Source organism: Medicago sativa, chromosome 7 (genome assembly GCF_051527215.1).
Source record: "Medicago sativa cultivar Bolivia chromosome 7, Bolivia_mono, whole genome shotgun sequence".
Classification (NCBI taxonomy): domain Eukaryota; kingdom Viridiplantae; phylum Streptophyta; class Magnoliopsida; order Fabales; family Fabaceae; genus Medicago; species Medicago sativa.
The window spans coordinates 6,929,545-7,073,723 of NC_140755.1; the positions used below are offsets into that span (position 1 = coordinate 6,929,545).

At 34.9% G+C, this 144,179-nt stretch overlaps 8 protein-coding genes, 1 long non-coding RNA gene and 4 pseudogenes across 26 annotated transcripts; 3 read left to right on the forward strand and 10 right to left on the reverse strand.

Annotated features, from left to right (window-relative positions):
• Positions 1 to 4,703: 4,703 nt before the first annotated feature.
• On the reverse strand, positions 4,704 to 11,380 carry LOC146903882 (uncharacterized). Its single transcript, XM_085728184.1, has 3 exons — positions 9,993 to 11,380; positions 5,456 to 6,026; positions 4,704 to 5,264 (listed from the first exon to the last, which is right to left on the reverse strand). Exons 1-3 carry the CDS (start codon positions 11,358 to 11,360, stop codon positions 4,879 to 4,881), a joined length of 2,325 nt encoding a protein of 774 aa, XP_085584310.1. The 5' UTR covers positions 11,361 to 11,380; the 3' UTR covers positions 4,704 to 4,878.
• A 2,903-nt stretch (positions 11,381 to 14,283) lies between these two features.
• On the reverse strand, positions 14,284 to 73,983 carry LOC146903883 (uncharacterized; annotated as a pseudogene). Its single transcript, XR_015020074.1, has 6 exons — positions 73,959 to 73,983; positions 72,785 to 73,103; positions 72,643 to 72,695; positions 72,204 to 72,210; positions 71,146 to 71,555; positions 14,284 to 14,726 (listed from the first exon to the last, which is right to left on the reverse strand). The product of XR_015020074.1 is annotated as an uncharacterized LOC146903883 (transcript).
• LOC146903884 (uncharacterized) lies at positions 20,422 to 38,980 on the reverse strand. 2 transcript variants are annotated; one of them, XM_085728170.1, is made up of 2 exons: positions 36,932 to 38,910; positions 20,422 to 20,973 (listed from the first exon to the last, which is right to left on the reverse strand). In XM_085728170.1, exons 1-2 carry the CDS (start codon positions 38,871 to 38,873, stop codon positions 20,588 to 20,590), a joined length of 2,328 nt encoding a protein of 775 aa, XP_085584296.1. In that variant the 5' UTR covers positions 38,874 to 38,910; the 3' UTR covers positions 20,422 to 20,587. The 2 variants fall into 2 exon arrangements, with proteins under 2 accessions (XP_085584296.1, XP_085584297.1); XM_085728171.1 differs by lacking the exon at positions 20,422 to 20,973 and adding an exon at positions 36,165 to 36,738 and having other exon boundaries at positions 36,932 to 38,980.
• LOC146903885 (uncharacterized) lies at positions 20,818 to 22,885 on the reverse strand (annotated as a pseudogene). Its single transcript, XR_015020065.1, has 2 exons — positions 21,168 to 22,885; positions 20,818 to 20,973 (listed from the first exon to the last, which is right to left on the reverse strand). The product of XR_015020065.1 is annotated as an uncharacterized LOC146903885 (transcript).
• On the reverse strand, positions 23,774 to 24,836 carry LOC146903886 (uncharacterized). Its single transcript, XR_015020066.1, has 2 exons — positions 24,624 to 24,836; positions 23,774 to 24,581 (listed from the first exon to the last, which is right to left on the reverse strand). It is a non-coding gene; the product is annotated as an uncharacterized LOC146903886 (long non-coding RNA).
• Positions 43,382 to 57,458, reverse strand: LOC146903887 (uncharacterized). 12 transcript variants are annotated; one of them, XM_085724551.1, is made up of 10 exons: positions 48,436 to 48,575; positions 47,875 to 48,246; positions 47,579 to 47,652; positions 47,139 to 47,471; positions 46,840 to 46,978; positions 46,126 to 46,681; positions 45,132 to 45,287; positions 44,811 to 45,054; positions 44,355 to 44,577; positions 43,382 to 43,958 (listed from the first exon to the last, which is right to left on the reverse strand). In XM_085724551.1, exons 8-10 carry the CDS (start codon positions 44,945 to 44,947, stop codon positions 43,857 to 43,859), a joined length of 462 nt encoding a protein of 153 aa, XP_085580677.1. In that variant the 5' UTR covers positions 44,948 to 45,054; positions 45,132 to 45,287; positions 46,126 to 46,681; positions 46,840 to 46,978; positions 47,139 to 47,471; positions 47,579 to 47,652; positions 47,875 to 48,246; positions 48,436 to 48,575; the 3' UTR covers positions 43,382 to 43,856. The 12 variants fall into 12 exon arrangements, with proteins under 12 accessions (XP_085580677.1, XP_085580678.1, XP_085580676.1 ...); XM_085724552.1 differs by having other exon boundaries at positions 47,122 to 47,471; XM_085724550.1 differs by having other exon boundaries at positions 46,840 to 46,942; positions 47,029 to 47,471.
• On the reverse strand, positions 64,292 to 69,712 carry LOC146903888 (uncharacterized). 2 transcript variants are annotated; one of them, XM_085728175.1, is made up of 3 exons: positions 69,532 to 69,712; positions 64,969 to 66,668; positions 64,292 to 64,851 (listed from the first exon to the last, which is right to left on the reverse strand). In XM_085728175.1, exons 2-3 carry the CDS (start codon positions 66,614 to 66,616, stop codon positions 64,466 to 64,468), a joined length of 2,034 nt encoding a protein of 677 aa, XP_085584301.1. In that variant the 5' UTR covers positions 66,617 to 66,668; positions 69,532 to 69,712; the 3' UTR covers positions 64,292 to 64,465. The 2 variants fall into 2 exon arrangements, with proteins under 2 accessions (XP_085584301.1, XP_085584302.1); XM_085728176.1 differs by lacking the exon at positions 69,532 to 69,712 and adding an exon at positions 69,438 to 69,492 and having other exon boundaries at positions 64,969 to 66,687.
• Positions 73,984 to 74,018: 35 nt separating the features above from the next.
• On the reverse strand, positions 74,019 to 99,158 carry LOC146903889 (uncharacterized; annotated as a pseudogene).
• Positions 86,391 to 91,511, forward strand: LOC146903890 (uncharacterized). The gene is made up of 8 exons (XM_085728177.1): positions 86,391 to 86,603; positions 87,962 to 88,126; positions 88,882 to 89,197; positions 89,290 to 89,531; positions 89,612 to 89,911; positions 89,985 to 90,086; positions 90,501 to 90,785; positions 91,180 to 91,511. Exons 2-8 carry the CDS (start codon positions 87,998 to 88,000, stop codon positions 91,261 to 91,263), a joined length of 1,458 nt encoding a protein of 485 aa, XP_085584303.1. The 5' UTR covers positions 86,391 to 86,603; positions 87,962 to 87,997; the 3' UTR covers positions 91,264 to 91,511.
• A 6,835-nt stretch (positions 99,159 to 105,993) lies between the features above and the next one.
• Positions 105,994 to 108,580, reverse strand: LOC146903891 (uncharacterized; annotated as a pseudogene). Its single transcript, XR_015020064.1, has 2 exons — positions 106,782 to 108,580; positions 105,994 to 106,590 (listed from the first exon to the last, which is right to left on the reverse strand). The product of XR_015020064.1 is annotated as an uncharacterized LOC146903891 (transcript).
• Positions 108,581 to 111,683: 3,103 nt separating this feature from the next.
• Positions 111,684 to 115,538, forward strand: LOC146903892 (uncharacterized). 2 transcript variants are annotated; one of them, XM_085728180.1, is made up of 3 exons: positions 111,684 to 112,087; positions 113,322 to 113,640; positions 113,824 to 115,538. In XM_085728180.1, the coding sequence occupies exons 2-3, from the start codon at positions 113,326 to 113,328 to the stop codon at positions 114,418 to 114,420; spliced, it is 912 nt and encodes a 303-aa protein (XP_085584306.1). In that variant the 5' UTR covers positions 111,684 to 112,087; positions 113,322 to 113,325; the 3' UTR covers positions 114,421 to 115,538. The 2 variants fall into 2 exon arrangements, with proteins under 2 accessions (XP_085584306.1, XP_085584305.1); XM_085728179.1 differs by lacking the exon at positions 111,684 to 112,087 and having other exon boundaries at positions 112,372 to 113,640.
• Positions 115,539 to 116,304: 766 nt separating this feature from the next.
• LOC146903893 (uncharacterized) lies at positions 116,305 to 118,154 on the reverse strand. Its single transcript, XM_085728183.1, has 4 exons — positions 117,947 to 118,154; positions 117,802 to 117,857; positions 117,216 to 117,628; positions 116,305 to 116,527 (listed from the first exon to the last, which is right to left on the reverse strand). The coding sequence occupies exons 3-4, from the start codon at positions 117,537 to 117,539 to the stop codon at positions 116,345 to 116,347; spliced, it is 507 nt and encodes a 168-aa protein (XP_085584309.1). The 5' UTR covers positions 117,540 to 117,628; positions 117,802 to 117,857; positions 117,947 to 118,154; the 3' UTR covers positions 116,305 to 116,344.
• Positions 118,155 to 123,660: 5,506 nt separating this feature from the next.
• Positions 123,661 to 126,598, forward strand: LOC146903894 (uncharacterized). The gene is made up of 6 exons (XM_085728193.1): positions 123,661 to 123,767; positions 124,000 to 124,178; positions 124,278 to 124,637; positions 125,019 to 125,197; positions 125,603 to 125,782; positions 126,482 to 126,598. Exons 1-6 carry the CDS (start codon positions 123,661 to 123,663, stop codon positions 126,596 to 126,598), a joined length of 1,122 nt encoding a protein of 373 aa, XP_085584319.1.
• Positions 126,599 to 144,179: the final 17,581 nt, after the last annotated feature.

Below are 144,179 nucleotides of genomic sequence, written 5' to 3' on the forward strand. Positions count from 1 at the left end.
GGAGTTGAGAAATACCTGCGAAGGAAAAATAGAAAGATCTGCTGAAGCCGCTTAAGCCGGAAGGGAAGGAGCTTGAATACAGCAACGACGGAAGCGGAGAAATAAAAATGAATGCAAAGGCCAAACACGTCCTTTAAAAAGGAAAGGTCGCCTCGGGAAGCGTGTCCGAAACGATTGAGTGGGGCAACGTCATTTGATCTCGACACGTGGCGATCATCGGGGACGAAGAGAATACGAAACGTTCAGAAGGCGAGCTATTGATGTCAAGATCGCCACGCGAAAGAGCCTCGCCGAAACTCCAAGCAAGCCCCTACGCGTAAATCTGCGAGCGCCCACAACGGGCGGCCGCCCAAAGCTAATATCAGACGTCCTCATCACTTCGCCTTGTTCCAAGACTCGTGCTTGGGGGGCTGTGGACCGTCGTAACTTTCTTGGGAGACTTGCTGAACCTCAGGAAAGTCCAGTCCCATGACATCATCACTTCGCCTTGTTCCAAGACTCGTGCTCGGGGGGCTGTGGACCGTCATAATATTCCTAAAGGCTAAAGATCCCTTCATAAAGACCTGGGCGCCCTCCGTAAGGGTCTGGGCGCCCCCCCAGAAGGGCCACAGGCCCAGGCGCGTCTTCCATAAGGATGCCGCCTCACTCAGTCTCTAGAACCCTCCAAAATCATCAAAAGTACGCCAATACCCCTGTTGCTTGGAAACCAAGCAACCAAAGCCCAAACCCATAAACAGGCTATAAATAACACTCTTGAGAGCAGTCTCAAGGCATCTAATCATCAGTCTAAAACCCTAATACACGATTCTTAGCCCTAGAATCCTTACCGTACTTTTCTGCAAGTACATGATTGCTTTTATGCTTCCAGCATCGTTGCAAGATATAATATCATACGGCCAATTACAACGACTAGAGATATTGAAGAGTGGATCAGATGTGTTCCACCATCCACTATTCAATATAGCATTTGCTTCCATTTGAAGTTGTTGAGATGTCACAGTGGCAGCAGATTGAGTTCCTACAATCAAACTGCAAATAAGAAGAAAGGCAATCCACATTTTTGGACCAAAGAAACTGAAACTATTTTTTTGTTTTTGTTTTTGAGATCTAATGAATGACCATAAAAAACCTTTATGATGTTGTGTGACCTCGTCGGTCATTCTCATTGTCACACACTAATTTGATTCATTTATAAGATAAGTCTAGTAAGTGTGAACATATAATTATTGGTTATATTTGAGGGCCCAAATAAAGGAAGCATCTACCCCTCCATTTACGTTCAACAACTTTATGTCAAATTAACCTCTGCAATAATTCTTCCCAAGTATCATTTTCGATCCTAAATATAAAATCTCTTTATCTAAATCCCGAAAAATAAAAATAATAATTATATTATTGAATTTGTTAACAATTTGTATATTGTATAAATTTATCAATTAGGAGGATGAATTGATTTATCTCAAAGTATTTATAGTTAGTTATAGTACTCCATTTGTTAGATATATTCAGAGACAAAAAGAGTACAAAAGAATATGTACAATAATTTTTTTTTTTTGAGGGAAGAATATGTACAATAATTATAGATGTTTTTGTGAAAAATAATTAATTCAGTTCAAAATTTAAAAGAAGCCATATCAAAAGAATATGTACAATAATTATAGATGTTAGGACCCTCTTTTTGTCTTTTTCCTCAAGATCCTCTCCTCCATTACCTCTACCAACTTGTCCTGGCTCGCTCAACACACCGTCAACCAACTCAACAAAACCATCAATTTCTCTCCACTTAGCCAAGCAACCTAGGATATGACGTTGTTGCAAGGACTTCCTATTTCTAACCCTACGATCAAAATTCATTTTAGTAAAACAAAATTTGCCAAAAATTTCATTTTATTATGAGTATGAAAATTCTCATAGTTAACTTTGTTCATCGCTGAAAAGGATTGTGGACTAATATGAAGTTTCAACCTTACCTGAAATTTATTTTAATTTTTGAGTTCAATGCATTTTACATATACAATTTCATTGTCATAATCATTCATATTTATTTTTGTATAAGTGTAATGTACACTCTCTTTTAAATACTCGTTTTAATTTTATTTTTTTATTTAGTAAAACTAGTTTGTTTCCCAAATTTTAAAAATATTACACATAAATGATGAGAATTATGAGTTTCACCGACAAATAGAATTAATGTTAAAAAAATGTATAGTAAACTTTATTACTCCCTCCGTTCCGGAATAACTGACCTATTTTCTAAAAAAAAGTGTCCCAAAATAACTGACCCATTTCAATTTTCAATACAACTTTCATCATTCCCAATACAATATAACACTAAATAATACTACTTTTATCATTCCCAATACAATATATTCCACTTTCCCCTTTATTTATACACTTTTCTTAATCTGTGTGAAAAACCAAAGTAGGTCAATTATACCGGGACGGAGGTAGTATCTATTTTTATGTAACTATCTCTTAAATGTTGACCCACATATTACTTTTCTTTTTTGAGAGGGACCCGTTATTTCTATGTATAGGTTTCTAATTCCCCACGCGTTACGTCTATATAACATGCATGTGTTTCCCATGTCGCCTATTTGACTTGGTCAATTATAAAGTTTTGTATATTAGTTTCTTAGTCAATAAGTCAACTTTAATGTGCTTTTTGTTCCAAAAAACAGGAAACTAACCAAGTAAAGGGAGTCATTAGACATTATTGGTTCAGTATGGATCAATATTTTTTACGATTAAGTACGTGATTTAATTGATGTCAGTTTAATACAAACTATATATTTATTTTTCGTTGTTTTAAATAGGAAAGTAGGAAAGTCACTCCGACATTGTATCACTTTTATATTGCTCTCTTTCTTACTATTTATTATTTCTCTTATCCAATTTCTAATAATCAGATGTTCACTTTGAAAATTGAGTCTATAACATCAAATTTGTGATAGACGGAAATTTGCATTTTGTGGATTAGTCTCTTCGCAACCCATCTTTGTCGCGGCTTTTCTGAAATAAAGATGGTTCACACCAATGACCAAAATTCAAAGAAAGAGAATGAGATGAGTGAAATAAAGATGATTAGTAAGATAACTTGTAACGCAAGTTATCTTATAACTAACTAACTAACTAATAGGTTAGTTATCAACTAATGAAGCACTATCCATAACCACAATTGGATCAGCTAACAAGCACTTAACTAATTAATTAAACCAATCTAAATTAATAACACCAAACTCTGAATTATTATCAAAATACTCCCTTTCATTCAGATTTAATAATGTCATCAAATGTTATTTTTCCGTTATAATTCCATACACAAAATAAATCCCCATTCTTTGTTTTTAACAGAACTTTGATGAAGTTTGAAGCATATGAGAAGTAATAAGCATAAGAGAAATGATAAGCCTAAGATTAGAATAATAATGTACAAAATAAATCCCCATTCTTTATTGAACCAGAATTTCTTTACCGGCAAAAGAAGCAGAATTATGAACAGAACGATTAAATCCAATACATGGCCCAACTATGTTTGATTGAGTTGCAGAACAGAACTTTCCAGGATTTTCATATTTCACGGTATCAATCCGAGTTTTCAAATTCTCAACTTGCGACAACAATGCTTCAACATTTTCAATCATGTCAATGAAGGATTTATCATTATCTTTATGATGATCTACAGAAGACCACATATAGTTCAACTTGATCTCCCCAACATTATCAGCATTACCTTTTCATATCAATGAAACAGAACGTAGGATTAAAAATTTAGAATCTCATGGAATGTAGAAACATATAAAAATTGATTAAAACCAGTTTGAAAAATGTTCGTAACAAATGAAAGATGAATATCTGTGCACGTAACTCTTGAACCTTGTTTGATTCACACAATAACCGAGTCAAATATGGCTACTTACCGGAATAAAGTAGATGAATCTCAATAAAGTAGATGAATCTATCATAATCACCGGAATATTGGCACCATCAGCAGCCATAGTGGCTAAAAGAACAGGACAAACAACATTTCCGCTCAGCTACAGTTTTGGTTCTCATTGCACTCAAGTGTGAATAACATGATTCATCCACCTGCACTTGAAACTGCACATCAACTCCATTCCACTTGAAATTTTTCTGGCAAGGTAATGTGCCAAAATTCAGGATTCGAACCATTTTTTCTTCCTACATTACAAGGATGGTAAGTTGGTAACCACTTTATGAGATAGAGATGGTTGCTTCAAACATTAGGTTTTTTATTATTAAAAAAAATAAATTATATTCACTCACATCCGAATTGAACAAAATGAAGGAGACACACTCATACATGTGAAAGGAAAAATATGTAGATAAGAATTGGTCATGAATAGCAATGTGAAATTGTGTTGTGACATTGTGTGAACACTTTAAAGTGGTTTCTCAACTCATCTCAAAGTGAGTTGCTTATTTTTCTCACAAGCCAATTACCTATATAACTAGTAAGGCAATGCTTATGATAAGTTTACTATGTTATGCTTCAGTGCATAATTCAAAGTCAGGGACGAGAATAGTTGTTTGGTTTACTCAAATATCAAGGGTGTCTTTTCTGAAGAGAAAAATAATAATATCATAGGACATACATTGATAAATGGATTATAAAAAATAAAATATTCATTCAGTTATTTAAGTAAATGCAATACCTATATCTTTTAATTCAATTTACATAATAATTGAAACAAAAGTAGTTCAATTTTATTCAAAAACAGAAATGTGAATACATATATACATATGTTTGATATATCAGAACAACAAAATTTTACAGCATTTTTCAACAACTTTTGGGAAAGAAAAAAAAAAGACAATGTCTTTATTATTGAATAATAACACACTCAAGTTTTTCTTTCAAGGGTTCCCAATATAAAATAATGCTTTGAGTTCTTCACTCATTAGTTGCTGCACTGAAATTTCACTCAAAGGAATGCTTAATGGTGTAAGCTCCGTGGCAAAACTTTGTGACACACATTTCATTGTTGGTCGAGAACGAGGATTGAGATTTAAGCATGCAAATGCTACCATGGCAACATGAATTATGTCACGTATAACTATTTCATTATTTGGAAGTGGAAGACGTTGATCTAATACTTGACATAATTTGATACTTTGTGTCGATGTTGATTGAAATGATGACAATATATCCCCAGGGTGCCTTCCAATTAAAGTTTCAAGTGCCACTACACCAAAACTGTATACATCACACTTTTCATTCACAGCCATAGTATATGCAAGTTCTGCATTGATCAAATTAGTATGAGTATTCAAAAGAATCCAATGAAAATAATTGAAAATTACTACTTAGCATGAAAAACTAATGAACATGTATGTTATTTATATGGATTATGAATATGCATGATGTGCATCATACAAAAATGAAGAAAACAACAGAACATGAAAAGAAAAAAAAAATCACTGATCAATTTACCAGGAGCAATATATCCAATAGTTCCAGCGACTATAGTTCGATTGGATGAATCATATTGAAGGAGTCGAGCTGTGCCAAAGTCACAAACACTGGCCTGCCACTCAGAGTTTAGCAAGATATTGCTAGTAGATACATCTCTATGCACTATTGGAGCAGTGCAATCATGATGAAGATATGAAAGTGCAAATGCAACTCCTTTAACAGTATTAACCCTTTTTCTCCACTTGAATTCTACGGCTTCTACATCATCATACAAGACAGAGAATAAGCTTCCTCTCTCCATGTATTGATAGATCAAAAACATGATTCTCTTGTGCAAGCAGTATCCATAAAGCTTCACAATATGTCGGTGCTTTATTTCTGATAATATTTTCACTTCATTTCGAAAACTCTCATCAAAAGATTGAACCTCGGCTTCATAACCATGAAGTTTCTTTAAGGCAACAACCTTGCCACTTGGTAATTGTGCCTTGTAAACACTTCCATATGCTCCTGTTCCAATGCAATATCTCATGTCAAAGTCCTCTGTTGCTTTAATAATGTCATCAAATGCTATTTTTCCGTCATAGTTGTTTTATCTTGGTTTTCGGGTGTCAAACATTGATTACGTTTGAACCTTTTTAACCGGTGATATCTCATTTTTTCTTGGGAAGGGAAAAATAAGAAAAACCCTTGAGAATCGAGGTCCGGGAGTTGTTTTCGCTACGGGAAGGTGTTAGGCACCCATAACGACTATAGTAACCTATAGGAACCGTCTTTAATTTCTACGCGCGCGCTTTATTTTTAAATGCTATTTGAAAGTGTTTATTTAAATCTAAGAATTTACTAAGTGAAGAATTGGAGGGAGAAGAATGTGTTTGAATTTTTATTTTTATTTGAATTGAAGGAATTTTGATTCCTTGCCTACGTACCCGTTTAAGGGATCAAATCCACCGTAGTTCTCTTCCAAAAATGTTTTTGTTTTTGTTGGTTGATTTTAAGTTTGAAAATTGGAATTTGAAGAATGAGAGATTGAGAGGCCTCAAGGGCATAAGATTGGAAAAATGTGAGGTGAGATTAGTTATTTTGCAAAAGGGTCTAAGTATGATTAAAATTCATTGAAATTTTGATTAAGAAAATAAAAGAGAAAATCAATGGGATTTTGATCCCAAGGTTTATTTAGAAAATGATTTGAGTGATTTTGTTCATATTTTTTGGGAAATTGATTTTTCTAAGTGTAAATCCTAAGCATTCATCTAAACATACAATCCTAAACATACATCTAAACATGCATATTCTAAGCATACATCTAAAGTGATGTGTGTGCATGTGTCGGTGCTTGTGTCGGTGTACATCATTAGAGTCCATTGTCCTTATTACATCATTGGCCTAGATACATTTTATGGTCTTGCAAGAAATTTAAAGGCATAAAGTAAAGTACAAAAAAAAATCCTAAGTATTACATTCTAATTTTTTGGTGAAACTTAAAGTGCAAGAAGTAAGATGGAGGAGGAGATGAGGTATGGAATGCTTATGAATGAATGAAACATGAGACGAAAGGGGTTAGTAGCACCAAATATAATGAGGAAAACAATAAGGCAAGAGAGTATTAAACAAATGTGGAGAAAAACCAATATAAGGTGTTAAGATACACTAGAAACTAATCACAATACTTCAAGATGCACATGGCTCATAATTTTCACACTACTACAATTTTAAAGTGGGTTTCAATGCAGCCAAATGTGAGAATTAGAAGTTCATGCTCAAATTACAAGATCATGACTCATTCCTAGATGCATTTAACATTTTATTTTCACAAACAATCATTATTATGCCTTGCAAAACAAGTAACCAACTACACATACTCACATGCAGCAAGAAAACAAACACAAATAGTAGCTAAAACCTCACAAAATCAAGTGGTGTAGGTCACAAATATTCATCAAGACAATGGGACTAGAATCAAGCAATTTTTACCAACTTTTTAGCACAAAACATCACAAAACAACAAGAAAGTCAACACACTACTCTTTTACCAATTTTTTAGTGCAAATATCATCACAAAATATCACAAAACTAATAAGAAGCCTACATGAAAATTTTTTAGAACCTCTTGAAATAATTTTGGACTTAAAGATACACAAGAACATCACAAATTTTAACAAGAATAGTAAACAAACTAAAAAAAGCTACACATATTTTTAATCAAGATTCAACACACAATAACATCATAAAAATATCAAGAAAATGATCAAAAACCTATGGGAATTTTTAAGAGAAAAATTTGAGTGAAAAAGGGCGTGAAAAGCATGTAATATGGTGCAAACAGCAAAAAAAATGAAGGAACAAACGAAGTCCAATAACAAGAGACCCAGGCCCAAACCCTAACAGACTTGGATCACAGGGAGCACGCACAACCGTTGGATTGATCCAAACGGTGTAACCCAAGATCGAACGGTCAGACACCTGGTTCAAGGGCGAACCAGACTGGTTCAGGTGAATCGGTCTGGTTCACTCCCTCTATATAACCTAAGAGGCCGGTCTAAGCCTCATTCGTTCCACTCCTTTCTCTCTCTAACTCTCAGATTCTCTCGTCTCTCTCTAACTCTTCCACCGTCTTCCCCGGCGGAAACAACCACCGCCGGTGACGATGAAGCCCTAAACTCACCAAATCTTCATGATCAAGACTTTTCACCGTTCATTTTTCGATCTAAACATGAAACAAACACTAGAAATTGCAAACGAAGCTTGGATCTATGCAGATCGGAGTTTAAACCTTTCGGTTTTGGATCTTTCAAATCTCTTCGAACTCTATTGAAACGAGGCTTTAATCTATGTTATTTTCTCTGCTGATGATGAATTTGAACTCGATTTTGTAAAATGAACGGTGAATTTTTGCAGATCTAAATTTTAGGGTTTGGTTTCGAAGTTTTTGAAAGTTTTTTGGAATATATTGAAACGAAACCCTAAACCGAACTACTTTACTCACTTATGATGATTATAAGCCTCGTTTCAAGAAATAAACTGTGAATCTTTGAAGATTCACATCTTTAGGGTTTCGTTTCAAAGTTCTTCGAATCTTTTTCGAAGTTCTTCTTCAATTCACCGTTTATTTCTGTTTGTGGATCTTCGTTGAGCTTTTGCGATGAAAACGAAGGGGTTTTTTGAGGATTACCTGGTTTTACTTGGAGATTCGAACAAAAGTTCCTTGTTGAAGCTTCTGGCAAGTTCTGGAACCGAAAATAAATCGGTAATCTTCTTCTTCTTCACTGATCCAAAATTGCTTCGGTCTCTCTTCTTCTCACCTCAAAGAAATCATTCGTGATCGCACTTTGTGCTTGAATTGCGAAGGTACGAATTCAATGATGAAGATTCTTGATGAATCTCTGAGAATTCGTATCAATTTGAATTGATTTTGCACAATAATTGCTGAATTAAGCTTTGTATTGATGAAACTGATATGAATCTGATGAATTTTGAAGTTCTGGAAACGGTTAGGGTTTCTGTTATGAATGTTCTTGAAGGTTTTTCTGGAAATTTTGGTGTTTGATCTTTTTTGATCAGAGAGAGAATTAGAAACGTGTTATTGGTGAGTTTTGCTGAGTTGTTCAATTCCCTGTGGAATGGCAATGATTGGGACCTTTTATATGGCTGACATGTGTATCTGTAGGCCAATGAGGGCTTGCCACGTGATCATGAGTCTGTAACTAACTTTTGGACCATTCTGCAATTTCCAGTACTTAAAGGACTTTCCTGCAAAAAAATATTAAGGACCAATCTGCAATTTATTGAAATTAAAGGACTGGACTGCAATTGACTTAAAAGGACTTAAAGCAAAAAAATGACTTAAAGGACTAAAAATTAAAAATAAAAAAAACCTAAAAAATGACATAAAAGGACCAAAGTGCAATTTCTAACAGTTTAGGGACTAAAATGAAAATAATAATAAAATTGGAATAAAATTGGTAAATTGGAACAAACGTAAAGTTAAACCAATAAAAGACACAAAATGGACTAAAATGAACCAACTACTTAAATGAGGTACTTCAAAGTAACCTCTCTCTGCCAAAATTTCGTGTGAAATGACCAAAATGCCCCTGGGGCTAAAACGACTAAAAATGACTCAGATGCAAATTTCAAAAATGGATTTTTAACAGGGAATTAAAGCAAGAACTTATACAAGCAAAATTAAAAGACTCAGAGACATTTTTAAGAGATTAGACAGAGCTTTAACACTTGAAAAGACTAAAATGCCCCTAGGGGCTAAACTGACTCAAAATGACTTCAAATGCAATTTTTGAGATGGATTTTGACATAGAGTTGAAATAAAGACTTATTCAAACTATTTGAAAGGACTCAAACAAACTTTAAAAGACTGAAAGAAATTTTAACATAGGAAATGACTAAAATACCCTTTTATGTGAATTTTGCAAGTAATATTGAAATAAAACGCAGAGAAAGATGTAATTGATCAGAGACAGTTCAAATGACTTGAAATGCAAGAAAAGAAGAATTGAGTTAGTATTTTTAGGTCCAAAATTAGGGTATAACAATAGTTCCATACACAAAACAAATCCCCATTCTTTGTTGTTGTTGTGTTTGCATGCTTGTTCTTAACAGAAGTATGACGAAATTTGAAGCATATGATAAGTGATAAGGCTAAGATTAGAATAATAAGGATAGGAAGAGCAATGAAAACATGGTGCTTTACTTTATTACTTTTCTTGAGAGATGCACAAGTTTGGAATTGGAAGTGCATTTTCTTGTATGGAATGTTGATACATAAATCCTTGTTCCCTATTACTCTATAAGGATCAACACAATTTGGAATGGGACCACTTAAATAGTTGTGGGAAATGTTCATAAAATTAACATTGCAAATAGATTTTGGAATTGTTCCAGTGAGATTATTATTGTTTAAAATAAGACTTTGAAAATATCCAAGCTCATAAGGGATTTCACCACCAATGAGGTTGTGACTGAGGTCAATGGAAGTTACGTAATCAATAAATGGAAATATTTTGGAAGGAAGGACACCATGGATTAAATTGTGGGAAATATCAAGGGTTTCTAATTGAGAAAGATTTGTTAACGAGATTGGAAAGGTCCCACTGATGGAGTTGTTATTTAACATCAACACTTGCAATTCAGTTAATTGATCAAAGTTATATGGAAGGAAACCAGTGAGAAAATTGTATGAGATGTCAAGGTATTCTAATTGTGTCAGATTTGTTAGAAAAATAGGCAGGTTTTCATTGAGTCTATTGTGAGATAGTTCTAATGCAGTGATATTTTTCAGGAACCCCGACTCAGGAGGAATGGAACCTGTAAGGTCGTTGTGAGAGATGTTTAATTGTTGTAACTTTTTGAGATTTCCTATGGAAGAAGGTATCTCACCTTTGAATCTATTGTTAGATAGATCTAAGAAAGTGAGATTTTTTAGCAACCACAATTCGGGAGGGATGGAACCATGAATAAAGTTTAAAGAAATGTCTAGGTGGTTTAATTGTCTAAGATTATCTATTGAAGGAGGTACCTGGCCTTCAAGATAATTGCCAGACAAATCAAGATGAGTGAGCTTAAAGAGATGACCAATTTCTTTTGGGATACTCCCTAGTAGACCAATTTCTCTTATAACAAGGATTTCTAAATTGTTAAAAGCAGAATAGTTGAGAGTAGACAAGTTGGGTGTTGCAAGTTGAGAACTCCAAGTGTCTATGTTGATTGCTTTTATGCTTCCAGCATCGTTGCAAGATATTTCATACCAATTACATCGATGAGATATATTGAAGAGTGGATCAGACATGTTCCACCATCCACTATTCAATATAGCATTTTCTTCCATTTGAAATTGATGAGATGTCACAGTGGCAGCACATTGAGTTCCCACAATCAAACACCAAATAAGAAGAAAGACCATCCACATTTTTAAACTAAAGAAATTCGAAACTAAATATTTTGTCAAGTTCTTTTTTTGTTTTGTTTTGAGATCTAATAAAATGACCATCAAAAACCTTTATAATGATGTTGTGTGACCTCGTCAGTCAATGATTGCAAGAGAAAATGATTGCAAGCTTTGAATGAGACATGATTATTGGTTATGTGAGGGCCCCGATGTAGGAATTAGCATCTACCCTCCATTTACGTTCAAATTTAGCTCTGCACTTGTGTTAGTATTATTTATTGTAGAGACTGTTTGGTAACACGTCTCAATTAGCTTATAGCTTATAGCTTATAAGCTCGTTTGATAAAAAAATGCTCTGTTTGGTAATACTTTTTCACCATGAGCTTATAGCTTATTTCACGAGCTTATATGCTATTTTTCAGAAGCTATTTCATGTAGCGTTTGAGCTTATAGCTTATAGTCTCTCATATTTTATCCCATTTTTACCCTTAATATTTTAATTAAAATTCATGTTTACCCTTTATAATTTATTATACTTTGAAAGAAAAAATGTTACTAGTCAACTCTAATGCGACATATATACCTCCACTAAACTAAAAAAACCTTTATAATTTTGTGTGACTACTAGCATATGCTCGTTGGTCAATCTCATCCTCACACGCCAATTTTGATATTTTAATTAATGTATTGTTCTACGTATATATGTCACTGCATAAGATAAGTCTATAGTATGTGTGGATATGAAAAATTGAAAGCAACATCCCTAAAGAATGCAACTTCATGATCTTCTTAGCAACAAGTCTTTGAAGGAGACATGATTCGTTATGTGAGGGCCCCAATGAAGGAAGCATCTTCTTCTTCATATACTTGAAACTAAATGAGTGACTATTGACCCGTATATTTTTGTGTAAAGGTCTTTCCCCATTGTTTACGTCTAGATATGCATGCATTTATCTCACTCCCATGTCGCCTCTTGACGTGTTCTAGATTTTGTGCATTAGTTTCCTTTAGTATGCGAGTTTTTCTTCGTCAATGAGTCAACTTCAGTGTTTCTTACTAACGTAGTAATACAAATTTTTAGGTTTGTCCCTCCGTCCCAAAATAACTGAATTATAGTAATACAAATTTTTAGGTTTGTCCCTCCGTCCCAAAATAACTGAATTATTTGCGCAAAAAAAAATTGTCTCAAAATAATAGACACATTTCATTTTTCAATGTAATATTAATTATTATTTTTTATATTATAACTTTAATTAATATTACTTTCATTACCCTTAATTAAATATATTCTACTTTGCATTGATAATAATGGAAAATGCATCAATATTGAACAGGACACTCAAAACTGTTCATTTTTCTCTCTCTTTCACTTATACAATTTTTCTTAATATGTGTAAAATGAACAAAAGACTTTAACTAATACCTAAAGGAGACTTTAACCAAGGGAGTGATAATTACACAATTTTTTACTTACAAGTATTTTAGTACTTTAACTAATACCTAAAGGAGACTTATTAACCTTCTCCAACGTATAAAACACCATTTTATTTCCAAGTTATTTTTACATTTGAGGGAAACTAATTTATTCTTTAGAAAATCCGTAAGTTCCAAATTATTGCTTCAGAAGAAAGAAAAAAACTTATTTTCAGTCTTTAAGGAAAATAAAAGAAGATAAAGTAGATAATATGAGAGAAAATAAATGGAAATGAAGGTAACGCCGACTCTAGTTTTCTTTCTCTAGGTTCTTCCTTCCATTTTCTTTATTGAGGAGGTGGTTTTGGGTCAAATTTTGACCCGAAATCACTCTTCTTCATATTTTTCTCTCTATTTCAATTTAAATAAGTGATTTTAAATAGATCTAGTTTTTTTCTACGTGATATCATTGTCTGAAAGCGACGATGTGTTGTTCATCGTCTTGTGCAGTGTTGTTAATTTATCTACTTGTTGTGGTGTTCATTTGTTTCATATTGAAAGATCAACTATTCAATTGATTTTTAGATGAACCGGTCAACTGAAACAAACAAATACCATGAATTTAGTTTGTATTTGTTTCATTTATAAAGAAAAAGCTAAAACCAACTTGATGTAAATTTAATTGACTTTAATATTTTTTTAAATAAAAATATAACCAAATTGATATGTTGCACTCACTAAGAAGAGTAATGAGGTGAAGGTGTTGTAAATTTGTGAAGCAAATAAATACGAAGAGAAAAAATGAGGGACAATCATCAAAACGCAAAACATTGAGAACATTACTTGAAATTTAAACATTGCACCTCTTTTGCACCACTCAACACTCTCAATTCTCATACCTTAATGTTGAGTCCTCTCTTCTCAATTGTTGGAGATTCAATTTTGTTTCCTCTCCCTCATAATTTAATGTTGTGCAGTACAATGACACACTCATAATACTTTAGATTAGAATAAATGTTAAATTGAATGTTTAGTCCCCTAAATATATTTTTTGTTCAATTTTAGTCCCATAATTACTAATCCTTAAATTATTGTCCCTTATTTTTGCACTTGTCATTCAACTTGGTCCTCTCCATCAATTTTTCGTCTTTCTTCATCTTCTTTGTCGTCTTCATACACTGAGACTAAATATGTAATTTAAAATTTATTTTATCTTTCTTCATCTTGTTCGTATTCATCGTCATCTTCATAACACAAACTCAAAAGAAGGAGAAAAAAAATCATCCCTTCAACTCAATTGTAAAACCCATAATTATGAAAAATCATCTCACTTCTTCATCTTGAAACCCAGAATACAACTTAATTTTTACAAGAGTAGTAACACTCTTTTTAACAAGAGTGTTACTTAAACCAACCACAAAGTGTGACTTACAATTCTCATACTTCAAATTTCTAGTTAAAAAATAACTGTATTTCCTGTTTGGTTATTGCTCTTGTAATCCTCGACTCTTTTGCCTATAATGCTAATAGCTTTGTAGAAACTGTATTTTCAGTTATTGAAGTAATAATCTCCCAAGTACATCAAGAAACAGTGCTTCCTTAAATAATATATCTCCGATTAATAAAAATAAAAGCATCCTTCAAGAAAAGAGCATGATCCACATATTCACATAATGTAATAATGAACTCATTTCTTGTTGCATCAAAATATATACCAACTAAACCACAATTTCCACGTTACGATGTTGTAACTCATTGCATCCACAAGCTCTTGAAGAAATAATCAAACTCTTAAGGACCAAACTTCCTCCTTACCCTCCTTGTGTTCCTAGGAAAATGTCTCTTGGATGTTGAACATGGTTTAATAGAATGAGCATTAGGAACAGCATTCTCAGTGACCATATCAGAGTCTGAAACTTGAGCTGGAGAAATGCATTTCTGCTCTTCAACTGATTCATTGGATTTCTCCTCAAGCTGAATCATAACATTACAAGAAAATAACAACATTACAATGTCTGCAATAATCCTATTATGCAGAGTAATTGGACAAAGTTGTTCATTCTGACATGCAACCTTAGTAGATGTACGAATAGGTCTATGACTAATACCATTATTGTTATCAACTCCAAACTTTAAGTAAAGGTACCGGTGTTGTCAAATAGCGGCTACAACATCACAGAATTTGAACATATTGTTTTTTTTCCGCGGTACGCTATTTAGTATAGTCTTGTCAAATAAAGGCTATTGCGGGACTATAACACTAGTGTAGGAGAATTTGGACAAACTACAATTTTCTATGATCCGCGATTGACAACACTTAAAAGTACACAACAAAGAAAACAGATAACATGGCCGGGTTGTGACAGGTCAAGAGTATTTTAGTATACACATGCGTAAGAAAATTTTAAAATCAATCACCAAGGACATTTATTTGGGATAACAAGAAATGAGAATTAACAAAAAGTGGATTATAAAAGTTTTGTGGCATCTTAATTCTTGTAAATTAACCAAGAGCATGGTGCAGGCAATGGAAACTTATGCATAAAAATTGAAAACATGAACGACATATAAAGTGTTGAAATAACTTTCAAATAATAAAGCTTACATTTTCTCCCTGAACCTCAAACTGGGTCCTATTGGCAGATTCGATGGAAGGAGTTATCCCTTCTCGAGTTGATAATGCATTGTCGGTCATAAGTTGATCTTCGGCATATAACTCAGATTTACCGTCAAAACCACCTGGAACTGGAATTTCTTTACCGGGAAAAGAAGCAGAATTATGAACATAACGATTGAGTTGCAGAACAGAACTTTCCAGGATTTTCATATTTCACGGTATCAATCCGAGTTTTCAAATTCTCAACTTGCGACAACAATGCTTCAACATTTTCAATCATGTCAACGAAGGATTTATCACTATCTTTTTGACGATCTACAGATGACCACATATCGTTTAACTTGATCTCCCCAACACTATCAGCATTACCTTCTCATATCAATGAAACAGAACGTAGGATTAAAAATTTAGAAGCTCATGGAATGTAGAAACATATAACAATTGATTAAAACCAGTTTGAAAAATGTTCATAATCATATGCTCAATAAACAAATGCAAGTAGAGATGAATATCTGTGCATGTAACTCTTGAACCTTGTTTGCTTCAGACTGTATATAATTAAAAAACCTTATATTATGTCTACTTACCAACGACATCATCATGAAAACCTTCTACGGGACCATCATGAGCTCGGCTTTTATTCTCTGGACAGCAGAAGAGAGAAAAAAAATAGATTATTATCAAAGCAAAATACACTGGCAAAAGAAAATACTACAACAAACCAATTAATTTCATGCCATAGTACGAGAAAAAACAATGGTTATACATATACGATGATAAGTCACATTCTTCAGCTCTTTTCCTGTTCTTTCTCCACATGACTTTAGTCCTTTGAATTCCCTCAGATCTAGGTACTGACTTGACATCAAAGTCATCTACTGAAAACTTCAAAAAGTCAAGCTGTGTTTGCTGATCAATAGCCGCAATATCTTTTACGTATTTCTGTGCTTGAGAGTCGAGATTCTTTATTTTCAACTCGTTCCATTTAGAGCGCCACATTATAGGAAAGATGAACCTCCTCCAATGATCAGTTAACTTTTTCTTTCTGAATAGTTAACAGTGTAATAGTTTAGAACACAACTAGATGAAATCCTTATAAAAAATGCATAGCAGCAAACACAAGGTAATTTGGGAATACAAACATGACCTATGAAGCACGGAGACAGACACATAGACAGAACTAATACCCGACATGTAGGACACTGACACGGATATATATTTTCAATAGATATAAAAGCATCGTATATAAGATTATTGTATATATTACCATTGAGAGTTCTACATTGTATAAGATATGGCCTGAAAATATGTTTACAAGTGGTGTGACTCTCAACAATGTAGAACTCTAGGCTCAAATTTTAAGAATTACCCGCAAAAAGCCTCTTTCAGGTCCAAAAGCTCCCAATGTATTTCTGTTTCGGTGTTTCAATGATAGTGTGAATTCTTCATTATAGTACTCTCCCCTGTATTATATAAAAGTTCAAAAATAGTAAAGAAAAAAATTATAAAATACCATTGAAGTTCAATGATTTCTTATGTATTGTTGTTCAAGTACAATCAGACAAAGCATTGTGGTGATGAACACAAGTTTAAGGAGAGGAAAAGGTCAAATTGAATTTGTTTTCCTTTCATAATATTCTCATATATGGACTTGTTAAGAAATTTAGTTAAATTCGATTAATGTACTCAAATAGTTAATGGATTTGAGTTAAGGAGGGATCATTTGAGAAAACCTGAGTTCGCCAAACTTTATTTTTCTCTCAATCGAACTATGGATTAACATGACTTCATTCCGCTGGTAGTAATATTATTTTTTTGATAAGATGAGGGATAAGAATGTTATTTCTTGAACTAGTATGGTTAAGTTATCATCCATTAGACAATGTTAGTCTCCGTGTAAGAGCCACTTCAGCGTAGTTGTTTAAACATGAGCAACTTTGCTTATTATTTTGTATGGGGAGTTCGATTACATGACAGTAGAAAAAATTTACTATTAACCAACTTTGCCTATTTTTTTTTTGTATGTGGAGTTCGTATTATCAAAGAAACAAAATGAATGAAATGATGGAAATTCTCGTTAATTATTGAAGTGTTACATTGGTATATATACAAGTTCTAGTGAGAGCTTTGTAACTAACTTCAACTAACAAATGAAGAACCAAGTACAAAGACAAAATTGCCCTCTAACTATTACTTGGGCTGCAAGCTATCTACTTTCTCTTGTTTATTTTCCTCTATGTTTATTATCCCCCCACAAGTTGGAGGTTGGTAAATGTCTAGCAACCCCAACTTGGATAGGTGTAGATGAAATGGTTGAGGAAGCAATGATTTGGTGAAAAAATCTGCAACTTGATCTGTAGAAGAAATAGGCAGCAGTTTGAACAAACCAGCTTGCAATTTTTCTCTGACTATATGACAGTCAATCTCAAGATGCTTGGTGCGTTCATGGAAAACAGGATTGGCAGCAATTCAAAATTAGATGAAGCAATAGAGGTACTCAAAGTATAAGGTAATTTCTTTTGCTTAGCAAAATGACAAATGTCACAAGTAGATTTATTATCATTGTGAATAATGGGATACAATTGATGCATCTGAGACAATCTTTGATTGGACAAATGTCCCAATCTCAAGTGCCACAGTGCTAAAGAAGGTATGTGATTATTAGATTTACAAGAAACTGAATTAAAAGATTGCAAGGAAATTTTATTGGAAGGAAACTTAGGAATACTACTAGAGAGAGAAGTATCAGGCATTCTCAGTCTATAAAGTCCATCACAGAGTTCACCCGAACCAATCATCTTCTGTGATTTCACATCCTGTATGGTGCATACATTGTTCACAAAATGGATTGCATAAGTCATGAGTTGAAGGAGTCTAGAAACAGAAATTAAATTGACTTTAAAATGAGGAGAATATAAGACATTGGTGATATGAAAAGAAGGAGAAAAGAAGACAGTACCAGCATAATGCACTAAAACAGATTGACCATTTGGTAAAGTAACATTGAGAGGTTTAATTTTGTAAAATGAAGGAAGTAATGATATAGAAGAACAAATGTGTTCATTAGCACCTAAATCTATAAGCCAGTAGGGTGATTTAACTTGCAAGGAGCAGGAAAATATAGCGTTTATACCTGCAGAAGCATTGACAGAAGAGGAAGAAGGTGCAGAAAGAACATGATTGGTGTTGGTTGAAGTAGTGGTAGATGGTGGAGGGGTTAGGGATGATTGTTGGAGCAAGTTAACAAGATGAAGATACTGATCTGGAGTCAAACCAGTTTGAGAGATAGTTGAGGAACCTGCAGCAACACCTTGTGAATCAGGAACAGCCTCTGAATTCACAGCATGAGTAGAAGGAGTTCCCTTGTTAGCATTAGGGAAACCATGTTTTTGATAGCAGAAATCAACAGTGTGATTAGTCTTATGGCAAAAGGTGCAATATTTGGAGTTATTCTTTGGAGGATAAAACCCAGAAGTAGGTTTGCCACGTCCAAAAGGTTTTCTTGCTTCAGAAGCATTCACCAAAATGCTAGAATCTTCAATAGAAGGAGAAGTAATAATAGTGGAATTATTACTTTCTTCCTGAACAACAAGAGAGTATACTTTGTTGATAGAAGGAAGAGGCTCCATGAGCAAAACCTGAGTTTTTACAACTCCAAAATTATCATTCAAACCAGTTAAAAACTGAATGACTTGATCCTCCAAACGAAAATTGCGAGCAGATCTCATAGATTCACAACGACATGGATGAGGACAGGTGCACATAGGCATAGGACGATGTGAATTGAGTTCTTCCTAAAGAGACTTCAACTCAGTGAAGTATTCAAGAACAGATTTGGTACCTTGTTTCAAGTTGTTGATAGCAGTGCGTAAAGAAGCAATTCTGATTCTATCAACCTTAGAGAAACGTTCTTGAAGCTCAATCCACACATCAATAGCATATTCATGGAATACGATAGTCTGAGCAATTTGTGCAGAAACAGAGTTCAAAATCCAAGAGTGGATCAAGTAGTTACAGCGATCCCAAGCACTACGGTTCAAATCATCAATAGGAGGAATTGGAATAGATCCATCAATGAAGGAAAGCTTGTTCTTCGCGCCTAAAGCACGCTTCATAGAACGATGCCAAGCGAGGTAGTTGGAACCATCAAGAAGAGGTGTAACTAACACAGAGCTTGGACTTTCACTAGGATGCACATAATATGGAGAATTCGTGTCTGGTTGAGGAGCAACTGGTGCTTGACGAGGAGGCATGATGAAGAAGAAGCAAGAAATGTGAAATCAGAGAAAACAGAGTATGATCGTAAGAAAACGAAGAAGAACGATCAAAGAGAAAAACGAAGAACGAAGAATCTCCAAGTGAAATTGAGACAAAATCGAGAAGAAACGAAGAAGAATCAAGAAGATTCTGCAAGAGAATCGATGAAAACGAAGAAGATGAAAAGCTTGAGCTTGAGCATCAATGGCGGAAGCTTGTAACTGAATCGTAACAAACTCCTCTCAAGAAGAGAGAGAGTAAATCTGATACCATATTATCAAAGAAACAAAATGAATGAAATGATGGAAATTCTCGTTAATTATTGAAGTGTTACATTGGTATATATACAAGTTCTAGTGAGAGCTTTGTAACTAACTTCACTAACAAATGAAGAACCAAGTACAAAGACAAAATTGCCCTCTAACTATTACTTGGGCTGCAAGCTATCTACTTTCTCTTGTTTATTTTCCTCTATGTTTATTAGTTCGATTACATGACAGTAGAAAAAATTTATTATTAAACAACTTTGCTTATTTTTACGTTCCATCTTATGTGAAATGAACACACAGAAATGGACAAATATGAGTTGTTTAAGACTCCTTTATTTTCTCATAATTGGAAAGAAAAAAAAGAAGTGGACAAAATTCTTAAGGATTGCTTCAACACAGTTAAGCAACAAAGAAAATTCTTAAATATTTGACACTGTGAGCCACTTTAAAGTGGTTAAGCAACTCATTTTTAGTTCTTTATTTTTCTCCCATTGCTCAACGCAAATTAACACAGTTAAGCTTCTGATAAGTTGACTTTGCTATACTTCTTTTGTTTCTATTAACTCTCAAGATATCTGAACAAAATATTACAGCATTTGTCAACAATTTCTGCACAAAAATAAAATAAAAAATAGACAATGTCTTTATTGAATAATAACACACTCAACTTAATTCATTCTGAAGTTTTTCTTTCAAGGGTTCCCAATATAAAATAATCCTTTGAGTTCTTCACTCATTAGTTGCTGCACTGAAATTTCATTCAAAGGAATGCTTAATGGTGTAAGCTCTGTGACAAAACTTTGTGACACACGTTTCATTGTTGGTCGAGAACGAGGATTGACATTTAAGCATGCAAATGCTACCACGGCAACATGAATTATGTCACGTATAACTATGTAATTATTTGGAAGTGGAAGACGTTGGTCTAATACTTGACATAGTTTGAGACTTGGTGTCGATGTTGATTGAAGTGATGACAATAAATCCCCAGGGTGCCTTCCAACTAAAGTTTCAAGTGCCACTACACCAAAACTATATACATCACACTTTTCATTCACAGCCATAGTATATGCAAGCTCTGCATTGATCAAATCGCTATGAATATTTAAAAGAATCCAAAGAAAATAATTTAAAATTACTACTTAGCATGAAAAACTACTGAACATGTATATTATTTTTGTGGACTATGAATATACATGTTGTGCTTCATATAAAAATGAACGGAAAAAAAAAACATAAAAAGAAAAGAAAAAATAGCAATGGTTAATTTACCTGGAGGCTGGAGCTATATATCCAATAGTTCCAGCAACTATAGTTCGATTGGATGAATCATATTGAAGGAGTCGAGCAGTGCCGAAGTCACAAACACTGGCCTGCCACTCAGAGTTTAGCAAGATATTGCTAGTAGATACATCTCAATGCACTATTGGAGCCGTGCAATCATGGTGAAGATATGAAAGAGCAAATGCAACTCCTTTAATAGTGTTAACCCTTTTCCTCCACTTGAATTCCACGACTTTTACATCATCATACAAGACAGAGAACAAGCTTCCTTTCTCCATGTATTGATAGATCAAAAACATGATTCTTTTGTGCAAGCAAAATCCATAAAGCTTCACGATATGTCGGTGCTTTATTTCTGATAATATTTTCACTTCATTTCTGAAACTCTCATCAAAAATGGAACCTCGGCTTCATAGCCGTGAAGTTTCTTTAAGGCAACAACCTTGCCACTTGGTAATTGTGCCTTGTAAACACTTCCATATGCTCCTGTTCCAATACAATATCTCATGTCAAAGTCTTCGGTTGCTCTGATTATGTCATCATATGCTATCTTCCCATCATAATTCCATATACAAAACATATCTCCATTCTTTGTTGCTGTTAAGTTTCCATGCAACTTCTTAGTTGAATTATGATGAAGATTTAACCATATGATGAAGACTACTAGAATAATAAAGATCGGAAGAACAATGACAACAATGAGCTTTAATTTATTATTTTTCTTGTGTGGTGAACATACATCATAGTTTGTTGTATAACGACTAGGACAATTTGGAATGGGACCCTCCAAACAATTGTATGAAATGTCCACAAAAGAGACATCACAGAGAGATTGGGGAATTGTTCCAGTGAGATTATTATTGCTTAAATTAAGTTTGTAATAATTACCAATATGAGAAGGGATTTTACCACTAATGAGGTTGTGACTGAGGTCCATGGAAACTAGATAATTATTAAATGGAAACCAAATGGAAGGAAGCGTACCTATGAGTAAATTATATGAGATGTCAAGGTAATCTAATTGTGTAAGATTCGTAAGAAAATTAGGCAGGTTTCCATTAAGTCTATTGTGAGATAGATCTAATGTAGAGAGATTTTTCAAGAACCCCAACTCATGACGAATGGAACCTTGAATGTTGTTGTGAGAGATGTTTAGTAGTTGTAACTGGTTGAGATTTCCTAGGGAAGAAGGTATCTCACCTTTGAATCTATTGTAAGATAGATCTAAGAAAGTGAGATTTTTTAGCAACCATAATTCAGGAGGTAGCTCACCTTTAAGAAAATTGTGAGACAAATCAAGATGAGTGAGCTTAGAGAGATTCCCAATTTCTTTTGGGATACTCCCTTGTAGTACAGTTTCTCTTACAACAAGGCTTTCTAAATTGTTAAAAGCAGAATAGTTGAGAATAGACAAGTTAAGTGTTGCAAGTTGACTTCCCCAAGTGTCTATGTTGATTGCTTTTATGCTTCCATCATCGTTGCAAGATATACCATACCAATTACAACGATCAGAGATATTGGAGAGTTGATCATACATGGTCCACCATCCACTATTCAATATAGCATTTTCTTCCATTTGAAGTTGATGAGATGTCACAGTGGCAGCACATTGAGTTCCCACAATCATACTGCAAATAATAAGAAAGGCAATCCACATTTTTGGACCAAAGAAATTTGAAACTATTTGTAGTTAAAAAATTTGTTTTAGATCTAATGAATGACCATAAACAACCTTTATAATGTTATGTGACTACTAGCATATGCTCGTTGGTCAATCTCATTCTCACACGCCAATTTTGATATTTTAAATTCATGTATTTTTCTACGTATATGTCACTGCATAAGATAAGTCTAGTATGTATGGACGTGAAAAATTGAAAGCAACATCCCTAAAGAATACAACTTCATCTTCTTAGCAACAAGTCTATATGTATTATTGGTTATGTGGGGGGCCCAATGAAGGAAGCATCTTCCTCTTGACGTGGTCTAGATTTTGTGCATTAGTTTCCTTTAGTGTGTGAGTTTTTCCTCGTCAATGAGTCAACTTTAATGTTTCTTGCTAACTAGTACTCTTACAATATTGATTAAGAAATCTACTAATAGAAACTTAGTTTTGGTAATACAAATTTTTAGGTTTGTTCCTTCATCCCAAAATAACTGAGTTATTTGCACACAAAAAAATTGTCTCAAAATAATTGACACATTTCACTTTTCAATATAATATTAATTATTTTTTTCCAATTATAACTTTAATTAATATTGCTTTCATTACTCTTAATTAAATATATTCTACTTTGAGTTTATAATAATGGAAAATGCATCAATACTTGACGAGACACTCAAAACCGAACATTTTTCTCTCTCTTTAACTTATACAATTTTTCTTAGGCTAAAATAGGTCTTTCGTCCCTACAAATATAGGTCATTTGAATTTTAGTCCCTGAAGTTACTAATCCTTCCAATCTGCCACTGCAAAATTTAATCATTTGACTTTTATTCCTAATTAGGTTTTTTTGCTGAGGTGGGCTGTAACACCCCGTTTTCCCAACTTGAAAATTTCATCATAAATCACAAACGGAATGTCACATACTTCCTTAAAACCACAAAATAGATAATAATAATTATCTTTCAAAATTCAACGTCAAAATCTATAATCATGCAGCGGAAATTATTCGACATAATAAAAGTCTTGGCACACAGGCCTTATCAGAAATCTCATAAGTTTTAGTTAATGTTTATTCATAAAAAGTTCATGAAAGCAAGCCCCATCCCGTTACATATCAGAGCACCTAGACACAAGTGAGGAGTCCTCTCACGAACACTTCTAATCTTTATTACCTGCACATTACCCACGGTCGAGGCAACATATACGCAGAAGGGGTGAGATTTCACAGTCAATAAATTAAACATATAATTCGTCAAAATGCATTTAACAACATAAATCATCATTTACATTTAAAACATTTACCATTTAGCATTATATCAAATCATATTCAATTATCATTGTCAAATATCATCATTAGTTCGTAAACAATTATCATCTCTAATTCATAAGCAAAAATCATCATTAAGTCATAATCAAGTATCATCATATATTTAACAACTTAAGACATCATAAACATCAGCATTAATAATCATTTAGTATCATATTATTATCATCATCAATCATAAACAGACATTATCATCAAAATATCATCATCAAATCATAATCAAACGTCATCATCAAAGCATCATCATCAAAACATAATCAAACATCATCATTAAAGGCATCATCGTCAGACATCATCGTTAAATCATCATTAAATATAAGTTATGACGACTCTACAATGCAACTACAACTTCAACAACAACTCAGACAACTTCAACAACAACTCAGACAACCTCAACAACAACTTAGACAACCTCATCAACAACTTAGACAACTTCATCAACAACTTAGACAACTTCATCAACAACTTAGACAACTTCATCATGCATGTGGTACCAATACAGAGCATCAAGCTCCCAACCAACTTATATGAGCGTAATTAGGCTCTTCAGGGCATCAAGCCCCCAACATAGTGAGCAAAAGCTCCAGGGCATCAAGCCCTCACCAATCATGTGAATGACTAAGCATTCCAGGGCATCAAGCCCTCAACCAACTTATATGAGTATGCAATGGACTCAACTTCCAACAACTTAGACAACGACGTGTACAACTCATACGACTCATAATCATGGACAACTTCTTAAATTCCAACAACATAGACCGACTCATGCAACCTCAAGACACTAACAGTCGACAACAGAAAACAGCAGCAAGATACAACATATAATAGCGTCTAAATAACATATCAACATTAAAGGGAATGAATCATAACAACTTATAATCATAACGCATCTTAAATAATTCTTATACATCATCACCACTAATCTCAGTCACCTAAACAGACCTCTGGAACTTCTGAAAGTATCCTAAACAACCATTTTTCTTACTTATAAGATCAACTCATGACTACACGTGCGAAAGAATCGCATCGGGACAATTTTGGGAAACTAACAGCCTAACTCGCAGTGGCGAGTAATTTGCTCGCAATGGCGAGCTCGAAGGTCCTACTCGCAGTTGCGAGTAACGTTGCTCGCAGTTGCGAGCGATGCGGTGCAGCTCGCCGTTGCGAGTGTTTCTACTCGCAGTTGCGAGCGATGAATGTCAGTACGGCCAAAAACCTAAAAATCACAACTTTTCACCTATCTTCATGATTCTTTCATCCATATGGCATCTAATTAACACCCTAGACAATATCTAAGGTCTGTAAACTAATTTTGCATCAATCTAACATCTTTTCATGGTTTAATCATCAAATCGGTCATTTAACCCTAATCTCAATTCTCACCAAAACTCAACCTAATCATGTTAAATTCAATTCTCAGAACCATACCCTTAATTATATTGAAAGCTAGTCTCACCCTTACCTTAATTCAGATGAACAAAGCTTGCGAAAAACAAAGTGATGAAAACACCCAAAAATACTGCTTCAGTGCGCGATAGTTTTCTCTCAACTCAGACCTTGTTTCGACGATCCGAACGGTGAAAAGGTAGACCCAGGTGTTGTGAATGCTGTGTCCAAAAATCGTCACGATCCAACGGTTAACGAGTGAGATATCATTGTTTTACTGAGGTAGGTTTCAGAAAAACGGAAATTGCTTTCTCTCTTCTTTTTGGTGGCTACTCTTCTCACAAAACAGTTTCTACGTAATAGCTATTCCAACCTAGTCTCTCATATTTATAACCCTCCAACTATTCTATTTACTCTTTCTAATAATTATAATTACCTACTAAATATAATCTAATAAATAATAAACCAAATAACATATATATATATATTTTCACACAAAATAACAAGTATATTATACACCGAATAACATATATTCACATAAATACATCACATAAATATAAATATATTTCCAGACTCACATTACATAATTATTCAAAACACATAAATCATATAAATATATTCTAAATTCACATCACATATATAATCACATAAAATCACACCACATCATATAAATCATATAAAATCATATAAATATACACATCACATCACATAGTTCATATAAACATATAAGTCATATCAATATTCACATCTCATCACATAATTCATATAAATATATATAAATATATTTCTAGGCTCAATAAATAAACCAAATAAATCAAGTAACAAAGAATAAATCAAATAATTAAAAAAGTGGGCGTTACAACTCTCCCCCACTTAAAGAATTTTCGTCCTCGAAAATTAAACATCCTGCAAACAACTCTGGATTAGTCTATACAACAAACAACAATTTTAAACAACATACAATCAAACAACAAGTCAGAACAACAAAAGACAATGTAAAATTATTACACAACACTACGTTGCTTGACACGACTCTACTACTTGGCCGGACAGACCGACCTGCTCTGATACCAATTGTAACACCCCGTTTTCCCAACTTGAAAATTTCATCATAAATCACAAACGGAATGTCACATACTTCCTTAAAACCACAAAATAGATAATAATAATTATCTTTCAAAATTCAACGTCAAAATCTATAATCATGCAGCGGAAATTATTCGACATAATAAAAGTCTTGGCACACAGGCCTTATCAGAAATCTCATAAGTTTTAGTTAATGTTTATTCATAAAAAGTTCATGAAAGCAAGCCCCATCCCGTTACATATCAGAGCACCTAGACACAAGTGAGGAGTCCTCTCACGAACACTTCTAATCTTTATTACCTGCACATTACCCACGGTCGAGGCAACATATACGCAGAAGGGGTGAGATTTCACAGTCAATAAATTAAACATATAATTCGTCAAAATGCATTTAACAACATAAATCATCATTTACATTTAAAACATTTACCATTTAGCATTATATCAAATCATATTCAATTATCATTGTCAAATATCATCATTAGTTCGTAAACAATTATCATCTCTAATTCATAAGCAAAAATCATCATTAAGTCATAATCAAGTATCATCATATATTTAACAACTTAAGACATCATAAACATCAGCATTAATAATCATTTAGTATCATATTATTATCATCATCAATCATAAACAGACATTATCATCAAAATATCATCATCAAATCATAATCAAACGTCATCATCAAAGCATCATCATCAAAACATAATCAAACATCATCATTAAAGGCATCATCGTCAGACATCATCGTTAAATCATCATTAAATATAAGTTATGACGACTCTACAATGCAACTACAACTTCAACAACAACTCAGACAACCTCAACAACAACTTAGACAACCTCATCAACAACTTAGACAACTTCATCAACAACTTAGACAACTTCATCAACAACTTAGACAACTTCATCATGCATGTGGTACCAATACAGAGCATCAAGCTCCCAACCAACTTATATGAGCGTAATTAGGCTCTTCAGGGCATCAAGCCCCCAACATAGTGAGCAAAAGCTCCAGGGCATCAAGCCCTCACCAATCATGTGAATGACTAAGCATTCCAGGGCATCAAGCCCTCAACCAACTTATATGAGTATGCAATGGACTCAACTTCCAACAACTTAGACAACGACGTGTACAACTCATACGACTCATAATCATGGACAACTTCTTAAATTCCAACAACATAGACCGACTCATGCAACCTCAAGACACTAACAGTCGACAACAGAAAACAGCAGCAAGATACAACATATAATAGCGTCTAAATAACATATCAACATTAAAGGGAATGAATCATAACAACTTATAATCATAACGCATCTTAAATAATTCTTATACATCATCACCACTAATCTCAGTCACCTAAACAGACCTCTGGAACTTCTGAAAGTATCCTAAACAACCATTTTTCTTACTTATAAGATCAACTCATGACTACACGTGCGAAAGAATCGCATCGGGACAATTTTGGGCAACTAACAGCCTAACTCGCAGTGGCGAGTAATTTGCTCGCAATGGCGAGCTCGAAGGTCCTACTCGCAGTTGCGAGTAACGTTGCTCGCAGTTGCGAGCGATGCGGTGCAGCTCGCCGTTGCGAGTGTTTCTACTCGCAGTTGCGAGCGATGAATGTCAGTACGGCCAAAAACCTAAAAATCACAACTTTTCACCTATCTTCATGATTCTTTCATCCATATGGCATCTAATTAACACCCTAGACAATATCTAAGGTCTGTAAACTAATTTTGCATCAATCTAACATCTTTTCATGGTTTAATCATCAAATCGGTCATTTAACCCTAATCTCAATTCTCACCAAAACTCAACCTAATCATGTTAAATTCAATTCTCAGAACCATACCCTTAATTATATTGAAAGCTAGTCTCACCCTTACCTTAATTCAGATGAACAAAGCTTGCGAAAAACAAAGTGATGAAAACACCCAAAAATACTGCTTCAGTGCGCGATAGTTTTCTCTCAACTCAGACCTTGTTTCGACGATCCGAACGGTGAAAAGGTAGACCCAGGTGTTGTGAATGCTGTGTCCAAAAATCGTCACGATCCAACGGTTAACGAGTGAGATATCATTGTTTTACTGAGGTAGGTTTCAGAAAAACGGAAATTGCTTTCTCTCTTCTTTTTGGTGGCTACTCTTCTCACAAAACAGTTTCTACGTAATAGCTATTCCAACCTAGTCTCTCATATTTATAACCCTCCAACTATTCTATTTACTCTTTCTAATAATTATAATTACCTACTAAATATAATCTAATAAATAATAAACCAAATAACATATATATATATATTTTCACACAAAATAACAAGTATATTATACACCGAATAACATATATTCACATAAATACATCACATAAATATAAATATATTTCCAGACTCACATTACATAATTATTCAAAACACATAAATCATATAAATATATTCTAAATTCACATCACATATATAATCACATAAAATCACACCACATCATATAAATCATATAAAATCATATAAATATACACATCACATCACATAGTTCATATAAACATATAAGTCATATCAATATTCACATCTCATCACATAATTCATATAAATATATATAAATATATTTCTAGGCTCAATAAATAAACCAAATAAATCAAGTAACAAAGAATAAATCAAATAATTAAAAAAGTGGGCGTTACATGGGCTGTCATTAGCGACGTGGTGCCCATGTGGCAAGTGACGATTAGACGAGGTGGTTGGCTTAAATAGGTCTTTCGTCCCTGCAAATATAGTCCATTTGAATTTTCGTCCATTACTAATCAGATGTAATTATGACCATTTTTCAAGTGATTAATATTTGCAACAGTCAAATGGAAATTTAAGTCTTTTTCTTAATATGTGTAAAATGAACAAAAGATTTGGGTATTATGAGACCAAGGGAGTGATAATTACACAATTTTTTAATGCAAAACTTACTTACAAGTATTTTAGTACTTTAACCAATACTCAAAGGAGACTTATCAACCTTCTCCAACGTATATAACACCATTTTCTTTGCAAGTTATTTTTACTTTTGAGGGAAACTAATTTATTCTTAAGAAAAAAAAAACTTATTTTTGGTCTTTAAGGAAAATAAAAGAAGATAAAGTAGATAATATGACGGAAAATAAATGGAAATGACGGTAATGCCGACTCTAGTTTTCTCTCTTTAGGTCCTTCCTTCCATTTTTTTTTATTCAGGAGGTGGTTTTGGGTCAAATTTTAACCCGAAATCACTCTTTTTCATCCTTTTCTCTCTATTTCAATTTAGATTTATGCTCTTCCCCCAACATAAAACACTCGCGCCCTTCAGCCTTGCCCAAAATACTCATGTGCTACTTAAGTAACGCTGCGGTACTTAAGTAAAACTGCGCTACTTAACTCACGCAGTGTGAGTTAAGTCACACGGAGTTACTGTTTTCATACAAAACCCATCAATCCATACTCCAAGCACCATTTTCTTTCCCTCCACCTTGAAAAACCCAAAACGTGTGAATTTTTGGGTCAAAATCCTCATCCCAAACCATTGCAAATCGTCAGGAAGAAAGTTTCTACGCTCATCCAGCACCAAATATCAAGTATTGTATCATCAAAACTCATCTCATTTTGCTGGTTTTTGTGCTTAGTTCGTCAGTTTTTCGTAGGCAGTAGGGCTTGGTGCGCAAGTTAACTTGCGCAAGGGTTAAAGGCTGCGTGACTTAAGTCACGCAGGAGTTAAAGTGTTGCGTGACTTAAGTCACGCCACTATACAGTCATGTTTTGTGAATTTTTTGCGCCACTTTTGTTCTTGGTTAGCTTGTTCCACAAGTAATTTATTTATTCTTCCTTTGTTATTTTTTTCATTTAATAGATATATAGTGAGATGGTTGACAATGTCGCGGATGATGACGTTGAACCGAAACCAACCAAAAATGAAGCTTCCGGTGATGATGCTTCCGGCGAAGGTTCCGGCGATGTCAAACCAACCGTTAATGTGAAACTGTTTAAAGTCAAAATTCCATTTCAAGCTCGCATTGGTAAAATTGAAGAACTAAACCGGTACCTATCGGTGTTGTTTTTGAAGGTCGCGATACCGCCTCATTTTTTACAACAAATACAAGATGGAGAGAGCGACAAGAGTTAATTTTAATTACAAGAAATCCATGTCTAATGTGGATGTTAAATTGATTAAACTTTTGATTAAGAAAATAAAAGGAAAAACACTTGGGTTAAAGTCCAAGGTCTATTAAGAAAATATTTGAAGTTTGACATATTTGATTTTTGAGATAAAAGATTTTTCTAAGTTAACGGTAAACTAAAGAAACTAAACGCAACGACGTAATGAAATGAAAAAAAATGAGAAATTTACAAAGGACGTTGGATCCCAAGCAAACTCTCAAGTAAGTGAACCTAATATTACTAGTGGTTTAATTTTAAGAAAATTTTGAAGTCAAATTAATAACCTAATTATCCCTAAGTCATTTTTGTCTCGATCGCGGTTATAACGTGAAGCGGTAAATAAATGTGTGAGTGTCGGTGCTACTTCTCATTTATGGATATTTACATGGTTCCTAGATACATTCTAAGGTCTCAAGGAAAAAATAAATGACAAGAATAAATAAAGTGCACAAACTAAATTACATCATTCCCTAATTACATTCAAATACTTTAATAATTTAAATGACAAGAAATAAAATGCAAGAGATGGAAGCTACACTAAATAAATAAATGCAAGGTAATAAAAAAAAAATCTAAAAGAGAAAAAAGGCATAAAGATCAAGTAAGCATTAAACTAGCTAAAAATTAAATAAAGTGCAATGAAATTAAACTATAAAATAAAGCAATAAAAGCAAAAAAAAATAGAAAAAAAATAAAAACTAAAAGTCCTAAAATGTTGCACACAAATATGTGTGCTTAAAAAGGAAAAAAAAACAGAAGAAATAAATAAATAAAGCAAACTAAATTAAATAAAAGGTTTTTTAGAACAAGAGAGAGAAAAAAATAGAGGGAAAAGGGGGTGCAGAAGTGAAACAGTGGAGGTGTAGTAACAACCAGCATATAATACAAAACTGTGGAACCCACTAGTCAAGGGGGAGAGAAGTCAACTTCTTCTCCCCCAACCACAAACTCATTCACGGTTACAACAACACCAATATACTACCATTTTTGAAAATTTTGAAAAACTCAAATATTCACCAAATCTCACAAACTAAAATACCATTTTGCTTGGATTTTCACGCTGATCATGAATCTAAGCTTAGATTTCACATTGAATGTTTGTATAGAGATAAAAGCGAGAAAAAGGTTTTGAAACAAAAAAATAAAACTCAACAAAACAGTGAATTAAGCAAAAATAATTAAAGGGAAAGCATCATAACAACTCCAGGGGAATAAAAACATCAAAACCCACCTTAATTGAGCCTTTAAATGGTCTAACTCACTATCACTTTTTCACGAATTTAAATTGTTTTTCTTTAGTTTTTGAGTGTTTTTGGTTTGTTGGAAGTGTTTATGAACTTTTGGTTGAAGAATGGTGAAGTTTCATGGAGAAATGGAGATTTTGGAATTTTTGATGAAAATGGTGATTTTGGCCACTCAAAATTTCGGCCCCCTCTATCTATGAGTTGTTGGGTACTCATAGAGGGAGTGACTTGGTCACCAAGAGTGCAAAAATTAGGTAAGAAAGGGTAGTTTTGAATTTTGCAAAAAAAATGAGTTTTTGAAACTTTTTTGGATGATTTTTGGTGGTGAGTGATGATGTGTTGGATAATGATGAGTTGTTATATGTGAAGAAGAATCTAGAAGCACAGTTTGTGGGGAAAGAAATGAAATGAGAGTGGAATGTGCATTTTGTGTGAATTTGTTAAAGTTAGTGTTTTTTGGTATTTTTGAAAATGAATTTTGTGACTTTGAAAATAATAAAACAAAATGGTGTAAAGTTTGTGATTTTTGTGATTAAATTGAGTTTTCTTGAGAATGAAGTAATAAAATAAAAATGTGAAAAAATAAAATAAAATAAAATAAAAATGCATAAAAAAAGGAAAATTTGAAGTTAACTTGTAAAACAAGTAACTAAGGAAAAAAAACAATAATGGGAATGCATTTGGTGTGAAAAAAAAGGTTTGTTTTGAAAAGTTGACTTTTGGTCAACCGTTGACCTTGGTCAAAGGTTGACTTCGGTCAACAGTTGACCTTGGTCAATGGTGACCTTTTTTTTTTTTGAAAAATTTTTAGAAAATGAGGAGAAAGAAAGTTTTGGTTACGTCAAAAAATGGGGTATAACACTGATGTATCTTTTGTTAGACATTTAGATTCTCAAATGTATTTTTTTGTTTATTATTTTGATATTAAACTTATCTTCAGTTAATTAGTGAGTCAAAACAACAACAACTCAATAAGATGGACCCAAACAAAGCGTAAATCCTAACCTTCAATTATCAAAGAAAAAAACCTTGAAAACATTCCTTGAAATCCACACTTTCATTCTCAAAAACTCTTCAAACCAGCCTCAACCTCCTCACCAATTGATCTCCTCTTCCACTTCCGGAGCTCTTTTTCTTCTTCCTCTCGCAAAAACAAAAACAATGATGTTTCCATCGTCCAACACGCTAGCCGTTTCTTCAACCAAGTGCCACCCCACATCCGCGACGACTTTCTCTGTAACACTAGTGACGTACACCACATGATGCCAGTGGCGATGGTCACATCCAACGGAAGCCAATACCAATCAGAACTCCGATCTTGTCTTTCAACCTATCAAAATTTGGACAAACAATTACATCTATATAAGAGAGATGCGCACAATCTCGCTTTGAGATATTTAAATCTTCTAGAAAGAGTCGACCGACCCTTTATGAATCTTACGCACACATAGACAAACCATCCACTAAATACATAGTTTTTTTTTTTAGAGCAACCCACTAAATACATAGTTTTTAAGCGAATTTCTTTTTCAAATGAAAAAAATGTAACGAATTTCCATAAGTGTTACAAACATGTGTTACCAACTAAGAATCAGTAACAATTTTTTAGATATTACCGAAAAAGTTTAACTGAATACCATATATGTCGTAGTGCATGTTGAATACCTCTTTTAGCACTCTTTCGTTAGCATCATAAGGTGATGCCACTCTGTCATATTAGTTATTTAACTGTTTTTTAGAGCCATTTAGGGCGGTTTGTAGTCAAGTTACATGGTGTTTTAGTTGATTTTAGCAACATATAAGTTTTATTACAAATATGTTTCATAGGCCAATAACGTGGGTGTTGCACTAATGAAAAGGAAGCAAAGACAGAAGTAGAATAATTGAAGAAATAGCGCCATGATCAAAATCAATCACGGTGTGATTTGAGCTACAAAAATTGGATGCATTTGTCGAAAATTGTGGTGCGATCTGAAGCAATCGTGACATGATTCGGGACACTAAAGCATTGACACGTGAAGTAGTTTTATATCGCAACGCGATCTGTATAAATCTTGGCGCAATCCTAACACTATAAAATCCAAATGTCAAATAGAAAATGAGGTTTGGTTTCCAAAGGTTATAAAGGCTGCTGCAAGCTTCAAAGAGGCGAAAATTGATGTTTAATACAATTTTTAGTCTTTGAAAAAAATAAACCATAACAACTTAGTTTCAACTTATTTATAGTTTATATGGTTGATAAAGAAAGAAAAAAAGGAAAGAAAATATCGTGCAAAGAAGCTAAAAAAATCATATTATTATTTAGTAGTTTAGCATGCGAGACCTAATCAATAGGTAATTAGCTACTCAGGATAAACATAGTTATAGCAAAAGAGTTTAAGAACTTATACATGAATAAAGGGAAAAAAAGAAAAAAAAACAATGGTGTAGAAATTAGAAACATCAATTTATAACCTTTGGAAAACAAACCCCATTTTTACTTTTTCACCATTCCTCTGTTTATTTTGTTGAACTCATCATAGATGATTGTTTTTGTATCATTCAAGTACAATCATACAAAGGATTATGGGAATGAACACAAATTGAATGAGAGGAAAAGGGCAACATTGAATTTGTTTTACTAATTAATGAGAGGAAAAGGGCAACATTGAGTTTGGTTTTGGATACACAAGCAATCTGTTGAAAAACATATCAAAGAGTTTGAAGGATTCCATGTTGTTATTCTTGTTTTTGCCATTGAATGTTTAGGAAAATTCAATAGAAAGGTTATAATTGAGAAAATGTTTTCAATTTGGTTTCACATTATCACCGTAACAAAGAATTATATTTCCAAATAAATTTTAGAGTTAAATAAGTTTTTAGTCCCGGTAAATATAACGAATTTTGTTTTTAGTCCTCATAAAAAAAAAGTGTCATGATTTGGTCACGATAAAAAATTTCTGTCGAAGGTTTAGTCCATGTTAAATTAAAATTGGTTTAATTATGCTTAAACTTACAAATTTTTGAATGAATTTTTACATGTTGAAAACATTATAAGAAACCTTTTTTTTTATAACAAATTATATTTTTTTAACATGTAATGAATTAAATATGAATTTTTCTAAACACACAAATTTCAAAATTATTAAGGCAATGAAAATTTGGACCTAATAAATCAAATTTAAAGCTAATTTTTTGCGGAGGAACTTTGTATAATTTTTAAGCAGAGTAAATTTGATGCAGCACTATCCACATGGCTGTACCCGGGAAGCATTATGATGCTCCATCATATATGGTTGTAAAGGTTTGTTATCTTCTCATACAACTTGTACCCAATTGTATGCATCTTATGAAGCTTCTTAAACAGTTAAGATAATAGTTTAATCTTCTTTTACTAACAGTTCAGAGACTTTTAAATTTTATGTTAACCTACATGATTAATAGTGTAAAATACGTTTACACCAAGACAAAAAAACCGAAAACAAATTATCCTTGAGTTGAAGAGAATGAGAGAACAAAGTAACACTTTCACTCCCCTTCTAGGTTAAGTCTTAGAAGGGTAGCTGTGTGCAGCCTTAACTATCGTTGCAAGTGGAAAAATTGTTTTGAAGATTGCTTTACTTATCTAAAGTCTATTGCACTGTCTTTAGATGTATCAAGTGAGAGGACTATATACTTAAAAACTCTAGCTAGTGAAAACAAAATAAGTGTGACCACTGATAAATTGCTTAAGAATTGGTTATCAAGAATGTGACATTGTGTGAGTGTGACTACTTTAAAGTGGTTTCCAAACTCATCTCAAAATAAGTTGCTTATTTTTCTCAAAAGACTATGTTATGCTTCTTTGGTTTCTAACATTTGGATCGCATAATCAATAACAGTTGAGTTAGCTAACAGAACTGACAGTTTGAAGATTTTCTTTTAGTTTCAGGGACGAGAATAGTTGTTTGGTTTACTCAGATACATTGATAAATGAAGTACAAAAAAGAAAATTTTCATTCAGTTATTGAAGTAATAATCACCAAGTAAGTACATCAAGATTTTTTTTGTTGAATTTGTAAACCTTGATATTTTGATTGAAGCAATTGCAATACCTTTTATCTTTTAATTCAATTAACATAATAATTGAAACAGAAGGAGTTAAATTTTATTCAAAAGCAGAAATGTGAATACATATATGCTTATGTTTGATATATCAGAACAACAAAGTTTTACAGCATTTTTCGACAACTTTTCGGAAGAAAAAAAAAAAGACAATGTCTTTATTATTGAATAATAACAAACTCAACTTAATTCATTCTGTAGTCTTTGTTTCAAGGGTTCGCAATATAAAATAATGCTTTGAGTTCTTCACTCATTAGTTGCTGCACCGAAATTTCACTCAAAGGAATGGTTAATGGTGTGAGCTCCGTGACAAAACTTTGTGACACACGTTTCATTGTTGGTCGAGAACGAGGATTGATATTTAAGCATGCAAATGCAACCACGGCAACATGAATTATGTCACGTATAACTACGTCGTTATTTGGAAGTGGAAGACGCTGGTCTAATACTTGACATAGTTTGAGACTTTGTGTCAATGTTGATTGAAGTGATGACAATAAATCCCCAGGGTGCTTTCCAACTAAAGTTTCAAGTGCCACTACACCAAAACTATATACATCACACTTTTCACTCACAGCCATAGTATAAGCAAGCTCTGCATTGATCAAATAATCACGAGTATTTAAAAGAATCCAAAGAAAATAATTGAAAATTACTATTTAGCATGAAAAAGTAATGAACATGTATGTTACTTATGTGGATTATGAATATGCATGCTGTGCATCATATAAAAATGAAGAACAGAAAAAACAGAACAAGAAAGAAAAAAATATCAATAATTAATTTACCAGGAGCTATATATCCAATAGTTCCAGCAACTATAGTTCGATTGGATGAATCATATTGAAGGAGTCGTGCTGTGCCAAAGTCACAAACACTTGCCTGCCACTCAGAGTTTAGCAAGATATTGCTAGTAGATACATCTCTATGCAGTATTGGAGCAGTGCAATCATGATGAAGATATGAAAGAGCAAATGCAACTCCTTTAATAGTGTTAACCCTTTTCCTCCACTTGAATTCCACGGCTTCTACATCATCATACAAGACAGAGAATAAGCTTCCTCTCTCCATGTATTGATAGATCAAAAACATGACTCTTTTGTGCAAGCAGAATCCATAAATCTTCACAATATGTCGGTGCTTTATTTCCGATAATATTTTCACTTCATTTCTGAAACTCTCATCAAAAGATGGAACCTCTGCTTCATATCCATGAAGTTTCTTTAAGGCAACAACCTTGCCACTTGGTAATTGTGCCTTGTAAACACTTCCATATGCTCCTGTTCCAATGCAATATCTCATGTCAAAGTCCTCTGTTGCTTTAATAATGTCATCAAATGCTATTTTCCCGTCATAATTCCATACACAAAACAAATCCCCATTCTTTGTTGTTGTTGTGTTTGCATGCTTGTTCTTAACAGAAGTATGAGGAAATTTGAAGCATATGATAAGTGATAAGGCTAAGATTAGAATAATAAGGATAGGAAGAGCAATGAAAACATGGTGCTTTACTTTATTACTTTTCCTGGGATATGCACAAGTTTGGAATTGGAAGTGTATTTTCTTGTATGGAATGTTGATACATAAATCCTTGTTCCCTATTACTCTATAGGGATCAACACAATTTGGAATGGGACCACTTAAATAGTTGTGGGAAATGTTCATAAAATTAACATTGCAAATAGATTTTGGAATTGTTCCAGTGAGATTATTATTGTTTAAAATAAGACTTTGAAAATATCCAAGCTCATAAGGGATTTCACCACCAATGAGGTTGTGACTGAGGTCAATGGAAGTTACGTAATCAATAAATGGAAATATTTTGGAAGGAAGGACACCATGGATTAAATTGTGGGAAATATCAAGGGTTTCTAATTGAGAGAGATTTGTTAACGAGATTGGAAAGGTCCCACTGATGGAGTTGTTATTTAACATCAACACTTGCAATTCAGTTAATTGATCAAAGTTATATGGAAGGAAACCAGTGAGAAAATTGTATGAGATGTCAAGGTATTCTAATTGTGTGAGATTTGTAAGAGAAATTGGCAAGTTTCCAGTGAGTCTATTGTTAGAAAGATCTAATGTAGTTATACTTTCCAGGATTCCCAACTCAAGAGGAATGGAACCTTGAATGTTGTTGTGTGAGATGTTTAGTTGTTGTAACTGTTTGAGATTTCCTAGTGAAGAAGGTATCTCACCTTTGAATCTATTGTTAGATAGATCTAAGAAAGTGAGATTTTTTAGCAACCACAATTTGGGAGGGATGGAACCTTGAAAAGAGTTCAAAGAGATATCTAGGTAGTTTAATTGTCTAAGATTATATATTGAAGGAGGTACCTGGCCATCAAGAAAATTGTTAGACAAATCAAGATAAGTGAGCTTAGAGAGATGACCAATTTCTTTTGGGATAGTCCCTAGTAGTCCAATTTCTTTTATAACAAGGCTTTCTAAATTGTTAAAAGCAGAATAGTTGAGAGTAGACAAGTTAACTGTTATAAATTGACTTCCCCAAGAGTCTATTTTGATTGCTTTTATGCTTCCAGCCTCGTTGCAAGATATAATAATATCATACCAATTACAACGATCAGAGATATTGAAGAGTGGATCAAATGTGTTCCACCATCCACTTTTCAATATTGCATTTGCTTCCATTTGAAGTTGAGATGTCACAGTAGCAGCAGACTGAGTTCCCACAATCAAACCGCAAATAATAAGAAAGGCAATCCACATTTTTGGACCAAAGGATTTCAAACTATTTTTTGTTTTGTTTTTGAGATCTAATGAATGAGCTCGTCGGTCATTCTCATTGTCACACGCTAATTTGATTCATTTATAGTATGTGTGAACATATGATTATTGGTTATATTTGAGGGCCCAAATAAAGGAAGCATCTACCCCTCCATTTACGTTCAACAACTTTATGTCAAATTAACCTCTGCAATAATTCTTCTCAAGTCTTAATTTCGATCCTAAATATAAAATCTCTTTATCTAAATCCCAAAAAAATAAAATATAAAATAATTATATTATTGAATTTGTTAACAATTTGTATATTGTATAAATTTATCAATTAGGAGGATGAATTGATTTATCTCAAAGTATTTATATTTAGTTATAGTACTCCGTTTGTTAGATATATTCAGAGATGTTCACGTGAATTTAGCTCAATTGGTAAAAACAATGCATAACATATGCAAAATCCAAGGTTAGAACCCCGGACACCACAAAAAATGATATATTCAGAGACAAAAAGAGTACAAAAGAATATGTACAATAATTATAGATGTTTTTGTGAAAAAATAATTAATTCAGTTCTAAATTTAAAAGAAGCCATATCAAAAGTGGCTCGTTTTATAAATGTTATGCACACTCTCTTTTAAATGCTCGTTTTAATTTTAATTTTTTTATTGAGTAAAACTCGTTTGTTCCCAAATTTTAAAAATATCACACATAAATAATGATGAGAATTATGAGTTTCACCGACTAAAAGAATTAATGTTGAAAAAAAAAATGTTAGAAATATAGTTAAACTTTATCTATTTTTATATAACCAACTCTTAAATGTTGACACACATATTTCTTTTCATTTTTGAGAGGTACCCTTTATTTCTATGTATAGGTTTTTAATTCCCCACTGGTTACGTCTAGAGACTAGACATGCATTGTTTCCCAAGTCGCTATTGACTAAGTCAATTATAAAGTTTTGTGCATTAGTTTCTTCGCCAATGGATCAACTTTAGGATATCTTTGATCATTGTTATAAGCAAAAATTAACATTTTAAATTCATTTATTAAATGATGTATGTGATTTATAATAAAGACCACACACATCATTAATTGAATGAATGCAAAATGAAAATTTTTCCTTATAATAATGATCGGATGGTGTATGCTTTTTATTCCAATCCAAAGCATGACACTAATCAAATAAAGGGAGTCATTCAGCATAGGTGGTCCGAATCAATATTTTTTTTTAAGGAACTAGTTACCAACCCGTGCTTCGCACGGGGTTCAGTAACGTATTTGATAAAATATTATATTGAAAGGATAGATTGCGAAATGACAAATAATTATAAATCATAATACAATATTTAGAGTACTCTTGCATTACGGATTACAAAATTAAATCTTCAAAATGGCTTGATCACGAGTAACAAATGAAAACATATTTAGTTAGCGGAAGAAACGCTTTTCTAGTAATAATTGATATCTATCTATAAACCAATGAAAACCCTATTACCAAAGCTACCTGATTTATATCATTTTGACTTTCAGCTTCAATGTATATAAATCCTTTCACATGATCTACAACAAAGGCAGATATTAACTGCAATTTAGTATCCAGTTCTTTCAGGTGAACAAACTTCTGCATCAGACAGATAGCTGAAAGCCTCTCTACCTGATTTATATCATTTTGTGTTTTAGCTCAAACATATATAAATCTTTTCACATGATCTACATGAAAGGCTAGGGATGTCAATGGATACCCATGGGTACGGATAATATGATACATGTCCCCGCCCCGTTGGATAAATATGATACCCGTGTCTGCCCCGTATCCTCGTGGGTGCCCACTATACGGGTACCCGTGGGTATTGAGGTATCCATGGGTACCCATGGAGTTTTGAATTTATTTATTTTTTGGTATAAATAATAACTTTTTTTAATTACAAAAAAACTTCAACTATTAAACATCCATACATCATCCATTCAAAATTTCATAAATCATACATAATCCATAGAAAATTCATATTGTTATATAATCTATATGTTTTATGATGTGAATGAAGTGGAAACGGTGAACTTAATAAGATGAATTAAAAAAATTTAAAATAAAAATAGGTTATTATTGAGGATTTTTAGGTGGGCGGTAAAATTTTCTTCAATAAGGTAACAACTTTAAGTAATAAGATATGATATATACAGATATTTTAGTAATTTACTTAATTTATTATCGGGTATGGGTACCCGTGGGTATGGATACAATCAAATCCGTGTCCATATAATAATGAGTAGTCAAATACCCGTTTATGATACTCGTTGATACCCGTTTAGCTACCCGCTCCATGCCCGTGACGGATTTTACCCACGGGTACCCGTGGGTATGGGTATTTTTGCCACCCCTAGCAAAGGCAGATATTAACTGCAATTTAGTACCACGTATATAAATCCTTTCACATGATCTACAGTAAAGGTAGATATTAACTGTAATTTAGTATCCAGTCCTTTCAGGTGAACAAACTTCTGCATCAGACAGATAGCTGGATGTCTCTCTACCTGATTTATATCATTTTGCCTTTCAGTTTCAACGTATATAAATCATTTCACATGATCTATAGCAAAGGCAGATATTAACTGCAATTTAGTATCGAGTCCTTTCAGGTGAATTATACGTACTTTTAAAAAAACTTGTTTTAAAGGAGAGATGTTCAAATTACGGAATATTACCATTCTTCATAAATTTGAGAACGAAGGTTGCATAATCCAAATATTTGTGATGCATGGTCTAAGGCATGGGGTTCAGTAACGTATTTTGTAAAAAAAAATTCTAAAGGAAAAATGAGTAAATTAAGGGAGATAGCCGCATTTTTTTAAGAGATTTTTGTCGTTTATAAATGTGAAAATCAAGCAAGCATATTGCACAAACATTAGAAATGCGCATCTTTCTAAAATATTTATCAAAGCATTACACAACCTTAATTCATGAAAAGAGCATATGTTTTGTTCATGAGAAATGTGCAAATTACGGAAAACTGTTGTTCTTTCTATATGTGGAAATCAAAACCACATAATCTAAAAAATTAATTTTTAGTTGAAATTCGAGAAACTTATCTGAACTTTTCCGTTAAAGGATGAAAGTTTTAGGACAAAACTTTTTGTAAGGTTCAATCCCTTCATAATTTGGTAACATCAGAGAGCTTAATTTGCTTATGTTTCAAGGGAGAAAGCTGAATTCTTTCTAAGAAATTACTGCCCTTTATAAACGTGGAAATCAAGCAATTTAGAATACTATGGTTTTGAAATTCTTTATTATATGTTTGAATAAGTTATAATTTAGAAAATATGTTTATTACTAAAACCGATTCGTATTTGCGCTTAAGTTTGTACTCTTTTTAATAATGTTGATGCAATTTATCTAAGAACATATATGTAAATGTTGAACATTAATACTCTAAAATTATAAACAGTCAAAGTTACACATTTATAAACTAAAAAGGATCATTGCATCTACTAATGCGGGTGGGGTTCCAGAAGTGGACCTCGATCCAACCGAAAAACTATTGTGTTAAAAACTTTTTAAAAGTTCTGTTAGGTTCTTAGTAGAAATAGGTGACCTTATACCAATCCCGATCCATTAGATTTGTTCGGGAAATCAACGATAGACAATAAAACATCTCGGAAATCTTATGTACTTAATCTCACAGTATAATAACTAACTCTCCTACAAATTAGGAAGGTAGTTACAACTGTTTTTCTAACTAAAAGTTAGCCTAAGTTGTGTTAACTTGTGCTGCAAGTAATTGTGGCATATGGTGTTCTTCATCCTTGTCACATAGCAAACTTGATTCCAATGCATGTGTTATGCTTCAAGATTAATTATGATTATGCGAGCATAACCCCACTATTTGAAAGCTTGCAAGTACGTGTTAGAGATAGGTGTAAAAAGTCCATAGAGTCTTATGAAGAAAAAGCAATGATCCTTTAGCATAGTGGTAAAGCAATGTTCCATCACCGTGCCTTTGATTTAATAAGAATTGTTCAATTTTTTTAACAGTACTAAAATTTGTTCTAATCCTTTGGTTTAGCACTTCATTAACAATAGAGCTAGTGTACTGAATTTGAACTCCATATTAATTGAATGAATAAAGCTAGTGTGTAATAAAATGCTAGATGTAATGCACTCTTGAACCATTACATAAACAATATCAGACACGGTTTTACTACTATACAACTATAGCTACGCTGTTAAATCTATAAACTTAGCCCCAAAACCTCATAGCAGCAACCAAGAATTATCATCGGTATTTATTCACATCTGAACCAGTATCTAACATAATGCTGCAGAAAAACTAACAGAAAGCCAAGAAACCAAAAACCAATAACTGACAGCCCCAAAATCAAATATCATTGCTCCAAATACACATGTATCTAATTTTTTATGTTTGTGGTATAACGTATCTTGTAAAAAAAATTGTTCCAAAGGAAAAATGAACAAATTAATGAATATTGCACAAACATTGAAAATCTTTATCCAAATATTTATGAAAGCAGAAAGTTAAGATCATAGTTTTTCATATTAACAAAATGATATAAAATATTTGTACACTATAGGAACCTTTGCAACTTCAAAGAATAATTGATGAAGCAGAAAGGGTTAACAATTATATTTCACTTCTAGAGTGGCTATTTCTATGTGCTTTTCTGAAGGATAGCCTGCTGGAGATATCTTAGCAATTTTTTTGACACCCTCCAATGCTGCTTGTTAGCAGCTTCTGCAAACCTCATACTCATGTTTTTTTCTTCATTGCGAATTTCAAGCTCTTTGGAATTAATTTCTCTCTCACATTATTCTAAGGTGTTCTTTTAATGCTCAATCTCAGCCTCAACGTGAGCTTTTTCTTCACTTAGCTTGACCAGCATATGTTAGAGATTATCAGCAGCAGACCTGAGAAGTTATTCACTTATTCTCAGTAATGCAAACTTGCCAAGCTTTCAACGCCATATACTATTATACCAATCACATTCCACGCCATACCCTCTCTTCAGAATAACTTCTGGAGCAATATAATCGGGTGTTCCAACCGTAGAATAGGCCTGCAATATCACAAAGATAGAAAAGCTTAAAACGTCATTAATGATGAATCTAAGTAGAGCAGCCATACAATCAAAAGAGAGAATAGTCTTTAAAGGATAGAATATTACGCAATAACCCAAATTGATATATGATGTAAATGATGCTAGACTCTAAGTTACTAACCAAACAAAAATATAACAAGAGAACCGAAGTCCAAACATAACGAAAGAATAATGACTGAATTTTTATTATAACTGAAAAAAGGTGTAGGCCGCTTTGAACAAAGTAATCATACTTATTTATGAATACGTTTTGTGAGTACTCGTGTTGTGAGTCTCGCCGTTTTATAATAAAGTTTGCTATGTTAAAAAAAAAAATCATGCTTATTTATGAATGTGTTTATTTGAGAGACTTACCAGCATTCTGCTTCGATTTTTCCGCGAATGCTCCAGTTGCTGCTGTTGTGATTGGTTAGGAGATAAAGCAAGTTCATCACTTTGAAGGACTCCACTTATGTTAACTCCATTAGATAAGTCTTTTTCCTGAAGGTTACTGCAGTCTAGCGGCTTACATAATCCAAAATCTGATAATTTCACGTGACCATTTCTATCCAGAAGCAAGTTGTCGGGCTTGATATCTCTGTAAAATGCAATTAATCAGAATATTAAATATTTCTTGATTAAAATGAATACCTCCGAATGATCAGTATTCAAGATCCATGTCGTAAAGTTAAGTACCCTACAATCTAACACTGAAAATTCCAAAACAATAGTGATTTCGTTGAAAATAACGGTTTGTCAAAACTTAGTTAAGCTACAATCTTATACTAAATAGGATTTCGCAAAACAATAGTGATTACAGATTAAGCGGACCTATGAATATAATTATGTTTATGAATAGACTCTATGGCTAGCACAGTCTCCTCGATATAGAACTTAGCTTCATCTTCAGTCAGTACTTCTTTCCGCATCAACAACGTCATCATATCTCCACCGGGTAGATACTCCATTATATGAGATATAAATACTCGCCATCTTGAAAGGAACAATAAAGTTTTACAATGCAATTGCTATCAACTTCTGCAAGAAGGTTCCTTTCAGATTTGACATATTCAACCTAATCAAAAACATAAAAGCACCTGATAAGTAAAAGAAAATAATATTTGCTCAATCTAACACTGATAATTCCAATACCTGTCCTCTACAAAGCATCTCTGATTTAACTCACGGTTTTCGCAAGTTTCGTCATTACTATTATCTCAGTTCCATTATTTAACTCTTTCGCAATGTGAAACTCCGGAGGGAAAAGAAAGTCATCTTTTTTTTCATGTGCATGATCTCTGATCAAATCTGTCATACAATGTGCATTGAATAGGATCCACCAAGAAAATAAGTTCAATAACTTAAACAGACTATTCTTTTGCATGGTAACAGACAATTCATACGAAAAGCATTCAATGTATTGTGCTGATTCTGAACTTAAACAATGTCTTAGAGAGCTTATTGAAATAAGCTATGAGTTATATTCATAAGCTATACTTGAGGAGCTTAGGAAAATGAGTTAGAAAAAGGTTATGGACATGTCATAAATTGTTTTCATAAGCTCTTACAAACAGTATCACAAGTGCATACACAAGTAGATAAACTCAAATAAACCAATCCAAATAAGCCCAACATATAACCCCATTCTCCTTCCATCCTTTACCAAATGGTCAAAATAAATTAACTCAGATAGAGAGATTAAACTATTCATACCCTGCAGTTATCCCCAAACTGTTTCCAACATATCTGTCGGATTTTCTATATATTTGAGTTTGATCAAGGCATCCAGGCAAAAACACATTTCTTTCCAATGAATTTTACTAATATTTTACAATTTCATCACTTTTCCATTTTTTCTAATGTCTACCTAATCAGAAATTCTATATGACCACATCAAAGTTTTTCATCTCCCATATCTCTTTGCAATCAGGACTACTATGTCTAGTCTAAACATTCAAATTTAACAAACAACATGTTATATATGTTTTTGGCCCCATGCCATAAATATTTCATCAAATTACCCTATAAGAGTCAAGGTTCATGGTACCTAGATAGTAATTGTAAAGTTCAATATGGACATAGAAGCTAAACACACATAAGAAGCAAAACTAATTGAGTGGGAAAAAGCTTAATAAAATTAAAGTACCATAGGGAAAGAAATTTCTCCACAACCAACACTGGTGGTGACCACATGTACTGCCTTCCGATTTATGCATCTCCCCGTATCGGAAGGCTTATGACTAATTAAATGTCCGAATCATCTGCATATTGCTAAAACAGGCGGTTCAGCAATCCAAATAAGAGGAGGAAAAGGAATGAAGACATGAAAATGAAACCATCTAAATCAATGATATCACCTTAACTGAAACCACTATGAGCAGTTAAGGACTGTTATAACACAATCAAGATATATTTTAAATTTAAAAGAAAAACAGGCGGAGAACAGAAATATAAGTAGCCAGATTGTTAGATTTGATCCAGCAGTAGCAAACCACAAAACTGGCGTATATAACCTTCAACAGTATCAAATATAGGCTTAGTTAGATGAATCATTGCAGTATAAGCAATAGAAAAGTATAAATTATAGAGACAGAACGAAAGGGAGTACAATTTCAGAGAGATAGTGTGGAGAAGAAACGATTTAAAACCAATCATCGCGACGAATTACATATTCATCTGCTTGCCTTGTCACGTAGAGAACCCTGACAAAAATTATTCAATTCAGACAACAATACATTTCAAGACTTTAATTTGAATTTTGAATGCAAGTGCAGGTGAAAACCCTTTCTGCAATCACATTGAATCTCTTGCAAATATCCTTTGACCCTTTGAACAGAAAAATTGAGCACAAGATTATTACCTCATTGAAAATGCAGCTAGATCGTAAGCTAAAGCAGCATCCTCAGCACTGTCAGATGTTCCAAGCCAAACACTTCTTCCTTTTCTTGTTGTGTCTCTGATCTCTGCTGCATATTTTCCCCAAAGTCTTTTTCTCACACCTATATATGACAGTTTTAAACCAAAAAACACAATTATGTCATGAACCAACCTTAGTCAATTTCCTTTTGCCAAGCAAATCTGCAGGCACCATCTTAGGCAACAAAACAGAACCCTTGACAAAATCATGAGGGTCAGCAGTTACCCCGGACAACATTTCACCTTACTGCGCTCCAGCAGCAGCATTATCATCCTTATTCAATGCAGAAGAACCTTCCACATTTCCCTGGAAAACAAAAATGAGAAATACATTATTTTTCTATATAAATCTAAAATAATATCTTCACACAGCAATCACTGTCCAACCCTGACATTTGAAAAATTTGCATCCCCATCCTCAAACACTTCAATAATTTTAGCATCCATACAGACCCTCCCAACACGATAAGATCCATCAGACCTGGAAACTGCATTGGATGAATGATCAACAACAAAAAGCATCTTGTGACCAATGAGATTTTTCAGCTCAGATGGATAAAAACCAGCATTTTCACCCTGCACATTTGAAATCGTTAAACATGACATATAAGTGTTAAACATACACATAAATTTACTTGATTACACTACTTTACTTGGCACACACATTTAATCTTGAAACTAACCTTCGCATCAGCCACAAGTTTCGCACAAGACTTCTTAACAATGAAAAGATTGTCTGAATGTCAAATACCAAGTACTGAAATTATTCAACACAGATTTTGAATGAGTTTTGTAATAAGCATTATTTATCTCTTCTAATTACATTCTTTTCCTTCTATTTTTTAATAAAACTACGGACAAAAGATGAAGTCCACTACTTGGCTTACTTAAATAGTTGAGCCACAACTACTAATAATAAAATAACAAAAAAACATCACTAAAAATATAAAGGTCGATACAAAAGGAAGAGATAAAGTACCATTTGAGAGTGAGTCAAAAGAACTTCCCACCTATTCTCTGAAGACTTCTTCCAGCCCTGAAACTTTCAATCTCCCATTATCTTGGGGTCAATCTCTAACCGATATGCAGGTACATACTCACTTGTCCAAGCACTGAAATCAGAACCACCAATTTTCTCTAATTTTTCATAGGATGAAGGCTTCCACCAGAATCACTCTGATTTTATTTTTACAGGCTTGAATCCATCCCTCATCAAGTGATATTTATCCAATAGACTTCTTGTTCAACTATTTCATCTTCAAATAATTTGTGCAAGATGACCGAGAACATCAAACAGGCCACACCAACTCAATCAGGACGTCTTATGCACCATAAGCGGAGCTACCGGGGGCTGCATGTCAATAATTCAGAAAAGAAAAACTTATAAAATTAGTTATCAACACAAAAGTTCAAACACTAAAATTTCAAATGAAAATCACACTCACTAACAACTCAGAATTATATCGACAAATTTAAGATATACATAGTCTGTCAGTGTGTGTGTGCTTTCGTTTGTGTGTCTGGGAGAGAGATGCAAAACCTGATTTTAAGAGCTTTCTGCTGCATTGGAATCTTTAAACTTGATGCACTTTTTACGCTAAGTCTTAATTCTTAAGTTAGCAAAATGCCTTAAAAATGGAATAAACTTCCAATTCCTACCATGATTTGTAACACCCCGTTTTCCCAACATAAAAATTTCATTTAAAATCAGAGTATTTTGATCACAACGGAATGTCACATACTTCATTTAAATCATAAAATGGATAATAGTAATTATCCTTCAAATTCAACATCATGAAAAATCTTAAACTGTTGCAGCGGAAAATAGTTCAACATTTTAAAGTCTTGGCACGCAGGCCTTATTGGAAAATCTCATAAATTAGTTCATAAAAGAGACACGTAAGGAATAGAAGTAAAAGCACGCCCCCATCCCGTTACGTATCAGAGCACCTAGACACCAAGTGAGGAGTCCACTCACGAACGCCTCTAATCTTTATTACCTGCACATTACCCACGGTCGAGGCAACATATACGCAGAAGGGGTGAGATTTCATAATCATTACATTAAGCATATAATCCAATAAAATGCATTTAACAACTTAAACATTAATAACATATCACCAATTAACAATTAGCATATTTTTCCTTTCATAACAAACACAATCATCAAATACCGTTACTAATTTTCATCGCAAATCATAATCAACTTAACACTCAACTTGACGACACAACTCATCTTTGACCATGCAACTCTATCAACTCAACAACAACTGGACAACACAACTCGTCTTTGACCATGCAACTCTAACAACACAACAACAACTTAACACCTTAGACAACATGAAACTTTTTGATATGCAAATGCATGTGGTACCATTCAACAACAAAATGAGCATAATAAGCTCTTCAACGTGTGAGCACAAAGGCTGCCGGGCCTAAAGCCCCCAACTTTAATGAGCACAAAGGCTGCCGGGCCTAAAGCCCCCAACTTTAATGAGCATGCAATGAACTCAAACTTCCAACGACTTAGACGACGACGTGAACAACTCATACGACTCATAATCATGGACAACTTCTTAAAATTCCAACAACATAGACCGACTCATGCAACTTCAAGACACTAACAGTCAACAGCAGCAACCAGCAACATTTACATCGTAAAACAGTGTTTAAATATCATAACAACATTAAAGGGAATGAATCATAACCACTTATCATCATATAGCATCTTAAATAATTCTTATACAACATCACTACTAATCTCAGTCACCTAAACAGACTTCTGGGACTTCTGAAAGCATCCTAAACAACCATCTTTCTTACTTCTAAGATCAACTCATGACTACACGTGCGAAAGGATCGCATCAGAACAATTTTGGGCAACTAACGGCCGAACTCGCAGTTGCGAGTAACTTTGCTCGCACTGGCGAGCAAAGCGTGCATTCTGGGTGCCTAAGTCTTTACTCGCAGTGGCGAGTTATTCTGCTCGCAGTTGCGAGCTTACAGGTCACTCGCAGTTGCGAGTTGCATTGCTCGCAGTTGCGAGTTCTGGGTTCTAGCTCGCAGATGCGAGTGTTCTTGCTCGCAGGTGCGAGCGATGAATGTCAGTACGGCCAGAAACCTAAAAATCACAACTTTTCACCTATATTCACGATTCCTTCATCCAAATAGCATCTAATTATCATCTTAAGTCATATCTAAGGTCTGTACACTAATTTTGCATCAATCTAACATCTGTTCTTGATTCATTCATCAAAATTGATCCTAAACCTAATTCTCAATTCTCACCAAAACTTAACCTAATCATGCTAAATTCATCCTATAGAATTATACCCTTAATAATATTGAAAATTAGTCTCACCCTTACCTGATAATAGCAGAATCGCAGCCCTCCTTTGGTTCTTCTCTCTTTCTGACTTTTCTCCCTTTTTCTCCAAAAACGTACGTACTACTTTTCCTAACTTATGTCTGTCTATTTATCTCTCCTTTTTACTCTTCTCACTACTAATTGCTCATCTCACCACGCAGCCCAATCTTTAATATTTTTATTTTATTTCTCATATCTTATTTTATTTAATAATAAAATAAGTCATAACAACATAACAACTTCACCACAACAAAATACCCCACATAATTCATTTATAAATCATATAAACCACTCAACTTCATGAATCATAAAATTCACACATATCAATCATGAAAATCACTTAAATCATATATATAAATATATTTTTAAATAATCAAATAATTAAGACGGGCGTTACAACTCTCCCCAACTTATAGAATTTTCGTCCTCGAAAATTTACCTCAAGCAAACAACTCTGGATAAGACTCCATCATCTTACTCTCCAGCTCCCACGTCAAGCTTTCACCAGTAGCGCCGCTCCAAACAACTCTCACTAGAGGTATTTCTTTGCCTCTCAACGTCTTCATTTTGCGATCATCAATCCTCAAAGGTAAAGTCTCCACCGTAAGGTTGTCTCTAACTTGCACGTCATCACTCTGAATCACATGGGACGGGTCTGGAACATACTTCCTCAGCTGCGACACATGAAACACATCGTGCAAATTCGATAAATGCGGTGGCAAGCCGACTCTATAAGCCACCGGGCCAATTCTCTCAGATATCTGATAAGGACCAATAAACTTTGGAGTCAACTTCTTTGACTTCAATGCACGACCAACACCGGTCGTTGGGGTAACTCTCAAGAACACATGGTCTCCCTCTTGAAACTCAAGGTCTTTCTTACGCTTATCATGGTAACTCTTCTGTCGACTCTGCGACGCTTTCATCTTCTCTTGAATCATTTTCACCTTCTCAGTAGTCTGTTGAACAATTTCTGGGCCTAGAACCACACTTTCACCGGTCTCAAACCAACACAACGGAGTCCTACACCTCCGACCATACAAAGCCTCGAAAGGTGCCATCCCAATACTTGAATGATAACTGTTATTATAAGTGAACTCTATCAACGGAAGATGACTATCCCAAGTTCCACCTTGCTCAAGTACACAAACTCTCAACAAGTCTTCGAGTGACTGAATTGTTCTTTCCGACTGACCATCTGTCTGAGGATGATAAGCCGAACTCAATCTCAACTTAGAGCCTAAAGCCTCTTGCAAACTCTTCCAAAATCTAGAAGTAAATCGTGGGTCTCTATCTGACACAATGCTCGAAGGAACACCATGCAGCTTCACAATGTCTCGAATATAAATATCTGCCAACTGAGCCACAGGAAAACTAATATTAATCGGAAGGAAATGTGCCGACTTCGTCAATCTGTCAACAATCACCCAAATTGCGTCATTCCCTTTAGGAGTATTTGGCAAACTCGTCACAAAATCCATGGATATACTATCCCATTTCCATTCTGGTACATCTAACGGTGTCATCAACCTAGCAGGTTTCTGATGCTCTACCTTCGACTTCTGACAAATCAAACAAGAGTACACAAATTGTGCCACATCACGTTTCAATCCTGACCACCAAAACAGCTTCTTTAAATCATGATACATCTTTGTAGCTCCCGGATGAATGCTCAAACTACTCCTATGACTCTCTTCCAGAATCATCCTTTTTATCTCGTCATTGTCTGGGATACAAATCCTACCTCGGAACCTCAACACACCTTGATCATCGACTTTAAAGTCACCATCTTCAGTTTGATTACTAGCAACCAACAAGTCCACAAACTTAACATCAACCTTCTGTGCATCTCTAATACTTTTCAAGAAATCGTTATCAATTTTCAGCATTCCTAACTTAACGCTCCGAGACGACATTTCACAAACTAAGCTCATATCTCTAAACTGTTCAAGTAATTCAAATTCCTTCACCATCATAGCAGACATATGTAAACTCTTCCTACTTAAGGCATCCGCAACAACATTAGCTTTACCCGGATGGTAATTCAAACTAAAGTCATAATCCTTCAACAATTCGAGCCACCGTCGCTGTCGCATATTCAATTCTTTCTGATCAAACAAATACTTCAAGCTCTTGTGATCACTAAACACCTCGAATCTCGAACCATACAAGTAGTGTCTCCAAATCTTAAGGACAAATACGACTGCAGCTAATTCAAGGTCATGAGTAGGATAGTTTCGTTCATGAGTTCTCAACTGTCTTGATGCATAAGCAACAACTTTACCATCTTGCATAAGCACACCGCCTAAACCTAATTTGGACGCATCACAATACACCGCAAAAGGTTCATCAGGTTTTGGCAAAATCAAAACTGGAGCCGTCGTCAAACGCTTCTTCAATTCATTAAAACTGTTCTCACAATGAACATCCCACACAAAGGTTTTACCTTTACACGTCAACTGAGTTAACGGAAGTGCCAACTTAGAAAATCCTTCTATAAATCTTCGATAGTATCCCGCCAAACCCAAAAAGCTTCTAATCTCTGTAACTAACTTAGGAGTCTCCCATTGTGATACTGCTTCAACTTTAGATGGGTCGACTGCAATACCACTACCGGAAATAACATGGCCCAGAAAACTTACCTCGTTCAACCAGAATTCACACTTAGACAATTTAGCATACAACTTCTTCTCTTTCAGCACTTGCAAAACGATTTTCAAATGTTCTGCATGTTCTTCTTCTGTCTTAGAGTAAATCAAAATATCATCGATGAACACAACCACAAAGCGATCCAAAAATGCATGGAAAATGCGATTCATATACTCCATAAACACGCCAGGCGCATTACTCACACCAAAAGGCATCACCTTATATTCATAATGACCATATCGCGTCCTAAAGGCCGTCTTCTGCATGTCTTCATCTTTTACTTTAATCTGATGATAACCCGACCTTAAATCAATCTTGCTGAACACACGTGCACCCACCAGCTGGTCCATCAAATCATCAATTCTAGGAAGTGGATATCTATTCTTTATAGTTACTTTATTCAGTTGTCGATAATCAATGCACAACCTCATACTTCCATCTTTCTTCTTAACCAACAATACCGGCGCTCCCCAAGGTGAAACACTCGGTCTAATGAACTTCTTATCTAGCAATTCCTCCAACTGTTTCTTCAACTCAGCCAACTCAGAAGCTGACATACGATAAGGTGTCATAGACACAGGCTTCGTTCCCGGAACAAGGTCAATAGAAAATTCAACTTCTCTCTCCGGTGGTACATCAGGGATTTCATCAGGGAAAACTTTAGGAAAATCACACACCACCTGCAACTTATCAATCACTGCTTGATTCTCCAAAGATAAGGATGCCATCAAGGAAAACATCAAGATCCCATCGCGTTCTAATTGCTTCAGCTGCTTAGTAGACAAAAATTCTGCTCCACTTTCCTCTTCAGCAGAAGAGAAACGCACCGACTTACTAAAACAATTAATGAGAACATGGTTGTACTCTAACCAGTTCATACCAAGAATTACATCCATTCCACTCAGAGGCAGACAAACTAAATCAATCTCAAAATCACGATCAAACATAGACAAAGGACATCGTAAACAAACAAGAGAAGTAGTCACCGAACCCTTAGCTGGAGTTTCGACGACCATTTCTCCACTCATATCAGACACAGCAAGACCCAACTTAGAAGCACAATCAAAAGCAACAAAACAATGTGTAGCACCAGTATCAATAATAGCAACTAAAGGAGTATTGTTAATATAACAAGTACCTCTGATCAAACGATCCTCATTTTCAGTCTGAGTACCAGTCAAAGCAAACACTTTCCCTCTAGTCTGAGTCTTCTTCGGATTCGTACACTGAGACCCAATATGACCCTCTTCTTTGCAGTTAAAACACACAATGTCCGCATGCTTACACTCTGCAAGTGTATGTCCTTTACTGCCACAACGAAAGCACCGTTTAATATCCTTAGTACAAGCATTACTCTTATGGCCTTTCTCGCCACAAGTGTAACAAACAACCTCAGCACCAGCATCCTTCTTATTTGACCTCCTCTCATCATTAGCTCTTCCTTTTCCTTTGTCAGCAGGAGCACTGTAAGGCTTTGGGCGACTTTGTTGGCCCTTACCCCTCTTCTCACTCATAATCTTATAATGAGCTTTGCTGTCATCTTCATAGATTCTGCATCTGCTCACCAAAGCAGAAAAGTCACGGATCTGTTGGTAACCAATGGCTCGCTTAATATCAGCACGCAAACCATTCTCGAACTTGATACACTTAGAGAACTCAGCATTGTCCCCAGTGTAGTGTGGATAGAACTGAGCCAGCTCCACAAACTTTGCTGCATACTCTGTCACCGACATGTTTCCTTGCTTCAGCTCAAGGAACTCGATCTCTTTTCTTCCGCGAACATCCTCAGGAAAATATCTGTTTAGGAACTCTCTCTTAAACACAGCCCAAGTAATAACTGCATCATCCTGCTCTAGGGTAGGTTGGAGGCTCACCCACCAGTCGTCAGCTTCCTCAGCCAGCATATGCGTTCCAAAACGCACCTTCTGATCATCAGTACATTGCATAACTCTGAAAATTCTCTCAACCTCCTTGAGCCACGTCTGTGCTCCATCAGGGTCGTACCTTCCTTTGAAGGTAGGAGGATGATTTCTCAGAAAGGTCTCCAACATTCTCACATCAGCATTCGCACCAGCACCAGCATTTGGATGTTGTCCCACAGCTTGGGCTACAGCTTCCAAAGCAGCAGCAATCGCAGCATCATTTCTTCCAACCATTCTAGTCCTCTTATAGCAAATAAGATTCGCAGCCTCCAGGTCTCTTCTCTGCACAACACACAACATTTAGAATATCATAATAGTGGTATTCCAACTCCTAAAGACACAACTCGACTCACTACTTGACCGGACGGACCGACCTGCTCTGATACCAATTGTAACACCCCGTTTTCCCAACATAAAAATTTCATTTAAAATCAGAGTATTTTGATCACAACGGAATGTCACATACTTCATTTAAATCATAAAATGGATAATAGTAATTATCCTTCAAATTCAACATCATGAAAAATCTTAAACTGTTGCAGCGGAAAATAGTTCAACATTTTAAAGTCTTGGCACGCAGGCCTTATTGGAAAATCTCATAAATTAGTTCATAAAAGAGACACGTAAGGAATAGAAGTAAAAGCACGCCCCCACCCCGTTACGTATCAGAGCACCTAGACACCAAGTGAGGAGTCCACTCACGAACGCCTCTAATCTTTATTACCTGCACATTACCCACAGTCGAGGCAACATATACGCAGAAGGGGTGAGATTTCATAATCATTACATTAAGCATATAATCCAATAAAATGCATTTAACAACTTAAACATTAATAACATATCACCAATTAACAATTAGCATATTTTTCCTTTCATAACAAACACAATCATCAAATACCGTTACTAATTTTCATCGCAAATCATAATCAACTTAACACTCAACTTGACGACACAACTCATCTTTGACCATGCAACTCTATCAACTCAACAACAACTGGACAACACAACTCATCTTTGACCATGCAACTCTAACAACACAACAACAACTTAACAACTTAGACAACATGAAACTTCTTGATATGCAAATGCATGTGGTACCATTCAACAACAAAATGAGCATAATAAGCTCTTCAACGTGTGAGCACAAAGGCTGACGGGCCTAAAGCCCCCAACTTTAATGAGCACAAAGGCTGCCGGGCCTAAAGCCCCCAACTTTAATGAGCATGCAATGAACTCAAACTTCCAACGACTTAGACGACGACGTGAACAACTCATACGACTCATAATCATGGACAACTTCTTAAAATTCCAACAACATAGACCGACTCATGCAACTTCAAGACACTAACAGTCAACAGCAGCAACCAGCAACATTTACATCGTAAAACAGTGTTTAAATATCATAACAACATTAAAGGGAATGAATCATAACCATTTATCATCATATAGCATCTTAAATAATTCTTATACAACATCACTACTAATCTCAGTCACCTAAACAGACTTCTGGGACTTCTGAAAGCATCCTAAACAACCCTCTTTCTTACTTCTAAGATCAACTCATGACTACACGTGCGAAAGGATCGCATCAGAACAATTTTGGGCAACTAACGGCCTAACTCGCAGTTGCGAGTAACTTTGCTTGCACTGGCGAGCAAAGCGTGCATTCTGGGTGCCTAAGTCTTTACTCGCAGTGGCGAGTTATTCTGCTCGCAGTTGCGAGCTTACAGGTCACTCGCAGTTGCGAGTTGCATTGCTCGCAGTTGCGAGTTCTGGGTTCTAGCTCGCAGATGCGAGTGTTCTTGCTCGCAGGTGCGAGCGATGAATGTCAGTACGGCCAGAAACCTAAAAATCACAACTTTTCACCTATATTCACGATTCCTTCATCCAAATAGCATCTAATTATCATCTTAAGTCATATCTAAGGTCTGTACACTAATTTTGCATCAATCTAACATCTGTTCTTGATTCATTCATCAAAATTGATCCTAAACCTAATTCTCAATTCTCACCAAAACTTAACCTAATCATGCTAAATTCATCCTATAGAATTATACCCTTAATAATATTGAAAATTAGTCTCACCCTTACCTGATAATAGCAGAATCGCAGCCCTCCTTTGGTTCTTCTCTCTTTCTGACTTTTCTCCCTTTTTCTCCAAAAACGTACGTACTACTTTTCCTAACTTATGTCTGTCTATTTATCTCTCCTTTTTACTCTTCTCACTACTAATTGCTCATCTCACCACGCAGCCCAATCTTTAATATTTTTATTTTATTTCTCATATCTTATTTTATTTAATAATAAAATAAGTCATAACAACATAACAACTTCACCACAACAAAATACCCCACATAATTCATTTATAAATCATATAAACCACTCAACTTCATGAATCATAAAATTCACACATATCAATCATGAAAATCACTTAAATCATATATATAAATATATTTTTAAATAATCAAATAATTAAGACGGGCGTTACATGATTGATGACAAATTTAATCTTAAAGACATTGAATTGAAGTCAGTACCTAAAGGCAATTGAAGTCACCACCTCAAAGCTATAGATTCAGCCAAAGTGGGAAAGTGAGGCCGTAAAACTCAGTGCACCATGAAATGTCTCTCTGTTTTGCAAAGAATCATCACACGGAAGTTAGAAAAAAAAATAGAAATATGTTATACAAAGTTATAACATCTTTAAAACACAAAAACAACTTCTGCAGAGACATATTTGCATCAGAAACTAATCACTGATATTTCTTCTCAGCACAAATTAAACCAAAAACAGCCCAAATCAGTTTAATCATCAAAAACCAAGAACAAAAATCACTTGATTCGACGTTACAGGGAGTGAGTTCTTACCCTTTTAGTGGAGTCCTGTCACAAATACGGGTTTCACCAAACTTCTTCCAAAACCAGCTTATTCCTAGCTTGTATCCAAATCAACGGCCTAATTACAATTTATCCACTTCTGCCCTTGCCCTAATCCTCCATAATCACTTTCTGTCAGCTTCTAAAACAACTCAATTATGATTTAAGCAATTCTGTCAACTCCCAAAACAGTTTATCAGTCCACCAACTACTCATATGGTAACTTAAATATAGCATTGGTAATATAAAGAACACATAACCATACCTGCAACAACTTGTATTCCACTTAAGCTTCTGCAAAACAACTTAATTGACAGCTTATTACTTATAAAGACTTCAATTTTAACCCAAACACTAAAACATCAATTCAAACATACCCCACAACAACTTAATTGCTACTTTCTAAACAATCTGATGGCAATAGTTCAAAACTATACAAATTGAGAAATTTAATTTCACATAGATGAATTAAACCCAAAATTGCAAAGAAACAAACCAAAAACCTAAATTTTTGAATTAAAAGCACAAAACTCATTCAATCTGAGACATGCATGGCCTTAGATTCAAGAAGGAATAAGAAAATCACCTCTTTGATGAAGAAGAAGAAGACGCCGGCCCTTCTTTCTCTGTTCCCGTTTCCTCTTTCTCTCATCCCCCTTCTTCCTCTCCCTTTCCAATCTCTCGTCCCCCTTCTTTTGTTTTTTTTTTTTTTCCTTTTCACATATACATAGGCAAGGGGAGTCCATTTACTAATTTACGAAAATGCCCTTATTAAGGGCAAAATTGTAATTTCCACGGACATTGATTTTCCTATCTAGTTTAGTAGATTATCGATCAATACTTTGAGTTCACAAAGTATTAGTTATCAACTATAACGAACCACTATCCATAACAACAATTGGATAAGCTAACATTCACTTAACTAATTAAACCAATCCAAATTAACACCAGAATCTGAATCATCATCAAAACACCCTCATTCATTCAGATTTAATAATGTCATCAAATGTTATTTTTCCATCATAATTCCATACACAAAATAAATCCCCATTCTTTGTTGTCGATGTATTTTCTTAATAGAATTATGACTAAGTTTGAAGCATATGGGAAATAATAAGCCTAAGAGAAATGATAAACCTAAGTTTAGAATAATAATGTTCGTGCTCTTTATTGTATCATTTGCCTCCATTAGAAGTTGAGATGTCACAATTCACAATGACAGCAGATTGAGTTACCACAATCAACCCCCAAATAAGATGAAAGACCATCCACATTTTTCTTTTTGATCTGAGACCATCCACATTGTGACAAAAACCTTTATAATGATGTTGTGTGACCTCGTCCGTCACTCTCAATTCTCATTATCACATGCCAATTCCTTACAATTTGATTCATTTATTGCACTACGTGTATGTATGTGGACATGAAAGCAACATTCCAAAAGAATATGACTGCAAGCTTTGAAGGAGATATGATTATTGGTTATGTAAGGGCCCCAATGAAAGAATTAGCATCTACCCCTCCATTTACGAACAATTCCATACATTTCGACTTTACCTGAAATTTATTAACGGCTTTTGATTGTTTTACATATACCATTTTAATAATAAAATTATTAAAATGGTATATGTAAAACAATCAAAAGCCGTTAATAAATTTCAGGTAACGTCAAAATATTTATTAAACAAATTTATCCATATCAGTCGAGACTCCTTTTCAGCGAATAATAAGACGAGGGTGAAACTACATAAGAAAAGCAAGATAACAATTAAAGTTATCGAGGAGAATTTTCATACTTATGATAAAATAAAAGGAAATTTATGACAAGTCTAGACTCTAAAGATGCATCCGTTTCCGCATATTTCTCTTATTATTTTATGCAATAGTTTTTCCCCACTAGTTACGTCTAGACTTTGAAAATCCATAGTTTTGAGCATTAATTAGTTTCCTTTAGTGTGTGTGAGCTTTTCTTCATCAACGGGTCAACTGTAGGATATGTTTGAATGTAGGAAGAAAGTGTGAAGAGAGAAAGAGATGAGAGTGTGACAAAATTAATATCAGTTTAGTATGAACTACATACTTTTTTTTCTTGTTTTAAGTCACTATTTCAATTGTAAAAATAAGTAGAACTATTAACGTCTGCTACCGACATACTCTTTCAAATATACACTAATGACATATGACATATATCGTTGATGTAGTTTTAACAAAAAATTAAGTACTAGTTCATGAGTGGTCCCTATTAGAATTTCTTACAAATAAAATGCAATTTTCTTTGAAAGTAGGTATTTTTACTTTCAGTGAAACTAATTTTAGTCCTTAAAAAAAAAACTGAAAGATACAAATTAGTTCTTGAGAAGAAAAAGAAGATAATTTTTAGTCTTTGAGAAAAAATAAACCATAACAACTTAGTCTGTACATTATTTATACTTTGCAGCTTCCTTTAGAACCTTAGGAAATCAAACCCCCCTTATGGTTTGACATTTGACTTTTGTAGACTAGGTTTCAGTGTCGGGATCGCGCCACAATTGATACTGATTACACTGCAATTTACTACTAATCCATGTATGGTATCACTGCTTCACACGGCCCAAGCTGCATCACCATTGCTTTATATAGCACCACAATTTTCGACAAATTTGAACCTTTGATCAATCACCAATGATCTTTAGCCAGCACATCAAAAATAGTCGTTTGAAGCTTTGATCAATCACCAATGATCTTTTGCCTGATTTGGTCATTGTCCTATGAAGAACCAATTTGAAATCCATTCCCATTGTGAAGGAACATTGTTGCAGGCAGAGCTGTATTCTGGAGCTGTTTTCTTGTCTTGTAGCGTGGACACTGCAGAGTAGTGGAGATAGTGGTTGTACACTTCGTACAATTGTACTTTGTCAACGCTCTTTGAAGATAAGCCTCTAAAGCCTTCAAATCTTCACAAAATTACCGTTGCGTTGCATTCCCAGTCTTCTGCATTGCTTTCGAATCCAATAGACAACTTTTGAAGTGTTAAATCTTGAATCTTCAGCTTTTGGTGATTTTCAGCTTCTGATGAAGTCGCTTCTGAACTAGCTTCTGATGAACTTCAGCTTCTGATGACGTCATCATCTTCAGGAGCACTTTGTCTTCAGGAGCACTTTTGTCTTCAGGAGCACTTCTCTTCAGACGCTTTAAAACTTCCTTTTTGTTGACTTCTAAGCTCTCATTTGTTCTTCAGAACCCATATATGATGTAAACTTTTGACTATGGTCCTGCACACTTGAACAAATATTAGCTTATGAAAGCTTATGACATAAATAAATTTATTAAAATGGTATATGTAAAACACATTGAATCAAAAGTCGTTAATAAATTTATTAAAATGGTATATGTGTAAAACACATTGAGTCAAAAGCCGTTAATAAATTTCAGGTAACGTCAAAATATTTTTAAAAAAAATGTTGTTATTGTTGGAACAAAATGTGTTTAATAAATGTTGTTATGATAAAAGGAAATTTATGACAAGTCTAGACTCTAAAGATGCATGTGTTTCCGCATATAGTTTTCCCCCACTAGTTACGTCTAGCCTTTTTTTTTTTTTTAAGAATAGTTACGTCTAGACTTTGAAAATCCATAGTTTTGAACATTAATTAATTTCTTTTAATGTGTGTGAGTTTTTCTTAGTCAATGGGTCAACTTTAGGATATGTTTGAATGTAGGAAGAAAATGTGAAGAGAGAAAGAGATGAGAAAGTGTGACAAAATTAATATCAGCAACATTCCAAGAGAATATGATTGTAAGCTTTGAAAGGAGACATGATTATTGGTTATGTGAGGGGCCCAATGAAGGAATTAGCATCTGCCCCTCCATTTACGAACAATTCCAAACATTTCGACTTCACCTGAAATTTATAAACGACTTTTTATGACAAGTCTAGACTCTAAAGATGCATGTGTTTCCGCATATTTCTCTTATAACTTTATGCAATAGTTTTCCCCCACTAGTTACGTCTAGACTTTGAAAATCCATAGTTTTGAGCCTTAATTAGTTTCCTTTAGTGTGTGTAAGTTTTCTTCGTCAATGGGTCAACTTTAGGATATGTTTGAATGTGTGAAGAAAGTGTGAAGAGAGAAAGAGATGAGAAAATGTGACAAAATTAATATCAGTTCAATACCGAACAATATACTTTTTTTACTTGTTTTAAGTCACTATTTCAATCGTAAAAATAAGTAGAACCATTAACATATGCTACCGACAGACTCTTTCAAATATTAACACTAATGACATATGACATACATCGTTGATGTAGTTTTAACAAAAAAATTAAGTACTAGTTCATGAGTGGTCCATATTAGAATTTCTTACAAATAAAATGCAATTTTCTTTGAAAGAAGGTATTTTTACTTTCAGTGAAACTAATTTTAGTCCTTAAAAAAAACTGAAAGATACAAATTAGTTCTTGAGAAGAAAAAGAAGATAATTTCTGGTCTTTGAGAAAAATTAACCATAACAACCCAACTTAGTCTCTACATTATTTATACTTTGCAGCTTCCTTTAGAACCTTAGGAAATCAAACCCCCACTTCTGGTTTGACATTTGACTTTTGTGGACTAGGTTTCAGTGTCGGGATCGCGCCCCAATTCATACAGATTACGCTGCAATTTACTACTAATCCACGTATGGTATCACTGCTTCACACGGCCCAAGCTGCATCACCATTGCTTCATATAGCACCACAATTTTCGACGAATGTACTCAATTTTTGTAGCTCATATCGAACCGCAATTGCTTCTAATCGTGTCGCGATTTCTTTAATTCTTCTACTTCTTTTTCTTGCTTCATTTTCATCACTATAACATCCACATTGTTCTCTGAGGTAGCATACCAGACATAAAACTTAGCTCTTGCTAAAATCAACTAAAACACCATGTACCTCGACTACAAACCGTGCTAAATGACTCTAAAAAAATTCTAAATAACTAGTTTGACAGAGTGTGATCAGCTTACGATTCTAACGATATAATATTGACTTCGTATCTATTTGCTTCTTGTTACTTTTGAGATTTTTTTGAAGTCCAAGAGAGTGCTAAAAGAGGCAGTGAATATGGATAAAAAAGGTGTCAGAGACTATGTGAAGTTGAGAAATTTTTCACCACAAAATAGAGATAAGGAAATGTGGAGAATGTTAAGCAAATGATGAAAAAAAAATTATCAAATAAAGAGGTTCTTAATCAAGAAAATCATATTATCAGCGCTGTAAGTACCAAATGGTGTCAAATAGTAGCACTATAACATAACCCTTTTGTGTAGCAGAATTTGAAAAAGCGCTATTTTCTGTGATCTGTTATTCCCAACATTGCTATACTATGTCATGAGCCTAAAGGATTATTTACTAAAATTTGCATTTGAATGGATATGGACACATAGGTACTCTCCAACTTGCAATTATTACATATTCCTTGTAATGCAGGTTAAAAAAATCATTTCGGCTCATACCATCTTGCTTCACCCCTAAGACAATCATCCTTGGATTTAGCAAAGGTGGAACTGTACATAATCAGATAGTTACTGAACTTGGCTTCGCAGATATTGAATCTAATGTGAGTTCAGCTCATGACATGTTGATGTTGGTTTGAACTCAACTGGTGCATACATAACAAACCATGATGTATTCGAGAGAATCTCCAAAAGGCTCATACAGGTACCTAATCGCTCTTCACTGTCTTGTAAATCAGGATCTAATTCAATTGTGTACTATTTAGTAGCTTTATCTTTTCCCTGTGAAATGGCTTCTACACATGTGTATTTTTTACTAATCAGGATGATTGTAAATATATTGTGTGCTGCTACGATGATTATCTTTGAAACAATTATTTTCTCTACAAAACTAGTTTAATAGACGATTCTCAATTGTGAACGAATATTAATTCAGTTTTCAAGGAGTTGATTAATACCTCGCAAGAGCGTCAGTTCAACTCCTGTTATATGAGAAGCTCTTTGGTGGATAGTCAGTTAGTATGTACTAACCTTGGTGAAACGCAACAACAACTCAAGAAGAATATGGATTCAAATAGAGCGAAAATGTTTCAGCATACTTCAATCATCAAAGAACAAAACATCGAAAACATTACTTGAAATCCACGTTTTCATTCTTCAAAACAATCTCAACCCTCTCACCAAATTCATCTCTCCTTCCACTTCTCGATGTTTTCCTTCTTCCAACATGCTCATCGTTTCTTCAACCACACGCCAACCCACCTCCTCTTGTATGTCCATCATTCTGGCCAAGCAGAACTAATTTCTGTTTGGTTATCGCTCTTGTAATCCCTTGGCTCTTTTGGTATTTAACTGTTTCTGGTGACTGGTAAATGCCAATAGTTTGTTCGAAAGTATATGTAGGTTATCCATAACTCATAGTAGTTTGGTTTACTCAAAAAATAATATCAAAGGACATACAATGACTAAATGGAGTATAAAAATGAAAATATTCCTTCAGTTATTGAAGTAATAATCCCAAAGTACATCAAGATTTTTGTGTGGAATTTGTAGATTTTGATTGAAGTAATTGCAATACCTTTATTTTTTTTAATTACATATTTACATTAACATAATAATTAATGGAACCAAAAGCAGTTCAATTTTATTCAAAATCAGAAAACATGAAGACACATGGATACATATATTTGAAATAACTGAACATATATATAAAAAAAAAATAGACAATGTCTTTATTGAAAAATAACACAAACAACTTAATTCATCTGAAAGTTTTTCTTTCAAGGGTTTGCAATATAAAATAATTCTTTGAGTTCATGACTCATGAGTTGCTGCACTGAAACTTCACTCAAAAGAATGCTTAATAGTGGAAGCTCGGTGACAAAACTTTGTGACACACATTTCATTGTTGGTCGAGAACGAGGATTGACATTTAAGCATGCAAATGCTACCACGGCCACATGAATTATGTCACGTATAACTATGTCATTATTTGGAAATGGAAGACGTTGGTCTAATACTTGACATAGTTTGAGACTTCTTGTTGATGTTGATTGAAGTGATGACAATAAATCCCCAGGGTGCCTTCCAACTAAAGCTTCAAGTGCGACTACACCAAAACTATATACATCACACTTTTCATTCACAGCCATAGTATATGCAAGCTCTGCATTAATCATATCACTATGAGTATTTAAAAGAATCTAAAGAAAATAATTTAAAATTACTACTTAGCATGAAAACAACAGAACATGAAAAGAAAAAATATCAATGATTAATTTACCAGGAGCAATATATCCAATAGTTCCAGCGACTATAGTTCGATTGGATGAATCATATTGAAAGAGTCGAGTTGTGCCAAAGTCACAAACACTAGCCTGCCACTCAGAGTTTAGCAATATATTGCTACTAGATACATCTCTATGCACGATTGGAGCAGTGCAATCATGGTGAAGATAAGATAGAGCAAATGCAACTCCTTTAACAGCATTAACCCTTTTTCTCCACTTGAATTCCATGGCTTCTACATCATCATACAAGACAGAGAACAAGCTCCCTCTCTCCATGTATTGATAGATCAAAAACATGACTCTTTTGTGCAAGCAGAATCCATAAAGCTTCACAATATGTCGGTGCTTTATTTCTGATAATATTCTCGCTTCATTTCTGAAACTCTCATCAAAAGATGGAACTTCGGCTTCATAGCCGTGAAGTTTCTTTAAGGCAACAACCTTGCCACTTGGTAATTGTGCCTTGTAAACACTTCCATATGCTCCTGTTCCAATGCAATATCTCATGTCAAAGTCTTCTGTTGCTTTGATGATGTCATCGTATGCTATCTTCCCATCATAATTCCATATACAAAACATATCTCCATTCTTTGTTTTTGTTGAGTTTCCATGCAACTTCTCAGAAGAATCATGATGACGATTTAAACATATGAGAAGTAAGAAGACTATGACTAGAATAATAAGGATCGGAATAACAATGACAACAATGTGCTTTAATTTATTATTTTTCTTGTGTGGTGACCAAGGCTGGAATTGGTTAAATGGACATACATAATAGTACTTTTCCATGTTTGTTGTATAAAGACCAGGACAATTTGGATAAACCTGAAGACAATTTGGAATGGGACCCTCCAAACAATTGTATGAAATGTCCACCAAATAGACATTACAGAGAGATTGGGGAATTATTCCAGTGAGATTATTATTGTTTAAATTAAGTTTTTCAATGTCGCCAATATAAGAAGGGATTTGACCACTAATGAGGTTGTGACTGAAGTCCCCGGAAATTAGATAATAATTAGATCGAAACCAATTGGAAGGAAGCGTACCTATGAGTAAATTATATGAAAGGTCAAGGTATGCTAAGTCTGTGAGAGCTGCAAACTCATGAGGAATGGAACCTTGAATTTTGTTGTGAGATAGATCTAATCTATTGAGATTTTCCAATAACCCCAACTCATGAGGAATGGAACCTTTAAGGTTGTTGTGAGAGATATCTAGCTCCTGTAATTGTTTGAGATTTCCCAATGAAGAAGGTATCTCACCTTTGAATATATTGTAAGATAGATCTAAGAAAGTGAGATTTTTTAGCAACCACAATTCAGGAGGTAGCTCACCTTTAAGAAAATTGCGAGACAAATCAAGATGAGTGAGCTTAGAGAGATTCCCAATTTCTTTTGGGATACTCCCTTGTAGTACAGTTTCTCTTACAACAAGGCTTTCTAAATTGTTAAAAGCAGAATAGTTGAGAGTAGACAAGTTAAGTGTTGCAAGTTGATATCTCAAAGGGTCTATGTTGATTGCTTTTATGCTTCCAGCCTTGTTGCAAGATATATCAGACCAATTACAACGATCAGAGATATTGAAGTGTGGATCAGATGTATACCACCATCCACTTTTCAATATAGCATTTTCTTCCATTTGAAGTTGATGAGATGTCACAGTGGCAGCACATTGAGTTCCCACAATCAAACTGCAAATAATAAGAAAGGTGTTGTGAATTCCGGACTCAAATTTCACACCAATACAAACTATGATGTGTGGAGCAAGTATCAATGGCAACCAACAACCAAAAATTAACCACAAGCAACAACAACAATATAAACCTAGTCTATAAACCAAGTGCATAGCAAAACCACAATCCAACCAAGGAATAAACAAGATAAAGAGAGTAAAGAAAAATAACAACACCAAGAAATGTTCACCCAGTTCGGTCCAACTTGACCTACTCTGGGGGAGAGATTGATCTCTCCAATCCACTATCAATGAGTTCTTACAAAGAGATACAAATGGGTTACAAGAAATTAGCTTCAACAAGCTCACAAAGAACAACCCTAATTTCTACCCATTTTCCCAATCTCACCAATGAACAAGACACTCATGAATTTTCACTCTCCCAAGGTGTTTACAATTGTTTCCCAACACTAGAATCTAACCCCCAAAAGAGAACCAACCCTTAACCTTTGATTTCACTAAGGATCTTCTCTTTTGGTTTCACAAGACTCACCCATGTTGCTTACAAAAGACTCTTCACTCATGTGTTTCCCAACCCCATGAATCTTCCCCAAAAGGCACCAACCCTTTTCCCAAGAGCCCCCTCTTTTGGTTCTCCAAGATTCACATCTTGAAGCTTTGAACCTCACCCAAAGACCCTCAACCTTTAGTATCTAAAACCCTAAAAGTTCCCTCCTTTGGTTTCCATGAGATTCACCAAGCTTACTCAACAAAATGGGTCAAAGAATGCTTAAAACGTGTTTCAGATCTGTCAAAATCGTGTCACGATTTCCCAAATCGTGTCACGTTTTGCCACCCTGCAAAACATACTCACGGCATAAGAAAATCGTGACACGTTTGCTAAATCGTGTCACGATTCCTCAGAAACACAAAGACTCAATTTTGAGTCATATACCAACATTCTCCACCTTGACTCTAAATTGATGGCGATGCCACTTTAACCATCAACCATCTTGCTCCTTAACCTTGCCTTGAACTATTCCCCAAGACAAAACCAATCAAGTCCAAAGACCCGCTTGAACCTTGATCCACACACCGACCTCCACTTGCATCCAACCACCCTCGGTAGTTCCACAAGCTTCCAAGTCTTATTCCTTGCATCCAACTACACTTTGTAGTTCCACAAGTTTTCTCACCTTTACCTCTTCAAACCTCGGAATGCCTTCCGCCCTCTTGAAGTTCCTTGCATCCAACTACACTAGGATTTTTAGGTAGTTCCACAAGCCTACACCATAACCTCTTCGGCCCCCGGAGTGATCAAATCCGTCCTCCCAAAGATTCACTTGCCTCCAATTACCATTGGCCTTTTCCGGTAATTCCACAAGCCATGCCAAACATTCTTCAAACCCCGGAATGCCTTCCGTCCTCATGAAGAATTCACATGCTCACAACTAGAGCATATCACCCAAGGCCTCCATAGTCGTACCATTCCCGGTGTCATCAACTCCACCTCAAGTTGAGCTTTCTCTACCTCAACTTCCAAATGTGTACACACACTATGCTTCCACCTTGCCACTCCACCTCAAAGGTTGATCATGAGTATTATTCACACCGCCTCTCCAGGCTGAACTTAATAATTGGGAACACACACATCACCGCCACGACATCACCATCATGACCTCCTCTCTTCACACTTTACCTTCTTCGATTGTGCTAGGATGACCGGCTTCGAAACCTCAACCTTCAATGCTTCCATACACTTCCATTGAACCATGCTTGCTTCCATCTCCAAGATGTAACCTTTGGTACCCATGGTGCACACTTGACAAACTTCTCCCCTTTCCCCACGGTGGGCGCCAATTGTTGTGAATTCCGGACTCAAATTTCACACCAATACAAACTATGATGTGTGGAGCAAGTATCAATGGCAACCAACAACCAAAAATTAACCACAAGCAACAACAACAATATAAACCTAGTCTATAAACCAAGTGCATAGCAAAACCACAATCCAACCAAGGAATAAACAAGATAAAGAGAGTAAAGAAAAATAACAACACCAAGAAATGTTCACCCAGTTCGGTCCAACTTGACCTACTCTGGGGGAGAGATTGATCTCTCCAATCCACTATCAATGAGTTCTTACAAAGAGATACAAATGGGTTACAAGAAATTAGCTTCAACAAGCTCACAAAGAACAACCCTAATTTCTACCCATTTTCCCAATCTCACCAATGAACAAGACACTCATGAATTTTCACTCTCCCAAGGTGTTTACAATTGTTTCCCAACACTAGAATCTAACCCCCAAAAGAGAACCAACCCTTAACCTTTGATTTCACTAAGGATCTTCTCTTTTGGTTTCACAAGACTCACCCATGTTGCTTACAAAAGACTCTTCACTCATGTGTTTCCCAACCCCATGAATCTTCCCCAAAAGGCACCAACCCTTTTCCCAAGAGCCCCCTCTTTTGGTTCTCCAAGATTCACATCTTGAAGCTTTGAACCTCACCCAAAGACCCTCAACCTTTAGTATCTAAAACCCTAAAAGTTCCCTCCTTTGGTTTCCATGAGATTCACCAAGCTTACTCAACAAAATGGGTCAAAGAATGCTTAAAACGTGTTTCAGATCTGTCAAAATCGTGTCACGATTTCCCAAATCGTGTCACGTTTTGCCACCCTGCAAAACATACTCACGGCATAAGAAAATCGTGACACGTTTGCTAAATCGTGTCACGATTCCTCAGAAACACAAAGACTCAATTTTGAGTCATATACCAACAAAAGGCAATCAACATTTTTGAACCAAGGAAATTTAAAATGAAATATTTTGTCAAGTTCATAAATTTTTGTTTTAGATCTAATGAATGACCATAAACAACCTTTATAATGTTGTGTGACTACTAGCATATGCTCCTTGGTCATTCTCATTCTCACACGCCAATTTTGATATTTTAATTCATGTATTGTTCTACATACGTATATGTCACTGCATAAGATAAGTCTATAGTATGTGTGGATATGAAAAATTGAAAGCAACATCCCTAAAGAATGCAACTTCATCTTCTTAGCTACAAGTCTTTGAAGGAGACATGATTTTTAGTTCCCATCCAGTTTGTGGTATTATTGGTTATGTGGGGGGCCCAATGAAGGAAGCATCTTCCTCTTGACCTGGTCTATATTTTGTGCATTAGTTTCCTTTAATGTGCGAGTTTACTTCGTCAATGAGTCAACTTTAGTGTTTCCTACTAACGAGTACTCTTACAATATTATATTGACTAAGAAATCTACTAATAGAAACTTAGTTTTGGTAAAATACATGTTTTTAGGTTTGTCCATCGTCCCAAAAAAACTGAGTTATTTTCACACACAAAAATTGTCTCAAAATAATTGGCACATTTAACTTTTCAACGTAGTATTAATTATTTTTTTCAATTATAATTTTAATTAATATTACTTTCATTAATCTCAATTCGATATATATTCTACTTTGTATTTATAATAATGGAAAATGCACCAATATTTGACAAGACACTCAAAATTGTATTTGAGAATTGATGAAATCTTTGAGGTCTTGAAATAATGTATTTTAAAGAAATAGGATAAAAGGGTAATACTTTAACTGTACTGAAGCTTCATTCCATTGCATACATCCCAAATTGCGGAATGAAAATTTGAAGGATTTGATGGAATGGAATGAGTTCCATTGTGTTCTATTCCACTTCATTCATTATTTGCAAAATCCAAACAATGGAATCTAATAATTTACTGCTCTATTCCATTCCATTCCACGACATACCACCAATCCAAACATAGCCTTAAAGTAGAAAAAATTTATTGGGATTCGTGTATTTAACAAATAGAAACATCAAAAAACAATTTTTTCTACATAAAAATTATCAATTGTTTCTATTTTTGAATCCTTAACAAGTGCCCTAAGAAAACTTGTTAGCATGACCCAAAATTAAAACCCATAAATATGAAAAATAACATCTCACTTCTTCATCTTCAAACCCATAATACAACTTTCTTAAAGAGAATAATTTTGGAAGAGTAGTAACACTCTTTTTTACAAGAGTGTCACTTAAACCAACCACAAAGTGTCACTTATACTTCTCATACTTCAATTTTCTAGTTAAAAACTAACAACCATAAAGTTAAGGTAGAAAACAAAAACTGTATTTTCTGTTTGGTTATTGCTCTTGTAATCCTCAAGACTCTTTTGCCTATAAGCAAGTTACTGTATAATATTTAACTGACACCGATGCCAATAGCTTTGTAGAAACTGTATATATTGATGTAATAATCTCCCAAGTACATCAAGAAACAGTCCTTCCTTAAATAATATATCTCCAATAAATAAAAATAAAAGCATCCTTCAAGAAAGAGCAAGATCCACATATTCACATAATGTAATAATGAACTCATTTCTTGGTGCAGCAAAATATATACCAACTAAATCAGAATTTAGTTGGTAATGAATAATAAAAGCTTACATTTTCTCCCTGAACCTCAAACTGGGTCCTATTGGCAGACTCAACTGAAGGAGTTATCCCTTCTCGAGTTGATAATGCATTGTCAGTCAAAAGTTGATCTTCAGTATATAACTCAGCTTTAGCGAAACTACCTGGAACCAGAATTTCTTTACCGGCAAAAGAAGCAGAATTATGAACAGAACGATTAAATCCATTAGATGGCCCAACTATGTTCGATTGAGTTGCAGAACAGAACTTTCGTGGATTTTCATTTTTCAAGGTATCAATCCGACTTTTCAAATTCTCAACTTGCGACAACAATGCTTCAACATTTTCAATCATGTCAATGAAGGATTTATCATTATCTTTTTGATGATCTACAGATGCCCACATATCGTTTAACTTGATCTCCCCAACATTATCAGCATTACCTTTTCATATCAATGAATAGGGATGACAATTGGTACCCAATGGGTAGGGTACTATAGTACCTTTCCCATATCCGTGTTTGTAAAAAATACCGGTATCCGAGCCCGTATCCTCGTGGGTAACAACTTTAGTGCCCTTCCACATACCCCTGTGGGCACCTAAGTGCTCATACCCGTACCCATTACCCGCACTTTAATTATAAAAAGACAATTAAAAACATAACAATTGAAATAAAACTATGATCCAATTTTTTTTAAAGCAACTCATAAAATAGTAGAAATCGTAGTATTTAACCAAATAAAAAAAATCCAAAATATTCCTCGAAAATTAAAATAAAAACATTCAAAATACATATAAAAAAACTACATGCTAAAATAAACATCAAATTGTGAGCTTATGAAGGTAAGGATGAAACAATTACCATATAAGTTTTTAGGTTTATGTTTATCCTTAAATAGCTAAATATATTAAATAATTATACACCAAAAATAAATAAAATATTAATTATATTCAATAAATATGTATATGCGGGTTGCGGAGCTGGGTAATATATTGCCCTTACCCGCGAGTAGCACTTTGGTGACATTAATGTCACCGTGACATTAAATCTGGGCCACACAACACACATTGTCATTGTATCTGGGCCACACAACACATCTATCTTGGCCTTTCTGTGGCCCAGATTTAATGTCACGGTGACATTAATGTCACCCAAGTATTTCCCCTTACCCGCACCCATACCCATCTAAATTTGCGGGTAATTACCCGGACCCAAACCCATACCCATAAAACCGGGGTTTTACATTCCCATTGCGGGTATTTTTTGCGGGTGTCCATCGGACCTGGGTCCAATTGCCATCCCTATCAATGAAACAGAACGTGGGATTAAAAATTTAGAATCTCATGGAATGTAGAAACATATAACAATTAATCAAAACATTATATTGTGGCTACTTACCAACGATGAAAGATGAATATCTTGTACGTAACTCTTGAACCCTTGTTTGATTCACACAATAACTGAGTCAAATGATAATAGTTAAATTAAAAAAAAAAAAAAAAAACATTATATTATGGCTACTTACCAACGACATCATCACAAAAACATTCTACGGGACCATCATGAGCTCGGTTTTTATTCTCTAGACAGAAGAGGAGAGAGAAAAGATTACGATCAAAGCAAAATACACTGGGAAAAGAAAATACTACAACAAACCAAGTAATTTCATACCATAGTACACTGGGAAAAAACAATGGTTAGACATATATGATGATAAGTCACATTCTTCAGCTCTTTTCCTATTACTTTAGTCCTTCGAATTCCCTCAGATCTAGGTACTGACTTGACACCAAAATCGTCTACTGCAAACTTCAAAAAATCAAGCTGTTTTTGTTGATCAATAGCCGCAATCTCTTTTACGTATTTCTGTGCTTTTGAGAGTCGAGTTTCTTTATTTTCAACTCAATCCATTTAGAGCGCCACATTATAGGAAAGATGAACCTCCTCCAATGATCAGTTAACTTTTTCTTTCTGAATAGTTTAAACACAACTAGATGAAATTCTTATAAAAAATACATAGCAGCCAACACAAGGTAATTTGGGAATACAAACCACAATGCAGGACACTAATACATATATATTAATAGATATAAAAGCATCATTTATATGTCTAAAAAGCTTAGGAATGTAATTAGTTATTTTACTTTTTTGTTAGATTTCACCACCAAAAAAAAAAAAAAAAAACTTTTTTGTTAGATTTTTCAATTTTGATTTATTGCTTCTTCCTGTAGGCCAAAAAAAAGGTGAATTGAAATGGAGTCTATAACATCAATCTTTTAACATTAAAAAAAATTGATAAATTATTAGGAAGACTTGGAGATTAATGACGTAATTTGACCCAAATAGCCGACCCCATTTAGTGGGATAAGGTTTGGTTGTTGTTATTGTCAGTTATGCTTCAAACAAAAGGTTTCTTATTATTAAAAAGAAGCAAACACATGTTAGTTGTGTAAGGATTACTTATTTTCTCAAATTGGTTAACAACAATGTGACATTTTGTGAGTGTGTGACCACTTTAAAGTGATTTCTCAACTCATCTCAATGTGAGTTGCTTATTTTTCTCAAATTGAAGATGCTCCACAACTTGTTCTTACTTACATGTTACAGCAAACGTTATTAACAAAATAAATTACATATATAACTATTAACTAGTAAGGCAATCCTTCTTATAAGTTGACTATGTTATGCTTCAGTGGATAATTCAAATTCAGGGACATACATTGATAAATGGAGTATAAAAAAGAAAATATTCAGTCAGCTATAGAAGTAATAATCACCAAGTACATCAAGATTTTTCTTGTTGAATTTGTAAACCTTGACATTTTGATTGAATTAATTGCAATACCTTTATCTTTTAACTCAATTAGCATAATAATTGAAACAGAAGTAGATCAATTTTATACAAAAACAGAAATGTGAATACATAGATACTTATGTTTGATATATCAGAACAACAAAGTTTTACAGCATTTTTCAACAACTTTTGGGAAGGAAAAAAAAAAGACAGTGTCTTTCTTAGTGAATAACAACAAACTCAACTTAATTCATTCTGAAGTTTTTGTTTCATGGGTTCGCAATATAAAATAATGCTTTGAGTTCTTCATTCATTAGTTGCTGCACTGAAATGTCACTCAAAGGAATGCTTAATGGTGTAAGCTCGGTGACAAAATTTTGTGACACACGTTTCACTGTTGGTCGAGAACGAGGATTGATATTTAAGCATGCAAATGCTAACACGGCAACATGAATTATGTCACGTATAACTACGTCGTTATTTGGAAGGGGAAGACACTGGTCTAATACTTGACATAGTTTGACACTTTGCATCGATGTTGATTGAAGTGATGACAATAAATCTCCAGGATGCCTTCCAACTAAAGTTTCAAGTGCGACTACACCAAAACTATATACATCACAATTCTCATTCACAGCCATAGTATAGGAAAGTTCTGCATTGATCAAATCACTATGAATATATAAAAAAAATCAAAAGAAAATAATTGAGAATTACCACGTATCATGAAAAACTAATGAACATGTATGTTACCTATGTGGATTATGAATATGCATGTTGTGCATCATATAATTATGAAGAACAGAAAAACAGATCATGAAAAGAAAAAATATTAATAATTAATTTACCAGGAGCTATATATACAATAGTTTCAGCAACTATAGTTCAATTGGATGAATCATATTGAAGGAGTCGAGCTGTGCCAAAGTCACAAGCACTAGCCTGCCACTCAGAGTTTAGCAATATATTGCTAGTAGATACATCTCGATGCACTGTTGGAGGAGTGCAATCACGATGAAGATAAGATAGAGCAAATGAAACTCCTTTAATAATGTTAACCCTTTTCCTCCATTTGAATTCCACGGCTTCTACATCATCATACAAGACAGAGAACAAGCTTCCTCTCTCCATGTACTGATAGATCAAAAACATGATTCTTTTGTGCAAGCAGAATCCATAAAGCTTCACGATATGTCGGTGCTTTATTTCTGATAATATTCGCACTTCATTTCTGAAACTCTCATCAAAAGACGGAACCTCTGCTTCACGGCCATGAAGTTTCTTTAAGGCAACAACCTTGCCACTTGGTAATTGTGCCTTGTAAACACTTCCATATGCTCCTTTTCCAATGCAATATCTCATGTCAAAGTCTTCTGTTGCTTTGATGATGTCATCATATGCTATCTTCCCATCATAATTCCATATACAAAACATATCTCCATTCTTTGTTGCTGTTAAGTTTCCATGCAACTTCTTAGTTGAATTATGATGAAGATTTAACCATATGATGAAGACTATGACTAGAATATTAAGGATCGGAAGAACAATGACAACAATGTGCTTTAATTTATTGTTTTTCTTGTGTAGGGGCCAAGGTTGGAATTGGTTAAATGAACATACATCATAATTTTCCTTTTTACTTGAATAAACCTAAAGACAATTTGGAATGGTACCCTCCAAACAATTGTATGAAATGTCCACATAAAGGACATTACAGAGTGTCATACCCCAATTTTTGACCTAACATTCCACATTCATATGCCATTTGACCCTGATTAGTCTCTGACTCTTTAGGGAAAAATTCGGCAGAGAGGTATTTTAAAATACCTCATTTATGGTTGCGAATCGGGCCCTCTTCTCTCTTTATTTTTTGTTTACTTTTATCTTTTAAATTTCCATCTTTTATTAATTCTCTTTTAATTTTAATTTTAATTTTAGTTTTATTGTTAGTCATTTTTGTTCTTTTATTTTAATCACTTTATTTTTATTTATTTTTTAATTTTTATTAATTATCCAAAAAAAATCCAAAAAAACAATAGTGTCAAAAAATTACAAAGTGTCAATAGGTTAGAAAATATTGTCCAGGGGTCCGAAAAAACTTCTCTGCTCTACAGTGCCACAATCACAGCAAAGGTCAGAACATTGTTTCTATTTCCATCATGCGCGTTTCAAAGGCATTCAAACCCATTCAATCCTCAATTAACCATATTGAATTTCTGTCCCAATTTGGAGATGCAGATCAATTTAAAAAGGGACAGAAGCATCATAATAAGGGGGGCACAATTTCATCAGCAAAACCGACATCGAAACAACACACGCACAAATTCACAGTTTCAACACACAGCCGCCTAACACATTTTTTTCAAACGAATTTTCGACACAATCTGCAAAGAGAAAAGCAATCCAGTAATCACAAATCATCAAAACCTCTCAAACCCTCATCATACACCATCATTGAACCACCATCACAACAATTTCGACCCACACATACAAGCACAAGCCGGTGGTAGATCCAGACACAGACAACCATACAAATATCAAATCCAACACCAACAGTTCGAACAATACAAACCATAACTGGTCCAAATCCGGATCTAAACAAAAGGGTATACCCTCCTTTTCATCATTTGTGTACACATAGTTTTTTTTTTTATTTATTTTGTTGTGTGGAGAAAGAAAAAACGAAAAAGAAGGAAAAAGAAACAGAAGAGAAGAAAATCGAAAGGGGAAAGAAAAAGGGAAAGAAGGAGTGGGAAAGAACAAAAGAAAAGAGAGAAGGAAATAAGGGTAGTGGGGACGGTGAGGTTATTTATATAACCTTGTGATCATGTGTGTGTGGGTGCATGACTCTAGCATGCACCCTCGCACCCTAACCCCTTTGATTTAATTTTTAATGGCTGTGATGATGCTACCTTAGATCAGATCAGGGCCATCGATCCAATCAATGGCCCAGATTCGGTCTGTTAGATCCTTGCACCCCCCACCTTATGATTGGACCCCCTTGCATTTTATTTTCATTTTCTATCATGCATTTTTATTTTTTAGCATTTTATTTCTTTTCTTTTCTTTTGCATTTATTTTTTTAGTAGATTTATTATTCTGCATTCTTGTTACTTAGTTAGGCATATTTATCTTTTTGTCATTTACTTTCATTGCATATGATATAGAATGTATTTAGGGTCAATGTACAATATAAATGAGAAAGAAGTGTGTGTGTGTGTGTGTGTCTTTTATTTCTTTCCCGTTTTTATATATCGAAAAATACAAAAAAATTAGATTAGGTTAGGAGAATTTGTGGTGATCCAACGTCACTACAAAATTCTCACGCTTTCATTTTTATTGCTACGTTAGTTTATTTTATGTTCTATTCAATATTCAAAAACAATAAAAACATTCAAATAACAAAAAATCACAAAAAATATTTTCATAATAAACCTTGATTTTCAATCAAGTGATCGTTTTTTTATTTTTTTTCTTAACCAAATATCAAATCAATTCTAATCATACTTTGAGTCATTTTTCTTTCAATATAAAAAAATACAAACCAATTCTCATTTGCCACTTGGCTTTTATTTTAAAACCTTTTTTTAAAATTAATAAAAAAACACCAAAACAAATCAAACGTCGTTTTCTTAACCCCGAACTACGAGGTTTTGATCCCTCACGGGTACGTAGGCAGAGGACACTCGTCCTTCCAAATCAATAAAATGTAGATAAACTAGGTCTCCTTTCTTTTATCATTTCAAATTCCTTTTTTAAAAAAAAAGCAAGCAAGTTTAAAGCACAAAAAGTTAAATAAAACCAAAAGGTTCTCGTAGAGTACTACGAATATTTAGGGTGCTAATACCTTCCCTAAATATAACCAACCCCCGGACCCCCCAATTTAAATAAATTTTTTCAAAGTCGTGAAATAAAAAGTGAGTCAAAAGCTAATCAAATAGCCTTGATCTCCGAAAAATGACGCGACAGAAATGGCGACTTCACTGGGGACCCCCTAAGAGGGTTGAGCCTAACTTGGCTTTTATTTAACTTTTGTGCTATAACTTGCTTAAAAAATATAAAAATAAAAGATGGAAATACGTGTATGTATATTCTCTCCTTCTTCTTTCTTCTTTCTTCTAATGTGAGTGGTGAGATAAGTCCTACACCCGGACTTGAGGGAAATTAAGATAGGACCGGGTATAATCATAGTTTCCATGCCAAGAGTACTCTTCGGTATTGGTACATGTGATAACCCACTCAATGGAGGGATCTTGGAGGTACACGTTTGTCGACGTGAGTACTCGCGTATGGCATGTTACTTTCAAGTGACCGTCGAAGTTGAGGACCTTTAGTCACCTTTAACCCATCTTGGCCTTTTAGGACGTAGTGCGGTGGCTAGTCGAGAGTACTCTCGTATTGGTCGTCACGCGATACTACACCCAAACGAGACTAACCGATGAATATTGTTGGAACGAGAGTACTCTCGTCGCCTAACAAATATTCGGACGTGGTTGAAAACTTTGGGAACCTTGATAGAACCCTTGTTACAAGTGTAAATAAAACCATAATCCTTACCAAATGGCGTTGTTACCCTTGACTCCATCATCATGGACCTTAAACCTCACCATGTTTTCATTGTTCTTTAGCATATTCATGCATACATGCATATCTTCATAAAAAAAAATTTCTCATCAAAATATCGAAGGACTTAGATAAGTCGTCTTGTAAGCATCAGAGGTATAGACCTTGAAAAGAGGAACACCAAGAAATACATTTTCAAAAGTCTTATCTAGACTTTAGCTTTTGTTGGGGTCTCTTTCCTTGACTTTGCTTTTGCTCTTAAGGAAACTGTTTGTAACACTTCAAATTATCAATTGAAACAATGTTCCTTATAATGTTTACAATTACTTTGACAAAGTCCTTCAATAAAAAAAAATGTGTCCATTTTTTGCATAAGCATAATCCATCATCATGCATTCATAGGTTCAAGTCAGTGTCTCACACGTTTGTTTTTCCTATAAAAAGGTCAACCAATCTCAAAAGTGTCATGGCGTCCTCGTCCGAAACCAACTCGCATGTACAACACTCGAGCAATCATAAAGAGAAGATGGATTTTCTCGAGCAAGAAAATCAATTGCTCCGGGAGGAAATTGCAGCCATGCAGACCAAGATGGACGAAATGACTGAATTGATGAAGACACTGACGGTTGCTCAAGCACGTCCTCCTGCTCCTCCTATCAGGACTCAAGCCGAAACTGTGTCTATTGGCCCTGAATGGATGTTTTGTGCCGATACTCCGGAGTACTCTGCTCCACAACGTTCCGTGCCCTGGTTCCCGCCTCTTACTGCTGGCGAAATACTCCGTCCCATTGCTTGTGAAGCTCAGATGCCTACCCATCAATATGTAGCTCATGTTCCTCCACCTCCTATGAGAGCTCCTCCAGTCACTATGACCTATTCAGCACCTGTGATGCATACCATTCCACAAGAAGAAGAGCCCATCTACCATTCAGGGGATATGGAAGCCTATGATAGAGTGAATGACTTGCAGCAAAAATATGATGAAATTCAGCGAGATGTGAGAGCCCTCCACAGGAAGAAAGTATTTGGGAAGACTGCTTATGATCTTTGTTTGGTGCCAAATGTTCAAATACCCCACAAGTTCAAGGTACCAGACTTCGAGAAGTATAAGGGAAAATCCTGTCCTGAGGAACATCTAACAATGTATGTGAGAAGAATGTCTGCCTATTCCAAGGATGATTCAGTCCTTATCTATTTTTTCCATGAAAGTTTGGCTAGTCCTGCCTCAAAATGGTACATGAATCTAGATAAAACAAATATCCAAACTTTTCAAGATCTGTGTGATGCTTTTGTGGAGCAATATAGTTACAATGTGGATATGGCCCCAGATCGAAGTGATCTACAAGCTATGACTCAGGGAAACAAAGAAACGTTCAAAGAGTATGCCCAGCGGTGGAGGGATACTGCTGCCCAAGTCAGCCCGCGCATAGAAGAGAAGGAGATGACCAAGCTTTTTTTAAAAACTCTCAGTCAGTTCTATTACGTGAATATGGTCGGAAGTACTCCCAGGAACTTTGCTGAGATGGTTGCTACGGGTGTACGACTAGAAGAAGGAGTCCGAGAAGGACGATTGATCAATGAAAGTGTCCCCGCTGGCAGTTCAAAGGAGAAAGACTAGGGAGTGAATATGGTGAAAGGTCAGCAAGTCGATCCACATCGCCAGGCTAAAAAAAACGCCGCAGTATGACCCGATTCCTATAAAGTATGCGGTTTTGCTTCCACAGTTGCTCGAAAGGAATCTAGTCCAGACCAAGGCGCCTCCTCCGGTACCAGCAAGATTACCAGCATGGTATAGACCTGACCTTTTCTGTACCTTCCATCAGGGGGCACCTGGCCATGATATTGAACATTGTAATGCACTGAAGAAAGAAGTCCAGAATTTGATCCGGACCAACCGCCTGACTTTCTAAGTCTTAACTCCAAATGTGCTAGCCAATCTACCACTAGATCATGGTGTCTAATGTTGTAACACAAAGAGGGTTTAGCTGCAATTGAGTCGATGTTGATGTTTTCTTCCGCTACTCGATTTGTTCAAATGATGTGTTTATTGTTTACTGCTTTTCAAAAAAAAATCCTTTCGTTCCGCCCGAGACGAAAGTGAACTTGTGTAGGGCATTTTGCTTCTTGCATTGTCATCATTAATAAAAAAGTCGTTTTGATCCCGACTTTGTTTTTACTTTGTGCTTTTTCTGGAAAAAATGGTAATACAAAAAACCAAAAAATAAAATCATTCTCAAATATCTGCATAATCATGACTTATACTTGTCAAAATTAATAATCAAATCATGCATTAATAAACCCGTTGAACACATTAATCATGTACTCTCTTCCAACTGTGAGTTCCCTGTGTCCGAAGCTGAAGAAGGATAATGAAGAGACTCCCGACGAGATCTCTCACATACTGGGGCATCTTAGCCATCGAAGCTGCAAACAAAATATCAAGGAGATTATCTAGAAGATGACATTCAATTACAAAGATTGGCTCGGGGTGTTACCATTCGCTATGCTCAGATATCGTACACATTTCAACAGGGGCAACCCCCCTCCTTCCCCAATATGTAACATGGAGGTCGTGCTTTCCGTGAAGGTCGAAGTCCCGTCAATAGGAGTTCTGCTAAAGTCCAAACCTAATTGAATTTAAATGCATGACGACCTTTGTACAAATATATCAAAAGAGGTTTGAAACAAGCTTCTAACAAGAAGGCTCGTCCCCGTGAATTCAAGAAAGAAACTTTGTGCCCAACTTTGTACTACTTTCCAATCAGACTCCAGGGGCAAGTGGACGCCTAATTATGAAGACTTGTGAGCAATGACTTTTTCAACTATGGATGGTGACAAACTCACACGTCCTATGAATGCCGGTGCAGTCAAGAAATACTTTGTCAAAAATAAAAGCTCGATAAGTCGCGAACCTGAAAAGGCGGCTTAGGCAAAAATGAGCGTCTCGGTGGACTGAAAACCTGAAAGGGCGGTCCAGGCAAAAATTAGAGACAAAAAAAAAATGATGATGATTATCCTGATAGATTGAAAACCCGAAAGGGCGATCTATGCAAAAGTTAAGGATCAAAAGACAAAGTAACTGCATCTGGTCAAGTACAATCCACTTGGGGCATACCTGTTGTCAAAGAACCGCCGATCCGAAGCATGAGGCGCATCTGCTATCAAAGAACCTCCGATTCGATGCATCTGCAGACCAAAGACTCGGAACTGGGGCATTCAAAGTTGTCAGGGAGTATAACGGTTATTGTGTTCAATGTACCCTTCCCATATATATACCATTTTCCAAATTTTTCAAAGATCCGTGGAGCCATGCCATTGGTAGGCCACCACTCAATTCATCAAATTCGAGCCTGTGTCCATTTATTTGGAACTCTCATTTATTCTATTTGCAAAATTTCTTCTATTTTTGATGGCGATACTTGAAGCAAAAATCTTCAAAAAAATGCAAAACTTTTTTTACATCTTTTGAAAAGTGTGAACAACAAGCGCACTCTCTTTGAACTCGTGAGTAGTTGAAGCTTACATCGGCATGCGCCTTGAGAACGGTTACACTCCGAAAGAGAAACATGACAATGCACCATGGAGAGGGCTTCTTTCTTGAGCAAGATGCCATCACAGTCAAACAAAAAAATATATACAAAAAAAATCAAAGCTCGCTAAGTTGAAAACCTGAAAAGGCGGCTTAGGCAATAGAGAGCGTCCCGGTGGACTGAAAACCCGAAAGGGCGGTCCAGGCAAAAATTAGGGGCACAAAAAAAGAATATATTCCCGTTGGACTGAAAACCCGAAAAGGCGGTCCAGGCAAAAGTTAGGGATTTTTAAAAACCAAAAAAAATATATACAAAAAAAATGACTGTTGAAGCATGCCAGGGGAAAAGCACCCTGCGTCGGTTTACAAATGGCGACTTCTTCCAGACTTTTGGTTAGACAATGGGCTCCCTCCCCAAGAGGCATCAGTTGCTACCTTGTGCCGGGTTTTACACCGTCAACGGCTCGATTTGTTCACGATAATATCACCTCCAAAGAAGTTTGCTGAGTGTTTGTACTGCGATGTCAGTCCGCCTCTCATCTTACCTGTCGTGTCCTGTCCCATCGAGTTCATCTATCACATACTGTGAATACAGTCACACAAGTTATACTCATGCATTCATACATTCATGCAATTATATATTCATGCATTAACACTTTCACATATTCATACACAACATATGCATAATATCAATTCACACATGGTTGCATCAGTTACCCAAATTCTTGTTTGGTCGTGTCCTTTCGTCTCAGTCCTCAATCGTTTCAAGCTGCCAGTCCTATACAACGGACCGCTTGAGCCTACATTTTATCTTGTTTCAAGCTGCCAGTCCTAAACAACGGACCGCTTGAGGTTACTTTTTCATCTTGTTCAAGCTACCAGTCCTAAACAACGGACCGCTTGAGTTTCATTTTGTCTTATTTCAGGCTGCCAGTCCTATACAACGGACCGCTTGAGCCTACATTTTATCTTGTTTCAAGCTGCCAGTCCTAAACAACGGACCGCTTGAGGTTACTTTTTCATCTTGTTCAAGCTACCAGTCCTAAACAACGGACCGCTTGAGTTTCCTTTTTATCTTGTTTCAAGCTGCCAGTCCTAAACAACGGACCGCTTGAGTTTCATTTTGTCTTATTTCAGGCTGCTAGTCCTAAACAACGGACCGCTTGAATTTCCTTTTTATCTTGTTTCAAGCTGCCAGTCCTAAACAACGGACCGCTTGAGTTTCATTTTGTCTTATTTCAGGCTGCTAGTCCCAAACAACGGACCGCTTGAGTTTCATTTTGTCTTATTTCAGGCTGCTAGTCCTAAACAACGGACCGCCTGAGTTTCCTTTTTGTCATATTTCAGGCTGCTAGTCCTAAACACTGGACCGCTTGAGTTTCATTTTGTCTTATTTCAGGCTGCTAGTCCTAAACAACGGACCGCTTGAGTTTACCTTTTTGTCTTATTTCAAGCCGCTAGTCCTAAACAACGGACCGCTTGAGTCTACTTTTTGTTTCAAGCTGCCAGTCCAAAACAACGGACCGCTTAAGTTTACCTTTTTGTCTTGTTCCAAGCTGCCAGTCCTAAACAACGGACCGCTTGAGTTTACCTTTCTATCTTGTTTCAAGCTGCCAGTCCTAAACAACGGACCGCTTGAGTTTATTTTGTTGTAAGCTGCCAGTCCAAAACAACGGACCGCTTAAGTTTACCTTTTTGTCTTGTTCCAAGCTGCCAGTCCTAAACAACGGACCGCTTGAGTTTACCTCTCGTCACATTTCAGTTTGAAATCACATTTTTTTTTCCAGTGTCATCCCCAGTTTAACTGTTCAAGTGATGTCGCTAAAAAAGGTTTTGTCTTCATTAAGATATCGTTCCAAACCGATACGGTAGTAGACAATCTTTTCCCCAGTGAAACTGCAATTCCCCAGCAGAGTCGGATCCCTTTCTTTAACGAACTTGGGTATCCCTTTTGTTGTTTCCACCCCAGTCAAATCATCTTTGCCGTCCTGCATTCATACTTGCATCATGAGCATTTCACAGCATCTTAGGTCCAAAATTGGTGTATTTTTGTATTTAAGTCTCTTCGTCCCATCAACCCAAAGATTTCATCTTCAAATCTCCGGACGAAGAAACTTAAATAGGGGCATCTGTCATACCCCAATTTTTGACCTAACATTCCACATTCATATGCCATTTGACCCTGATTAGTCTCTGACTCTTTAGGGAAAAATTCGGCAGAGAGGTATTTTAAAATACCTCATTTATGGTTGCGAATCGGGCCCTCTTCTCTCTTTATTTTTTGTTTACTTTTATCTTTTAAATTTCCATCTTTTATTAATTCTCTTTTAATTTTAATTTTAATTTTAGTTTTATTGTTAGTCATTTTTGTTCTTTTATTTTAATCACTTTATTTTTATTTATTTTTTAATTTTTATTAATTATCCAAAAAAAATCCAAAAAAACAATAGTGTCAAAAAATTACAAAGTGTCAATAGGTTAGAAAATATTGTCCAGGGGTCCGAAAAAACTTCTCTGCTCTACAGTGCCACAATCACAGCAAAGGTCAGAACATTGTTTCTATTTCCATCATGCGCGTTTCAAAGGCATTCAAACCCATTCAATCCTCAATTAACCATATTGAATTTCTGTCCCAATTTGGAGATGCAGATCAATTTAAAAAGGGACAGAAGCATCATAATAAGGGGGGCACAATTTCATCAGCAAAACCGACATCGAAACAACACACGCACAAATTCACAGTTTCAACACACAGCCGCCTAACACATTTTTTTCAAACGAATTTTCGACACAATCTGCAAAGAGAAAAGCAATCCAGTAATCACAAATCATCAAAACCTCTCAAACCCTCATCATACACCATCATTGAACCACCATCACAACAATTTCGACCCACACATACAAGCACAAGCCGGTGGTAGATCCAGACACAGACAACCATACAAATATCAAATCCAACACCAACAGTTCGAACAATACAAACCATAACTGGTCCAAATCCGGATCTAAACAAAAGGGTATACCCTCCTTTTCATCATTTGTGTACACATAGTTTTTTTTTTTATTTATTTTGTTGTGTGGAGAAAGAAAAAACGAAAAAGAAGGAAAAAGAAACAGAAGAGAAGAAAATCGAAAGGGGAAAGAAAAAGGGAAAGAAGGAGTGGGAAAGAACAAAAGAAAAGAGAGAAGGAAATAAGGGTAGTGGGGACGGTGAGGTTATTTATATAACCTTGTGATCATGTGTGTGTGGGTGCATGACTCTAGCATGCACCCTCGCACCCTAACCCCTTTGATTTAATTTTTAATGGCTGTGATGATGCTACCTTAGATCAGATCAGGGCCATCGATCCAATCAATGGCCCAGATTCGGTCTGTTAGATCCTTGCACCCCCCACCTTATGATTGGACCCCCTTGCATTTTATTTTCATTTTCTATCATGCATTTTTATTTTTTAGCATTTTATTTCTTTTCTTTTCTTTTGCATTTATTTTTTTAGTAGATTTATTATTCTGCATTCTTGTTACTTAGTTAGGCATATTTATCTTTTTGTCATTTACTTTCATTGCATATGATATAGAATGTATTTAGGGTCAATGTACAATATAAATGAGAAAGAAGTGTGTGTGTGTGTGTGTGTCTTTTATTTCTTTCCCGTTTTTATATATCGAAAAATACAAAAAAATTAGATTAGGTTAGGAGAATTTGTGGTGATCCAACGTCACTACAAAATTCTCACGCTTTCATTTTTATTGCTACGTTAGTTTATTTTATGTTCTATTCAATATTCAAAAACAATAAAAACATTCAAATAACAAAAAATCACAAAAAATATTTTCATAATAAACCTTGATTTTCAATCAAGTGATCGTTTTTTTATTTTTTTTCTTAACCAAATATCAAATCAATTCTAATCATACTTTGAGTCATTTTTCTTTCAATATAAAAAAATACAAACCAATTCTCATTTGCCACTTGGCTTTTATTTTAAAACCTTTTTTTAAAATTAATAAAAAAACACCAAAACAAATCAAACGTCGTTTTCTTAACCCCGAACTACGAGGTTTTGATCCCTCACGGGTACGTAGGCAGAGGACACTCGTCCTTCCAAATCAATAAAATGTAGATAAACTAGGTCTCCTTTCTTTTATCATTTCAAATTCCTTTTTTAAAAAAAAAGCAAGCAAGTTTCACTACAAGAAAATTGTCATTTTACGACACTCACATTACGACATATTGGCACAAGTGTCGCAAAGTTGTTTTTTAATTGATATTTGCGACGGTTCATACGACTGTTTGGTCATATGTCGTAATATTTTAATGGGAATGACTTTCAGCGGGAAATGAAAATAAAGAGCCGCTTCTTCCAAAAAATTTGGCTCCCTTTCCTCTTTCTTTTCAGAAAAATAAAAATAAAAAACAAAACAAAACGTCATAAATCCATGACACTAAAAAACCCCAAATCCTTCTCACTCACAAATCTTCTCTCTGTGATAATCGAAACCCACTCTCAGCCAAACCCTTTTATCGTTTCAGTTCTTCACCCACTGGGATTGAATGCTTCTTCACTCACAATCAGGATTTGTGATAATCGAAACCCAAAACTGTAAGTATCTTCTCTCTGGGATTGAATGCTTTGATTTGTGTATTTTTTCTTCTTGTGCCTATTACACAAAATCCCCTAGATCAATTTCTCTCTTCTTTTATCCTCTCTCAAACAAAAATCAGATCTGTGATAACTACACCGCTTTACTCAACCTCTATCATAGATCTGAACTTTCAACGAACGCCATCTGTACCAGCCGCCACCTCGTCTCCGGTAGAAAGTGAACCTTCTCCGTACTTCTTCTCTTTCTCCTTTTCATTCTCATTCTTCTTAACATTTAATCTTCTTTTATTCAATCTCAATGATTTAAAGATCGATTAATTACTTTGTAGGGTCATTAACAACATTTCAAAGATTCACCCTTTTTTTGCTGTGTTTGGATAATTAGAGTTTTTTATATTAAGAATCATTGTTTGTGTTGTGGGGTCTAGATAATATTTTGTTAGGATTTTGGCGTAAATAGTGTCATCAATATTGGTTGATTTATGAGTTATAGTTTATATATATATATAACCCCTTCCTTGTTATTATTTGATTCCCGGGAGAGTTTGTAATCATCAACCAAAAAAACAGAAGATTTTTTTTTTTTATAATTTGATTTAACAATCTCATTATTCAACCTTTTCCCTCAAAATGATTTCACAAAAAATGATTTCACATTGCTTTGTTTTGTGCAATCATTGCTGTTTGAATGCTGACATTTTGTGTTTATTGGTGAAATGGTGTTTTATAAGTTCATTTGTGTGTTTCGTTCTGTTGTTGTAAACATGCTGAAGCTGAAATAATGAGTGCCTGTATGCGCACATGTTGCTGGTCTGTTATTTTTCTGCTGTTTTTTCGATGGTCTGTTACACTAAACTTCTATGTTTTTATGTTGCTTTTTGCTATTATTTTTGATGTTGTTCTGTATGAAAATTAAACTGTTGCGGCTTGATTAATATTGAGCGATGAGCTGCAGTATTTGTAATGTCTTTACTGTTATACTTGGAATTGTGGTTAATGTTTGTTTTGGTCTTTACCTATTGAAAAAAATAATAGAGATGAGGTTTTGTGTTAATAATAATGTGAATATGAATGTGTTAGTGGCTATTTTACTTGTGCATTAGATGCCTTAGAATATGGTATATGATAATTAATATTAAGTTATATTACATATGAAAATGAGATATATGGATGTAAGAAATGAATTATATTTCTTAACTTCACCATTTGAACAGGTAAGTGATTTATACACAGAGCCTAAACACACTTTTATTGTATCCATTGTGCACAAAGCCTAAGTACTTAACTTGTTTTTTGCTATCCTAGTATGCTTTGCTATTTGCATTGTTTTGACTTGTTATCATCAATGCTTGCAGCGTAAGTGTGTTTGGAGTCTCGACCTTGTGAAAAAGATGACACCATATGAGTATGCACGGCTCAAAAGAATGGAAGATAATAATAAAGTGATTAACGCTCTCAATCTGCCAATTCTCGCCCAATCCCTTGTCAAATCCTCTTCTGCCACTAAAAAACCTTCATCGGTATGATTTATTGATTCTGAAACTTTAGAACCTTTTTTTATTGATTTCTGGCTCTGAACATTTTTTATCACATAAGTGTTTAAAGGATAGTGTATCTGATATGTTTAAAGGAACATATCTTCGTTTGATTTAAATGATAGTTTATGTGTTAGCTAGAAATGTATGATATTGTTTAACTGTGTTGTAGACACCCATTACAAACTCATTCTCAGCCACTTCTCAAAACATAAAGAACATGAATTTAACATGGTAGGGAGCTGTTTGCATTCTTATCTACTGCATATATAGGAGGATTAAATTCTGTCATTAGGAGTATTTGTTTATGATATCAAATATTTAGAGGAAATAATTTAAGATAAAATTCCTGCATTGTAGCTATTCATTTTGTGTCTTGATTTATGCTTTTTGCCTTTTAAAAATAAAGGTAACCATTATTTAAAATAAAAAAACAACTATAATTGCAGAATCTTAAAGAGGTTTTTTTATGTGGATGTCATATACCGAGTTCAAGAATCAAGTTTATATGACAGTGTCAAATGTGTTGTAACTGATACCCCTATTCTTTCATCCCCTTTAATATCTTTTTAGATCAAGTATAACAAATTACTCAATTGAAAGTTGTGAATTAAATCCCTATAGTTATGCACTTGAAATTGTGATCTTAATTTTACTTTTGATTCCTATAGTTATTTTTCTTTTTTGGACCAATCAAATCCCTCCATATTTATGATTGTGATCTTATTTACTTTGTGAAGGGTCGTTCAAGGTTTGTACAACCTGGAGCTCTCGAAGCAGCCAACAAGAAGCGCCTCCGTTCGCATGACTTACCACAAGCCCCTCCACAACCTACACATGTGACACCACCACCTGCACCAGTTCAAGAGACATATCCACTAACTAGCAAGGTGTCAACACTGCCGGCAATAGTCGAGGTAACCGAACTGCCATCTTCCCAGGCCACATCACATAATCATTCTATTCCTTTCCCTGATTCTGAAGACGACGTGTTAGATGATGCGCCGAATATTGCTGAAAAAAAGATATCTAAATATTGGGATTTAGAAGTTATAAGTAAGTGATCTAGTACAAAATTATCTTTAAATAATTTAATTGTTTTACATCATTGACTTATGCCATATTTCACTTACTTTCTTATGTGTTAGATGAGGCGGGTCATGTTTCAAACAAGCGTTTAGTGGTGTATGATGTGTTGGCTGAATCTCCTAATGGAACAAGGATAATAACAAGATGGAAGGGTCGTCAACCAGTGGGAGAAGCAGCTGGTTTTTTAGCGAGTTTTTTGGGTAACCTTGCTAGAATGTATAGAGACTTTCCAATAATGTTTGAAAGTTGGGACAAAATTCCAGAGAAAACAAAAACTAAAGTTTATGATGAAAAAATAAAGGTATCATTGATATACAACTATATATTCTGATTTATTGTTTCTTTTGTTTAGTAACTATTATTTTATGTTTATGTTTCAAGACAAAATTTGTTGTTGATGATGGAGACAACAAAAGCTATATTTTGACAAGTATTGGAAGGAAATGGAAGGATGAAAGATGTCGGTTGTTCAAGGAACATTATAAATGGGATCTCCCATTAGAAGTGAATCTTGCGAATTATCCAGGTCATATTGACGCAACCGATTGGGCTCTTTTTGTAGCATATAGGCGGAAGCCAGACACGCAAAAGAAGGCGCGAAAAAATGCAGCAAATAGGAAAAAACTAACGACCCCTCATACACTAGGAAAAAAGTCTCTTGCGAGGAAGAAATATGAGTTGGTATGATTCACTCAATCTGTCATTGATCAAATACTTAATTGCACAAGTACTTATTATATGTGGTTATTTGTAGGAAGTGAAAGATGGTCGAGAATACAGTAGGGGAGAAATGTTTTCAGTTTCTCATAAGGACTCCAAAGGGCTATATGTCAATGAAGAGGCCAAGAAAAAAGCTGTAAGTGCATCATTTCCTTTTATTACTGACGTGTGTATGTTTTATCCATGATACAAGTTAATGTTGTTCTAGTTGTTCTTTGCTTGGATGCAATTACCTTTTCCTGGATGAAATTGTACAATTATGATTATGCACAAGTTTGACTTAGGTAACTGACTATACATGATTCATTTTGGAATATGGTAAAGCAGACAAAGTTCACTGCTGATGTGTATATTGTTTGGTTAGATTGTGCAGACATTATTATAGATAGAAGTAGAGTATTTGCTTTTGTTTTTTCATGTAGCATTGTGGATGTCAACTGCTAAACAAACAATTTCGATGTATGATTGATTGATTTGTAAGTCTGACATAGTGATAAACATCTTGTGAAGTACCTTTGTTTATCAAATAAGAGCCCTGGATAATATGCAGGAACAATTGCAAATTGAAATGCAAAACACTCCTGAGAATGAAGCATTTGTCAAAGTGTTTGGAAAAGAACATCCTGGGTATGTGCGTTCTATGGGACTTGGGATAACACCATCTCAAATCTCTACTTCTCACCATGCTAGAACGACATCTTCCTTTGAGGCTAATGAGAAGATGTTGAAAATGCAAGCCGAAATCGATTCACTTAAGGATAAGGCTTCACAAGTTGATATCTTGAAGGAACAAGTGGCATTCTTGATGCAAATGCAAAATTCTAGAGAAAAACAGGTAAAATTGTATTTTCACAAGTTGCATTCTTGTTGCTTGGATTAGGATGTTAAGTTTTTGGTAGGGGTGTGCATGGTTCATAAACCAAACCAAATCAAGTTGTAGCAGTTTAACTATACATTTTTATATACTTGCTGCAAATTATAGGTAGTTTAGTATGTGATGAAATAACTTTAATTGGATTAGGGCTTTAACTATACCTAGTTAGGTTGTTGTTGTCAACTTCTTTGGAGCTCGACCTTGGATTTTGTATGTTTTTACTTGGTTGTTTGGAGGTCTGTTTGACTTGGTTGTTTAATTTTATTATCCATTTTGAATATTGTTGTTTTTCTTTTGTTTTGAGTGTTAATGAGTACTTTGATATTGCTAATCATTGTCTTATTTTATTTTTCAGCCAACAAACACAGAATCACCAAGAGATGGTGTGCGCTCCTCCGAGTCTAGTTATCGCCTTGAGAATCATGAGCAACATCACTAGGGATATTTAGATAAATATTATGAGCTAATGGTGATGGACTATTTTGTATAGTCAACCATTGAAATTCACTAGTATTTTGGTTTTTGAGCGTTTAAGCTACTTTATTTCTAGTTTTAATCAAGTTCATTCAATGTATGGATCCGAATGTTTAAGCTACTTTATTTATAGTTTTAATTAAGTTCAATGTATGGATCAACAATCATACTTTTGGATGGTTTATATGAATGAAATTAAGTAATTTGTAGTTATATATTATTCCATTTTAAGTATTTATTGATTAATAGTTTCATTTTAATTTAAGATTAATTCTTATTGATTCAGCCGTCAAAATTAATCTAATGAAAATTGATAAATAAGAAATATTATTAAAAAAATGAAATTTATACATTTGCGACGGTTTGAAACTGTCGCTGCAAGCCTATAAGAGCCATCCATAAAAAAAATAAAAAAAATACATCACGACAGTTACAACTGTCGCTATTGTTTCTGCGACGGTTGTAACGGCAGTTTACAGAACCGTCGCGAAATACCTTCCCGACATGCATTTTCCCGTCGGTTGCGGAACTGTCGCAAATATCCAATTGCGACAGTCAGAACTGTCGCAAAGCCTTAATTTACCTGTCGCAAGATGCCAATTTTCTTGTAGTGTTTAAAGCACAAAAAGTTAAATAAAACCAAAAGGTTCTCGTAGAGTACTACGAATATTTAGGGTGCTAATACCTTCCCTAAATATAACCAACCCCCGGACCCCCCAATTTAAATAAATTTTTTCAAAGTCGTGAAATAAAAAGTGAGTCAAAAGCTAATCAAATAGCCTTGATCTCCGAAAAATGACGCGACACAGAGAGATTGCGGAATTGCTCCAGTGAGATTCTTATTGCTTAAATTAAGTTTGTGAAAATCTTCAAGCTGAAAAGGTATTTCACCACAAATGAGGTTGTGACTGAAGTCTATGGAAATTTCATAATCAGAAAATGGAATGAAAATCGAAAAATTTACACCAATGAGTAGATTGTGGGACATGTCAAGGGTTTTTAATGAAATTGGAAAGATCCCACTGATGGAATTGCTACTTAATTGATCAAAGTTATAGGGAAAGAAACCAGTGAAAAAATTATATGAGTTGTCAAGGTATACTAATTGTGTGAGATTATTATGAAAATTAGTAAAGTTTCCGTTGAGTCTATTGTGAGATAGATCTAATCTAGTGAGATTTTTCAGGAACCCCAACTCGTAAGGAAGGGAACCTTGAATGTTGTTGTGAGATATGTTGAGCTGTTGTAACTTTCTGAGATTTCCTAGTGAAGAAGGTATCTCACCTTTGAATTTATTGTTAGATAGACTTAGTGCAGTTATATTTTTCAGTAACCCCAGCTCAAAAGGAATAAAACCTTCAATGTAGTTGTTAGAGATGTATAGCTCCTCTAGTTGATTGAGATTTCCCATTGATGAAGGTATCTCACTTTTGAATCTATTGTTAGATAAATCTAAACTAGTGAGATTTTTCAAGAACCCCAATTCAAGAGGAATGGAACGTTGAAAGTTGTTGTGAGAGATGTCTAGGTTCTCTAGTTGTTTGAGATTACCTAGGGAAGAAGGCATCTCATATTTGAATCTATTGTTAGATAGACGTAATGTAGTGAGGTTTTTTAGGAATCATATCTCGGGAGGGATGGAACCTTGAATGTAATTGTTAGAGATGTCTAGGTACACTAATGGTCTAAGATTTCCTATTGAAGGAGGTATCTTACCGATAAGATAATTACCATCAATGAAAAGATAAGTGAGTTTAAAGAGATTTCCTAATGAAGGAGGAATATCGCCTGAGATTCTATTAGTTGATAGACTTAATGAAACGAGATTTTTAATGACTCCTAACTCATGAGGAATAGAACCTTCAAGATGATTGCGAGAAAGATCAAGATAAGTGAGTTTGGAGAGATTTCCTAGTGAAGGAGGTACATGACCTTTAAGATTATTGAGAGATAGATCAAGATGAGTGAGTTTGGAGAGATTTCCCAGTGAAGGAGGAATATCACCTAAGATTATATTGAAGGATAGATCCAATGAAACAAATTTTTTAATGAATCCCAACTCATTAGGAATAGAACCTTCAAGAGAGTTATAGGACAAAATGAGATGAGTGAGCTTGGAGAGATTTCCTAATGAATGAGGTACCTGACCCTCAAGAATATTGTAAGACAGATCAAGACGAGTGAGCTTAGAGACCAATTTCTTTTGGGATAGTCCCTAGTAGTCCAATTTCTCTTATAACAAGGCTTTCTAAATTATGGAAAGTAGACAAGTTAACTGTTGCCAGTTGATTCCCCCAAGGGCCTATGCCTATGGTGATTGATTTTATACTTCCACCATCGTTGCAAGATATACCATCCCAATTACAACGATCAGAGATATTGAAGCTTGCATCAGACGTGTTCCACCATCCACTATTCAATACAGCATTCACTTGCATTTGAAGTTGATGAGATGTCACAGTGGTAGCACATTGAGTTCCCGCAATCAAACTGCAAATAAGAAGAAAGACCATCCACATTTTTGGACCAAAGAAATTGAAACTATACTTTGTTTTGTTTTTGAGATCTAATGAATGAGCATCAAATCTCTTGTTGTGTATTGTCACACGCTAATTGATTAATTTGATTAGTTATAGTGCTCCATTTGCAATAAAAAAAGTTTTAGTGCTCCATTTGTCTCTAATTACAAGCATCTATTTACTTTTTTTTTTACTTATATATTATGAAGATCTTGTATGTGAAGATCTTGTTCTTAAAGTACTCTAGTATGGACTAATATGGAGTTCAATAACAAACAATTCGATCTTTCCTAAAATTTATTATCAGCATTTGATTTAAATGCGTACTATTTTAATAATTGTCATAAGTATTTTTAAAGAAATGTTATAGAGAATCTCTTTTAAATATTTTTTTTAACATTTATCCTTTAACTAGTGAAACTCATGTGTATTTCATATTTTGAAAGTCTGTGTCACTCATAAAATGGCGGGATTCATATGAGTTTCACATAATAAAATAAATCAATGTTAAAAAAACGTTATAAAAAGAGTTTTCTTAACATTTATATTATTTTTTTCCTCCAACAAAACATTTCTATTATTTTTAGGGAAATGTTAACGAGTGTCTCTGAAAAACTTCATTTAAACTGATGAAATTTTATCAAATATATATTGTGTTGAAAATTAAAATCTATGATTTTTTTAAAAGAAATTTTATTTCAATTTTTTAATGAGTGTTCCAAAAACACTCATTAGGAAGACGTGTTTTTACGCGGGACTCTTAAATGTTAACCCACTTATTTCTTTTCTTTTTGAGCGGGACCCCTTTATTTCTATTTTCTATGGACCTTTTTTTTAGGAAAATGCTAACAAGTGCCCTAAGGGCATTGTTTAAGCATCTAAAAGTAGCAACTTTTGCATTGGAAATTGTACAGTTATGATTTTAACATGTGTTTGACTTGTATTTTCAAGACATAATTTCTTTTTATGGGTTCCTTAAACAATGCCCTTAGGGCACTTGTTAGCAAGATCCTTTTTTTTTAAAGTCCCTTTAAAAAAGATGCATGTGTTTCTGAAATCGCCTATTGACTAAGTTAATTATATAAAAAATAAAATAAAAAACACACGAGTCTACCAAGTTTCTTTTAGGGTGTGTTTGGTTTAGAAGAGAAGTTGTGAAGAGAGAAATAGCTGAGAGAGAAGTTAATAAGAGAGAAATAGGTGAGAAATAGAGTAGATTTGAGGTATGGTTTGGTATAAGAGAAAGACAAAAGAAATAGGGAAGAGAGAAGTGTTGGTTATTTTTGAAAATACTAAACTACCCCTGATTTTTTAAATCACCTTAAAAAAAGAATACAAGAAATTCAACAGTGCACTGTTTACACTCTCAACGTAACCGCATCTTCACCAATTCAATCTCCAGTTATCCATTCCCTTCTCCTCCTCCAGATATATATATATATATATATATATATATATATTTTAATTAGCAATCAATATTCATTCAAATTAAAGACATGCATTTCATCAAACAATTATTGGGCATTAAAAAACAAATCATATCTAACAACATGGATTTGGTGTTTCTAAATTCAGACACAAACAAACAACAATTCAAGAAGAATTGCAACATTTCAGTAACATAGAATTATGTTAACGAGAAACCATTTCCATCCAAAAATTCGAAATTGCAAAAAATAGTGTTCAGAATAAAATGGGGAAAACAATAATTGAATCATAACACACCGGCAGAAGAAAATACAAAGAAGTGTTTGGATGAAAAGAACATGAACAAGAATTATCCATTCCTTTCTCCTCCTCCATATATATATATATATATCAGCTCACTATACTCCTCTGCTTCAACAGTTCAACGAAAAGGAAATGGATAATAAATAGCAAATGTCACCGACTCACCAACCAGAACCGGAACAAGTGTAGAATAATTTTGATTTTGCCATCCATCACTAGTGTAGAAGGTAAGGGTAAAAAAGGAAAAAAAAAATAAGAAGTAGAACTTTTCTCGTCTTTCTTCGCAGGTTTGGGGAGAAGAGCAAAAGCGTGGGACCCACACCAAATTAGCATCTCTCCCCTATTTCTTCAGTCTTCCAAACAAGAGAAGTTGGCATTCTCTCTTCAATTTCTCTCTCACCAACTTCTCTCTTCTCTTTTTCACCTCAACCAAACACAGGCTTAGTGTATGCCAGCTTTTCTTTTTCAATGGATTATAACTTTAGAATATGTTTGCTTGTGCGAAGAAATTGTGAAGATAAAAAGAGATGAGAGAGTGTGACTAAATTGAAGTTTGATAAATACGAACTATATAATTATTTTTTTGTTGTTTTAATCAAATCAGTATCATTAAAGTCAATATTTCAACCGTAAAAGTGAGTAGAACCATTAACATCGACTACAGACAGACATCTATTGTTGTTGGGGTTTTTAACATTTTTGAAGTACTTGTTCATCGTTTTGTGCGACGTTGTTTGATTTCCCTTCTTGTTATTGTGGTCTTCATTGTTTTATATTGAAAGATCAACTATTCAATTGATTTTTAGATGAATCAGTCAACTGAAACAAACCAAATATCATCGATTTCGTTTGTATCGGTTCATTTATAAAGGAAAAAAAAACCTAAAACCAAATCAAATTGATGTAAATTTAATTGACTCTAACACTTTTTTTTAATTAAAAAATAGAATCAAAATGATATGTTGCACTCACTAAGAAGAGTAATGAGGTGAAGGTGATGTAAATTGGTGAAGAAAAAACACAAAACATTACGTGTGAAATACACGCTTTCATTCTTTGAAATTAACCGGATCAACTTTTCAAATTTCCAGAAATTATCTACGTTTTATAATTTTTTGAACACCCTGAAATTTAAACATTGCACCTCTTTTGCACCACTCAACACTCTCATACCTTAATCTTTCACAATTCAGTGTTGTGCAGTACAGTGACACACTCCAACACTTGTAATATTTTAGATTAGAATTGTTAAATTGAACGTTTAGTCCCTAATTAATTTTTTTGTTTACTTTTCGTCCCATAATTATTAATCCTTACATTTTTGGTCCCTTATTTTTTTATATGTTATTCAATTTGGTCATCTCCATCAATTTGTTTTGTCTTTCTTCATCTTCTTTGTCATCTTCATACATTGAGACTAAATATGTAATTTAAAATTTAATTTACCTTTCTTCATCTTGTTCCCTCGTATTCATCATCATCTTCATAACGCATACCCAAAAGAAAAAGAAAAAAAACAAAAATTCATCACTTCAACTAAATTGTACACCCTCTTTTTTACAAGAGTGTTACTTAAACCATCCACAAAGTGTCACTTATACTTCTCATACTTCAATTTGCTAGTTAAAAACTAACAACCATAAAGTTAAGGTAGAAAACAAAAACTGTATTTTCTGTTTGGCTATTGCTCTTGTAATCCTCAAGACTCTTTTACCTATAAGCAAGTTACTGTATAATAGCTTTGTAGAAACTGTATTTTCAGTTATTGAAGTAATAATCTCCCAAGTACATCAAAGAAACAATACTTCCTAAAATAATATTAATCCAATAAATAAAATAAAAGCATCCTCCAAGAAAAAGCATGCATATTCACATAATGTAATAATGAACTCATTTCTTGGTGCAGCAAAATATGTAAAACCTAAACCAGAATTTACACATTATGATGTTGCAACTCTTGAAGAAATAATTTGAAATTCTGGCGCGTTAGCTTTACAGATGTTCTGAGTGATGTTTCAACACCAGACACAAATTACGAATGTTGAATTAAATGTTTAGAACATCATGTTAACAATAATAAACAAGAGATGCAAAACGTAAATGACAAGAAAGTAAAAGGTACAGGAGAATTGTTCACTTCCACTCAATCAATCACAACCCCTGTGATTATTGTCATACCCTAATTTTGGACCTAAAAATACTTGTCCAATTCTTCTTTTCTTGCATTTCAAGTCATTTGAGTATGTCTCTGATCAATTGCATCTTTCTTTGCATCTCATTTCAATATTGCTTACAAAATTCACACAAAAGGGTATTTTAGTCATTTCCTATGTTAAAAATTTCTTCCAATCTTTGAAAAATTGTTTGAGTCTTTTCAACTGGTTAGAATAAGTCCTCATTTCAATTCTATGTCAAAATCCATTTCAAAAATTGCATTTGAAGTCATTTTGAGTCAGTTTAGCCCCTAGGGGCATTTTAGTCTTTTCAAGTGTTAAAGCTCTGTTTAATCTCTTAAAATTGTCTCTGAGTCTTTTAATTTGCTTGTATAAGCTCTTGCTTCAATTCCCTGTTAAAAATCCATTTTAAAATTTGCATCTGAGTCATTTTTAGTCGCTTTAGTCCCCAGGGGCATTTTGGTCATTTCACACGAAATTTCGGCAGAGAGAGGTTACTTTAAAGTACCTCATTTAGGTAATTGGTTCATTTTAGTCCGTTTTGTCAATTTTAATCGTTTCACTTTACGTTTAGTCAATTTTACCAATTTTTAATTCAATTTTATTTTTTATTTTCATTTTTTGCACTTTAGTCCTTTAATTCCTAAAATTTGCATATTAGTCCTTTTTGTTACTTTTCTTTTTTAGCCCTTTAGTTTTTAATAATTGCATTATAGTCCCTAGAGTCTTTTTGTTTGTATTTTTGGTCCATTTTTCTTCTTCGGTCCTTTAAACATTTCTTAAATTTACAATTAAGTCATTTTGTCCAAAATTTGCAGTCTGGTCCTTTTTAAAAAATTGCAGGTCAACCCTTAAAAGTTTCAAAATTGCAAAGAGGCCCTCAAGTCCAGAAATAGCCCAGTTTCGGATCCAAGCAAGTCCAAGGACACATGTCAACAAGCCATTGGCCACCAAGGCCACATGGCAGCCTATAAAAGGAGCCAATTCACCAATGCAGGCCCAGAATCAATCACAACAAGCCACATCACACAAACAGATTCCACATTCTCTCTCCATTCTGTTACGATCAAAAAGCAAAAAGCTCCAAGAACACAAAGAACAATTCTCAAACCCTAGAATTCCAGAAATCAATTTCATCATCAATTGGATAAATTTCGTTGCGATTCTCAGTGATTCAAGATTGAATCATCATCATCGAATCACTTCCTCTGCAATTCAAGCCCAAATTCATCACAAATGCAATGAACTGGACGATCACAGAGGGTTTTTGAGGTGAGAAGAAGAGAGACCGAAGCAATTTTGAACCAGTGAAGAAGAAGAAGAAGATTACCGATTTATTTTCGGTTCCAGAACTTACCAGAAGCTTCAACAGGGATCTTTTTGTTCGAATCTCCAAGTAAAACCAGGTAATCCTCAAAAAACCCCTTCGTTTTCATCGCAAAAGCTCAACGAAGATCCACAAACACAAATAAACGGTGAATTGAAGAAGAACTTCGAAAAATATTCGAAGGACTTTGAAGCGAAACCCTAAAAGATGTGAATCTTCAAAGATTCACCGTTTATTTCTTGAAACGATGCTTATAATCATCATAAGTGAGTAAAGTAGTTCGGTTTAGGGTTTCGTTTCAAGATATTCCAAAAAACTTTTAAAAAAACTTCGAAACCAAACCCTAAAATTTAGATCTGCAAAAATTCACCGTTCATTTTACAAAATTGAGTTCAAATTCATCATCAGCAGAGAAAATAACATAGATTAGAGCCTCGTTTCAAAAGATCTCGAAGAGATTTGAAAGACCTAAAACCGAAAGGTTTAAACTCCGATTTGCATAGATCCAAGCTTCGTTTGCAATTTCTGGTGTTTGTTTCGTGTTTAGATTGAAAAATGAACGGTGAAAAGTCTTAGGTCATGTGGATTTGGTGAGTTTAGGGCTTCATCGTCACCGGCGGTGGCTGTTTCCGCCGGGGAAGACGGTGGAAGATTTAGAGAGAGAACGAGAGAATCTGAGAGTTAGAGAGAGAAATGAATGGAGCAAGTGAGGCTTAGACTGGCCTCTTAGGTTTTATAGAGGGAGTGAACCAGACCGGTTCGCCTGAACCAGTCTGGTTCGCCCTTGAACCATGTGTCTGACCGTTCGATCTAGGGTTACACCGTTTGGATCAATCCAACGGCTGTGCTTGCTCCCTGTGATCCAAGTCTGTTAGGGTTTGGGCCTGGACTCTTGTTCTTTGCTGAATTTCGTTGTTTCTTGGTTTTCTTGCTATGTGCACCATGTGGCATGCTTTTCACACCCCTGTTCACCCAAAATTTCTTTCAAAAATTCCTAAAAATTTCCTACGTATTTTGGATCATTTTCTTGATATTGTTTTGATGTTATTTTGTGTTAAATCTTGATTAAAAAATGTGTGTAGCTTTTTTAGTTTATTTACCATTCTTGTTAAAATTTGTGATGTTCTTGTGTATCTTTAAGCCCAAAAATACTTCAAGAGGTTCTAAAAAAATTTCATATAGGCTTCTTATTAGTTTTGTGATATTTTGTGATGATTTTTGCACTAAAAAATTGATAAAAAAAGTAATGTGTTGACTTTCTTGCTATTTTGTGATGTTTTGTGCTAAAAAGTTGGTAAAAATTGCTTGATTCTAGTCCCATTGTCTTGATGAATATTTGTGACCTATACCACTTGATTTTGTGAGGTTTTAGCTACTATTTGTGTGTGTTTTCTTGCTGCATGTGAATATGTGTAGTTGGTTACTTGTTTTACAAGGCATAATAATGATTGTTTGTGAAAACAAAATGTTAAATGCATCTAGGAATGAGTCATAATCTTGTAATTTGAGCATGAACTTCCAATTCTCACATTTTGCTGCATTGAAACCCACTTTAAAATTGTAATAGTGTGAAAATTATGAGCCATGTGCATCTTGAAGTATTGTGATTAGTTTCTAGTGTATCTTAACACTTTATATTGGTTTTTTTACATTTGTTTAATACTCTCTTACCTTATTGTTTTCCTCATTATATTTGGTGCTACTAACCCCTTTCATCTCATGTTTCATTCATTCATAAGCATTCCATACCTCATCTCCTCCTCCATCTTATTTCTTGCACTTTAAGTTTCACCAAAAAATTAGAATGTAATACTTAGGACTTTTTGTACTTTACTTTCATGCAATTTTAATTCCTTGCAAGACCATAGCATGTATCTAGGCCAATGATGTAAAGGACAATGGACTCTAATAATGTACACCGACACAAGCACCGACACATGCACACACATCACTTTAGGTATATGGCTAGAATATGCATGTTTAGATGTATGTTTAGGATTGTATGTTTAGATGAATGCTGTACACTTAGAAAAATCTCTTTTCCAAAAAATACGAACAACGTCACTCAAATCTTTTTCACAATAAACCTTGGGATCAAAATCCCATTGATTTTCCTTTTGTTTTCTTAATCAAACTTTAATGAATTTTAATCATACTTAGACCTTTTTGCAAATAACTAATTCCACCTCACATTTTCACAACCTTATGCCCTTGAGGCCTCTCAATCTCCATTCTTAAAAATTCCAATTTTCAAACTTAAAATCAACCAACAAAAACAAAAACATTTTTTGGAAGAGAACTACGGTGGATTTGATCCCTTAAACGGGTACGTAGGCAAGGAACAAAATTCCTTCAATTCAAATAAAATAAAAATTCAAACACATTCTTCTCCCTCCAATTCTTCACTTAGAATACTCTTAGGCTTAATATCATCTTTCAAAATAGCATTTAAAAATGAAGCGCGCGCGTAGGAATTAAAGACGGTTCCTATAGGATACTATAGTCGTTATGGGTGCCTAACACCTTCCCGTAGCGAAAACAACTCCCGGACCTCGATTCTCAAGGGTTTTGCTTACTTTTTCCCTTCCCAAGAAAAAATAAGATATCACCGGTTAAAAGGTTCAAACTTAATCAATGTTTGACACCCGAAAAACCAAGATAAAACAATTATCAAATTACAACTCAATAAGATGAAGTTACCTTCAAATACAAACTACCTGCGTGCTTCATTGCTTTGGAGAAGTGCACAACTTACAACTTAATAAAACACTGTCCTTAACGTGTATCAAGGCGATACAAGAAAGGCTCACAAATAACAATGACTCAAAACTCTAAAAAGTGACGGCTTGAATGAATAATTAAGTCTTGCAGTCTTGTATATATACTGAAGCAATACATGCTAATTAGTCTTGTTGGCCTTTAGAACAAATCAGATCAAAGCGGTGACCCGCTACACAAGAATTAATCAGGAACAAATAAAGCAACTTCTAGAATGTCGGAACATCTTTAGGAACAATCCAATCCAAACACATCCAAAGTTTCCTAAATTGTTAAATTGTTGAACAATTTTAGAAAATAATAAATCATCTGATTTTGTACAAAAACACGCTACTTGCCCAACAAGAAATAAGGTGAGGAATGAATCCAGTTTTTGGTATTATTGGTTATGCGGGTGGCCCAATGAAGGGAGCATCTTCCTCTCCATTCACTTCCTATATTTTAATAATTTTCCCCTATTGTTACGTCTAGATAAATATGCATGCATTTGTCGCCTCTTGGCTTGGTCTTGTGCATTAGTTTCCTTTAGTGTGCATGTTTTTCTTCGACAATAGGTCAACTTGTTATTTTCTCCGTTTCTAAACATGATATCAAACGAATAAGGATTTTTACAAACCGGTGCTCTTAGAATATTGGCTAAAAAAAAAATTTAATAATTTTTTTTTTGGAAACATAAGTTTTTACATTTGTCTTAATAATGAAACTCATTTTTTTTTAATGTTAACTCTGTCATCTATACCAATAAATCAATGAATCAAAAAACACTAATTAAATATATGTCACCTAAACCAATACTCATAGAAACTCAAAGAAAACTAAATAAACCAAAAAACATTAATTAAATATATGTCATCTCCAATATAAACTCAATGGAAACTTTTATAAAATGGATTTTTTTTTCTCTTGTTAAGTTTCTTCTTTGTTTTTTCTTTCAATAATGTATTTATGTGCTACTTGAACATTTAGAGAATGATGAAAATCTTAGTCCATTGTATTTTTTACAAAATATGATTACTTTCTGTCCATGTTTTTTAATATGGTTTATGTTGTTGGGAATATTGTTAGATGAAAATGAAATTGTAATGTTGGATGAAATTTAAAATATTGTTGAAAATATGTTGTGTTTTTAACTTTTTACTTTGATTTTAATGTTGGAAAGAATAAAATTATTGTCTAAAAAAACGTACCAGTTGATCCAATTCAAATTGTATTGGTTTGGTTATGATTTTATTTTAAAAATCAACCGAAACAAATCAAACCACATACTTTTGTATCTTGTGGTTTAGATGATTTTTAGTCTCAAACCAAATCAAACCGTATCGCAAACACCCCTAATTACAATGGTACGAGATATTGATGCATGCATCTAACGTGTTCCACCATCCACGGTTTAATATAGGCATTTGATTCCATTTGAAATTGATATGTCATTGTGGGAAAAGATTGAGTTCCCACTTCCCACGATCACACCCCAAATATAAGAAGAAAGACAATCCACATAGTTCCCACAATCACACCCCAAATAAGAAGAAAGGCAATCCACATAATTGCACCAAAGAAATTTGAAACTAAATATTTTGTCAAGTACTTTTTTTTCTTCCTGAGATCTAATGAATGACCATCAAAAACTTTTATGATGTTGTGTGACCTCGTCGTCGCTCTCATTCTCACACGCTAATTTGATTCATTCATAAAATTTGATTTGATTCACTTACGTGAGAGCCCAAATGAAGGAAGCATCTACCCCTCCATTTACGTTCAACAACTTTATGTCAAATTAAGCTCGCAGTAATTCTTATTATTTTCAATCATGATCGTAACTGATTAGAAGGTGATTACCAGTGCAATTTTGTATGGTGGTTGTATGATGATTGAAAGCCTCAGCTGTTGACTGGAACGGCAGTGAATTTGTACATGCAGACACTCCAACACTTAAGTCAGTTGGAGACCAGAATGGGGGTTGAGAGAGTGAATAGATTCTAACCTTTGGGACTGCTGATAGACCCCCTTATATAGAGGTGGGTTTTGCAGATACCGTTGTCGGGCACACGAGTGGTTCAGCGGTTAAGGATTCGTGGAAATCATAACCGTCAAGGAGAGATTCGAGAGAACGTGGAGGGAGACGTTACAAAATGTTTGAATCTCTTTTACTCCGAGCACCTTCGCACGGAGGATGTGTATTCCACATTTTAAAAATGTGTCCTACATGTAAAATTGTAAGACTCATTAATTTTAGGGGGTTCTTTGGTGCAGTCAAAAAATTGATTTTTTGAAAAAGTTATTTCGTTTAGCCAATAATATTACTGCCGATGTCATATCAGCTAATGTCCTGCTGGTGGACCACGCTAAAACGAAACTTTATCATATTACAAATCAGTCCTCATACAAAATATTAAGGGGAATTTCAATCTTAGTGCACAAATGAGAATATATGCTTAATTTTAATTTAATCAGGGACACAATTGCAATAAGTAAAGAGATAATGACACACCTTATGGACAAATGTGCAATACACCATATAATCTGACGTTTCATGGATTAAATACACAAATACTCAATGATTGATCATTTAACTTCATCAGAAAATGCATTTTCATGACTTCAATTTTCCTTAATTTTATCCAATAAAAAAACAAACGTCAGATAAAAGGATAGAAAAATAATGTTCTTAATATTTCTCTATTTCTTTTCTTTTTTGAGAGGAACTCATATTATTTATATGTAAAGGTTTTTCCCCACCGGTTACGTCTAGAGTCTAGAGATGCATGTGTCTCCCAAGTCACCTATTGACTTAATCAATTATAAAGTTTTGTGCATTTTTCTATAGCGTGTGTAAGTTCTTCTTCGTCAATGGGTCAACTTTAGTGTCTTTTTTGTTCCAAAATATGAAATTAATCAATTCAATGCGCCATAAATAAAAAAATTCATGATATTCTCATATTCACGTGTCACTGCTTTAGTGGCCCAAATTACGCCACAATTTTTTAGAAATGCACCCAATTTTTGTAGCTCAGATCGCACCGTGATTGATTTTGATCATGGCGCTATTCCTTTCTGGGTCTTGTTAACCGGTGCCCCTGGGGCACTGGTTAAGAAATCCAAAAATAGAAAAATTGTCTTGGAAATATAAACTGTTACTTTTGACCAAAGTGATTATTACACCACATTTTAATGAAATCTTTTTTTTGGCTGCTTAACTAATGCTCCAGGGGCACTGGTTAACATTCTCCTTTCTTCAATTATTCAACTTCTATCATCCTTTTCATTAGTGCAACACCCACGTTGTTGGCCTATGAAAACTTATTTCTTGCTAAAATCAACTATAACACCATGTAACTTGACTACAAAACGCGCTAAATGACTCTAAATTAAAAAACAGTTAAATAACTAATATGACAGAGTGTCATAACCTTATGATGCTAACAAGAGAGTGCTAAAAGAGGCACTCAACATGGATAAAAAAGGAGACGAAGACTTTGTGATGTTGAGAAATTTGTGGAGACGCGGAAATATGGAGGGTGTTGAACAAATGATAAAGGAAAGAGGATCAAATAAAGAGGTTGTTTGGAGTGTTATTTATTACAATGTATAGAATTCACATTTCAGTTAGTTATAGAACAACATTTACCTTGCAGTGCAAGCTATGGTTTAGCTGTACTAACTAAGATTCATTTCAGTTAGTTGTGATCCTAACCATTCTTGGTTTCTCATCACCGTCATTGCGAATTTGCGATACACCTTCATCTTTGATCTTTAATCTTTGCATTTTCTGCATTGAAGATTCTTGGGGGATCTATTCTTGGTTAACAACAATATGACATGACTTTAAAGTATTTTCTCAACTCATCTCAAAATGAGTTGCTTATTTTTATCACAATGAAATTACCTATATTACTAGTAAGGCAATGCTTTTGATAAGTTGACAATGTTTCAGTGCATAATTCAAATTCAGGGACGAGAATAGTGGTTTGGTTTACTCAAATATCAAGGGTGTCTTTTCTGAAGAGAAAAATAATAATATTAAAGGACATACATTGATAAATGGAGTATAAAAAAGAAAATATTCATTCAGTTATTGAAGTAATAATCACCAAGCACATCAAGATTTTTCTTGTTGAATTTGTAAACCTTGAGATTTTGATTGAATCAATTGCAATACCTTTATCTTTTAATTCAATTAGCATAATAATTGAAACAGAAGTAGTTCAATTTTATACAAAAACTGAAATGTGAATACATATATACTTATGTTTGATATATCAGAACAACAAAGTTTTACAGCATTTTTCAACAACTTTTGAGAAAAAAACAAAAAAAGAAGACAGTGTCTTTATTATTGAATAATAACAAACTCAACTTAATGCATTCTGAAGTCTTTGTTTCAAGGGTTCGCAGTATAAAATAATGCTTTGAGTTCTTCACTCATTAGTTGCTGCACTGAAATTTCACTCAAAGGAATGCTTAATGGTGTGAGCTCCGTGACAAAACTTTGTGACACACGTTTCATTGTTGGTCGAGAACGAGGATATTTAAGCATGCAAATGCATCCACGGCAACATGAATTATGTCACGTATAACTACGTCGTTATTTGGAAGTGGAAGACGCTGGTCTAATACTTGACATAGTTTGACACTTCTTGTAGATGTTGATTGAAGTGATGACAATAAATCCCCAGGGTGCCTTCCAACTAAAGTTTCAAGTGCCACTACACCAAAACTATATACATCACACTTTTCATTCACAGCCATAGTATAAGCAAGCTCTGCATTGATCAAATAATCACGAGTATTTAAAAGAATCCAAAGAAAATAATTGAAAATTACTATTTAGCATGAAAAAGTAATGAACATGTATGTTACTTATGTGGATTATGAATATGCATGTTGTGCATCATATAAAAATGAAGAACAGAAAAAAAGAACAAGAAAGAAAAAATATCAATAATTAATTTACCAGGAGCTATATATCCAATAGTTCCAGCAACTATAGTTCGATTGGATGAATCATATTGAAGGAGTCGAGCAGTTCCAAAGTCACAAACACTTGCCTGCCACTCAGAGTTAAGCAATATATTGCTACTAGATACATCTCTATGCACGATTGGAGCAGTGCAATCATGATGAAGATAAGATAGAGCAAATGCAACTCCTTTAACGGTGTTAACCCTTTTTCTCCACTTGAATTCCACCGCTTCCACATCATCATACAAGACAGAGAACAAGCTTCCTTTCTCCATGTATTGATAGATCAAAAACATGATTCTTTTGTGCAAGCAAAATCCATAAAGCTTCACAATATGTTTGTGCTTTATTTCTGATAATATTCTCACTTCATTTCTGAAACTCTCATCAAAAGATGGAACCTCTGCTTCATAGCCGTGAAGTTTCTTTAAGGCAACAACCTTGCCACTTGGTAATTGTGCCTTGTAAACACTTCCATATGCTCCTGTTCCAATACAATATCTCATGTCAAAGTCTTTTGTTGCTTTGATGATATCATCATATGCTATCTTCCCATCAAAATTCCATATACAAAACATATCTCCATTCTTTGTTTCTGTTGAGTTTCCATGCAACTTCTCAGAAGAATCATGATGAAGATTTAAACATATGAGAAGTAAGAAGACTATGACTAGAATAATAAGGATCGGAATAACAATGACAACAATGTGCTTTAATTTATTATTTTTCTTGTGTGGTGAACATACATCATAGTTTGTTGTATAAAGACCAGGACAATTTGGAATGGGACCCCCCAAACAATTGTATGAAATGTCCACAAAAGAGACATCACAGAGAGAATGGGGAATTGTTCCGGTGAGATTATTATTGCTTAAATTAAGTTTGTAATAATCTCCAATATGAGAAGGGATTTGACCACCAATGAGGTTGTTACTTAAGTCCATGGAAATTAAATAATCAGTAAATGGGAACCAATTGGAAGGAAGCGGACCTATGAGTAAATTAAATGAGATGTCAAGGTATTTTAATTGTGTAAGATTTGTAAGAAAAATAGGCAGGTTTCCATTAAGTCTATTGTGAGATAGATCTAATGAAGAGAGATTTTTCAAGAACCCCAACTCATGAGGAATGGAACCTTTAAGGTTGTTGTCTGAGATGTCTAGGTCTACTAATTGTTTTAGATTTCCTAGTGAAGAAGGTATCTCACCTTTGAATCTATTGTAAGATAGATCTACGAAAGTGAGGTTTTTTATCAACCACAATTCGGGAGGTAGCTGACCTTTAAGATAATTGTAAGACAAATCAAGATGAGTGAGCTTAGAGAGATGACCAATTTCTTTTGGGATAGTCCCTTCTAGTTCAATACCTCTTATAAGAAGGCTTTCTAAATTGTTAAAAGCAGAATAGTTGAGAGTAGACAAGTTGGGTGTTGCAAGTTGAGATCTCCAAGTGTCTATGTCTATGTTGATTGCTTTTATGCTTCCAGCACTGTTGCAAGTTATTTCATTCCAATTACAACGATCAGAGATATTGAAGCCTACAGACCATCCACTATTCAATATTGCATTTGCTTCCATTTGAAGTTGAGATGTCATAGTGGCAGCACATTGGGTTCCCACAATCATACTGCAAATAAGAAGAAAGGCAATCCACATTTTTGGACCAAAGAAATTTGAAACTATTTGTAGTTAAAAAAATTGTTTTAGATCTAATGAATGACCATGAACAACCTTTATAATGTTATGTGACTACTAGCATATGCTCGTTGGTCAATCTCATTCTCACAAGACAATTTTGATATTTTAATTCATGTATTTTTCTACGTATATGTCACTGCATAAGATAAGTCTAGTATATATGTGTGGTTATGAAAAATTGAAAGTAACATCCCTAAAGAATGCAACTTCATCTTCATAGCTACAAGTCATTGAAGGAGACATGAAGGAAGCATCTTCTTTTCCATATAAGTTGAAACTAAATGAGTGACTAATCCTCTTAAATGTTGACCCATACATTTTTGTGTAAAAGGTCTTTCCCCATTGGTTACGTCTAAATGAGTCAACTTTAGTGTTTTTTTCGTTTCTAAACTTTGTTACAAACTTACTTTTAATTTAATATTTTAACCAATATTTTAAGAGTACTCGTTAACAATCTACAGCATATAGAACACCATTTTCTTTGCAAGTAATATTTTTACTCTTGAGTGAAACTAGTTTATTCTTAAGAAAAACTATAAGTTCCAAATTAGTGCTTTAGAAGAAAAAAAAAACTTATTTTTAGTCTTTAAGGAATATAAACGAGATCAACTTGGTCTCTTTTTTTTTTTTATAGAACAACTTAGTCTCTAGATAGTTCATCCATTGTTTGGTTGATGAACAAAAGATATAGAAATGAAAATATAATAAAAAGAAGATAAAGTGAATGACAAATCTTATTATTATTTAGTGGTTTAATATGAGAGAAAATAAAAGGAAATGATGGTTCTTTAAAAAAAAACAAAAAAAAAGGAAATGATGGTAAAGTCGGCCCTAGTTTTTTCTCTCTCGGTCCTCCCTTTCATTTTCTTCATTGATGAGGTAGTTATGGGTCAAATTTTGACATGAAATCACTCCTCTTCATATTTTTCTCTCTTATTTATTTTAAATAAGTGATTTTCATCCCTGTAATTTGAAGATTTTTTGGTTTTAGACCTTGATGGCAAATTTCGCCCCCTCTAATTTGAGCAAATTTTGGTTTACCTCCCTGTAATTTGAGAAAATTTTGGTTTACCCCCTATTAATTTGAGAAAATTTTGGTTTACCCCCTGCCATATCATCGATTTTGTACAAACAAAATTGATGAAGGTCCAAAACCAGAAATCTTCAAATTACAAGGACGAAAACTAAAAAAATAAAAAATTACATGGTGGAAAACCGGAAATAGCCTATATTAATGGGGGTAAAACACTCTTAACCGATAAAAGATCAACTATTCAATCAATTTTTAGATGAACCGAACAACTGAAACAAACCAATTATCATCGATTTAATTTGTATCGGTACCAAACTCAAATATTCACTCCCTAAGAATAGAGAAATGAGGTGACGCAAAGAAACAGGAAGAGAAAAAATGCAAAAATGAGGGACAATCATCAAAACATTGAGAACATTACTTGAAATGCACGCTGAAATTTTTGAACACTCATTGTTGTGTCCTCTCTCATAATTTAATGTTGTTCAGTACAATGACACTCCGATACACTCATAATGTTGTGCATATATTTTTTTGTCTTTCTTCATAACTTCAGCTAAATTTTAAAACCCATAAATATGAAAAATCATCTCTCACTGTTTCATCTTCAATCAAATCTAGAATACAACTTTCTTAAAGAGAATAATTTTAACAAGAGTGTTACTTAAATAAACCACAAAGTGTCACTTATATATACTTCTCATACTTCAATTTGCTAGTTAAAAAATAACAACCACAAAGTTAAGGTAGAAAACAGAAACTGTATTTTCTGTTTGGTTATTGCTCTTGTAATCCTCAGGACTCTTTTACCTATAAGAAAGTTACTGTATAATATTTAACTGATTAATGCCAATAGCTTTGTAGAGACTGTATTTTCAGTTATTGAAGTAATAATCTCCCAAGTACATCAAGAAACCGTACTTCCTTAAATAATATATCTCCAATAAATAAAAACAAAAGCATCCTTCAAGAAAGAGCATGATCCACATATTCACATAATGTAATAATGAACTCATTTCTTGGTGCAGCAAAATATATACCAACTATACCAGAATTTACACATTACCATTGATCCACCTGCCAAACAACATGACAGTGATAGTTTGATTGCCTCTACTTCTTTGGAGAAGGATGGAGCTAAGGTTGATAAGCCTGTTACAGTTCTCATGAAGGGTGCTTCCACCGATCTGGCCTTAGTTCTCAACAACTCATTTGACCTTTTAAGTGAGGATGGTGAAATTCCTTCTGGGGAGACTGTTTTGGTGGTGCAGGAACTGATTCACAGCACAACAGATATGCAGCAAGATATCCTGATGCCTGTTGAATCAGGTCCTAATGAGAATGCTTGCTTTGACTCTGGTGTCAAAGGCAAGGAGAATGATAATTACACAGCTATTGACATCCCTATTTCTCAACCAACCTCCAAAGATGGAAACAGAGCTACCTCTGATGCAATGCAGAGGGTAAGTATATTAAAAACTCCGTGGGGAGACTTGGTTGATGAAGAGACTGATATGAGTGATGATGAGCAAGAGCATAACCTCGAAGGAGATCTTGAAGAGGGAAGTATACTCACTCCTTTTATGTCAAGAAGGCAGAAAACTCCTAACACTGTTCTGGTTACCAAGAAGCAGACAAATCAAAGCTCCCAAGCTAACACTGCAGATTCAATTTCAGAGTCAGGCAAAGTGCAAGAGACTCCTACTCCCTCGGAATCCAGGCCCTCTCAGCCTTTGCCTTTTGTTTCTAACCAGTCTGTGTTGAACCTTGTCTCTGGTTGTGCTATGCCTCAGCCTATCACCACTTACCACACCTCCCTATCAGCAGACAAGCTTCCTTTGAAGCCTCCAGTGCATACTACAGTTGTTTGTTCTGCTGAAGCTCAAAGAAGTGTGGACATTTTACAAAAGTATTGGGGGAATTATACCAATGAGGAGCATGAGTCTAGCCTTGTTTGTGCATCAGCAGCTAGAAACAAAAAGCAAAAGAAGCAAACAAATAGACAAGTTTCACCAAAAAGCACAAGTAGTGAGCACATACAAACTCGTTCCAAAAAAGGTGTTATCAAAAGCAATCCCAAATATTGTGATTAGAGGATTAGGATGGTTTGATACTCATATATTTTGCATAACAGATGCTATGTCTGATTAGAATTCTCTAGGGCTTTGTTTGCGAGTTGGGTTTTGGAGGGGAAGGGAAGGGAAGGAAAGGCTTATGGAGAGGTAAACCCTTGTTTGGGAGTTTTAAAAAAATAGGGAAAGGTTTTGGGGGGTTTTGGAGGGCTTAATTTATCCAATTTTAGAGTTCCCCCAAATTGGGGGGTTTTGGAGGGTTAAAGATACAAATTAACTATTTTACCCTTACAATAATTCAAAATTCCAATTTTAGCCCTAACCTAATTTCATCTAATTCTAACATTCATTTCACTGTAACTCAGTGCACGCTCTCTCTTCTCCCGACGGCGACGTAAACTGCGATCTCAACCTGAACGGCGGCGAACGACGGTGAACGGCGGAGAAGGAAGTTGAACAACAAAGTTTCCTTCATCTCTCGATCCTCTTTCTTCTGGTATCAATCTCAAACTCTCTTCCATTCTTTTCCAATTTCTTTTCCTTTTGCTATTTCATTCATGAATTGATTTGTGTTTTGCTGTTTGATTCACGATTTGATTTGTGTTTTTGTGTTTGATTCACAATTTGATTTCTGTTTTGCTGTTTGATTTTTTAGAGTGAATCATATCTACTCAATAGATGTTTTTTGTTTTAGGATTTGCTTTGATTTATCTTGATTTCATAGGGTGATTTATGCATATACATAAATGTTGATTTATGTTTTTCACTGTTATTATGATTTTTGTGTATAATCATGGATACTGTATAATCACTATTATTATGATTTCACTATTATTATAAATAAATGTTGTTTGTTTCACAAACATGTATTATTTTATGTTGGATTCAGTTTAAATGGATCATCAAATGGCTCGTCAAACAATTATGGAATTGATTAGATGGAGAGCAAGACTTCGAATGACCCTTGTTCATGTCATATGTCTTGTAGTTTGTTACTATAGGATTAAAATCCGTTCTCAAAGTAGGATAGTTGATCGTAGTTTGACTCTAGAGAAGGATAGAGTACGCAATAAGATAATGAATATAGTTGCTACTAGTGAAGGTCGGAAGATAATAAGAATGAGTCCTAAGGCGTTTTTGGACTTATGCTCTATATTACAACAAGAGGGTGGTCTTCTACCAACACAAAGGGTAACCGTAGAGGAACAAGTTGCTAAAACTCTTTACCTTCTAACACACAATGTAAGAAATAGAGAGATTCAATTCTTGTTCCGACGCTCCGGCGAAGCTACTAGTCGTCATTTTCATCGGGTGCTCCGATCGATAATTGAGATAAGGCGTACCTATCTCAAACAACCGGATGGATCACGCATTCCGGTAGAAATTCTTGGAAATAATCGATTTTACCCCTACTTTAAGGACTGCGTTGGAGCAATTGATTGTACACATGTTCGTGTAAAAGTACCATTGGCTGAAGCTTCAAGGTATCGTGGTAGGAAAAGTTTTCCTACACAAAATGTGTTGGTCGCATGTTCTTTTGATCTTAAGTTTTCCTACACAAAACTTGGATATTGATGTTCCTGATATATTGAATAAACATACTATTTGTTGCAACTGTTATTCCAAGAGTCACCAAAGAAAGGTATACATGAGTTCATCTCAAATTTATCTATAAATTTATGTGATGATTTTATAATATGATATCTTTTATTTTTCTTCTAATATAACAGAATCATGTCTACCTCTAAAAGAGAGACATGGACAACAGAGATGAACAATGCTCTTATTGATGCCTTTGTTCATCAAGTAAGTGCGGGAAACAAAATAGGTGGGACCTTTACACCATTAGCATACACCAATATAACAAAGGAGATGTCTGAAAAGTTTCAAAGACCTTTTGACAAGGAAAAGGTGAAAGATAGATGGAAATTGGTGAAAAGAAATTTTACTAAATGTCATGACATTTTCAAGGGCATGAGCGGTTTTGCTTGGAAATCAGACACACATATGTGGGATGCTTTACCTGAAGTTTGGAAAACATTAATTGAGGTACATACTTATAACTTACATTAATTGAGTTGTTGGGTTTGCTTGCTTATATATGTGACATGAACCTATGTCAGCATGTGCACTTATTTGAATTGTATAACTTATTTGATGGGAACTTATTTGAATGCATGTTAGCATGTTCTGAAGCTTTATAACATAATTTTTTATAATTTTTTTTGATAGGCAAAACCTGAAGCTGCACAATGGGTGACCAAACCTTTTGTCAATTATGACAAATTGGTTATTGCTTGTGGAGATGAAAGGGCCACTGGAGGAAAGGTTATGAATGATGAAGATATTCGTCAAAATCATCCCCTTAATCGTGAGTCAGAATCCATTGGTACTAGTGACCAGGTGACACTAGAGAGTTTGCAAGAGGGCGGCAATGAGCAGGATATCACTTCTCCTGAGGTCCAAATTCCCCCAGAACCTAGAGCTAAAAGATCTAGAAAGTCCCGAGATGAAGATGAAGTTGAAGGGATAAAAGCTGCCCTTTTGAACGTTGCTGATGCTTTTAGAGAGAGTATTGCATCTCATGATAAGTATTTTAAAGACAACATTGCAGCTTATGAGAAAGCTAATGTAAAACTTCCAATTTCAGAAGAAGAAGTTTTTAAACTTATTGAGGAATTGCAAGTGGATAGTCATATGATCTTTCGGGCATATTCTTATCTTCTAGAATTTCCTGAGAAGGTTAGAGCTTTACTCGGACTTCCAAAACACTTGAGGAAGAGTTTTCTATTAGAATCGATGTTTGGTCAAGGTCGCTCGTCAAGGTAATTTATCCATTTTCTCTATATTTTTTTTCCATATAATTATTAGCTCTATTGGAGGCATATCTGTTGATGATAAGACTTGAATATATTGTAGGAATTTATGAGAGGGCTGAAATGGTTGCAGTAGTAACGAACCTGTTTGTTTGAATCATAGTTGTGTTAAATAAGTATGTGTGGTTTATGAGCTATATATTGATGTACAATGTCGTGACTATAGAAAATATAATGTCGATCCAATTGTTCATATTTGATGTTGATGCTTCTGTTTTTATAAATGATGTTGATGCTTTGATATACTACGAACCCAAGAGAATGTTTATCTCGTTAAGGTTTTAGAGGTGTCGCGGTTACGAGTCTGTCTGTTTATTTGTTGTAGTTTGTATTGGTGTGCTGCAGGTTTTTTGTCCTGTTACTGGTGTGTTGCTAGGTTCGGTAGGCAGGTTTTTTAAACTGCTGGGTTGGGGAAGCTGTAGCGCTCCCTGTGTATCTATTCATTGAGTTCCTCCCACTTTCTTTGTGGGTTGGTCTCTTTCTATATATATAATGCTCTAACAATATGAATAGTATTAGTAATGGCAATAGCAATCATCAATAATAAACTGAAAACTGATCACATTCACACAAGTTAAGTAGTATTAGTATGATCATGCTACTGATTTATACTTTGATTGATAGTGTTTGTCTATCACATATTATATCCCACCTATCATGCTTTTTTAGCCTATATTTTCCTTGCTGTCATGCTTTGTTGTCATGCGTTGGCTACTCATTGCTTTTCATTTGGATTGTATCAATTTTTTTAGCCTAAACTTGTGACATCACCTGTTACTGATGTACTTGTTTTTTCATTTGGATTGTTGGTCTCTCTACTCATTGCTTTTCTTTGCTATGATATTGTGTTAGTTCTTGCAGTTTTGATGGTACTGTCATGTGTTTTGTGTGTTATTGGTGCTTCATGTTTTAGGCATAATGCATTAGTTTGTATGTTATCTTTCTTTTCTAAGTTAGAAATGAATTTTCATGAGTATAGTTTGTCAATTTTATGTCATGTATTGGTATAACAGGATATGCTGCATTTTCAATGTCTTATTTACAAGTGAAATATTTGGATTTCAAATTTAATATGTTTGCTTCTCATTCTCTAATTTATTTGAAAATAAATCCGAGTGAAGCTAATTCATTTTCGTGGCACAGAGTGTGAATGATTGAACGAAAATCATATAACACTTATATTATTATTGTTTTAATTAATAAATGGGAAAAAAAACATACATGGTGAAATTTTTTGGGAGAATTTTTTCATTCTTTTATATTTTTAAAATTAATAATGAAATTTGTACCAAAAACATATCAAATTAGAGGAAATATCAAATATGGTTTTTTAAATATAGAAAATTTAAGTTATTATTATTGTATCAATTTTTTATAAAATTATCAAAAAAAAATTCAGATTTATGAAAAAAATAATTAAAAAAAGTTTTCATGCTTTCAAGATTTTTTATCAAATTGGTAAAAAAAAATTATAAGATAAATTACAAAGTATAACACAATGTATTGTTTTTAAGAGAAAAAAAGGGTAAAATGGTAAAATTATAACATAAGCCCTCCATTTCCTTTCCTTGTTGGTTTTTTAACTCCCAAACAAGGGGAAGGGTTTCCTCCCTTTCTCCCTTCCCTCCCTTTCCTTCCCTTCCCCTCCTTAGCCTTTCCTTTCCTTCCCCTCAAAACTCGCAAACAAAGCCTAGGGGTATATGTAGCCCTTTGCTTTTCATGGCAGGCTACTCTTTGTTTTTGTTGATGTAGGATAGCCTTTGGCATCCTTTCTCTCTCTTGTGTACACAGGTTCAGGCCTTAATCCAGATTTGCATTTTATTTTCATTGCCTTGATCAAAAAAAAAAAATGTTGTAACTCATTGCATCCACAAACTCTAAGGACCAAACTTCCTCCTTACCCTCCTTGTGTTCCTAGGGAAATGAGTCTTGGATGTTGAACATGGTTTAATAGAATGAGCATTTGGTACACCATTCTCACTGACCATGTCAGAGTCTGAAACTTGAGCTCGAGAAATGGATTTCTGCTCTTCAACTGATTCATTGGATTTCTCCTCAACCTGAATCATAACATTACAAGAAAATGACAACATTATAAATTTACAATGTCTGCAATAATCCTATTACGCAGAGTAATTGGAAAAGTTTTTCATTCTAACATGCAACCTTAGTAGATGAACAAACAGATACATGACTAATCAAATTATTGTTATCAACTCCAAAAATTAAAGGTACCACTGTTGTCAAATAGAAGCTATAGCATTGCGGAATTTGAACAGATTGTCACTTTCCCACGGTACGCTATTTAGTATAGTGTTGTAAAATAAAGGCTATAGCGGCGGGGATATAACACTCTAGTGTAGGAGAATTTGAACAAACTACAATTTTCTGCGATCTACAATTAACAACACTTAAAAGTACACAACAAAGAATACAGGTAACATGGCCGGGTTGTGACAGGTCAAGAGTATTTTACTATACACGTGCATAAGAAAATTTTAAAATCACTCACCAAGACACCAAGGACATTTATAACAAGAAATGAGTATTAACAAAAACTGGATTATAAAAGTTTTGTGGCATCTTAATTCTTGTGAATTTTGAACAACTTCCTTCATGGATACATTGCATAATAGAAACTAAACAAAACCAAGAGCATGGTGCAGGCAGTGGAAACTTATGCAATAAAAGTGGAAAACCCGAATGACATACAAATTGTTGAAATAACTTTCAACTAATAAAGCTTACATTTTCTCCCTGAACCTCAAACTGGGTCATATTGGCAGATTCGATGGAAGGAGTTATCCCTTCTCGAGTTGATAATGCATTGTCAGTCATAAGTTGATCTTCCGCATATAACTCAAATTTACCAGCCAAACTACCTGGAACTGGAATTTCTTTACCAGCAAAAGAAGCAGAATTATGAACAGAACGATTAAATCCATTAGATGGCCCAATTATGTTCGATTGAGTTGCAGAACAGAACATTCCTGGATTTTCATATTTCACAGTATCAATCCGAGCTTTCAAATTCTTAACTTGCGACGACAATGCTTCAACATTTTCAATCATGTCAACGAAGGATTTATCATTATCTTTTTGATGATCTACAGATGCCCACACATCGTTTAACTTGATCTCACCAACATTATCAGCGTTACCTTCTCATATCAATGAAACAGAATGTAGGATTAAAAATTTAGAATCTCATGGAATGTAGAAACATATAAACATTGATTAAAACTAGTTTGAAAAATGTTCATAACACATGAAAGATGAATATCTGTCAAATGATAATAGTTAAATTAAAAAACATTATATTATGGCTACTTACCCACGACATCATCAGAAAACCTTCTACGGGACCATCATGAGCTCGGTTTTTATTCTCTGGACAGAAGAAGAGAGAGAAAAGATTACGATCAAAGCAAAATACACTGGCAAAAGAAAATACTACAAGAAACCAAGTAATTTCATACCATAGTACGAGAAAAAACAATATCATGACTTTAGTCCTTTGAATTCCCTCAGATCTAGGTACTGACTTGACACCAAAATCATCTACTGCAAACTTCAAAAAATCAAGCTGTTTTTGTTGATCAATAGCCGCAATATCTTTTACGTATTTCTGTGCTTGAGAGTTGAGTTTCTTTATTTTCAACTTGATCCATTTAACTTTTTCTTTCTGAATACAAATATGGCATTTATGATGCATCACAACTTGAATCATGGGAACTTATTAATAGATATAAAAGCATCATTTATTTATATATCTAAAAAGTTGAAGAATGGGGTTAGTTATTTTACTTCTTTGTTATTAGATTTTTCAATTTTGATTTATTGCTTATTCCGGTAGGCCAAAAAAAAGGTGAATTGAAATTGAGTCTATAATATCAATCTTTTAACATTAAAAAAAAAAAATCAGTTTGAATCTTTGCTGGAGAAATTATTAGGAAGACTTGGAGATTAATGAGGTGGACCAGACCATAGTTTATGATAGAACATCATGACGTAATTTGACCCAAGTAGCGGACCCGACTTAGTGGGATAAGGCTTGGTTGTTGTTATTGTCAGTTATGCTTTAAACAGAAGATTTCTTATTATTAAAAAAAAAATACAAATTATATTCATTCACATCTGAAATGAACAAAAAGAAGCAGACACATGTTAGTTGTGTAAGGATTACTTATTTTCTTATAAAGTTGCTTATAAATTGGTTAACAACATTCTCAAAACTAGTTATTTGCTTAAAAATAAGGTTTTCTCACATTGAAGATGCTCCAAAACTTTTTCATTCAGTTATTTACAAAAGAAATTACCTATATAACTATTAACTAGTAAGGCAATCCTTCTGATAATTTAAACTCAGGGACGAGAATAGCAATATTAAAGGACATAAATTGATAAATGGAGTATAAAAAAGAAACTATTCATTCAGTTATTGAAGTAATATTCATTGATATATCAGAACAACAAAGTTTTACAGCATTTTTCAACAACCTTTGGGAAAGGAGAAAAAAAAAAGACAATGTCTTTATTATTCAATAATAACACATACAAGTATTTCATTCAAGGGTTCCCAATATAAAATAATGCTTTGAGTTCTTCACTCATTAGTTGCTGCACTGAAATTTCACTCAAAGGAATACTTAATACTGGAAGCTCAGTGACAAAACTTTGTGACGCACGTTTCATTGTTGGTCGAGAACGAGGATTGACATTTAAGCATGCAAATGCTACCACGGCAACATGAATAATATCACATATAACTATGTCATTATTTGGAAGTGGAAGACGCTGGTCTAAGACTTGACATAGTTTGAGACTTTGTGTCGATGTTGATTGAAGTGATGACAATAAATCCCCAGGGTGCCTTCCAACTAAAGTTTCAAGTGCCACTACACCAAAACTATATACATCACACTTTTCATTCATAGCCATGGGTTTGTACAACTAGTATTTATAAGCTCTTAGATCCTCATGCTTATTAACACGTACCTAAAGCATAGGATAATAACTCTTGTAACTAACTAAAACTAATTTGAGCTAGTTACTTGCACTGCAAGTTATTACAATTAGAGCTTTCAATCTCTTTGTTATCTTTGTGATGCAATATCCTCCCACATGTTGGAGGTGAGTAAATGTTAATCATCCCCAACTCGAATAATAACAGATTGAAAGGTTGAGGCAAGAGAGGCTTAGGGAAGAAATCTGCTAGTTGTTCTTTTGATGAAACAGGAAGAAGTTTCGACACTTTAGCTTGTAATTTTTCTCTAACAATATGACAATCTATCTCTAAGTGCTTTGTGCGTTCATGAAACACAAGGTTTGCTGCTATGTGAAGAGCACTTTGATTGTCACAGTATATCACTGATAACTTGTTACAAACCATCTTCAGATCTTGCATTAAGTATAATAACCACTAAAGCTCACATGTTGCTGCTGCAAGGGCTCTATATTCAGCTTCTGAAGAGGACCTTGAGACAGTTAATTGCTTTTTTATTCTCCATGATATTAGAGATCTTCCTAGAAAGAAACACTGACCAGAAACTGATCTCCTTGAATCTATACATCCTGCCCAATCTGCATCAGAGAACCCTGATAATTGAAGTTCATAATCTCTAGGGAAGAATAAACCTTTTCCAGGGCAACCTTTGAGGTATCTCAAAACTCTTATGGCTGCTGAATAATGAGCATGAGTGGGTTTGGTGAGATACTGACTAAGCTGCTGGGTAGTGAATGTAATGTCTGGTCTGGTTGTGTTCAAATACAGTAATCTTCCTACAAATCTTCTATATGATGCAATATCCTCATATGGTGCACTATTGTCTTGGTGAAGCTTAGAAGAAGGGTGAGAAGGTGTAGAAGCAGGTTTGGATTCCAATAAGCCTGAATCAATGATGAGATCCAAACAGTATTTCCTTTGACAAATAGAGATACCAGACTGTGAATGTGCAATCTCCAAACCAAGAAAATATTTCAACTGACCTAAATCTTTAATTTGGAAAGAATCATGTAGAATTTGTTTAATTGACTGAAATTCAGACAACGAGTTTCCAGCCAAAATAACATCATCAACATAAACCAAAAGTATAGTGAAGTCAGAATTTGATTGTTTGGTAAAGAGAGAATGGTCAGATGAAGCCTGAAGATAACCATGATGCAGCAATAGAGATGTCAGTTTCTCATACCATTGTCTGCTAGCTTGCTTAAGTCCATAGAGTGATTTGACAAGCTTACAGACCTGATTAGGTTTGTCAAAAGTGGTGCCAGGAGGTAACATCATATAAACATCCTCCTTTAGATCTCCATCCAGGAAGGCATTATTGACATCTAACTGGTGTAAATGTCGATGATTGATAGAAGCTAGTGCCAAAACTAATCTGACTGTGGTTAGTTTAACTACAGGTGAATAGTGTGTCTCCTTCAATTCGATTATACCCCTTTGCAACTAGTCTAGCTTTAAACCTTTCAATAGAGCCATCAGCATGGTGTTTGATTTTATAAACCCACCTACAACCAATAGGAGTGATGTTTGGTGGTAAATCAACAACTTTCCATGTGTCAGTCTTCTCAAGAGCCTTTAGTTCAGCTTGCATTGCGTGTTTCCAACAATCCTATTTACTGGCTTCAACATAGGTTTTGGGATCAGTTTTTGTTGAAATAGACAAAGCAAAACGACACTGAGGGTTAGATAAATGTGTAAAAGACATAATTGGAAATAGGATAAATACTAGAATGTGGAGATTGTAAACAGTTGATAGTAGTGGGACAAATAAAGTCTTGTAAATATGCAAGAGAGGTTTTAGTTCTAGAAGACTTTCTAGGAGTTATATGTTCAGGGATGTCTGTATTTAAGGGTGTAGAAGTGTGAGGAGTAGAATAAGGAGGTGAAGGAATGATGGGGGAAGAAGTAGGTAGTGATGGTGTAACGCCCTCTTTGATTATTTAATTATTTTAATGAGTTTTGGAATATATTTATATATTTACATGATTTATAAGATTTATGTGATGAGTTGTAACTTATTTTATTATTTAATAAAATAAGATTTGAAAATAAAATAAATATATTAAGATGTGGGGCTGTGTTGTGATTTGAGAAAGTTTAGTGGTGAGAAGAGAATAAGAGATAAATAGAAGAGGAATAGGTTAGAAACGTTTTTACGTTAAAACGCTTTTGGGAAAGAAGAGAGCAAGAGAAGAGAAGAACCAAAGAGAAGAAGGCTGCATCGATTTCTAAGTTAAGGGTGGGACTATCTTTCACTAATATTAAGTCTGTGAATCATTAAATTGCATCTAACATGTTTTAGGATTAGTTTGTGAGATCATGAGAATTAGGGTTTGAGTGAGAATTGTTGATTAGATGATGGAAACCTGTTGAAGTGATGTAGAAAACAGTGTTCAGACCTTAGATTCTTCATAGTACGATGATTAGAACCAATTTTGGGATTGGGTTGATGAAAATTGGGATTTTCGTTTCAAAGTTGGTGCCTAAATGTTTTTGCAAATAAGGGATTATGAGAGGTTCTGGAAAACGATTTCGGGGTGGTTTAAACTTGAATTTTTCTATAGATTATGATAGGGCTAAGTGTCAGGAACGTGTAGGCGCAAACGGCATCAAAAACGTGCCACGATGCGGGACCAACGTGCCACGATTTTGATCAGGATTTTAGAATTTTTGACTCTGGAAAAATCGTGCCACGATGGGAGTCCCACGTGCCATGATCCTATCAGGCAAGAAACCTTAAAAATGCATTTTTCTTCAATCCAAATGTTTCCAAACTTCTTCCTAAGTGTAGTTACTTCATCCTAACTAACTAGAGATGTTTTTAGGGAAGAAATGACCTTGTATAAAGATATAATGAGTTCGTGAGCTGGTCTTTGGGGTAGGGATGAAAATTGTATATAATTACATTTCCTTACAGTGAGTCTGAATTAATATGAATACTTGTTGTTGGATAAAGTGAAAAACATATATTATGAGGAAAATGTTGTTATGGAAGATATTGTTGTTTTTACCATGCAAGTTATTGCTATTGATGTTGTTATGTGCAAGTTGTCTTATGTCACTGTTTATGCTGTTGTTGACTATTAATATCATTAAGATGTAAGTGTCGGTCTAAGTTATAAAGTTGTAAGACGTTGTCCAAAGTATTGGAGTCATATAAGATGTCGATGTTGTTCAAGTCATAAGAAGTTGAGTTCATGCATACTCATTTAATGATGAGGGCTCATGTCCTAGGAGCTTTTGCTCAATAGAGACGAGGGCTCATGCCCTACGAGCTTTTGCTCAATAGCGACGAGGGCTCATGCCCTAGGAGTATATTTATGCTCATAAGCGACGAGGGCTTATGCCCTAGAATGGTACCACATGCATTTGCATTGTCAAGATAATATAAGATGATAAGAGTTACATAGTCGAGTTTAGATGCATTGTCGAGTCAAGTTGTTAAGTCGTGATGTTTTAACGAAGTATCTAGTGATGAAATATTTGTATGATGTTATGTGACGATGATTATGACTGTTATATGATGATATTTATGTATTTAAATATAATTGTTGAATTATATGATGTTTATGTTGTTAAATGTAATTGATGAGTTATATACTTGATATTATTGTTTGAGAAATCTCACCCCTTCTGCTTGAAAATGTTGCTCTTCGTATGAGTAACTTGCAGGTAATCAAGATTAGGCGTGGTCGTGAGTGGACTCCTCACAAGTGTGTCTTTAGGTGCTCTGATACGTAACGGGATGGGAGTTTTGACATTATTTTCTATTCCTTACGTATTGTTTTTATGAGACTTATAATGAAGTTTTTGATTTGGAACCATTTATTATGTTTAGACTTTTTATGAGATTTTTATGATGAGGCCTTGTGCCAAAGACTATGTTTAAGATGATGAATTGATTCCGCTACGAAATTTTGAAATGATTATGATGTTGAACGTTTTAAAGAATAAATTATTATCTATTTTGTTAAGATTTTATGAAAAGAAATGTGATATCCCGTTTGCGATGAATTACTCTGATTTATATTATGAAATTTTTATGTTGGGAAACGGGGTGTTACAATTGGTATCAGAGCAGGTTGGTCCGTTCGGCCAAGTAGTTGAGTCGAGTCGAGTTGTTTAACAGTTGGAATACCATTATTATGTTATTCTGATTGTTGTTCGTTGTGTAGAAAAACTAAGATGGCTGGAAGAAACGACGGTGATATTGCTGCTGCATTGGAAGCTGTGGCTCAAGCTGTGGGGCAACAACCAAATCCTAATGCGGGTGCTAATGCTGAAGTGAGAATGTTGGAGACTTTCTTAAGGAATCACCCCTACTTTCAAAGGAAAGTTTGACCCTGATGGAGCTCAGACGTGGCTCAAAGAGATTGAGAGCATCTTCCGAGTTATGCAATGTACGGAGGATCAGAAGGTGCGTTTTGGTACGCACATGCTGGCTGAGGAAGCTGATGACTGGTGGGTGAGTCTTCTACCTATCTTAGAGCAAGATGGTGCGGTTGTTACTTGTGTTGTGTTTAGGAGAGAGTTCCTAGACAGGTACTTTCCGCGGAAGCAAGGGAACATGTCTGTGACTGAATATGCTGCTAAGTTTGTGGAGCTGGCCAAATTTTATCCACACTATACTACTGAGACTGCTGAGTTTTCTAAATGTATCAAGTTTGAGAATGGTTTGCATGCTGACATCAAGAGAGCAATTGGTTACTAGAAGATCCGTAAATTTTCCGAGCTGGTGAGCAGTTGCAGGATTTATGAAGAGGATACTAAGGCTCATTAGAAGATTGTAAATGAGAGGAAAGGCAAGGGTCAGCAGAGTCGTCCTAAGCCTTATAGTGCCTCAGCTGATAAGGGAAAACAAAGAGTTAATGATGAGAGGAGGCCTAAGAAGAAAGAAGCTCCTGTTGAGATTTTCTGCTATAATTGTGGTGAGAAGGGCCACAAGAGTGATGCTTGTACTGGAGATGTGAAACAGTGTTTCTGTTGCGGAAAGAAAGGGCATACTAGTACTGAATGCAAGTTTGATGATGTTGTGTGTTTTAACTGCAATGAAGAGGGACATATAGGTTCCCAATGCAAGAAGCCTAAGAAGGCTCAGACTACTGGAAGAGTTTTTGCATTGGCTGGTACCCAGACAGAGAACGAGGATCGCTTGATCAGAGGTACTTGTTATATTGATAGTACACCTTTAGTTTCTATTATCGATACTGGTGCTACACATTGTTTTATTGCTATTGATTGTGCTTCTAAGTTGGGTCTTACTATGTCAAATGTGAATGGAGAGATGGTTGTCGAAACTCCAGCTAAGGGTTCGGTGACTACTTCTCTTGTTTGTTCAAGATGTCCTTTGTCTATGTTTGGTAGAGACTTTGAAATTGATTTGGTTTGTTTACCTTTGACTGGAATGGATGTAATCCTTGGTATGAACTGGTTGGAGTACAACCATGTTCATATTAATTGTTTTAGTAAGACGGTGTATTTCTCTTCTGCCGAAGAAGAAAGTGGAGCGGAGTTTTTGTCTACTAAGCAGCTGAAACAATTAGAACGCGATGAAATTTTGATGTTTTCTTTGATGGCGTACTTTTCTATGGAGAATCAAGCAGTGATTGATAAGCTACACGTGGTGTGCGACTTCCCAGACGTTTTTCCAGATGAAATTCCAGATGTGCCACCGGAGAGGGAAGTCAAATTTTCTATTGATCTTATTCCGGGAACGAAGCATGTGTCTATAACACCTTACCGTATGTCGGCATCTGAATTTTCCGAGTTGAAGAAGCAGTTAGAATATTTGCTTGATAAGAAGTTTATACGACCGAGTGTTTCACCTTGGGGAGCGCCGGTATTGTTGGTTAAGAAGAAAGACAGTAGCATGAGGTTATGCATTGATTATCGGCAGTTAAATAAAGTGACAATAAAGAACAGGTATCCACTTTCGAGAATTGACGATTTGATGGATCAGTTAGTGGGTGCACATGTGTTTAGCAAGATTGACTTGAGATCGGGTTATCACCAGATTAAAGTGAAAGATGAAGATATGCAGAAGACGGCTTTTAGAACGCGTTATGGACATTATCAAAATAAGGTGATGCCTTTTGGTGTGAGTAATGCTCCTGGTGTGTTTATGGAGTACATGAATCGAATTTTTCATGCGTTTTTGGATCGTTTTGTGCTGGTATTCATCGATGATATTTTAATATACTCCAAGTCTGAAGAAGAGCATGCTGAGCATCTGAAGATTGTTTTGCAAGTGCTGAAAGAGAAGAAGTTATATGCCAAGTTGTCAAAGTGCGAATTCTGGTTGAAGGAGGTAAGTTTTCTTGGCCATATTATTTCTGGTAGTGGTATTGCAGTTGATCCGTATAAAGTTGATGCAGTATCACAATGGAAGACTCTTAAGTTGGTTACGGAGATTAGAAGCTTTTTGGGATTGGCTGGTTATTATAGAAGATTTATAGAAGGATTTTCTAAGTTGGCACTTCCGTTAACGCAGTTGACTTGTAAAGGTAAAGCCTTTGTGTGGGATGTTCATTGTGAGAACAGTTTTAATGAATTGAAGAAGCGTTTGACGACAGCTCCAGTTTTGATTTTGCCGAAGCCCGATGGACCTTTTGTGGTGTATTGTGATGCGTCCAAGATGGGCTTAGGTGGTGTGCTTATGCAAGACGGTAAAGTGGTCGCTTATGCGTCAAGACAGATGAGAATTCATGAACGAAATTATCCTACTCATGATCTTGAATTAGCTGCAGTGGTATTTGTGCTTAAGATTTGGAGACATTACTTGTACGGTTCGAGATTCGAAGTTTTCAATGATCACAAGAACTTGAAGTATTTGTTTGACCAGAAGGAATTGAATATGAGACAGTGAAGGTGGCTTGAATTGTTGAAAGATTATGACTTTGAGTTGAATTATCATCCGGGTAAAGCTAATGTTGTTGCATATGCCTTAAGTAGGAAGACCTTACATATGTCTGCTATGATGGCTAAAGAGTTTGAATTGCTTGAACAGTTTAGAGACCTGAGTTTGGTTTGTGAATTGTCACCTCAGAGTGTAAAGCTAGGGATGCTCAAGATTGATAGTGATTTCTCGAAAAGCATTAGAGAGGCACAGAAAGTGGATGTTTAGTTTGTGGACTTGTTGGTTGCTAGTAATCAGACTGAAGATAGTGACTTCAAGGTCGATGATCAAGGTGTGTTGAGATTTCGAGGTAGAATTTGTATTCCAGACAATGATGAGATGAAGAAGATGATTCTTGAAGAGAGTCACAGAAGTAGCTTGAGTATTCATCCGGGAGCTACGAAGATGTATCATGATTTGAAGAAGTTGTTTTGGTGGTCTGGATTGAAACGTGATGTGGCACAGTTTGTGTATTCATGTTTGATTTGCCAGAAGTCAAAAGTTGAGCATCAGAAACCTGCTGGGTTGATGACACCATTAGTTGTGCCAGAATGGAAATGGGATAGTATATCCATGGATTTTGTGACGAGTTTGCCGAATACTCCTAAAGGGAATGACGCTTTTTGGGTGATTGTTGATAGATTGACAAAGTTGGCTCATTTTATTCCGATTAATATCAGTTTTACTGTAGCTCAGTTGGCAGAGATTTATATTCGAGATATAGTGAAGGTGAATGGTGTTCCTTCGAGCAATGTATCAGATAGAGATCCAAGATTTACTTCTAGATTTCGGAAGAGTTTGCAGGAGGCTTTAGGCTCTAAGTTGAGGTTGAGTTCGGCGTATTATCCGCAGACAGATGGTCAGTCGGAAAGAACGATTCAATCGTTGGAAGACTTGTTGAGAGTTTGTGTACTTGAGCAAGGTGGAACTTGGGATAGTCACCTACCGTTGATCGAGTTCACGTACAATAACAATTACCATTCTAGTATTGGGATGGTACCTTTTGAGGCTTTGTATGGTAGGAGGTGCAGAACTCCGTTGTGTTGGTTTGAGTCAGGTGAGAATGTGGTTTTAGGACCAGAAATTGTTCAACAAACTACTGAGAAGGTAAAGATGATCCAAGAGAAGATGAAAGCGTCGCAGAGTCGACAAAAGAGTTATCATGATAAGCGTAGAAAGGACCTTGAGTTTCAAGAAGGAGATCATGTATTTCTAAGAGTTACTTGTAACACCCCATTGTTTTATCTTGGTTTTTCGGGTGTCAAACATTGATTAAGTTTGAACCTTTTTAACCTCTGATATCTTATTTTTTCTTGGGAAGGGAAAAATAAGAAAAACCCTTGAGAATCGAGGTCCGGGAGTTGTTTTCGCTATAGGAAGGTGTTAGGCACCTATAACGACTATAGTATTCTATAGGAACCATCTTTACTTTCTACGCACGCGCTTTGCTTTTAAATGCTATTTGAAAATGTTATTTACACCTAAGGGTTTGCTAGGTTAAGAATTGGAGGGAGAAGAATGTGTTTGAATTATTGTTTTTTTGGACTTGGAGAAGTTTTGACTTCTTGCCTACATACCCTTTTAAGGGATCAAACTCCATGTAGTTCTCTTCCAAAAAAAATTTTTGTTTTTGTTGGTTGATTTTAAGTTTGAAAATGGAATTTTTGAATAATTGAGATGAGAGGCCTCAAGGGCATGAGATTTAGAAAAATATGAGGTTGAATTAGTGATTTTGAAAAAAGTCTAAGTTTGATTAGAATTCATTGAAGTTTTTCTTAAGAAAGTAAAAAGAAAATAGGGGAGTTTTGACTCCCATTTATTATGAAAAAGTTTTCAAGTGAAGTTATTCATGTTTATTTGGAAAATGGATTTTTCTAAGTTTCAAGGTTCCTAAACATACATCTAAAGCATACAAACCCTAAACATACATCTAAAGCATGCATACCCTAAACATACATCTAAAGTATCCATGTGAGGTGTGTACTTGTGTCGGTGTACATGTTTAGAGTCCATTGTCCGTTACATCGGGGCCTAGTTTACATTCTACATCTTGCCAGAAAGTAAAGGCAAGAAATAAAGTACAAAATTCCTAGCTTATACGTGCCAAATCTTTGCAAGAAATGTAAATTGCAAGAAAATTAAATCTAAAGAAATGAGACGAGAATGCTATGAATGAACCATGAATGAAAGGGTTAGTAGCATAAGATGGCATAATATGGTAAAAATTATAAGCAAGCAAAATAGTACTAACAAAGTGACAAAAACTTATCAAAAAAGGTAGCAAAATATGTCTAAAAATCTACCACAATAACAAGGCAAGCACGTAACCTATAATTCTCATATCATGACCATTTGACAAAGTGTTTTATCTCAGCCATAACACAAGAATCACAAGGAAATATCAAGCCAAAAATCATAGCACATTTTTAGGCATATTTTACACTTCATTTTCACAAGAATATTCACATTACTTGCAAAACAAGAAAACGAAAATTAAACACACAAAGCAATAGGAACTTAGGCATTTTCAGAGGTAAACAAATCACAAAATCAAGTCTCAAGCATCAATATCACATAGCAAAATATCTTGATCAAAGTATAGTAAAATTTCACAAGATTTATCAAGAAAAAGTAAGCAAAAAAACAAGATATTATCACATATTTTTTCAATCAGAATTATCATGTAAAAAGTATCAAGAATTATCAAAAATATCAAGAAAAAGAATAGGCAATTTTTTAGAAATTTTTATCATGGAAATAAAGCATGCAGGAGGTGCAGATAGCAAGGTACAGTGCATGAATAACAAGAAAATAGCAAAAAACGCAGAAATCAACAAAAACAGGCCCAAGCCTAAACCTAGATGGATCCGGATCACACAGGAAAGGCTCAGGAGCGTTGGATTGATCCGGATCTATCTGAACCCTAGATCTAACGGCTCTCAGCATGTAGAACACGGAAACAGGCATCAGGCACACCGTAACAAAAGATCTCAATCGTACACGTCAGAAACCCTAGATCTAAAGGCTAGGAGTGAGGGAAAGCCGAACCAGAAACGAACCGGACCGGTTCAAGTGCCTATAAAAGCACAAGAACACCGGTCCAATTCATTTCCTCTTCTTCTTTCTCTCTCTAAAGCTCTCTCTCTCTCTCTCTCTCTGAGCTCTCACCGGTTCCTCTCTTCTTCGCCGGTATCTGGAGTGAAACGGCCAGAAAAGATGAAGATCGGCCGGAATCTTCATGATTCCGCCGTAATCTTCATCGTCTCTGACGTGATCTTCCAGATTTCGGCGAGCTTCAAACTCACCGATCTAAACCCTAAACCACTCGTCTTTTCACCCTAAGTCCGAATCTAAAGCCAAAAATCAAAGAAAAAGTTTAGATCGTTGTAGATCGGGAGATAAACTCTCGGTTTTTTTGAAATTTTTACTTCGAACAAATTTTTTTTGAAAAGAAAATTTTCGCAAAAGCTCCGATCTACCACGAACTAAACCTAGGAAGCCTCTTCCGAGAGTATCAAACACAAACACGTACAAAAAATTCAAAGGAAGATGAAAAAAAATGGAAGAAAAGATGTTTACCTCGATTACGGAGAAATGGAGAAAGAACAGCAAAGGAAAACTTCGATTTCTTCGTCTTCGTGAAAAACTGGTATGAAGCTTCAAACCGAAAATAAATTGGTTGAATCTTCTTCTTCTTCTCTTCTTAGTTCGATTCGAGGCTTGAGTTGGTTCTGGATTGTGATGAAACGATGGAATTGGTGTTGAATTTGTTGATTTGTGTTTGTTTTGGTGAATCTGGAAAACGATTAAGGTTTCTGGTTCACGTGTTCTTGATGAAGTTCATGTGAACTTGAGGTTTTGATCCGTTTTTCTGGAAAATGGAAATGGGAATGTGTTTGTGATGATTTGGCTCGTAATGAGTGGTGTATTCGTACTGTGCATTGATGATATGGCCTTTATATAGCTGACACTTGTACTTGTAAGCCAGTGAGATATTGACACCTGGATTGGACTGAAATGGCTCGGCCTTGGACTAATTCTGGACTTGGGACTTTTCTGCAATTTTTGAAAATACAAGGACCAAACTGCAAATTGAAAAAGGACTAAAAAAATGCAATTTTATTAACTTGGAGGACTAAAATGAAAATAACAGAAAATAGGGACTAAAATGAAAATAATAATAAAATTTGGTTTAAAATTGGTAAATTGAATATAACGTAAATTGAAACAATTAAAAACAACAAAAAGGACTAAAATGAAACAAATACAAAATGAGGTACTTCAAAGTAACCTCTCTCTGTCAAAATTTTATGTGAAAAGACTAAAATGCCCCTAGGGACTAAACTGACTCAAAATGACTCGAGTTCAATTTTTTGAAATGGCTTTTAACATGGAATTAAAACAAGAGTTTATACAAACAAATTGAAAAGACTCAGAGACAATTTTCAGGGATTAAAATGAATTTGAATGCATGAAATGCCCTTTTTTCATGATTTTTGCAAATAAGATTGAAATAAAATGCAGAGAAATATGCAATTGATCAGAGACAATTTCAAATGACTTGATATGCAAGAAAGACCTTTGTATGGTTTCAAATGCAGGGAAATACAGACAAAATCACAACTGAAAAGATTTTCAAACACAGACAGTAGAAATATGCAAATACAGCAGAGTAAAATATCAGAGTAAACAGTAACAAATAGGCAATTGTCATACCCCATATTTTGACCATTAGACACTGCATTCATACACCGACACGCGTCGTTTGACTCGGATTGATCTCTGATTTTTCAGCGAAAATTTCGGCAGAGAGGTATTTTAAAATACCTCATATTTGGTTCCGAGTAGGGCCCTCTTCTCTCAATTTTCATTTTTTATTTAATTTTGGTTTCCATCTTTTATTAATTTTAAATTCGATTTTTAATTCTTATTTTTATCTCAGTTTGTTTTTATTTTAGTCCTTCTTTTATTATTATTATTGTTATTATTATTATTATTATTATTATTTCTTTTTAATCAAAATTTTGTCCCAAAATATCCAAAAAAACAAACGTGTTCTTCCAATCCAACACAGCCTGTAATGTTCCCTTGTACCCAAGCCAAGACAGTTTTTGTCGCTGCTTTATCCCACTCTATGTCTCAATCCACTCTATAAAATAAGCCTGCATCACAGCCAAGAAAGGGGGTCGGCCTGCATAACACAAAAGGGAAAAATTTCTAGCAAACAAAACACATCCAAAAGAGCCGAATTCATTCAACTCAGCAAATACCCAATCGGTCAAAATCAAACATCACAACAACAAACCCTCATCACAAAACAACCACAGAATCGACCGTGCATCTCAAAAACCAACCACAAATCGGTTACAAACATCAACAATCCAGTAACAACCAGCCACAAAAAAACGTGATCCAATCTCACACAACCACACCGTAAGCCAAAACCGAATCAAGATCCAAAGGTAAAAAAAGGGTAAAGATTTTTCTTCTCTTTCTAGATCTAGGATAAACAGTGTTTGTTTTAAAAATTTTGAACCTAGAATCAAAAAGAGAAGAAGAAGAAGAGAATAAAAAAAAGCAAAAAAAATTAAATTAGGGTTCCGGTGCGGTGGTGCCGCCGTACCGGCCGGCCAACCGTCGCCGGAACCTTTCTCACCTTCGCCGGTTTCTGGGTTGAGTGGGAAGAACATCTATATGTTCTTGAGAGAAAGAAGAATACGTGAGGGAAAGAAAAAGAGAAGAGAGAGAATGGTGTTTGAAAAATGAATAAAAACCTGACCCATATCTCTTATATATATGCCTTTTGGGTCGACCCATGACCCATGTATTCTCGACCCAGCAAGGTTCTCTAAGCCCATCCTGTTTTCTGCTTCCCCTTTTTTATTCCTGCACCCCCCCATATCACTGCTTGCACCCCCAGCATCTACTTTCATTCCTTTCTCATGCATTCTAATTTTCTCTTGCATTTTTTATTTCTTTTCTCATGCATTTTTATTTTATTTTCGCATTACATTCTATTGTCTACTATTATCATATGCATATTTACATTTCGTCATTAAACACACACCTCAATCCAGAGTGCTCTGGTCCTAATTTAATTGTTGATATTATATTATTCTCCAGAACAATATGGTCCGTGTTAATTAAATTAATCCAGAGTGCTCTGGTCCTAATTAACTGTTAATATTATATTTTTGTTTAATTTAATTGTTCTCCAGAACTATCTAGTCCTTGTTTAAATAAATTAATCCAGAGTGCTCTGGTCCTAAATCAACTGTTACTATTATATTTCTGCTTATATAATTTTCATATCATTATTCAAAAAATAACAAAAACATGCGAATATATCAAAATCACAAAAATATTTTTATAAACAAACCTTGATTCTAAATCAAGCGATCGTCTCTTTATTTTATTTTCTTAAATCAAACATCAATCAATGTAATGCTACTTTGAATGATTTTGCTTTCAATATAAAAAACATAAACAAATTCCAATTTGCTATTTGGCTTTTCATTTTAAAACCTTTTTCAAAAACTATTAAAAAAACACAAAACCAATCAAACGTCAATTTCTACCCCGAACTACGAGGTTTTGATCCCTCACGGGTACGTAGGCAAGGGACACGCGTCCTTCCAAATCAATAAAACGTAGATAATTTAGGTCTCTATTTTTCTTTTATCACTGCAAATTCCATTTTTTAAAGCAAGCAAGTTTATAGCACAAAAGTTAAATAAAATCAAGAGGTTCTCATAGAGTACTACGAATATTTAGGGTGCTTAACACCTTCCCAAAATGTAACCAACCCCCGAACCCTTAATCCCTAAAAACGTGGTATTTGAACCTTTTTCCACTTTCTTTCGAAAAGAATTAAATGTTCAGTCGTGAAATCGAAAGCGGGTCGAACGCCAATCAAATGGCCTTTCGACCAGTCCGAAAAATGACGCGACAGAAATGGTCACCTCACAGCTTTTGGTCATGCTTACCTTGCAGAGTTTAACTGTCTTTGAGACGGATGTTGATGTATGTTTCACCTACTCATCAGTTCAAAGAAAATGTACTTGTTGTTTATGCATTTCAAAAGACATGAAAAAGTTTTTAATTTTTTTTTTGCTTCAAGTATAATCATCAAAAATAGAAGAAAATTTTGTGAACAGAATGGATGAGAATTTCAAATAAATGGACATAGGCTCAAATTAGATGTAATGGAATGGTAGCCTGCCCAATGGCAAGGCTCCATGGATTTTAAAAAGTTTGGAAAATGGTAATTATAAAGGGAAAGGTACTTTGAACACAATAACTGCCGTTCTCCCTGACAACTTTGAATTCCACTGTTCCGAGTTATTGATTTGCAGATGCTTCATATTGGAGATCCTTTTGACAGTTGAAATGCCCCAAGTGAGTCATGTCCGACCCGATGCAGTTACTTTGTCATGATCCTTAACTTTTGCGTAGATCGCCCTTGCGGGTTTCAACCTATCAGGATAAACACACATTTTTTTTATATGTCTCTAACTTTTGCATAGACCGCCCTTTCAGGTTTTCAGTCCATCGAGACGCTCCTTTTTTTGTCTAAGCTGCCTTTTCAGGTTTGCCACTCATCGAGCTTTCATTTTTTTTGACAGTTTTTCTTGACTGCATCGGTATTCATAGGATGTGCAAGTTTTCTACCATTCATTGTGAATTGGCATCCATTTGCCCCTGGAATCGAGTAATACATTTTTGAGCACAAAGCCACTTCTTGACATTCGCGGGGACAAACCTTCTTTGTCGCATACTTGCTTTATCCTTTTAATATAACTGTCCGTGACATACAGCGGTAACACTTTTAAATCTTTCATTGGAACTTCCGTTGATGGGATTTTGACTTCCACGAGAAGCACTGCCTTTATGTTGTATGCTGAGGGATGGAGGGGGATTGCCCCTGTTGAAGTGTGTACTGAAGTACAATACCCATGCAAGGTCAATTGTAGCATCTCGTGCCAGTTCTTGTGCATGAAAGTCCTCTTCTGGACAATCTTTCTTGATATTTGCAGCTTTGATGGCCAAGTTGCCCCAGTAGGCAGTATATCTTATTGGAAACTTCCTCGTCATCCTCCTCTTTAGCCTTGGATATGAGGAACTCGGAGTCGAGAGAGAGTACAGGGTTTAAGTGTTCAACGGGTTTAAAAATGCATGATTTGATTATTGATATAAACATTATGATTATGCAGATACGTGGAAATGATTAAAAGAAAATAATTTTTTTGGTTTTTTTTTTTTGTATTACCATTTTTCCAGGAAAAGCACAAAAATAAAAACAAAGTCGGGATCAAAGCGACTTTTCATTAATGATGAAAATACATAAAGCAAAAAAAAAAAAAAAAAAAAAAAAGCTCGCTAAGTCGAAATCCGGAAAAGGATGACTTAGGCAAAAAAAATGGGCGTCCCGGTGGATCGAAAACCCGAAAGGGCGATCCAGGCAAAAGTTAGGGATTTTATGAAAAAACAAAGACAGAGGCATCATTTCATGCTGGTTTACGAATGGCGACTTCTGCCAGTGATTTGTTTGAAGGGTTGTACCCCGTCAATGCTTGATTCATCCCCAAGTGATGTTATTCCCCAACGAAGAGTGTTGAATGCTTGTAACATAACGTCGGGCTGCTTCCTTTGGACCTGCCCAATCTTGTCTCAACAGTCTTAGCATTATACTGTCATATGAGTCTCATACACATACATTCATTCATGCATACATAGCACGCATAAAATATCATTCATACTTAGTTGCATTATTTGTCTATGTCTTACTCTAAAAATGTCGTCCCAATGTGTCTGATTCAAGTCAAAGTGGCAGGACCCATTAAATCATCCCAATGTGTCATTACTCATGCGGGTAACTGACAGCATTTTCTTTCTGTATGTAGTCATTACTCATGCGGGTAACTGACAACAATTTGTTTTTGTATGTAGTCATTACTCATGCGGGTAACTGACAACAATTTGTTTTTGTAAGTAGTCGTTACTCATGCGGGTACCTGACAACATTTTGTTTTTGAACGTAGTCGTTACACATGCGGGTAACCGACGACATTTTCTTTCTATATTATAGTCGTTACTCCTGCGGGTAACCGACGACATTTCTTTCTGTAGTGGTCGTTACACATGCGGGTAACCGACACCATTTTCTTTCTGTACGTGGTCGTTACACATGCGGGTAACTGACGACATTTTCTTTTTGTGCGTAGTCGTTACACATGCGGGTAACTGACAATATTTTCTTTATGTAGATGGTCGTTACTCATGCGGGTAACTATAGTGGTCGTTACTCATGCGGGTAACTGACGACATTTTCTTTCTGGTAATGGTCGTTACTCATGCGGGTAACTGATGGCAATTTATTTCTGTAAGTGGTCGTTACACATGCGGGTAACTGACGGCAATTTGTTTCTGTAAGTGGTCGTTACACATGCGGGTAACTGACAACATTTTCTCTCTGTAAGTGGTCGTTACTCCTGCGGGTAACTAACAATATTTTCTTTATGTATATGGTCGTTGTGTTGGAACAAAATGTGTTTAACAATGAACCTTAAAGAGTTTTGATGATAACAAGGTATTAAAAATTGTAAATTGGACTAGCTAATATTTGTTCAAGTGTACAGGACCATAATTATAAAGTTACATCATCATTGGTTCTGAATAAGCAAATAAAGAGCAAAAGAAATGAAGCTTAGATGATTCTGAAGGCAAAGCGCTCCTGAAGTCAAGCTGCTCCTGAAGAAATACCGCTCCTGAAGTAAAGCTGCGTCATCAGAAGCTGCAGAAGTCATATCATCAGAAGCTGCATCATCAGAAGCTGCCTCATCAGAAGCTATTTCACCAGAAGCTGAATCTCAACTGGATTTGCAAAAGATTCAAGAATTGAAGAATTATCAATGCAAAAGCTGTCCATTGGATTCGAAAACACAAACAAAGGATTAGTGGAATTTTGCAACGGTCATTTCAAAGGTGTTTGAAGGCTTGTGCTTGCATTTTGGACGAAAGCGTTGACATTGTACTTTGTACGAATTGTACAACCACGTTCTCCACTACTCTGTTTTGTGTCCACGCTTCAAGACAAGAAAACAGCTCCAGAATACGGTCTCGCCTGCATATATGTTCCTTTGGATAAGGAATGGATTTCAAATTGGTTCTTTATAGGACAACAACCAAATCAGGCAAAAGATCATTGGTGAAAGATCAAGCTTCAACTAACGACTCTTTGGTGTGCTGGCAATTTCACAACATCTCTTTCACACCTCTATATAAAGGAGTGAAGACCTAGAGATTTGGTAATGCAAGAACGCTGAACGAAAGACTCACAAGATTTTCACAAGTACCAAACCTCTGCTGAAATTGTTCTGCATTCACTTAGAATTTCTGTGTCTCAAAGTCATATCTTAGAAATTCTTAAGTCCATTGAGTCTGTATCTGATTTGTATTGTGAGCACCTCTGATTGTGTATCAAGTGTTCAACCTTAAACAATTTTCTGTGTAATTTTGTTTAGTTAGGAAGTCTCTTGCAGTTGTGCTTGAGCAGGAAGTCTCTTGATTGTGTTCTTGAGCAAAGGAAGTCTCTTGCTTGTGTGCTTGAGCATTGGAAGTCTCTTGCTTGTGTGCTTGAGCATTTGTAATCAGATATTACTCATAGTGAAATCTCCTTGGAAGTGCAAGGGGGACTGGACTACTTCCGGATTGTGGAAGGAACCAGTATAATTGCTTTGTGTCGTTCTTCTTCTCTCTCTCTGTTTTATTCCGCTGCATTTAGATTCTGATTATCACTTCAGAAGCTGTCTCACCTAGCTTCTGATCAGTGTGTTCAGTTTTTAGGAGAAACGAAGAATTTTTCAAAACACAATTCAACCCCCCTTCTTGTGTTTTTCTCACCTTCAATTGGTATCTAGAGCCTTGGTCTGTTGTGTATCACTTAACCGTGCAACAGTCAAAGATCTGAGAAAAACATGTCTACTCCTCCTCCTACTGGTCCTAGTGATACTAGCTATAAACATGTCTCACATGATTATAGTGATAGTAAGAAAACCAGTGTTGGAAAAGTTCCAAAGTTCAATGGAGATGCTGAAGAGTTCTCTTGGTGGAAGACCAACTTTTACAGTTACATCATGAGCCTGGATGAAGAATTATGGGATATTCTGGAAGATGGTGTTGGTGATTTAGTCCTTGATGAAGAAGGAGCTGCTGTGGATAGAAAGAAACATACTCCAGAACTGAGGAAACTTTACAAGAAGCATCATATTATCAGAGGAGCCCTTGTCACTGCCATACCCAAAGCAGAGTATATGAAGATGAGTGACAAATCCACTGCTAAAGCTATGTTTGCTTCTCTCTGTTCAAATTATGAAGGGAGCAAGAAGGTCAAAGAAGCAAAGGCTCTCCTGCTTGTACATCAGTATGAGTTATTCAAGATGAAGGATGATGAAACTATTGAGGAGATGTACTCAAGGTTTCAAACCTTAGTTTCTGGGCTACAGATTCTAAAGAAGAGCTATGTTGCTTCTGATCATGTAAGCAAGATACTCAGAAGCTTACCTGCCAGATGGAGACCAAAAGTGACTGCCATTGAGGAAGCTAAAGATTTAAACACTTTAAGTGTCGAAGATCTTGTTAGTTCTCTCAAAGTTCATGAGTTAAGTCTTAATGAACATGAGTCTACTAAGAAGAGTAAATCAATAGCTCTTCCATCCAAAGGCAAGTTATCAAAAGCTCTCAAAGTGATTGAATCTGAAGAGGAAGAACAGTCAAGTTCAGATTCTGAACCAGATGCTGCTGAAATGGCCATGCTCTCAAACAGACTTCAATATCTGGCCAAGAAGAACAGAAAGTTTCTCTCCAGAAGGGGTAACTCCAGAAGCTCAAAGAAAGAAGATCAGAAGGGATGCTTCAATTGTAAGAAGCCTGGACACTTCATTGCTGAATGCCCTGATCTTCAAAGAGAAAAGTCAAAGGACAAGTCAAAGAGGTCTACATTCAAACCAAGCAAACTCAAGAAGCAGATTAAGCAGAGTTTAATGGCAACCTGGGATGATTTGGGTAGTGAATCTGGATCTGATAAAGAGGAAGCTGATGAAGATGCAAAGGTAGCTGTTGGGTTGGTAGCAACAGCAACTTCAGAAGCTGGATCAGATTCAGACTCAGAAGATGAAAACGAGGTATATTCCAAAATTCCCAGAGATGAACTTGTTGAGTCACTTAAAGAACTTCTTACACATTTTGAAGTAAGAACCAATGAGTTGAAGGATTTAAAAGAAAAATATGCTGATTTGGTACAACAGCAAAAATCAACTCTATTGGATCTGAAAGCTTCTGAACAAGGACTTAGGGGCTTTGACTTCATGTGTAAAACATATGAAGATCAGCTCAGGTTCTTATGTCAGAAGCTACAAGAAAAGTGTAATGAAAAACCTTTAAGTAACCATGAAATTGCTCTTGAAGATTTTATTATATCTGGCATTGACAGAAGCAGAGTGGCTTCTATGATTTATAGCATTTACAAGAACAACGGCAGAGGAATTGGTTTTCCAGAAGTGAAACTTGAGAGAACCAATCGAAAATCTTGTTGTGAATGCATCAAGGAAGGTCTGAAAACATTCTTTGTACCAGAAGGGGCTGAGTTGGAAACTGTTGTTCAATCAGAACCTGAAGCTTCTAGTTCTAAGGCTAAAATTACTTCAAAGCCAAAGAACTCTAAGTCAAAGGCTATGATCAAATCTGATTCCAAGACTTCAAAGGTCAGGATCCTGAAAAGATCAGAACCTATTCCTCAGAGTCTGGTGAAACCAAAATATGGGGTTCTGAAGTCTAAGTTTCAGAAGAAGATAGTTACTGCTTCTGAAGTACCAAAACCTAAGGTGATGGTTAATCAGAAGCAACCCAACTCACAGCACAAGGTACAAGAAGTGAAGAGTAAAGCCTTAAGTACTAACCTTCCAGGACCCATAGAACAATGGGTACCTAAATCTAAAAATGTCAATAATGCAGGTATGTCTAAGAGCAGTGCCAAAGCAAAGATCATGGTACCTAGACAGCGGTTGCTCAAGACACATGACAGGAGACAAGTCCATGTTCCTCAGCCTAACAATGAAAGAGGGAGGAAATGTGAAATTTGGAGGCAACCAGTCAGGCAAGATCATAGGTACAGGAACTATTGGTAATTCCTCTACCTCAATTAATAATGTATGGTTGGTAGATGGTCTTGAACATAACCTTTTGAGCATTAGTCAATTTTGTGATAATGGTTATGATGTGCTTTTTGAAAAACCCAACTGTACAGTAATCAACAAGAAAGACAAATCCATTGTGTTCAAGGGAAAGAGAGTTGACAATGTCTATAAAATCAATTTTTCTGAACTGGCTGATCAGAAGGTGGTTTGCCTACTATCAGTGAATGATAAGAAATGGATGTGGCACAGAAGGTTGGGACATGCTAACTGGAGGTTAATCTCTAAGCTTAGTAAGTTACAACTTGTGAAAGGGCTACCAGACATTGACTATCATTCAGATGCACTCTGTGGTGCATGTCAGAGAGGGAAAATTGTGAAATCATCTTTTAAAACCAAAGACATTGTTTCAACCTCAAGACCTTTAGAATTACTCCATATTGATTTATTTGGACCAGTGAGTACTGCATCCCTATATGGAAGTAGATATGGATTAGTCATTGTTGATGATTACAGCAGATGGACTTGGGTGAAATTCATAAAGAGTAAAGATGTTGCGTGTGATGTATTCAGTAGCTTCTGCACTCAAATTCAATCTGAAAAAGAATCAAAAATTTTGAAAGTCAGAAGTGATCATGGTGGAGAATTTGAAAATGAGCCATTTGAAGCTTTTTGTGAAAAACATGGAATTTTCCATGAGTTCTCTTCTCCTAGAACACCACAACAAAATGGGGTTGTAGAGAGAAAGAATAGAACTTTACAAGAAATGGCCAGAACCATGATTCATGAAAACAATTTACCAAAACATTTTTGGGCAGAAGCAGTGAATACAGCATGCTATGTTCAAAACAGGATCTATATTAGACCTATTTTGGAGAAAACAGCATATGAACTCTTTAAAGGAAGAAAACCCAATATCTCTTACTTTCATCAATTTGGATGTACATGTTACATTCTGAACAACAAGCTCTACCTAAAGAAATTTGATGCCAAGGCCCAAAGAGGAATCTTTTTAGGTTACTCTGAAAGGTCAAAGGCATACAGAGTGTATAATTCAGAAACACTTTGTGTTGAAGAATCTATGCACGTTAAATTTGATGACAAGGAGCTTGAAGATAAAACTTCAAAGCAAGGTGAAAGTTCTGCAGAGATACAGGTTCCTGAAGCTACTCCAGAACCTGATCAGATAGCTGAATCTGAAGATAGTCCAGAAGCTGAACCCACATCAGAAGCACAAGATGAAGCTGCTTCTGATGAAGCACAAGATGGCTCACATCAAGCAGATCCTCCCAGAAACACATTCAAACACAAGTCTTCACATCCTGAGGAGCTAATCATTGGAAACAAAGATAGTCCAAGAAGAACAAGATCACATTTCAGACAAGAAGAGTCAATGATTGGACTAATCTCAATGACTGAACCTACAACAGTTGATGAAGCACTTTCAGATGATGGATGGATCCTAGCTATGCAAGAAGAGTTGAATCAATTTCAAAGAAATGATGTGTGGGATCTGGTACCCAAACCTCAGCACAAGAACATTATTGGAACAAAATGGGTATTCAGAAACAAGCTGAATGAGCAAGGTGAAGTAACAAGAAACAAAGCCAGGCTTGTTGCACAAGGGTATAGTCAACAAGAAGGCATTGATTACACTGAAACGTTTGCTCCAGTTGCAAGATTGGAAGCAATCAGGTTACTTCTTTCCTATGCAGTTAATCATGGCATAATATTATATCAAATGGATGTCAAGAGTGCATTTCTAAATGGTGTCATAGAAGAAGAAGTGTATGTCAAGCAACCTCCTGGATTTGAGGATATTAAATATCCTGACCATGTTTTTAAACTGAAGAAATCATATATGGCTTGAAACAAGCTCCCAGAGCTTGGTATGATAGACTAAGTAATTTCTTAATCAAAAATGATTTTAAAAGAGGACAGGTTGATACTACACTCTTCAGAAGGACCCTTGAGAAAGATATTCTTGTTGTGCAAATATATGTTGATGATATAATATTTGGTTCTACTAATGCATCTCTTTGCAAGGAATTTTCTGAGTTAATGCAGGATGAATTTGAAATGAGCATGATGGGAGAGCTGAAGTTCTTCCTGGGCATTCAAATCAATCAATGCAAAGATGGAGTCTATGTTCATCAATCAAAGTACACAAAGGAGCTTCTGAAGAAGTTCAAACTTGAAGATTGTAAAGTGATGAACACTCCAATGCACCCTACGTGCACCTTAAGCAAAGAAGATGAAGGAGCTAAAGTAGATCAGAAGCTGTATAGAGGTATGATTGGTTCTTTGTTATTCCTCACTGCATCTAGGCCTGATATTTTATTCAGTGTATGCTTGTGTGCAAGATTCCAATCAGATCCTAGAGAATCTCATATGACTGCTGTCAAGAGAATCTTCAGGTATTTGAAAGGAACAACTAATCTTGGACTCCTTTATAGGAAATCCTTAGATTATAAGCTAATTGGATTCTGTGATGCTGATTATGCTGGTGATAGGATTGAAAGAAAGTCAACCAGTGGCAATTGTCAATTTCTGGGTGATAATCTTATATCCTGGGCTAGCAAAAGACAAACAACTATTGCTATGTCTACAGCAGAAGCAGAATACATTTCAGCTGCAAGTTGTTGTACACAACTACTTTGGATGAAACATCAGTTGGAAGATTATCAGATAACTGCTAACAGTATTCCCATTTATTGTGATAATACTGCTGCTATTTGTTTGTCTAAAAATCCAATTTTGCATTCAAGAGCCAAGCACATTGAAATCAAACACCATTTTATCAGAGATTATGTTCAAAAAGGAATTTTAGATATACAATTCATTGATACTGAAAATCAATGGGCTGATATATTTACTAAGCCTTTAACTGTTGAAAGATTTGATTTTATAAAGAAAAATTTGAACATGCATTACGTGTCTGATTAGATGTTTGCTTGCTCCTGAATAGGATTTTAGGTTCTGAAGTTAGTTCAGAAGCAGTAGTCCATCAGAAGCTCTTTATTGAGGTTCTGAGGAAAACTCGCTTCTGATGACGTCAGCATCTGAAGTCCAGAAGCTGGATTTATTGCTTCTGAATAGTTGAATTAGTGGAAACGTTGGGAGTTACCTTTTAAAAAGTAACTTCTGGCCCACTAACTTGGTAGTTACTCTGTGAACTTCTTACGTGGCCTGTATGTGTTGGTGTATAACTAAAAGGGCAATGATGATTTAATAGCTTTGAAAGTACTTTTCACGCGCCCCCAATTTTGTCATTAATGTTATGTTTGTTTGTCTCTTTTGAATTGCAATCGTTTTACTTTTAACACTTTGACAATTCACACACTACTCACTCACAACAAACACATTTGCTCTCAAACCTCTTGCGAAGTAAGCGCATTCTCTCAAACCTTAGAACCCTAAAATCTTCATCTTCTTCAAATCTTCGTCAATCATCAAATGGCATCATCAAGCTCAAAAGTTTCAGAATCTACTTCACGGATGGTCCCTGAATTTGACTACAAAGGAAGAAGCATGAAATTGGAAGAATGGGAACTACAGGTTCAAATAGAAAATCCAGTGGATTTTGAATCACTCGCCTTCCATGAGTGTTGGATCAGAAGGCTACGTAGAAACTCAGAAACTGTCTGGCTACTTCAACATGCTAAATGGGCCAACATATGTGAACTTGGTCAAAGATTTCTGGTTAAGGGCTGAAATTGTCAATAGAAAGCCTGTGAAGGCAGCAGATAAACCAGCTGGGTCGAAGAAAGGAAAGAAGGAGATTGAGTTGAATCCCACTTCCTTCAGTAGCCTTGAGATAAGGTCTGAAGTGATGGGTATTCCCGTAATCATCACAGAGGAGATAGTTGCTAAAGCTTGTAGAATGGATGCAGAAGGAAGGTTTCAAGAAATTGTTAAGAAGGATGATGTCCTGCTGCAAAACTACTACAACACTCTTCTGGGTGGTAACAAAGATGCTAAGCCTTCTGAAATGGAGATTCACAATAGAATGTTGGTGAAATTCAGCAACGATTGCTTCTTTCAAAGAGCAGGTGGGTCTGATCAACCCAACAACCAACAGAAGCTAGCAATCTATTTCATGACCAATCTGGAAGAGATAAACTTTCCAAGATATGTATTGGATCATCTCTGCAGGGCTATTAATGAAAGCACAGTCAAAGGAAGGAAACAAGTGCCCTATGGAAGATTGCTCTCTGAGATCTTTTATCAAGGGAAAGTGCTGGATTTGTTGAGAAGAACAAGGGATGCTTCTGATAAATGCTTCGAAGTTTCTACTGCAGAGAAGACTATCAGTAGCAAGACTTTGCATTCAATGCACTTTTTCAAGACAGCTCCTAAAGATGAGAAATGGTTGGAGTTGACCACAGAAGAATCTGAGATTATCAGGGACTTTCCTTCCATAGTTAAGGAAAGTAATCCTGAACACTTAGCTAGATTAGTAGCTGAGTACGTCTTGGAGGAAGATGCGAGGTCTCAGGAGGAAGCTGCTCTTGCTAAAGGGAAAGGCAAGAAGGCCAAAGCAGTTGCTGTGTCAGAAGCTGCTGTTTCTGATGCACCTAAAGGGAAAAGGGCCAGAACTAGTTCTGAATCTGATGCTG

Coding starts and splice junctions, on each gene's coding strand:
- LOC146903882 (XM_085728184.1), bottom strand. CDS start 11,360: ATGTGGATGGTCTTTCTTCTTATTTGGTGTTTGATTGTGGGAACTCAA. Junction 6,027..9,992: donor GGGATTTGTTTTGTGTATGG/AACTATTGTTAT, acceptor CCAAGATAAAAC/AACTATGACGGAAAAATAGC. Junction 5,265..5,455: donor TATTGGATATATTGCTCCTG/GTAAATTGATCA, acceptor TGATCAATGCAG/AACTTGCATATACTATGGCT.
- LOC146903884 (XM_085728170.1), bottom strand. CDS start 38,873: ATGTGGATTGCCTTTCTTATTATTTGCGGTTTGATTGTGGGAACTCAG. Junction 20,974..36,931: donor TATTGGATATATAGCTCCTG/GTAAATTAATTA, acceptor TGATCAATGCAG/AGCTTGCATATACTATGGCT.
- LOC146903887 (XM_085724547.1), bottom strand. CDS start 44,947: ATGGAGTATCTACCCGGTGGAGATATGATGACGTTGTTGATGCGGAAA. Junction 44,578..44,810: donor AAACATAATTATATTCATAG/GTCCGCTTAATC, acceptor TGCATTTTACAG/AGATATCAAGCCCGACAACT. Junction 43,959..44,354: donor AAAATCGAAGCAGAATGCTG/GTAAGTCTCTCA, acceptor GTGATATTGCAG/GCCTATTCTACGGTTGGAAC.
- LOC146903888 (XM_085728176.1), bottom strand. CDS start 69,492: ATGAACTTGACAAAATATTTCATTTTAAATTTCCTTGGTTCAAAAATG. Junction 66,688..69,437: donor TGGTTCAAAAATGTTGATTG/CCTTTTGTTGGT, acceptor GAATTCACAACA/CCTTTCTTATTATTTGCAGT. Junction 64,852..64,968: donor TATTGGATATATTGCTCCTG/GTAAATTAATCA, acceptor TGATTAATGCAG/AGCTTGCATATACTATGGCT.
- LOC146903890 (XM_085728177.1), top strand. CDS start 87,998: ATGACACCATATGAGTATGCACGGCTCAAAAGAATGGAAGATAATAAT. Junction 89,912..89,984: donor CGAGGAAGAAATATGAGTTG/GTATGATTCACT, acceptor GGTTATTTGTAG/GAAGTGAAAGATGGTCGAGA. Junction 90,786..91,179: donor AAAATTCTAGAGAAAAACAG/GTAAAATTGTAT, acceptor TTTATTTTTCAG/CCAACAAACACAGAATCACC.
- LOC146903892 (XM_085728180.1), top strand. CDS start 113,326: ATGTCTACCTCTAAAAGAGAGACATGGACAACAGAGATGAACAATGCT. Junction 113,641..113,823: donor TTTGGAAAACATTAATTGAG/GTACATACTTAT, acceptor TTTTTTTGATAG/GCAAAACCTGAAGCTGCACA.
- LOC146903893 (XM_085728183.1), bottom strand. CDS start 117,539: ATGATTGAAAATGTTGAAGCATTGTCGTCGCAAGTTAAGAATTTGAAA. Junction 116,528..117,215: donor TTGAGGTTCAGGGAGAAAAT/GTAAGCTTTATT, acceptor GTTATGATTCAG/GTTGAGGAGAAATCCAATGA.
- LOC146903894 (XM_085728193.1), top strand. CDS start 123,661: ATGGCTGGAAGAAACGACGGTGATATTGCTGCTGCATTGGAAGCTGTG. Junction 123,768..123,999: donor GCTAATGCTGAAGTGAGAAT/GTTGGAGACTTT, acceptor TGTTGTGTTTAG/GAGAGAGTTCCTAGACAGGT. Junction 125,783..126,481: donor GCGAATTCTGGTTGAAGGAG/GTAAGTTTTCTT, acceptor TTGCTTGAACAG/TTTAGAGACCTGAGTTTGGT.